The following is a 144,179-nucleotide window of genomic DNA, read 5'->3' on the forward strand; positions in this document are numbered from 1 at the left end:
CTGATTTAGGCACTATGATCTCACTGCAAATTTATCATTTATTGGTTGTTCTTTTGTTGATAGTGACATTTATAACTACTTTCATCTGAGGCAATCACTTCTTGACAGTCAAAAGGTTGCCCGAGGTCAAGTTATATCATGGAAAAATGAACATGGAGAAGAACTTCTATTTTTAAGTAACAAGGTATAGATCTACATTCTGCATGACACTTTTGTAAATCCATGCATATACTGCTCTTATATATAATTTACTTTGTTAAAGAAATGCTTGTTATTATTATTCCAAAGAGGTTTACCTCGGCTGGGCATGATTTGAAGGAAAATCTCTCCCCACATAGGTAAGGAAAGAAAGCATCTAGATCCTACGTGTAAAACTTATATCCTTTCATAATCATGCAAGCATAACTTTCACAATCAAAGCCAAGTCCTGTCCAAAAAGCTGCAACTTCCCCATCAAATGGGGAGGTAACTCCCCAAAAAAAAGCTTGGCATCATGCCCTCTGAGGGAACTTCATTGCTGCAAACTAAATTGTATGCCTTCCATGACCATTCAAGAATCCCTTAATAGTGGCCCACACTAAGAGTGGCAATATATAACTATCTAGGTACTCTAATATTCCTTCCTCCCATCCCAGTGTAACATACCAATGCACAAATGACCATAGATTTGTGGATATAGACAATCCACATTCAAGTCATCTCACTATAGCCAATTGATGCAGGGGCATCTTCAAATTCAAATCATGGGATTCTTGAAGAATCAGACTCCTCTTGATTGGTTTTCAGGTTTTGAAACACTTAAGGATAGTTTTGGTTTATTTTCATGTTGATGTAATAAGTCACCCCACCTTGTAAGCCTATGCCCTAGGTAGGTGTGTTATAAACCACCTTGGGTATATGGCAATTGGGGTTATTCATGCCTGGAAGAAATTTTTAGTGCATTTGAAGAGTTTTAAGTGTCTTAGGGGTCAATTAGTGTCTAGGTGTGTTTAGGAGGACAAAATGTCAAAAGTTGTCAAAAGTTGTCAAGCAACTATGACAACTTTTAACCCAAAATTGCAACTTCCTCCAAACCGCCATGTTGGTTTCCAAAATCAGTTGATAACTATTGGAAGGGTCATTAAAGGTCAAATTCCAACCTTTGGCAAGGTTTTTGAAGGAAAATGAAAGTTTTGTGAACAAAGAAACCAATAAAAATTTGTCTTTTTCCTGCATTTTGCTGCTATTTCCCATATTTCGTACAGTACGGATTTATCCAGGGCATAAAACCTCTTGAATATGAAATTCACATGTCTTACCTTTCCAATGCAACAAGTACAAGCCTCTAACTCTTCTGGAGCCGTGAGAAAAGTGGTTTTTTTGTGAAGGTACCCCAGATTTGACAATCTACCTAGGGTTTGACAGCAAATATGAGTTTTTCTTGCTAATACCTCATGGGATTTGTATGGCCTTTGGGGTGAAGAAAGTGGTGACAATGTACTTTAATATTTCCAAGACCTTTTGCAGGGAAGTGACAGGTAAAGGTGAGGTTTTGAAGTTTTAGAGGTGGGCATCTCTATGTGACCACCTTGGCTGGGTATGCATCCGACCCCACAAATGATGATAGCGGTGGAACCAAGGGCTATAACTTGGTAATTTATATTCTATCCATATCCCCCACATGTCTCAGGTCTTACTTTGCCCAGGCAGCAGGTTTTGAGTATACTTCCTTTGTTAAGGTGGCCTAATTAGGGCTATTAGGCCTAGGAGTGAAGATGGGTTTATAAACCTTAGACATTGGATCTGCCCAAAACCTTTTGGAATCCTTTGGCACTCACTTGAATGAAACAAAATCCACTCTCAGTTGTAGAGGTCTTTTGAGAAATTAACAAGAAACCTTAAGTTTTTCAGACTGGCAGGGCTACTAGGCATGGCAGGCCTAATTGTAGCAGCAGTACTAATTTTTCTCAATACATCATGTTTGATGATTGGAATAGGTCTATTAACCCTATAGGAAAGTAAATCAAGGTATTGGAGGTCCCCATTGCCTTAGGAAGTGTGTGTCCACCTTTGGTTGGGTGTAGTGGCCTTTGAGTCTTGAGAGACTTTTGTGAGACACTATGGGATTGGCATTGTCCGGATGGCTTAGTATGGGGAGAGGTATGAAAACAATAAAATTGAAACCAATCCAACCCTTGATGTCTTTGTAGAAGTTGTAGGGTCCTTGTTTGGGGTTCTTGAGTGAAGGATCCTGTCTCAGCAACAAGGGCTTTGCATCACCAATGGGTGGATTAAATCCATACAACTGCGTAACTTGTAGATCTAAAACAATGACGCATGTAAAACTCATCATCACATCAATAAATTGCAAACTGAGATACAAAGAAATACCATATGGATCTCAAGACAGACACCAAATCAACTCCAAATCCGATTTGCCAAACAATTCCACTAGTCAAGGAATCCATCAAGAAAATATTGTAGAGATGATGAGGGACTAATGATTGCATACCAACATCTCCTCAATGAGAAATTTGCAAACAACCTCCTTGAATCATGCACTAAACATGCATGCAAACCCACAACTATCTTTCATCTAGAACCACCTATTGATGTTTTTTTATGCACTGCGAACACAATAAAATACCAAGGTATTCTATCATCTCTTGAACAAAGAAACTTTGAATGCTAAACAAAGTGATCAATCAAAGCAACTCCAAGGTTTACAATACGAACCATGCAACTTAATTGCATGGGATAGACTTAGTGAATATGGTGTGATTTTGTTGGAATCGCAAGGGGGCTTACATTTTTCTTGAACTCTACCGGAACTTGGACTCTACACTAACTTGCTTGGAAAATAAAAGACAAAAGAGATAAAGGGTTTAGAGATCTAATTTAATCCTAAGAATAGTGACAATAAAGGATGATGATTTGATAGACGAATTCCATAATCAAGCTTTGCTTTGCCATGCAGAAACAAGTACACAAAACTAATGCAATCTTCTAAGGAATAACGAAGGGTTTTCATATCATGAACATTCATTCGAATACCCAAAACTAGCGCAATTTAAGTGAACATTCACAATTGAACTTATGCTTAATGAAGTTCAGACTAACTGTACATTGCAACTTACAACCAGCAAATTACAAATAGTATGAATAGGAATCCATCAAGAAATCATCACATTTCTCCATTGCAATATATGAAATTTATCTAAACTTGAGAAGTAACAAGAAGCCATGCAACATGTAGAAATTACACGTAGAAATCTACCATGCTTCAATGAAGATCATGTATTAAAATCAACAAGTCTTGGCAACAATTCCTTCTTTCCTCCTACTCTACTATACTTGCTATCTAACTGCTATCTATGAACTATTAATTGTTGACTAGCAACTATTAACCTTTACAAATGAAAAGGCTAGGCCTTTTATAGACCCCCATTATAATGAATGACCCAGATTGACTATCAAATCAACAGTCGAGATAATATAGTGAAACCCTAATTAGGGCTTGTTATAACAAACTCCATTCTAGCCAATTAAATAATTACATTGAATAGGACACATGTCCACCTTGAATTCTAACCAATGAGGAAATAGGTTAGGTATGCTTGAACAAACTTTGATGCATTGCAATGTGTCACTAGCTCATTCATTAGATGAATCAAGTACGATGAACTTGGACATGTCAATGTGGCTTCACTTGATTAGGTTGACGATGATTGGATGCCAACTCAACTTGCCAAGTCGATCATCACAAAGCTTATGTGATTGAGCAATATCTCTTGATACTCAACGTTATCTAGTTTTCTCAACATGATGAAGGTGGTGGGACATATTCCCAAATTGTATCATCTAGATGATCAAGTCCTTAGCTTTTGATTAATTCTTTTGAAACTATCTACTTGATCATGTTTGTTTCCTTCCATCTTCCTGATAGTTCTTGATCCTTTTGTGTGACCGTGTGCTTAATGAAGTATATGTTTGATGATGCTTGGTCCTCCTTTTGTTGCATCTCCATACCGATGATGCTTGCTTCAACTTCATGGTGCATATACTTGACTTGAATGGCTTGCTTTGATGAAATCCTCTTTGAGATTCAAAAATCTACCTCTTTGTGGGGTAATTCACCTTGGTGAATATGTTTGATATAGACTTTGTAATGCCTAGGCTTGATGTAGAACCCATTTATTCTTGATCTATCCAACCTTGATCACCTTTGTAACTCTAACTTGAATACCTTGATCATTGGTGATTGATGTCTTACATATGGCCTATCGTGTTGTAGATCCCTTCATTTTAAAGCAATCCTTATTGATTTCTCCTTATTCTACTGATTGCTATTCTTGGATTTTCGAAGGGAATGCAAGATAGTCTTCTGTTTCTTCCTTGTTGAATCCTCATAATATCTTGATCATCATTTGACATTGTCCTTGTGCCTTGAGATGCTCCTTCCTTTGTATTGCATTGTTGAAAGCTTTGAATAGGTTTAGCTCCTCATGTTGCCATCCTAAACTCGTGAATCTTGGTGTTGATATTGATGTGAAAACCCTCCATGATGCCAATGTCCTATTTCATGCCTTGAAGCCTCCTTTCATCAAGTGTCTTGATCCTTGCATTGAAGCATGATGCTGGCATGCTCTACGTGTTGGGTAAGGTGTTCTTTTCCTTGTAATGAAGTCCTCACATCCTGAAAGCAAGAAAGAACATATCGTGAATGAAATGAAAAACAAATAATGCATCACAAATAAATTTAATCTGATTTTATACCCTAATTCACAGACCTGCTCCCTAATTCTTCTCCTCTTAATTGGTTGCAAATTGAATTTGATGAGCATTTGATCTTTGTTTTATATGCTTCCTTTTTACCTTTGCCTTCATTTCACCTCCATAGGTCGGCCAGCCCAATAATTGTTTATTAAATTCATGAATTTACCTTCCTTCTAGCTGACTTAAGGTGCTCTTCTCTTGCTGAGTGGGTTTGGACTCCTCTCATGCACATATTTAGGTGCAAATAACAAGAAGGTTTGCACAGATTGGGGTTGGCAATGTAGAAAATTACTGAAAACGTTTGCATTTTTCCTCAAAATAAGGCCAACTTAGGGCTATTTTACCCCCGAGTGGGTTTGAAAGGCTCATATGCACAGACTAGAGGTGAGAGAGAGAGAGAGGGTGAGAGGAAGAGATAATGACCTGGAGAGGGTAGAGAAAGAGAAGTAGAGAGGGAGAGAAGAAGAGAGGGATGGAGAAAGAGACCTAGAGAGGGGAGAGAGAAGAGAGATAGTAGAGAGGGATAGAGAAGAGAGATAGGATACCAATGCCAATCTTTTTCTATAAAAAAAAAATTTCTAAAAAATCGGCTTACCATCGGAATTCTGACATCAAAGCGTAAAAATTCCGACAGAGGAGTGTCATCGGATGCACAGCATCCTCGTCGAAACTATCCTAGAGGCCATCGTAATTCCGACACCAAAGGGTTAAAATTACGATGGCCTCCAGGAGACTTCCGATGAGGATGTTGTGCATCCGACGACACTCCTTTGTCAGAATTTTTACGCTTTGATGTCGGAATTCCGACGGTAGCCAGAGATCGAGACGGTATTCTTTCTGGGTATGAGTATCAATGGCGGCCGTCGGAAAGGATGGGGCTGATGTCGAAATTGCGACGACCACAAGGATAGTCGGAACTTCCGACAAAAAGTTTTCGACAGCTTTTTTTGTCGGTAGTGCGACAAAAATGCGTCGGAATTCTGATGATTTGCCATCGAAATTTTGACCCGAATGTACTAGTGTTTTATATTCACATAAGTTAGGATTATTAAGCATGATATTTTGGAAGAACAAACTAAGCATGGTTTACCACATTAAGACAACATAATTTTCAGATTTCCATAGAAATTTCAAATTTTTGTGTTGTAGTTGTTCAAACCTTGTATCGCATGCGTTGGTTGGTTTATTCGGATAGAGATTTACCTTCACAATCTTTGGTATTGAACCTGTTTGTTTCCCAACAAATGTGACCCCCCAAGGACTACTTCTATCATACAACTACAATGATTGTCCCCCCCATAGGAGAGAGAAAATGAGAATAGGAAACCCCCCATGAAGAAGTATCTATACCAATGACAAAATCCTAAAGACGGATCAAGATCCACTACCAAAAAACAACATTTCTCCTCTTAGGAAGAAACAAATCCATCAGAGATTGGAGAAGCCACTTTCATAAACTTAAAGAATCGGGAATCTAAATCCAAATGATGGGTGGCTCTAGAAACTTCTCAATTGTTGCTTTGTCCATGAAGGATGATGATAACACAAACCAATTAAGTACATCCTCGATCAATGTAGAAGTTGAAAATCTAGGACTTTGTAAAAATGGATGCAAAACAAGCTACATGGATGATGAAGATGGTTTGACAATATTGATGTGGATGTCAAAAAAGATGAGATGAATGTCCTCAAGATAATCCTTCAAATATATAACCTGAGACTCTACAAACAAGAATGATATGTATACAAGATATGAATCCCAAGTATCTATGTTTGGAATAAATATAGATGATGGGATAATGATGATGGCGTGGCTATCATCAAAGAGGAGATGAATGTCCTCAAGATCTCCAAATCTATAATTTGAGATTCCACAAATAAGGATAATATGCCTGTAAGATATGAATCCAAAGTAGTTGTGTCTAGAAGAAGATGGATGTCCAAATGAATCGAAACAAGGGGTCCCATGCATGTGTCAATGTAAAGGTAATGAAGGATAATAAAAGATGTAGATAAGGGCTCAATATGAGAAGTGAGAACTAAAAGACAAGCTTCCAATTTATTAGAATGTACGACCTGTGATCAACTCAAGCATCTCAAAAATACCATGATCAACTTCAATAAAATAGACATAATGTTAAAATCAACACTAAAAAAAAATCCTACAACATGGTCAATGATGATCCTCCATGTGTAGTTGTCCTTCCATGTGGCTAGTTTAGGGATGAGTCCATATAGATAAGGCAAAAAAATTAAGCCACTTGAGATGTGTCAAGATGGCCCATCACCAATAATCATAATTACCCTTTGATATGATGGCAATGAAAGGATGAATGAAAAACCCATGATACCTCCTCAAATATAAAAATAATACCCTAGTAACTTCAATGCATGCACATTGAATGAAATAAAGTCATTTTTCATATGCCAAAATGTTCAAGTAACTAATGAATATGTGAAAACACAAATAGTTGAATAAAATATACATAGGGAAGACTCTAGAAAAAGTGAATCTATGGATCTAAAGAACTCTATAATACCTTTCCAACATTACAAGAATCACCAAAATTAGAGATTGTGGCAAAAATATATGAGCTCAAAAGTAGAAAATGAAGATCTGACTTTGAATAAGAATAACAAAAACTAAGAGAAAAATATCCAAAAAAAATCATGCACCATTGGACGGGGCTTGAAACTAGCTTTTTGATCATATCTTGTTTATTTCGATGTCGTATGAAAACATTATGGACAATTTACAAAAATACGTCAACAAATAAAAAAAGGGGACCAAAACAAGATTACGTATATTCTCATTGTGGCTAATGATAGAATATTTTTTTATGGTGATGAAATATTCTCTAAGTGATTGTGTTAGCAATTGTATGGATTTGTACCACAAACATTTTCTGGAAAATGTGCTTCAAAAAACATCCAAAAAATATTTTTTTTGGAAGGACTATTACATTACCCAAGGCCTATGCTACTTAAAATAAAGATTTCTTTGAAAAGAAAGGCAAGAATATGGAGGCTGAAAATGAAGCGAGCCCTAATGAGGAGGAATATGTTAATCAACATCTAGTGAATGAAGAGGTTTATTTAGAGGGAATATGTTATGTCACTCACTGAAAAGTGGATGAAGAAGAGATGGAAGGTGGTGAAGAAGAATAGGAAGAAGATAAGAATGAGTGGGAAATTGAAGAGGAAGGATATGAAGAAGATAATGAAGACAGGAAGCTAATTAAGAATCCTACATTGTTGTTTCTCCTCATAAAAAGATGATGGATTATGATTCTTGGAAAAAGAAGTATATGAGTTCAGGAAAGATGATTCAAAGAGAACTAAAGGTCAATAGGATAATTAGAGGAATGGAGAGAATGACAAAGATGAGGAAGCAAAAAACAAAATGAACATCAAGATTATCCTTTGGATTCTTTTAATAATGATAGTGAAATCCTCAAGAACAAATTGGTTGACAAGGAAAGGAAAATGCAAGACTAGAAATATTGTAAGAGTTGCAACAACAACTAGAAAAGCATCTATCATATGTTAAATCAATATTATGGAGTGACAAGTAGAAAATTCTTTTTGAAATCTTATGAATATTATTGATGGTGCATCATGAAGAAAGCTATTTTTGGTATAGTGACAAGGAACTCAAAGATCAAGAAGCAGAAAAATAAGCAAGATGGTGTGAAATTTCAACAAGATTCTAGCCAAAAAAAAAAAAAAAATCCAAGAAAACTTTGGAGTTGGCTCCTTGGGAGGATTCAATAGAATCCCTAACAAAAAAAATGGAACTATATTAGTTAGGTTATTTTATTAATTTGTTAATTTATTAATGTATTGTTAGTTGTTTTGGTGCTAGTCGGGGTACTAAACTTGTTATTTTTTGACCTTGTACTGCTATGTTCTACTTGTTGAAATTGGTTTTAGAGCCCTTAATTATAATATAAAAAATAACCTCAATATTAAGTATGAAATTAACAAAGGATCGATTATTGAGATAAACATGTCTTGACTTAAGCCTAAATCATAAAACATTGTCAAAAGCACTGGTAATAAAATTAAGACTAGATATTCCTCTTGAAAATGATGATTCGAACTTTTCTAGTAGCCTTGAACAAGTTGATAAGAAACAAATTAATAGCACAAAGAATAAAATTCATCTAGACAATTAGTAGCCTTCAATGTTTTAAAATTAAGAATTGGTGATGAAGACCAGGCACCACATCCTAAACATTACTTAGAATATATCCAAATATGTTACATACTATTTTGTGAAACACTTAAAATTTGTAAAATCGCGGTATTATAATTCTATTCATATTGTTATTTTTATCCATGTCACCTATATACATTCCCCTAATAGTACAAATAGAACAAGAAGATAATAAGGGAATACCTTTTTTACATGAGTGATGATTGATCTTATTCGACAAAGTATGTGCAATGTTTTTTTTCAACAGGAATATACTCAGGGAGTACTATTATTACATGACTGGTGATTTATCTAATTATCATAGTATGATAGAAATATATTTTTTTGAGTTAATGCAAGAAATATAATTTTTTGAGGATCATGCTAATTCTTCCCATCCTAATCATGTGCCTATTGATTAATTTCATGATGAAGAAGAAGCTTTAACTAGGGTTCTTTAGATCAACTTTTTACATTGGACAATCACTTTGACAGTTTTCAAAAATGGATGTCACAAGAATACCCTAATAGCGAAGCTCTTCCATTAATTGAGGTCTTAAACGCATGCTTTAAAGTGATAAGAATGGAATTGATATATTGTGTGGAATTGCACATATTGTTGATCTAATGTCATGCCTATCAAGAGTTGGGCTGAAACCCTAGGTTATTCACAACCTTCAACACAAGTCAATTCCTCTATTCCTTTGACTAATCCTATGACTAGTATTCCTACTTTCACATCTAACATCATGGATACTTCAACTCAAAATGTCATTCCTACAACCATAGGTCATGGGAGAAATCCCTCTTCTTCATTTAATCCTCCATCGTTACCTATGACTTTCATGAGTATTCCTACTATTCCTCAACAAATCAGTGTGACACAAGGAGTCAATTCCTTCAACAACTTTATTCCTCCTTTAAGTGTCCCTTTTCCTACCCAATCATTACCAATGTCTACTTATCATAATGTCCCACCACCTTATTCTCAGTTCATGCCTTCTTTCCACAACCTCACACCACCTTCTCAATCACCTATGTCTAACATCAATTCTTCTACCGAGATGACAATTAACAATCTTGCTCAAACAGTGTCTTCCTTATAACAACAGATTGCTTCTATGAGTCAATCCAAGTTTAGTGTGCCCACCTTTGATGTTGCGAGCCCACTTTCTCTTGATATTGTTAAATTCATGCCACCTAAACATGTTGAGATCCCTCAATTGGAACTCTATAATGAAAAAGGTGATCCTCTTACGCATGTCAAAACATTTCAAACCTTGTGTACTAATTTTGCTTATGATCAATGATTGCTAGCAAAATTGTTTACAAGAACACTAAAAGATAAGGCCTTACAATGGTATTGCTCTTTGCCTTCTCATTCTATCACTTCCTTTCAACAATTAGCAAATGCTTTCATCCAACAATTTCAATACAACATTGGTCCTAAAATCACTTTGACTGATTTAATGCATTGTAAACAAGGTGTTAAAGAAAAAGTGACTGATTTCATTGGTAGATATAAGCATTTGTGTGCTCAAATCTCTTTTCATGTGCCTGATAATGATATTCAAAGAATTTTCATTTCTAATTTACAAAAATATATTAAAGAAAAGCTTATTTTGTCTGAGTTTACTTCATTTCCGCAGTTGTGTGCAACACTCCACAATTATCAACTGGTTGTGATTCAAATGGAGCAATCTACTCATATGGCTCTGAGTGATAAAGGGGAGAGTGTTCAACAACCGTTTGCGAAGTTCAAACCATCAAAAAGCTTCATCAAGTTCAATGATCTAATCAACAACAACCATGTGAATGCTACAACAGGTGTGCCTTCTATTTCTATTTTTTTCCAATGAGAAAGATAGTTTACTCCTTTGAATGAATCTTTGCATAGTATTATGTCTCAATTGTTGCATAGAAAATTTATCAAACTTCCTCCTATAAAACAGATTGATCCTTCCAAACTTGTCTCTCCTTATTTTCATAACAATTCCTTTTGCCAATTTCATCATCAACCTGGTCATGATACTGAGAAATTTTTTGCATTGAAAAATAAGGTTCAAGACTTGATTGATAATAATACTATATCTTTGGTAGGTGCGAATGATAAAGGGAATAAATCAGTTGCTCCTCCTAATCAAAATATTAATATTTTCACCGATCCCTTGCCATCTCATACCTCTAACGTTATTGAGATTGTGCCTAATCCTCTCACTTCTGAAGAATTCGACTCTATGGCTCCAAACTTGGTTAATATGGTAGAAACCTAAGATTTGCCTCAGGATCCTTGTATTACATTTGACCCTGGCGAGACCATTAGAGCACCCGATGGCCCTTTATACATGGTTGCGAAGGTTAAGGATATCCTTTGTCGTGGTGCCCTAATTGATCCCTCTTGCATGCTTAATGTCATAACTGAAGAGTATCTTTTCACTTTACAATTGTATAAGCCAATCTATGATGCTTCTAATGCAGTTGTGAATTTATTTGATGGCTTCTCTTGTCCTACCATTGGCTCTATCACCCTTTCTATTGAATTTCATGCTAAATCCGTGGATGTTGACTTTGTTATCATACCTTCTTCTGAGAAATTTCATGTGAAGTTGGGCTATCCTTGGCTATCTTCCATGAAGGCTATTGCTTCTCCAATCCACAAGTGTCTGAAATTTCCTCACAATGGAGAAATCATAACCATGAACCATAGCTTATTTCGTCCATCCGAAAGAAGCATTGGTGTTCCTATTGATCTCTTCCGGCCTCAGCAATTTCAATCTCTTCCATCAAGGAGTGATGCTCTTTTTCAATCTTATCAAAAATGGAAGAGCGATATGATATTATCCTTAAGTTAACCTAGATCCCCAACACTTGACATTCCTATTATTCTTCAAGATGAGGTTCTTCCCCTCCCGGATAGAACTAATCTCCCTCCTAAGGAAAATTGTCCACCTACTCCTATGGATGTGACTTTACCTTCTCTTAAGGAGAACAACAATATTCCTCCTAAAGTTAGACCTATACCTCCTCCTCATGATGGACTAGGTTTCCTCCCTACACCTAATATTCCTCCTTTCTATGGCGTAGTTCCACCTCCTTCCTCTTATCGAGAGAAGAGGCTTGCTTCTCCTATTGTTCAACCAAAAAGACCTCAACCTAAACCTTCCACTACCAAGGAGAGAAACATTCCTACTTTTTCAAGTGTTCCTCCTCCTTCTCAACCTTCCATTAAGACTCGACGGAATCGTTGTGCGAGAGAACACCGACGAAGACACAGGGTTTAAGCTCGTGAAGCTATCCCTCAAAATACTTAGTCTCCTAAGACTCCAACAGTTGACATGATTCCCTTTTCTCCTAAGCAAGATGTTCAACCAACATCTCCAAATCATAAGTTGCATAAAACATGTGATGGTTTTACTCCTATTCGTGTTCTTGCTCCTCTTGCTTTAATCTTTGATGAATAAATGAGTGAAAATGTTATTCATAATGGCAATACAACTCCTAATGCTTCTGATAGTGAGTATGAGTATGTTGACATGGACAAACATTTATTGGATGAGTTTTCACAAACCCTAATCCTAGCTCCTATAATTAAACAAAGTGACTTACAACATGAGCATAGTCCTTGTTTGGATCTTGTGATAGCTCCATTTTCTATGCTCGATGTCACTCCTCTGGTGTGTTGCTCGCCTTCCCGAAATAGTGATCAGCAAGATCGGGAGGCGGATGTCATGCTAGATTAGCAATATTAGCACTGCAGCTCTTTCTCTCTCTCCTTTGTTTCTCTTTTGTGACCATTCTTCTATGTGTATCCCTATTCTTCTATTGTTCCCTTAATGTATACTTGGGGACGATGCAAAGCATTGAGATCTTCTCTCGATCTCTTTCATGTTGACTCAAAAGACATCCTCTCTTCCCTTTCTTCTAAGGTAGTGTCCTTTAAGGAATGATGATTATTATATGCATATACATACATGATATACATGAGTTATCATACAACATACTAACCCCAAGGAAAGCGACACTACCTCGTGTTTTGTGTTCATTATCCTTGGATTTATACCTTGATTGGGGGCTAAATCCTTGCGATAACGTGCTCCCTTTCTTTTCCTTCTCTTGGGTGTATCTTACCTTAAAGAAATCGTTGTCGATAAGGCACGTGCGATCGCTTTAACGTGGGGGCATACACTCTGCTCACATTTTCCTTCTTGTGATACTTAGAATTACTTAGTGAAATTTTGTTTTGCGTTGTAATATTTGTATCCTTGCTTTCATGACTCATAGTGAAGGGAACTTTGCTACTTGCATTCATGGTTCTCCCCTTCTCAATCTTCCCTTTTACTTTGTCAATCGAAGTCATAAGATCCTAAGTCCACTGGGGGATTGGCGCATCTTGCCTCCTTGATGTGGTAAAATTCTTTCAATCTTGTTTCCTTGTACTAATTTACCGGCAATATTGGCGTACGCTTATACTCCTGCTAAAGTGGGGGCTAAATGTAGCGTCATAAAATGGTGACCCTATAAATTTTTGACTGCATTAGGGTCCTCATGCATGTGAACTCAAATCCTCTAACCTGATTGGAGACTGGAGAGTGCTTGGCTTACGAAAACAGCTTCTTCCTTGGCCTCTGCATCACCCCGTTTGTATTCTGCCCTGAAGAAAGGTGTAGGACAAGGGCATGGCGCCATTGTGCCCCCTTGGACAAGGGCATGGTGCCCTTTTCCTCCCAGGACAGGGGCGCGGCACCCCTTTCCCTACCCTATTTTAGGGCAGGACCCTTCTTAGAGCATGCCTTGTGGGTTGTTCCTCGGACAGGAAATGTCATAACCCCTCTTTGGACATTGGATTATTGTGTTTAAATAAATACGATAATTAAAACATTTATTAATCAACATTTAATAATATGGGAAAACCGTCTCATTTATGAGACTTCACAATTTTCCTCTAAAGTGAGAGGGTTGTCATAACCCCACATCCTGGTGATGTAATCAATAATAGATTTTGTGATTCTTCATCATAATAATAAATTATCATTTATTATGTAATTAATAATATTAATAGTAATATTAATCATTCATTAATATAAAAATAATATTAATATTATAATAAGACTGTCATATCCCCTCCTTGATTTCTATATGTATCCGAAAAGAAGCAATTATTATTAATAATTAATATAATAATTAAACAACAAATGATTACTTGAGATTTATTTATTTATTAAATATTATTATTTAATTAATATTTTTCTAATAATATTCTTAAAATTTTATATTATTATTTGATTAATATTTAATAGTTTTGGAGAATTTCCTTTGTTATCTTTTGGTATTACTGACTATGGGAATTCTACAATAAATGATTCCTCACTGCCGGCAAAGTATCGAGCTATACCAAATACCAAAACTCCTTCCGTATACCACCACCAAAGATTCATCCGATGAAGACCCGTCACATACATGGCTGGAGGAAACCGGCTATGCATCGATCGACATACATATGTGAAGGTCCGATACCGAGTTAGTATCGATAGGGAACAATGATTATGGATAAATACATTGTAATCACTAGAAGACCAATTAACGTGGCATGGAGGAAGGTTAATAATAATCCGAGCAACTCATATAAGCTATCTAATCGATAAATAAACTCATCAATATAATGCAACGTTAGTATTACCAAACATAATATTGTTATGAAGAAACGTAATGTTAATGAAGTGCGTGCGATTACGGAAGGAACATGCCCATTCCAACCAATGGTTGCAACTGTCCGATAACCACAAGTTATATGATATGAATCGAGGGCATTTGGTCTGGAGGGAATATTTTACATTCAGTATGGGATCTGCTCGATTGAGCATAGCCTTTTGGCATCAAAACGGGCTGCATACATTAAAAGTGACATTAAGAACAACACCAACATTTGTGTACTTTTCAAAGGTTAGATCAGAAACTGGTAGCCTTCCCTAATTATCCATTCCTGATTTCAAGCACTCAATAGAAAGGCTAAACATCCCAAGAGCATGCAAGTATTATTCAGCGAAGACGATCAGACAGAGGCAATTATCTCTTACATATATGGCTGCATAATCATAAAAATATAACTCTGAAATTGCGATTACCTATACAGCAAACCCACTAATTCCTCAGCCCGCCTGTATGCACGATAGCACTCCAAGTCATCGCAGATAAGAGTGAAGGTAATTCAGGTTCTGAAATAGATCGCACAGGTAAGTTACACTAAACTCTAAGCAAATGAAATATTAATGGCACAGTAGGATGATATGGATTCAAACATAAGAAATAATAAAAAGTTATATTATATCAAGAATATATATATATATATATATATATATATATATATATATATATATATCATTAAGCAAATTCCAATTAATAAGTTTAAATAGGATTATGTTATCAAACAAATATCAATTAAGACACGTAAGACATAATCAACAATTAATAACTTATGGTTATGATTAGACAACAACAAATATTAATACAATAAATATAGTTAATGTAGTATCTTTTAGTAACGACTCTATAATAATATATAATAATTCATAAAACTGGTTATTTAATAAATGTAAATGATTTATAAATGAATCGGAATAAGATTAAATTATCTAGTACTTGATCGACTAAAGAAAGAATGTCTCAAATTTGTTTTCACGTTAAGATAGCCTTGACTCTTGATCAAGTTAGTTTAAGTTGTAAGCACTTGAAAGAAGATTAATTATGGTTAGTCAGACCAAATTTTAGTAGGGGACATTACAGGAAACCTCCCCGATGTCGACCCGTGACGAAATTCAAATCCACCAAACATGTATTTAAGGGGGCATTCGCTCTCTCATTGACACAAGTTGGATAAGTTGAAGTTGGATAAGATTGAAGTATGCTCAAGCAATCAAGCATTCAAGAGTATTCAAGCATTCTTTTCCAGCATTGAGCATTCTCAAGTCTCCCTTTAAGACTAGGTGTTGCATTCAAGTCAAGGATTCAACCATTGAAGAGGAGATTGATTTCAACATACAATTCCACACAAGCGCTTCTATCAACATTGCTACTACAACCTCCCTTGAGGTGATTTACAATTCAATATTTCATTTACATCTACTTGCAAGTACATTCTTTCATTACTTGGTTAATTCCAAAACTGGGGTTTGACCTAAAGGCAAACCCTCAATCCCAACTCATTTTCCTCTCTTTTATGTGTGTAGGTTGCAGGTGCACAGTTGTACTTTCGAATTCGAGCTCTATTTACAGAGGCGGAAAAACCCTTTTCGTTTCGCAGATTTTTCGGAGGACCGTGTATATTCCCACCACGGTCCAGACAACTTTTCGTCAAATTCGCAGGGCGACTTTGTCTCAAAATTTTACTGCCAGATCCAAGTGCGCAGCTTCATCCCATAATTCAATCTCAAGTTATAATCGATTCTTTGTCACTTTTGCACTACATAAGTCAATCAAATTCTTTTCCATTTCAAACAAGGAAAAGGGGGATCATCCTAACACTTTCAATTCATTCAGAATTCAATCTATCATCTTCGTGTGGAGATTGAATCTAGTGAATTATCTCATCCCCTTCTTCCTAATGTAATGGTGAAAAGTGCTTGAAGGATAATCAATAGTGAAACTCTCATCTCTCTTTGAGGGAAAGGGTAGTTTTTCTCTTGATCCATCACTCATCATTTTCCCACCATTACAGATGCTAATTTTATTTCTAATTTCATGAAAAATATTTTTTACAAGTATGCAAGACAAAACCAAAGGTCTTGATAGTTAGATCAATAGTTCAAGATGTGTAATGATTTTTTCTTAATTTAAACTACTATATATATTGTTGATTTTTTCATAAAACTACACATTGTAGCCACAAAATGAAGTCAAATCGCGGTATTATAATTCTATTCATATTGTTATTTTTATTCATGTCACCTATAGGCATTCCCCTAATAGTACAAATAGAACAAGAAGATAATCAGGGAATACCTTTTTTACTTGAGTGATGATTGATCTCATTCGACAAAGTATGTGCAATATTTTTTTTCAACAGGAATATACTCAAGGAGTACTATTATTACATGACTGGTGATTTATCTAATTATCATAGTATGATAGAAATATAATTTTTTGAGTTAATGCAAGAAACAGGATATTAGAATGGTTCATCTTATTTGGTTAGATAATTTTATCAATCAATTAAAAGATGCTCATATATTTTGGTTGAAAAAAATGCATGTAGATAAGAGTATATCTCATATTTGGAGTTTTTTAAAGATTAGCATAAAAAAAGGAATCATGACAAAGTGGATGCATGTGTAAAAATATTTCTAGTTAAAAATAACTAAATATTAGAGTTGGCACTACATTTTGTGATGTGAATTCTATTGTTAAGTGGCATAACTATGCTTTGCCATAAGGAGTAGCATTTAATTTAGAAGTGTATAGGTTTTTTTGGTTGGTCGATGAAGATGTAGTGGGAGAGAAATTGGGTTGTCAAATAATAAATGAATCATCAAATATTTGTTCATTTTGAAGATCATATGCAAGTACATGGACTATATGAATGCAAGAATTATCTTGTTATCATATTTGCATTGAATGTGACTAGGATCATTGTGAGTCAAGTGGGTGGGTAGATACATAGTTTATATAATAACTAAACCCTTTATATTGAAGATCATTTGTCTATGAACATCTTTTAGACATTGTACAACAAGGACATGTTTATGCAATTGTTGCAACACATGAGAATTGAAAGAGATCAAACTATTGGTTAGTATGATGTGTACAAGGAAAACAAAAAATAGGGTATTTCTTCACTTCGCTCCAAAGGGTCTAAGTTATACCCTAATGCTAGTTACATGGAGATGTCACTGGCCACAACTATTTAGCCTTACACATCATATTCACTTCGAGTACGGTCTCATATTAGATTATTTTCATAATTTACCCTAGATACCATGGCTGGTAGTATTTCAAGAACCCTAATCCCTATATGGATGTCCAATAATGAGTTTTTGGATTTCTCATGATAATTTATATTTTCTGTAAATTTAAATGTGAAAATGAGCTTTTGTGGTTTTAAATTGTAATTTAATGCTAAAATTGAAATATGGCTTATGAATACTTGTTAATTATGTGTTTTGGGAAATGAGGATAAATTAGGTCATTTTGGGATTTAAAAGATATTTAATTGTCTTATTTTTAAAAAGCGAAAACTGGGTTAGGTTAAAAAGGGCAAAATAAGTTTCACTTGACACTTTAGCATTTTGGAGAGGAAAATTAAGAGGAACAAAGAGCGAAATTTGGGTTGGGTTAAAAAGGGCAAAATAGGTTTCATTTGACACTCAACATTTTGGAGAGGAAAAAAAAAATTGTGTGAAGAAATTTGAATTGTTCATTGGGAATCCAATTGAGTTCCAAATTGCACAAGATTAAAGGCAATGGATTAGGAAATGGGAAGGGAGGTTGCACTTGGGAGCATGTTTGTTTTGATTGATCAATTGCAAAGAATTCTTCGTTTGAAGTTTTGGCTTGATTAAGGCATTTCGTTGAATCTATGTTTATGCTTCATTTTAAAAGCTTGAATTAGCATTGGTAGGATGTTACTACCCTACTTTGCATTTCATTTTATTTGATTTGGTTATATATTATTCATTATGTAAATTTTTCACAATTTTTTTCCAAATGCAGGGTTATAATGTCCAACTTTTCATAAAATAATCAAAATGTATATATTATGTTGAAAAGGGAGTGTTGGGCACTTTTGTTCCAATAGAGTATCTTCCAAATTTTAATTTTGTAATTTTTTTAATTTTGGTGAATTTCAAAGCTATTTTAATGGAGTTTAATAGAATTTTCTAGTTTTGGAATTTTTGTGAAAAAAGAAAAAGAAATTTTATAATTTATTGTTATATATTATTATGTGGGAACGAAGGTGTCCTTCATAGAATGTGAAAAACTAGGAAAATGATGCATTGAGTAATCTGTGTTTTGTATTGGTTTTATGCCACATTAGTTGGAGAACATGATGAGCCTAGCTTGTAGGTAATACAGAGGGTTACCGGAGTGGCTTCCAACAAAGGCCGAGATACAAAGGCACCACTAGGATAACTCATTCGGAATTCTTGGTAATAAGTGAAAAATAATTAAAAATGGGTAATTAACTAGCCAAGATAATGGATGCCTCTCTCATGCCTTAAGTGTTCACAAAGACTAGGGATGACTTGTGAAGACCTAGTCATATGTGGTGAATTGATATGGTATGACTGAGTCTCCTTGTCGCTTGGAGAGGACTACTTGATTCCACGTGAGCCATACCTTTGAGTGCACGATGACACTCCCTCTCTTGCTCTCTAATATCTAAACCTTCAATAATTGAGTAGCATTTAAAAGATCATTTGTTCATTTACTGTTGGTGTTGATATTATTGATGCATACATGGATGCCATGTATTCTTGGTTCTTGGATGTTGCAAAATCCTTGTGATTGGATGTCATGCATTCTTCGTGATTGGTTGTGTTTATGCCCTTCTTCCCATGTGTATTGTGCATGTGTTTGGGCCTTGGGACTATCTCCTAGCATGGGGGAGTGGATCTTTTGATTACACGTGATTTAGTGGCATGTAACCACTATTGGGATATGAAGGATAGTGGACCAAGATCAATCAAAGGACTCTTCTCTCGTGTGTTTACTTATGCATTTTAGTTGATTTAGTATATGTAAATTGTATATTGAAAGGACATTTGAGTCCTCTTGATGTAATTTGTAATATTGAATATTGGATCTCTCTCTTCGAGATAGATGTATTGATATGGATTATCCTAGTGGTTATGAATTCAATTATTTGACTTGATGTTGGAGCCAAGCATGATTGCATTATAAATTGATCAAATTGCTTATGTTTGGTTTAGGTAAAATGAATATAAGAACTTCTATTTTGAGTTTAAAATGAATGTAATGAATCTTGGAGTTGTCTTGGGTGGTGTTGTATACCTGTTGTGTCCTTGCCTTAGTCCTAGATGCTCTTTCCTAGGATGTTGTGGAGTTTTCAAGCCAAATCGAACCCTCTTGCAATGTCTTGTAAAGTCATTAAGTGTCATAATTGTTGACCCTTATGTCTTTTAGCTTAGGGAAAGAGTTAGGAGTGTTGGTGAGACCATTATGCACCCTCCCACTCTCTCCTTTCGCATTTTGGTGGTATCTAGCACCTGGAGGAGTCATTTGTCTCGTTCTTCCCCAAGTCAAGTTTTGATGTTTCTCAGTGCCTAGGGTGTTGTAGACCTTTATGGGTGAGTTCTCTATGCTTGGGGTGTCCTGGTGACCAATCAATAACTTTGAATTGCTCATTAACTAGGACAATAGCGCTAGATCAGGACTCAAATGCCCAAATTGGACTACAATGCCTACAGTGGACTCCAACACAAGCTAGATACCAATGCTAAACTAGGACTCCAGTGCTAGGTGCTAGTATCCCACTTGGACACTAGTGTCCTCAAGTTGCCTAGTTTTACTATTTTGTTGTCAAATAACTTTTGCTGATTGTTTCTTGGAGTGACTTTGTGTATGAAAGTTGGTCCCCTTCGTCTTTAATGTCTTCCCAAGCCATCATTACATTGACAAGTGTCTTGCATCAAGAACTAAAGCATCTCCTTGCCTTGGGAAGCATGTAGCTGCTTGGAAGTGTCTTATTTTCTATTCAATGGAGAATTTGTACCTCTTGGTTAAGCAACCTCTGATGTAGGTTGGCCTTTGTATTCGGGATTGTCCTTGGTCTTATTGAGTGGATTGGAGGTGTTTATGCCCTCGTCTCACTCCATGCCTCAAAAATCAACAAAATTGTCATCTAATCAAGCATTGTTGGCTCCTACATCCTTCATTGGTGTCAATCTTTTGAGTGTGTCATTAGTGTTGTGGCTTTTGTCTTGATTATGATTGGAGGTTGATAAAGTTGGCAATTTGGAGGAATTGATTACGCATTGTATTGATGTTGTCATTGATGTCAACATGACTAGCTTCTTTGGTTGTCTATCGGATTCCGATAGTGGTTGGACTTTGATGATGATCACGAGATTTGTCTCTGGTACGTTCAGTTTCATGGAATTGGTTTGGTTCGGTCATTCATGTTGTTCAGATGTGTGTCACATTCAGTTGGTTCGGGATTTGGTGATCCGGAAGCTATCATATGTTCTAGTAAGCCTTTTGGTTACCGGTAAGGGTTTTAACGACAAAGCTTCGTTGAAGAACTTTTGATGGATTCGATAAATGGTATTGTTGTGGCTTCTAGAAGGTTTTCGGGATGCTGATGGTTATCATGATCATGTTCCAATTGATTGGTGGTGTTGCATTTGGCTTATAGCGACCTATTTTAGGTCCGGTGTTATTCTGTTAAGTTATGGACCGGTTTGTGTAATGTGTTGGTGGATGCTCCTAATGCGTTACCGATTGGATTCATTGTTTGGTTGATGTTGTTTCGGTCTTAGGCCGACTTGGGTTATCATTGTTTTGCGGGTTTATGTAATGGATTTATTGTATTATCTTTTAGGTGGCCAACCTCATTGTTTAGGTCCCAGGTTTGTATAAATATGATGTAAGATCTCTTTGTAGATCATGGGTTATGGGATTATCTGTCTGCAAATAAAATTGTAAACATATGCAGAGGTTTTTGGTCGATCATAGGTGATCGAATTAGGTTTGTGTAAGAGGTTTAAGACCTCTGGTACTGAGCTTAAACAGAACTGTACTCAAGCATAGGAGATGTTATTCTTACTATTCATTCTTATTTCCAGATTGTAGTCTGGATATCTTTTGTAGCCAGTGAGCGATCATAGGTGATCGAATTAGGTTTGTGTAAGAGGTTTAAGACCTCTGGTACTGAGCTTAACCAGAACTGTACTCAAGCATAGGAGATGTTATTCTTACTATTCATTCTTATTTCCAAATTGTAGACTGGATATCTTTTGTAGTCAGTGATGCTACTTTGTGATGAGCAGTGCGCTCTAGGTTGTTGGCCTTCCTGCATGTGCATGCCCCTTATTGTAATCACATGTTGCAGAAGTATCATGTCTCTGTGGGTAGGCTTCTCACCGTGGTTTTTCCCTTTACTGGGTTTTCCACGTACAAATCTTGGTGTTATGTGTTGTGGATGCATGGTATTTGGTTTATGATTTATGTTTGTGCTTAATTGATATATCTACTATTCCGGAAAAAGGTTTTAAGTGCTTGAAGTTTCATAATCTGTTAACAACTGATTAACACCCCCCCCCCTCTCAATTGTTCACCGGTTATCCTAACAAATAATTCCCCCATCCTATCCTTGTGTGATTTTCTAGGAGAAAGCGGCAATGGGTTTACCGATCATCTTTTGGATATTGTTCCCTCCCACTCGTCGATTCTTTGGCAGTTGTTAGTCTTTCGTTGGTTTCACCTTACTTATGCAATAGTGAGATCATTTATGATGTCATTACCTTTGTGTCGTAGTCTTCCTTGCGACACTCATGTGCACGTTGTAGTGCGAGTGCGACATGCCATATCTTTGATGGTAGTGTTTGTTATTGAAAAAAAAAAGGTTGTTTCGTCAAGTTTTTCCTTGGGTCCTTCGGATGGGGCATTGCAGAATCCCTTGCTTGACTTCTAATGTTATTCATGTTTTGGCAAAGAAATTAACAAATCGTTGTTGGTAACTCATGGACAATGACAAACACTCGTTTCCATGAATAAGTTTCTAAATTTGTAAAGAAATAAGATCTCACTTGCTTTTTCACACTTTATTATGATGTCAAAATATTAAAACACAACACAATATGTGCTATTGTTAAAATGTTAACTAAGTAGAAACCACATGCATTGAAGGTGAAATCAGCAAGGACACAAAGTAGTTCTCGTTTAGTGTTGTAATTTTTACAAAATACTCGCCAAGAGATTGAAATGTCGTTATAAGAAACACAATTGTTGGGACAAAACTTTACTCTTCAGACAATATTTTCTTTACTGCTGCAGCAAATGAAGAGCTTTAGCAAAGTTAGGCAAAGTAAAGCATGTCAGCGTTCAACATTCACAGTACCCCAACATATTGAGGAGGCAAAAGGGATATTTGAAAAAGCTTACACAAACTTTATAGAGTAAAAAATTCATATCCACATACCATTTATTTGTTGTAACAAGTATGAGCAGACTCTCACTTAGAAAACGTTTACTCGTAATAAAGCTGGAAACATTAGATGTTATCCAAGCATTATTTAATCTACCATCTACTTAATGTGGAAAATATTATGCACTGCATATAAAACTGGAAGGAAATATTAAGGAGAGTAAGTACTGAAATTCAAAGCATACTTTTAGTCAAAATATAAAATTCAAAATCTACCAAAAATCCCACGATGGAGATAAATAAAGCTGTGTGAGCACAAAAGTGATGAAAAAATATTAGACAATTTATGTATTTTTCCAAATTGGAAGAACAAGGAAAATTCTTAAAATCTGTGACAGGTAAAACAACAATCTGTCAATGTAATAAAAAATAATGAGAACTTTGAAGCCTAAACAGAAAGAATCAAACTGGGTTATGGTGAGAACAGCTTACAAATACTCAATGAGCGGAAACATTACAACGATATCTGACTATGCCTCCTATGTGTTCAATTGTAATTTTTCATTTTATGCTAATTTGCAAGGGAACTAGTACAACAATAATTTATTATTTTGTTTTTGTTTGAGAAAAATCTGAACTGAATTTTACAGGAAGACCAAAAAATGAGACTAACATGTTGGACTGCAAAATAAGAATTTATTTTCATTTGCCTTCTCGTATATGGTAATGCTTATTTAACTGTGAATGAACTTCCACAGCTACACCCACCGCCCGCATTAGGATTTGTTGTTACCTGTAAACAATTAAACCAATTTCAGTATCTTCATGTATAATAAAATACAAATTGCTAAATTTATACCAAAAACTAATCACTTGCTCAAATAATAAACTAAATAAACTGCAGTGTAGTATAGTATAAAAGAAAAGATTCAAACAATTTGACCTGTAACAACGAACAATCAGTTCTAAGTTGCAGGTATGAAGAGAGATATGATTGCTCAAGATATTCCTGAATTGACCTTATGATGAAATCAATGATATTCCTGAGTTGACCTTATGATGAAATCAATAATAAACTATGTTTCCTCCCTCCAATGGAACATATAAACTTTAATACTTCACTCTCATATGCCATGCAATGTCTCACACTCTCTGCTCAATCTCTAATAATACAATCTAAAAATGCCATTCTATCTGCTACAACCAAACAGATACTGGGTTGGAAGTGGAATATCATAATCCATCCTGAAAACATAATGTCCATAACATGTGTTCTCAGTTGTCCACTCAGCCATATGTTTCCATTTTGACAGGTCTGTAGGCTTGCAAATTCATCCTGCCAATTTGGCAATGTTTGAACAAGCGATCGTTAGGATGAGTTGGATCCAGAATGGCCAAAAAACCTAATGACCGCTTGTTCAGACTAACTTCAAACATCAAAACCCATTCAGTTGAAAAAAAAGCAAAAAAACTTTAACAGCCTGAGGTTTTTGTACAGCTCCCAGGCTACCATAATTCTACAAAAGTGCAAAAAATCAAGCTCCTTTTCCTAAAAATTTATTGCTTTTTTTCCCAAAAAAAAGCAATAAATTTTTAATAAAGGCAAAAAAAAGTTGTTTTATAAACCTGGGCAAGGGTATGTACCCCGTGCAAGCATGCAGGGAATGACACCTTTAATGCTATTGACCAGCAACATTTTTCAGCCACTCAATGGCATCCACACTACCCTCATCAATAGCAACAAGTAACCCATCTGCCGCTCAATTCCGTGGCAAACATTGTCACTACTATTCCCAATGCCAAATCACCTTGCTGGTAACATTAATCTGGCCTACAACCTATAGGCGACGACACTCTTGTCCACCAATGACCAGCAACATGATTTCTGACACCAAAGCATTTCAACGGCAATTGGTGGAATATTTTGCCAATACAAAGTATATTCCAATTTCTTTTGACCTTCATCGACTTTTCTCAACAACCTGGAATTTTTCCAACGAGAGGAATCTTTTTACCAAAAGGGAATACTCCACTGATGTCAATTGTACAAACTCTTAGCAAGACCCCCTCCTAGCCCCTTTTGGCCCTAAAGCAGGTTTTTTTTTTCTCTTGGCCATAATTAAGGCATACGGAGTCAAAATCAAATAAACAAGATACCATCAGAAAGCTGGTTCTAAGAACTTTCGAGTGGTGCAAGTCTCATCCTCCAATTTTGTTGTCGATTCCTATTATTCTCAGTCAAAGTCAGATCTTCATTTTCTACTTCTAAGCTCACAACTTTTTGCTAGTAACTCTGATTTTCACGATTTTTGTAGTGTTGGAAAGGCATTTCAATGCTCTTGCAATCTATTCATATACTTTTTCCAAAATTTGCCCCACATACATTTTATTCAATTTATTGTGATTTCACATTCTAGACAATTACTTGAATGTTTTGGCACCTAAAAAGTATCTATTTGCATGAGAAGACTCCATTTGATTTGGTTTACATGAACTGAAGTTATTGGTCTCTAATTTATTCATTTGAGGTATCAAGGGTTTTTTTTGTTCATCCATTGGTTGTCATCCTAGAAGAGAATAATTACGGGTTTTGGCAAAATGACATCCTGACACATCTCAAGTGGCTAGATCTTTTGCCTTATCTATATGAACTCCTACTTAAACTAGCCACGCCAAGGGGTATTCTCATTGACCATGTTGTAGGAGTTAATTGTTCTAGTGTTGATCCTCACACTATCAATGTTGTATCGAGCATTGATTTTCTCGCACACTCTGGACTAGACTTTGGGAGATCCATGGAGACCTCATATCTCTACATTTTCAAAGGATCTTGCTGCAGATTGTCTCATTCGCCTTGCACATGCAAATTGTATAACCTTTGATGATGATACTTTAGAGAAGCTTGAATAATCACAAGTGTTACATGTTCCAATATATTAGAAGCTTGTCTCCCAGTTGCTACTCCTCACATTGAGACCCCACCTCCAAGTTCTGTTGTTCCTGATCAGCTTAACATCACCATAGTTGTGGCCCTCATTGGTTCAATACGTTAGAACATCCATCCTCTTTCAAACATAACTGCTTGGGATTCATATCTTGTAGACATATCATCCTTGTTTGTGGAATCTCAGATTGCAGATTTGGAGCATTATTTAGAAGACATTCATCTCCTCTTTGTTGATAGCCATATCATCATCGTTAGCCCACCATCTAACAGCCTTTACAGCTTGTTCTACATAAGTCTTCACAAGTTTCTAGATTGACATCATCTCGTGCTGGAACGAGGATAATTGAGTAGTTTTCAAAGGAACACATCATTTGGATTTGGATTTTTTATTCTTCCCGTTTATGAGAATGGCTTCAACGATCACCAGTGGATTTGTTTCTTCCAAAGCAGAGAAATGTTGTTTGCAAGAAATGGATCTTCATCTATCTTCAAGCTTTCGCCATTGGCACATAAGAGCTTCTTTATAGGGAGAGATCCATATCCTCAATTTCTCTTTTGTAGGGGGACATCTATTGTACTTGTGTGATAGAAGCAATCCTTGGGAGGTCACATCGACGACTCCTATCCTTTTTTCACTAATGCAATTATTTTATGAGTTTTTTCCCATGTGGATTTCTCCTTTTCTCCAATTATGAGAGATTGCATTGGTTTGTACATAGGTACCTCATCAAACCTTTTGTAGCCAATACCCATCCATTCATGCATCCATGCATCTATCAATACATTCAATATTAAATTTTGCTTCTCCCTAAGATCAGAAAAAGGGGAGGTGATAGAGTAATTAGATAATCACCTTAGTAATTAATTAATCATTAATGTAAGTAAAGCATACGATCGGGTGAATTGGTATTTCCTCTTCTCTGTTCTTGAAAGATTTGGTTTTGATGCTAGTTGGATAAACTGTATAAAACATTGTGTCTCCTCAGTATCATATTCCATCATTGTTAATGGATCTATAGTAGGATTTTTTCAAGCTACTAATGGTCTAAGACAAGGCGATCCCTTATCTCCTTTTTTGTTTGTATTAATGGCTGAGATTTTGGGTAGAAATATCAAGAATCTTGTACAATTGAGATTGTGGAAAGGCGCACTCATACACAGCAGTATTGATCCTATCTCCCACTCTCAATTTGCTGATGATACAATTCTTTTTGGGGAAGCCATTGAGAAGGAAGCCAAGGTTATTAAGATGTTATTGAATGATTACGAGAAAGGATCGGGTCAGAGTATGAATAAGGAGAAATCAATGATATATTTCTTCAACACTAATGTGAGGATGCAAAGTAAAATTGGGGAAATTATGGGTTATCCACAAGAAAAATTTCCTTTGAAGTATTTAGGGGTACAGTTAGACCCGGGCAGATTCCAAAGCAGAATGTGGGAGGAAGCGATCAACAAATGTCAAGTAAAGGCATCCTCTTGGAAGAACAAGTGGTTAACTCAGGCAGGTAGGATCCAATTTATTAAATCTGTTCTTTCAGCGATCCCTATTTATCAAATGTCATGTTTTTGGCTATCATTTAAAGCATCAAAAGAGTTAGACAATCTGTTCAAAAAGTTTTTGTGGGAAGGAGCACAGAATAAGAAGAAAACTCCTCTCATTAATTGGGATACAACTTGTTTAATAAAATCGGAGGGAGGTGCAGGTCTAAGAAAAATGGACTTGCACAATTTGGCTCTAGGGGCTAAATTAGCATGGAAAATGTATACTCAACCTCACAAATCCTGGTGTAAGATAATGGCTGCTAAGTATTTGGATTCATATGAAGCAAAAAGGATTTTTACAGTGGCTAATTCGATTAAGGGATCTCCAATTTGGAAATATATTTGGGAAAGCAGAAGTATAATAACAGAGCATCTGACATGGAAGATTGATAATATATTGGTGCTCGTACTCTAAAAAAGTTTGGGATTGGCTATTGGGCAATTTGCAGCTTGGATCGGTGAGAAGTCAAACATTAAAAAGTTTTTTATTAGCATGGCCTTCCAGCTTTAAAAAATCAAAATGGAGCATTTTGTGGGTGGTGAGTCCAGATCTACTTGTTTGGCATATATGGAAGGAGAGAAATAGAAAAGTTTTTAATGAGGAAGCCCTGTTCGTTGAAACTCTAATTCCTAAAATTAAAGGAAGCCATTGAAGAAGTCATCAATGTGAAAGTAGTGGGAAGAAAGTATTGTTCTTATTCTTCATGGGACACAGAGATGGAAAGACATTGGAACTTAACAAAGCTTAGTGGTTACAAGCTAATGGACAAGAAGCAAAACAGAACCAACGTAGTTTGGTCTCCTCCAAAGAGAGGAACCATAAAGGTTAACTTCGACGGAGCTAGCCGCGGGAATCCTAGAAAATCAAGTTATGGTGCCATTATGAGGGATGAATTTGGCAACTTTGTTGGGGCAAAGTACGGTCCTTTAGGAATCAATACAAACAACATGGCAGAAATGGCAGGGTTGTTAGCTGGGCTGGAATGGTGTGTAGCCCATGGATTCCAGGACGTAGAAATAGAGGGAGACTCGCAAATTATTTTGAATGGGATAGCCAAACAGAAATTTGAAAATTGGAAACTGGAGGCGGTTCGTCCCAACATCCAAAGAGCATGCGATAGCTTAAACAGTTTTACCCTTAAACACATATCGAGAGGGCAACACGGCGGCGGACTAGCTGGCAAACAGAGGAATCGACTGTGTTGGTCCAAATCAGATGGCTAAAAAGGAGGCGCTTCCAGACAGATTGTCCTCGATCCTTGCTGCAGACATAGATGGAATTCCAAAAACTGGAATCGACTGACAGAGATAGTCTAAGATAAGCAGGGTGCATCGAGGATAAGCGTTATGGTCTCAATTATGCCACGATAGCACATAGTATTCGAGGATTGTCTCTTTCGAGAACATCTCTCTATGGAAGCTAGTAGACAGTGACCAGAAGCAGAGGGAAGTGAGGAAAGATTTTATTTAAGAGCTCGGGTACCGAAAATGGGCAAAACTCGAACACGAGGATTCTAGGTTGATGGTTGGGTCACATGGTTCCCGAGCAGCTCTGCAAGTTCAGAAAAGAAACATTCTGGTAAAGATATGGCCACAGAGAGAAAGATTATAGCAGGAACCGGACAAAGCTTTCAACTGTCAATTTAGTTTTCAACTTCTTAAGGCGAATGTGAAGGGCTTTGGTGTAGCAGTAATTTTGGGGAGTGTAGTAAGTTTATCGCTGGCCATGGCTTACTTTGGAAGGATTAGTTGTGTAAACTGTGAAAATTCATTGATCGCTCAGTTGAGAAATTTGTTCAGAACTGAAGAGTATGTATATGACTCTGCTAGGGGGTTAGTGGGCATTACATTAAATACGGACAGACATTGGTGTGATGCTCTGGTACTAGAAGCCGTTCTCCTCCCATTGGTGGATATCATTGAAACGAAGGAGCGTGTGGTAGAATTGCTAGCAGGCTTCATAAAACCCTTTATTGCAAACACGGTCGCTGAAGCCATTTTGGGTTTGGAGGAAGACGTCAAGGTTAGTATACTGAAGATCTATTTTCAATTTGAGAACTACCTTCGATCGGACTCAGAGGAAGATGAGGAGAGCAAAGGAGATGATAATGAGGAAGGAGAAGACATTGAGGGCAGTGAAGCTAGAGAGGAGGATTCGTTGAACAATGCGGAGATTCGAGATATGGCCCGCAAAGAAGTGTGGAGGGAAGAGAGGGAGAGACTGAAGACATTTGGGGAAGAGGCGTGGGAAATATATAGATGTGCAGTCTTCAATGGAAATTTGGAGCCATTTCGTAGGATCACTAAGTCAGTTGACTGGTGGCTTCCGGAGAATTCCACCCGCAATGCAATTGCGATTGGTGTGTATGCTGCTGTAATATACCAAGCCATTGGGGGACAGGTGTAACCCAGGGGACCTGCAGGTCTATATGTGGGGTATTTTAGGATTAAGTAGGAGTAATTATTTTATGTTTCTAAGATGCAAAATATAGCATATTTGTAGAAGGAAAGATGTATCTGGCCTAGTGGGTTCATGTTGGTCAACTTCTATGTATTTACTAAAATTTTCAAGCAAAATAGGGAGCTATCCCCATAAAAGATAGCACTTAATGATTTAAAAAAAATAAAAAATTAATCATTAATTATTTAGGTTCCATATTAATTATTCACTTAAGCTAAACTTAACTATGTTTTTCTATATTTAGATTGAGCTAAATATAGATCATGTTCTCTCATTACATAGGATGAGAACACTTTCATACTCTAATTTAATCCTCTGAAATATCCCCTGCTGTTGTAGGACTAAAAATGCAAGGAATATTGTCTGCATAACCTGCGCATTATGGGGTTTCTAGACTGCTGTATAACTTGCATGTTATGCTGTTTTGACTGATACAAAGTTTCAGACTTGTTTTGGAAGCATTAAATCCAAAGTTTAGTCAAAGGATGACTTGCAAACAACTTCTAAACAACAATATAGACCTCTAGGATGATTGTTCCGCTTGATTGGTGTTTTTCCAATGCTATCATATGAATTAGAATGCAAAATCACACACCTACAGCTAACTGGAATTTTGTCAAACAGTTGGCATGAAACCATAAGACAATGAGCAAATGATATGTAGCCTTTTACTCCTTTATTTAGGAAACAAATGAGTACTCTTTACAATGACCAAACCAATGCCCAAACACTAAGCAATTTATCAATGATTTTTTTAGAAAGTCTAAAGATACATGGCAACCATGGACACATGCATATAACTGAGAAATACAAGGAAATATTGATGCCAAATAAACCTGATATAAATTGCCTAGGCCTGAGATTGAAGAAGCAAGCAATATCTTGATTTTTGGAGCCTCCTCTATGCCAAATCGATCTATCTCCCAGAATCGCCCCTGCTGCTGGTCTGAAAATTATAATTAATTGGCAGCAATTCGGTCACCTTTCAATCACTAAACTTCATTGTTGACCTTCCCAACTAATAGCGCCCTCATCCAATGGTGGATTCGATGCTAGAACAAGGCAATATAAGCAAAATTGTGGGTAATGGAAGTCTGGTTTGAACTTATTCTCAGACCTGATTAGACTCCTGCAACCTTCTTATTTCTTCTCCCAAATACTTCTAAGTGAATCGCCTAGCCTCCACAAATAAATCGATGCACATGGGTATCAATAAAGATGAGTTGAAATACTCCAATACTTGTCTATCATGAAGATGCACAAAAAAAACAATGAGCAGAATGTGAAGGACTGAAATTATCCTCCACTCTCAACTGCAACCCCTCAGAGGGTCTTTCACCACCTCAGTTATGCAAATCATAGGGAGGTTTCGTTCCCAATGATCAAGACTGCAGAAACCCTTGGCTCTACAAGTATACACAAGAGAAGATGTCAAATAACCAATGTTCAACAATGAACCAACCCCCTCTATTTATTCTTTTTTCCTCCAATCGATTGGTTCCTTCTAGAAGATTCTTCTCTAACGAACTCATATTCTTTTATTACACATTAATTAATTTAATTGCACTTTAAATATTAATAAAATAATATTATGTTATAAAGTGCAATTATGGCATCATACGTGTAATCCCCTTATTTCACCATAAAATCATGTAGAAATAAAATGTGAAGCCACTAGTATCTGCCAAGTTGACCCCCTAAGTGAAATTGAGGATAGCCACACAGAAACAGACGAGGAAATTATTTTTGAAACCAACATGGGAGAACCAGATAACAATAGGGATTTATTGGCTGCATTGAACAGAAGTCAGCAAGATATGCAGGATAATGTTAACAAAATGACCAATTTGATGACCCAGTTTATGGCTAATAATATCAATCAGCACCAAAATAATGGAAGACAGAATAATCAACACCAAAATAATGGGGGAAACAATGGGGGTAGAGATGAACAGTCAGTTAATAATCAACCAAAAAGGACAAGAACAGCAAGACCATTTATGCGTACATTTACTGCTAGAAACGAGCCACATGATTATGAACCTACAATAAGAGAAATTCAGGAAGAAATACATCAACACTAGTTAGGTTCCGGTGAAGAATTCAGATCATCAATGACATTTAGAGAATATTTAGATGTCAGAATGAAACATAGGCCAAGAGGACAGTGAGGAAACAACAGTGAGTTACAAAGAAAAATTGGAAAGATGTCCATTCCTTATTTTGATGGTTCATGCAAGACAACTGCTCGAGCTTGGGTGCAAAAACTAGATACATACTTCCAATTAAACCCTATGATGGAAGAAGAAGCAATTAAATATGCTGCATTACATCTTGACGGTGTAGCACATGAATGGTGGCATCATGGACAAATAACCTTGGGCCATAATTTGATAGGCACTTATGTTGAGTTTACTGAGAAACTTATTGATAGGTTTGATTTTAAAGACCCTGAATTACACCTTAAGGATTTGACTCAACTCAAGCAAACTGGAACTATTGAACAATATATCTCTGAATTTGAAAAATTGGCTGTCTTAGTTACTGAAATTTCAGAGAGACACGAGATTGTGATATTTATAGATGGATTGTCTGATTCCCTCAAAGGGTGGGTTAAATCCTTAAACCCCCTTACTTTACAAACAGCTGTCAAAAGAGCAAGAGAATTGGAACCATCTTCAAAAGGAAAATTTTTTAACAAAGGACCACCTCCTAAACCAGAAAAAGACAAACAACCTTTCAACAAAGACGATTTCCCTAGAAACAGGCTAGATAAAGAGGAAAGAGAAGAGCTCAGAAGGAAAAAACTATGTTTCAGTTGTAGGGAAGCATGGCAGCTTGGACACAGATGTTTAGGGAAGGGGAAAATTCATTATATTGAGGTTATGTCTGATAGTGAGGATGACGAAAATGTTGATCCTAACATAGCACGAGCACCACAGAAAACTGAGTCAGAAACAGGTACCAAACAAAGAGAAGGAGTAATAGCATCCATGACAGGGACCCCACATTATAATATTTTCAGAGTTAGAGGAGTTTTGAATGGACAGCGTGTAATTGTTATGCTTGATAGTGGATCTACTCATAACTTTATAGATGCAGCACTCGTAGAAAAACGTGGTTTGCAAACTGAAAAACATGAGGGATTTGATGTTAGAGTAGCAGGTGGAACTAATTTGTCTAGCACTCATAAAGTCCCTAAATTGAATATTACTCTTGGCAATTACACTGTTACTGATGATTTCTATGTGATTGATCTAGCTGACACTAATGTTGTCTTGGGCATATAGTGGATGGAAACATTAGATGAATATACACAGAGCTTTAAAAGAATGGAATTCTCCTTTAAAATTGATGATAAGAAGGTAGTCCTTCGTGGTATGTCTAACAGTGGCCCCAGGATCGGTAGTGCGAAAAGAATGGAAGCTATTTTCAAACATGGAGATGTGGCATGGTCAGCACAATGTTTAATCTCCAACAAGGAATTAGGTTTTGAATCTAAACCTTATCAAGCTGATTTGTTAACAGTATTAGATTCACATCATTTGGTTTTTAATGATATTCCTCCATGAGTCCCACCTGATAGAGGTTTTGAACATACTATTGAATTAGAAGAAGGTGCTAAACCAGTGATTACTACTCCTTATAGACACCCTAAAACATTCAGGGATGAAATAGAAAAGGCAATTAAGAAGTTATTGGATATGGGACATATCAGACCTAGTTCTAGTCCTTTTGCTTCATCTGTAGTGTTGGTCAAAAAGAAGGATGGAACTCTTCGAATGTGTATTGATTATAGAGCTCTTAACAAAAAAACAATCAAAAACAGGTATCCAATCCCTCAGATTGATGAATTGTTAGATGAATTGCATGGTGCCATTTATTTTTCTAAAATTGATTTGAGATCAAGGTATCATCAGATTTAAGTTAAGAGAACAAGACATTCATAAAACTGCTTTTCGTTGTCATTATGATCATTATGAATTCCTGGTAATGCTGTTTGGTCTAACAAATGCTCCGGCAACATTTCAGTCCTGTATGAATCATATTTTTAACAAACAATTAAGAAAATTTTTGCTAGTATTTTTTGATGATATACTGATTTATAGCAAAACTTGGGAAGAGCATTTGAAACATATTGATATAGTCCTGGGTATTATGGAATCACAATCACTGTATGCAAAGGCGTCTGAATGTGAATTCGGAATGACTAAATTTTTTATTTAGGGCATGTGATCAGTGCAACAGGGGTACAGGTTCATCAAGAAAAGATAAGAGCCATTTTGGATTGGCCACCACCTCGGAACCTTACCGAGCTAAGGGGATTCTTTGGTTTATGCACTTATTACAGGTGGTTTGTCAAAGGTTTTTCACAGCTTGGGGCACCCTTGACAGATCTTACCAAAAAGGGGGCATTCAAATGGACTGAGAAAGCTCAACGGGTATTTGAGAAGCTTAAAGAGGTAATGAGTTGTTGTCCAGTACTTGCTCTTCCAGATTTTAATCAGCCTTCTATGTTGGAATGTGATGCTTCTGGTGATGGATTAGGGGCAGTTTTAATGCAAAACAATCATCCTATAGTTTATGAAAACAGGAAACTTAATAAACTTGAGAAATTATATTCCATCTATGATAAAGAAATGTTGGCAATCATGCATGCATTGACAAAATTTAGACAGTATTTGGTTGGTAGCAGATTTGTGGTGAAAACTGACCATAATAGTCTGAGATATTTCTTGGGTCAAAAAGATTTAAATGACAGGCAACAGAAGTGGATCAGTAAAATTCAAGCTTATGACTTTGAGATTGAGTATGTAAAAGGTAAAAATAATGTGGTTGTCGATGCTTTATCTAGAAGGCCTGAAATCAATGCTTTATCTGTTGTAACAGCTGATTGGAAATCTTTATTGTTGGTCGAGTATTCAAAGGATTCTTTTGCATGTGATTTGCTAGATGGTAATATACAGGATGATAAATATAAAATTGTTAATGATGTTATCTATTACAAGGACAAGATTTATTTAACTCCAGGATCGAAGTTAAAAATAAAAATCCTTCAATCTATGCATGACATTCCTCTAGCAGGGCATCCAGGATACTTCAAAACGTATCGTCAGGTAAGAGAAAGGTTCACTTGGAAAGGCTTAAAAAACGATGTCCTACGCTATGTCAAGGAATGCACCACCTGCCAGCAAAATAAAGCGGAACAAATGTATCCCACCGGGTTATTACAGCCACTACCTATACCAGATCAAAAATGGGAAAGTACATCCATGGATTTCATCACAGGTTTACCGAAATCCCAAGGTAAAGATTGTATATTTGTTGTGGTTGATAGACTAACTAAATTTGCACACTTTTTTCCTATCACTACAGAATTTACAGCAGTTCAGGTTGCAGAGTTATTCTTCAGAGAGGTTTTCCAATTACATGGTTTACCAAAAACTATAATCAATGATAGGGATAGCAGATTTTTTAGCATATTTTGGGGGGAGCTTTTCAGGTTGACAGGTATAGAGTTGAATCATAGCACCAGCTATCATCCGCAAACCGATGGACAGACAGAAATAGTGAACAAATGGATCGAAGGTTACCTTCGTAACTATGTAGCTGGTCATCAGAAGGCTTGGGTTCGGTGGTTATATCTGGGTGAATATTGCTATAATACTACCTTCCATATGTCAATTGGTATGTCTCCTTTCAAAGCATTATATGGCTATGATGTTATCTCTTTTCTAGACCTTGTTTTTGAGCGGAGTAATGTACCAAAATCTCGTGATTGGCTTCAAGAAAACCAAGACATTTTGTTGGCACTTAAGGAGAATTTGCAATGTGCTCAAAATCAACAGAAATTCTATGTAGATAAAAAACGCGTTGAACGCCATTTCGACGTGGGTGATTTGGTATTTCTCAGGTTACAACCTTATCGGCAATCTTCCCTCAAACGTAGTGGGTCTGAAAAGTTGAAACCTCGATTTTATGGTCCTTATCAGGTAGTTCGGAAAGTTGGTGCAGTAGCCTATGAACTAGATTTACCAGTAGATAGCAAGATACACAACGTATTTCATGTATCTTGTCTCAAGAAAGCGTTGGGGCAGCAGGTGTCCGTCTCTGAAGATTTACCTCCGTCAAACGATGAAGGAAAGCTTGAAATGATCCCAGAGGTCATCCTAGACACACGAGACAGGCCACTACGGAACAAAACCATCAGGGAATATCTCATCAAATGGAAAAATCTGCCTCAGGATGATACCACTTGGGAGAATGAAAGAGTTCTGGAGTTGCTTGAGGGCAAGCAACACGAGGCAAGGGAGACTATGATGTCCCGTCAAATTAATACTAATTAGTATTAATTATGAAATAAATTAACTTTTCTTATTTTATATTAGTTCTCATATTGACTAATATATTATAATAATAGTTAAGTGTTTTTCCAATAAAGCTTAATTAAAAGCTAAATATTAATTACTTTGTATTATGCGGGAAGTTGGTTTTCTACGAGCTTTTCCTACAGGAATCCTACCACCCATATTATTTAAATAAGGTCTGGCACGCAAGGAGGGATATAGATTTTTGATATATAGAAAACATTGGAGAAGAAGTCTGAAAGTTCGTAAGATATTTGACGGGAAATCGATTCCTTTCGCCAGACACTACTGGCCTATTGGAACCATAGTAATGAGTTACAGAAGAATGTCATGGTGCGTGATTCTGTAGAAGATGGTAGAAGTGTGAGCAACAGTCAGAAGGGAGATTAATATTGTAGACACACGAGCCACATATTCCATACCACAACTTGCGACCCAATATTGGGTGTAGCAGTTGAGGATTACCATGATCATAAACGCAGTAATCACGCAATATATCTAGGCAACGGCCAAGGCAGGAGACCCGATACCAAGAATAATATATATATGTCACATTCTTTCCTTCCATTCCGCGTGAACCCGCTCCATGGCAACGGTGACCATAATAATTCCAACTGTCGCGGGAGGTGTACAGTACGAGAGCAATGTATGTCTAAGCCGCATTTGGGGGTGAAGTTAACCCAACGTAGTTCATCGTGAATACAGCGATTCCAATCCCAAAGGGGTCATGGCGCACGTAGAAGGCACGACATCATTTGTGGTATAATCAAAACATAGTGACCAGTACCAAGATATTTACAAAGGCATTGGGCTCGTGACTTGCAGTTGGGTTCGTGACTTGTAGAACTCCATAGAATATACAGGCAACATTCATTCTGGTCAACATAGGTGTATAAACAGCAGCCAACTAGGTGCAATATAATACAAATCTTACCTCTGTCTTTTAAAGAGTGAATTGGTACCTATATGCTAGTTAATAATTGTAACGGTGATTCCTAAAACCAATAAATGAAAGCTGTGTAAGATATCATTTCCATCTTTGGATTTTCTGCACCAACAAATATTCTGCTTATAAACTGATTGTCAGCACTTTCTAGTTAGGAATCTTACATGAAACCATAAGACAATGAGCAAATGATATGCAGCCTTTTACTCCTTTATTTAGGAAACAAATGAGCTCTTTACAATGACCAAATCAATGCCCAAACACTTAGCAATTTATCAATGATTTTTTCAGAAAGTCTGAAGATACATGGCAGCCATGGACACATGCATATAACTGAGAAATACAAGGAAATATTGATGCCAAATGAACCTGATATAAATCGCCTAGGCCTGAGATTGAAGAAGCAAGCAATATCTTGATTTTTGGAGCCTCCTCTATGCCAAATCGAACTATCTCCCAAAATCGCCCCTGCTGCTAGTCTGCAGATTATAATTAATTAGCAGCAATTCAGTCACCTTTCAATCACTAAACTTCATTGTTGACCTTCCCAAATAACAGCGCCCTCATCCAATGGTGGTTCGATGCTAGAACAAGGCAATATAAGCAAAATCGTGGGTAATGGAAGTCTGGTTTGAACTTACTCTCAGACCTGATTAGACTCCTGCAACCTTCTTATTTCTTCTCCCAAATGCTTCTAAGTGAATCGCCCAGCCTCCACAAATAAATCGATGCACATGGGTATCAATAAAGATGAGTTGAAATACTCCAATACTCGTCTATTGTGAGATGCACAAAAAACTCAATGAGCACAATGTGAAGGACTGAAATTATCCTCCACTCTCAGCTGCAACCCCTCGAAGGATCTTTCACCACCTCAGTTGTGCAAATCATAGGGAGGTTTCGTTCCCAATGATCAAGATTGCAAAAACCCTTGGCTCCACAAGTATACACAAGAGAAGATGTCAAATAACCGATGTTCAACGATGAACCAACCCCCTCTATTTATTCTTTTTTCCTCCAATCGATTGGTTCCTTCTAGAAGATTCTTCTCTAACGAACTCATATTCTATTATTACACTTCATTAATTTATCACATATTAATTAATTTAATTGCACTTTAAATATTAATAAAATAATATTATGTTATAAAGTGCAATTATGGCATCATACGTGCAATCCCCTTATTTCACCATAAAATCATGTAGAAATAAAATGTGAAGCCACTAGTATCTGCCAAGTCGACCCCCTAATCAACTCCTTTGGCCTACGAGGGTCAAATGATAGGCCAACCTCGTGAATGTCCGCGAACTAAGGAGAAGGGGACATCACATCCTCACCTAAGACTAGATCTGGAGTGTTACCTTTATGCTTTTATAACATTCATTGTATTCATTGTAATCTATCCAATTCATTTACAGGTTAATCTCAATATCAAATTCATCTTTGGATCAAATCTCTCTCAAGCTTGCATATCATCAATCATGACTTCTTCTCTTCAGATGTAATAGGCATTTTGGTTGCAGGTGAATTCTGGGAGCTGTCGTGTTAATTATCAACCCCAACACAAAGGAAACTATATTCTAGTTTTTGAAAAAACTATGAGGTAAATTTGTTTATTTTGTTCCATTTTGGATTAAAAGCTAATAATCAACTTGGGAGTTGGAAGTGTTGATGATCAAAGACTAGTTTCCCTTGTGCTAAGAGCTATGTATAGAAAGCAAGCCTTGGTGGAAGAGGAGTACAGAATTAATGATTTGAGATGATCATGAACCAAGCAAGGAGGAGTAAAAGTTGATTATCTATAGGAAGAAGAGTCTAGCATTATTGGTGATAGTTGGGATGGTAACAAATGTTTGTGAACCATTCTGCAGCCTGCGTCATCAGGAGCATGAAAATATGGTAGATGCGACCAGCAGCCTTTTAACAACTGCAACCAAGGTTATGGCAAAAATTCTTCAAGATGAGGAATGGGATACAGTGTAAGATTCTATTGGCAAGGAAATGGTGGACAAAAGGGAGGCCAATCACAAAGTGGGCATTGCAAATATGGATATGCCAATTATATCCAATGAAATTGCCCCAAGTTTCCTCAATGTAATCACTGCATAGAGGCTCAGAGAACTGAGGATCGTCTAGTGTGATGAAAAAGACTCTCCAATGGGAGAAACTACAAAAAAGGAGCTGGCATGAGTTGGGTATTGCTAGGTGATGCACCCATTTTAACATCAGGATTACAAGAGAAGCCAAGAATGCAGTACCACAGAAAGGTTTAACCATATGTGAATATCTAACCTCAAAGTGGGCTGAGTACACAACCACCAAGGACAAGTGAAGATGCTTAAGAGCAGATTCAGCACATTGAGATTAGACTATCAAAATAGAGTTATAGAGAGAGATATTCTACTGCAAGCTACTAGTGTCGTCCATGAGTTGCAGGAAGGGATGCAACATGCTGAGTACTTAGAAGCTGAGCAGAAGCAACTTCAAGAAAGAAACACAACACAAATATTAGATTCAGGTACACTTGTACACAGAAAACCATACCCCATTTTAGATCCTCTGCTAACAGAGACAACAAAAGATAGATGAAACAGAGATCCCTCTTACTCCACCTGTCGAATCACCAAGTCTATGACTGGTAGTCCCTAAGAACACATATGACAAGATCTCATACTAACAGCTGCACACAAAAGTGACATCAATGACAAAAATAGATTCTACAGTAGGAAGGGATGCAACATGCTGAGTACTTTGAAGTTGAGCAGAAGCAACTTCAGGAAAGAAACACAACACAAATTGCTAAGTTGACTGAGATTTTTAGTCTCTTGAAACATAAGGCATTCTACTTGGTTGAAGAATTGGCTTCAACAAACTATTCAAAAAGATCAAAAAGTGCTGAGGGAGTTGTGCACAACAAAGAAACCAGCTTATGATCATAAATTATTAACTGATGCTAGGGGAAGCGTACCAATAGCCATTATAGCTAACTTCATGCACCCATAGATTCCAAACAGTACATCGGATTATGACGATTTTTTTTTGGTTGTCTCCGCATGCGACTTAACTGCTTATAGCTATTGTTTTGGCTTCTGGGTAGTAACGATGCACACTGTGGGATCCATTATGCACGCAAGGGTCAAAAAGAACACTTTTCAAAGTGTCGCCCGATACCTACTTAAAGATGCCCCAATAACCATGCACTTAAAATCGCCAATACTATGCACAAATGCCCCAGTAGTCATGTGCTACAGGTACCAATAAAGGTGCACAAATGGACCAATTATGGTCCAAAAAAGCTAAAAAATGAGCAACTATTGGTACATGTGTAATTTATTAATGAGCTTTTACTTATTTGTTTTTTGGTTTTTTTTTAAGTTAGTAATTGGGGGTTGGGTGTACAAGGAGTGAACGGTTATTGGAACATGAACAGTAATTGGTGCTCTTCCCCTACTATCAATGGTTGGTTGATATATGATATCTTCAATCTTGATTAATACAAATGCAAAGATGGATATCCTCGTTAAAGATGCATGGATCAGAATGGGGTGTCCTCCATGACAACCATCTTTAAAAAAAAATGTGGAATATAAAACTCAGGCACAGCCACAAGGAGTGCATGAAACAGAAGTCAATATAATGGGGGGCCAACTTCATAGGAAATTTTGAAGCAACTGAATTAGCTAAATAAGATAATCACCATGCTCTACTACGACAATTCCATAAGGGATATGTGAGCTTTGAAAATGACCAACATCAGATGATAATCCCATTAAATGCTGATCTTAGACCAACCTACGTAGAGGAATGAAGCATTTGGAAGAGTGACCTAATAACAGACACTTTGATCGGACTGCAAAAGCCAAGACACTGTCATGATTACTTGATCGGACTGCAAAAGCCAAGACACTGTCATGATTACCATATATTGATTCAGAAAAACAGCAGCAAGAGTAAGAACCACTGCATACGTTATTATAGAAAAGCCATGAGGTATCAAAATGACCAAAAGGCATACCACGTGTGTCCCATATGTCATCATTTTAGAAGTTGGTACAACTATGCAGCAGTTGGTGCCTCATCAATCTAAATGCTCACATACAGCACGATGGCATGTAACTAGAGGAAAGTTAGCAAAGATCCCCAAAATATGGTGGGTATAAACAAGTTGAAAATTTCAGCAAAAATTTAGAAGCATGCCAGCCAAAAGAGAATGAACATGTTAATTCTCTTTGGTACACATTGAAGAGAATAGCAGCCAACTGATCAGCCACATGTAAACTGCAAGCACCTTCTTGAAATAGGACCAAGGAGGCCATGACCATGCGCTTTTCATAGACCAATGAAAAACAAGGCATCGTTTTGTACAATGGTGAAAATGATCCCCAGATCCACATTCCATTTTCCAAAAGGTTATGGGGAATTAGGTGTGCAGGAAAAACCAAATCACTTATAGGTAGATGTGTTCTGCTCAATATTAAGCATGTGTAAATATTGATCAAGACATGTCACAAGACTAAGACATGGGATGAGTGACAAGTCAATTTATTCACTTCAGGCTTCATATCTATACAGATTCTTGACTGTTAATTGCTACTCGTGCCAAAGGCAATATTTCATGACACTGCTATGATGGAGGAACAAGTTCAACACGTGTACAGTCCAATTGAAACAGAAAGAATTCAATAGTTGTTCTTAGGTAGTGATAGTCACACTCAGGTAAGCCATTGCATATCCATGCATATTAATGAAACTAACGCTTTTAAACAAGCATCTCAGGTTCATGAAGATAGATGCAGTGAGAATGAGAAAGATGCACATCTAAATGCCAATGTTTCAGAGGATAAACATTTGCGCAATCAAAGCTCATAAGAAACAATTTTACAATGAACCTCTTCAAAAGAGGTAAACTAATATTAAGATTAAAAAGGAACCAGAGACTGCAATAATTGCTCATTATTGAACAGATGCTAAATCAGACAGCATTATAGAGCTCGTTAAAGGAATGATGAGATCTGTTTACCAAGACATCATAAAATGAAAGGACTCTGTCCATCCTTGGGGAAAATGAGAATTCAACAGCCATATAGAATGAATCCCAAACTCTTTATGGAGGTCAAGGTTCAAATTGACAAGGTAATGGCTGCCAAAATTATCTTCCCTATCAAGGAATCAGACTCGAACATTCCAATGGTGATCAATATAAAGGATGGTCAGATTCTGATTTGTGTTGACTATTGCAGGCTAAAATGAGTTTGTGTTACTAATCCCTATCCCACACCATTTATGGAAATAATTCTGAAAAGCATCAGTAGATGTGAAATTATACCTTTATAACTGGGTATTCAAGGTATCATTAAATGCAAAGGGTACCATATGACAAGGCAAAAACCACTTTTGCTACAGAATGGGGATGATGCAGGAGCATCTGGCAGTAAAGGAGAAAAGTCATTTCACAAATAAGACACCTTGGTAAGAGATCAACCACCAACCAAACCAATTGAATTTCAGGGTAAATAATAAAGATACAATTTATTTTAAATGGAGAGATGCAAAGCATGTGTTGAGGAAGTATTAATGCCATTTTGGTTTGCATAAGAGGCTAAGGGGAGGCATTTAAAAATGTCAAGGGAGGCACATGAAAAGAGTGCACAAGAGAAGACTAAGGGGCGCAGGTATGGGGAGAATGTGTAAAGTTACAGAAACAATAAGAAACGCCTCAATTGAATAAAGAATAGGAAGTGTGTATGGATGTGTGAGACGAGGAAGGAGGAATACCATGGTCTGCAGAGGGCAAATACCACAGTTTATAGATTGACACCAAAAACAAATAAAATTGCAAAATTTAAAGGCATTAAGAGAGGCACAGAAGAAGAAAAACATTTGCAGAGAAAAGAGAGGCTAAAGCAAAAGAAAGGCCACACGAGTGAGTGAGGGGCCAAGAAGGCACACAAGACAAGGCATATGGAAGGGCTGATTCTGTAATAAAGGTACGAAGAAACAAAAGAGGCATTAGCACCAAGGTAGCAAGAATAAGTGTAAAACATGCCTGGCAATTGAATAGTGCTTAGGTATAGAGAGGAGAAATGCGAATTGGAAATAGGTGAATGCACAGACTGTCCAACAATTTAATTGCAGGTGCCAAAGCCAACATAAAGTAGGAAGCAAGTGAAGGCGTTGGAACAAAGTTTGAATTGTTTGCAATTTGTTGGAACAGAACAAAACAGGTATAAAGTTTGAGAAGAAGAGCTGCGTAGCAGATAAGAGAGATACCATGGGCTGTGCAAGGACCACAAAGAAGAAACTAAGAATGGATAAAAGTACATGAAAATGGGTGCAAGGCAGAGAAAAGAAGATGTGAGAAGAACCCTAAGGGAGAAGGAGAAAAGAGAGGCCATAACATAAGGGAACTTGTTCTTATATTGCAGAGAGACTAAAATATTGTAGATTAAAGATTATGCACAAAGGGCATGACACGTGGAAGTTCCAGAAAAAAAGACAGAGGAGTAGCAGTGAAGTGTGCAGAGGAAGAGACCACATTAGTAGCAGATGATAATGAAGAGCAGAAAGCAGAGGATAGCCACAGAGTGCATAGAGAACAACAGAGAAGAGAGCCTCTAAAAAGTGTAGATTTGAGTTGCTTAAGATTAATCAGCAAAATATTGCTTCATGGAGATTCTGTGATTATTGTTATTTGACTGTCATTAAGAAAGCGAATGAGAGGCCCTTGTTGGCCAATGTAACGTGAATGTTGTTTTACATATTGGTTGAATAAAGTTGTTTTTGTTGTGTTGCAATCTGAGTTTTGTCTGAGCAGAGAGTCTTGTTTATTTGTCTTAAGTGGAGTAGTGAGTAGTGTCTGCAGAGCAAAGGGAGTTCCTCTTATATCAGGGGATCTTTGGTGTACAATGACATGTGGCTTGGTCTAAAGAAAGTGCTAGCAGTATTCTTGCACATCACAGTTGAGGACTTCAAAGGCTTTAGACAATTTCTACAAAACTATTTGGATGACTGGACTATTTATGGCTTAGTAAAGGATCATCATCAAAATATATGACTCATGTTTGAGTGATAGTGACAATTATATATATCATTGCAACTGGAGAAATGCTTGTTTGCTACTATTTTGGTAAACTGATAGGCCATGTCATTTGCAAATAAGGCATTTTAGTCAATCTTGCCAAGATAATCATTAGTCTCCAAGTCAAGGCCCCCACAATTCAAGAGGTATGAGCATTACTAAACCATGCTGGGTATTACACTATGTTACCAGTTGTGCCCCTTGGGGGTCCCAATCCCATACCAAACAAGAGTGGGTATGGGTCTTGTGATGGAATTGGCCTAGGTATGCCCAATGTCCTGCGTGGGCACCCTTTGAGTACCCAAGCCACTCATGGGCAAACCCAAAGGGACCCTAGGGCCACCCAAACAAAAACAAAAAAAAATCCATTTTTTTTTAAACATTTTGTAAGCAAAAATGTGCCAAATACCTAATTTCTCCATTCAGATATAAATTTGTGAAAATTGCATGCGCCATGAAGGTTTGTGTGGTTTCAAAGGTCTTAATTTGGGCTTGGCGGTAGGGGCCCTGCCCTATATAAAGATGAAGAGTGCTCCAAGGGTGCTGTCCCCAAACCCCACGAGGGGCGCTACCCCTCAACCCCACTAGGGGCAATGCCCTGAAACCCCCACAAGGGACACTGCCCCGAAACCCTATCGGTGGCATTGCCCCCAAATCCCCAAGAGGGGTGCTGCCCCTCAACCCTACCAGAGGGGTGTTGCCCCTCAAACCCCATAAAGTTCTCCACTCCCAACCACCACTAGTTATTGGGATCTCTTGACAGATAAGAAATTTGATTACAATTAATGGGTCCGGAAGTGGAGAGAGAATTTGATAACTTAGCCAATTATCTTATGACAATTAAAAGTATCATACTATTAAAAAGATCAAATGTCATTATTATTATAAGATATAATATTATATTGTTGGTGTTGGAAATAAGCCACACCCGGACCAACGATGGACTGGTCCAAGAGGGGCCAATAGCTCAGTGGTAGAGCACTCCAGCAGCGTATGGAAGGTCCTAGGTTCGAGTCCTAGCTGGTCCATGTCTCAACATGGTATCAGAGCCAGGTCCAAGCTAGGAGCCCCAAGCACACGAGAGGTGTGGCTTAAGGGGGGGTGTTGGTGTTGGAAATAAGCCACACCCCGACCGACGATGGACTGGTCCAAGAGGGGCCAGTAGCTCAGTGGTAGAGCATTCCAGCAGCGTATGGAAGGTCCTAGCTGGTCTATGTCTCGACATATATGACATATGTTTTTAAAAAATTTGCATACATATATATAACCATACCCATACGTATTGTATCCAAGGGGAAAAAAATCCGTTGTGTCAGCATAGCAGAACCTTGTACGCAGACCAAAACCTGCAACTTAGGTATTGAAAATTTATTCAAGGAAGGGATGGATGATTATTGAATAAGGTGTGTCTTGTTGTATGTACTGATCATCGGGCATGTTTTGATGTGCTTAAAGTAACATGCCCCAAAGTGAACCAAAAACATGAACATCAAACTTTATAAGAGTGCATCAAATAACATTGCAAGAGAACAAGACATGAAAACAAAGTTTGAAGCCCACAAAAAATTCACATACAGAGCAGAATTAGTGGTAGAGCATTCCAGCAGCGTATGGAAGGTCCTAGGTTCGAGTCCTAGCTGGTCTATGTCTCAACATATATGACATATGTTTTTTAAAGATTTGCATGCATATATATAACCATACCCATACGTATTGCATTCAAGGGGAAAAAAATCCGTTGTATCAGCATAGCAGAACCTTGTACGCAGACCAGAACCCGCAACTTAGGGATTGAAAATTTATCCAAGGAAGAGATGGATGATTAATGAATAAGGTGTGTCTTGTTTTGATCAGTGGTAGAGCATTCCAGCAGCATATGGAAAGTCCTAGGTTCGAGTCCTAGCTGGTCTATGTCTCAACATATATGGGATATGTTTTTAAAAGATTTGCATACATATATATAACCATACCCATACATATTGTATCCAAGGGGAAAAAATCCATTGTATCAGCATAGCAGAACCTTGTACGTAGACCAGAACCCGCAACTTAGGTATTGAAAATTTATCCAAGGAAGGGATGGATGATTAATGAATAAGGTGTGTCTTGTTGTATGTACTGATCATCGGGCATGTTTTGATGTGCTTAAAGTAACATGTCCTAGGTTTGAGTCCTAGCTGGTCTATGGGCATGTTTTGATCAGTGGTAGAGCATTCCAGTAGCGTATGGAAGGTCCTACGTTCGAGTCCTAGCTGGTCTATGTCTCAACATATATGACATATGTTTTTAAAAGATTTGCATACATATATATAACCATACCCATACGTATTGTATCCAAGGGGAAAAAAATCCGTTGTATCAGCATAGCAGAACCTTGTACGCAAACCAGAACCCACAACTTAGGTATTGAAAATTTATCCAAGGAAGGGATGGATGATTAATGAATAAGGTGTGTCTCGTTGTATGTACTGATCATCGGGCATGTTTTGATGTGCTTTAAGTAACATGCCCCAAAGTGAACCAAAAACGTGAACATCAAACTTTATAAGAGTGCATCAAATAACATTGCAAGAGAACAACACATGAAAACAAAGTTTGAAGCCCACAAAAAAATCACATACAGAGCAGAATTAGTAAGCAAAACAATGCCCGACCCATTAAGTATAACTCACTAGAAATTCATATCAGTAGAGTTGCAAAACCAGGTTATTTTAAAAAATTTGCTCATTAATATTGATCTTTACCTTAACTGTCATAGCTTGCATAGTTATAACAACTTGCATAAGTATTTAAGTTCACAAACCATCCTACAGAAAATTTATTCTAATGGTAAAATCATAATTTTATTTGGAATCTTATTGTAAAAGATGTTGAAATCAGTTACATCTTCATTCCACGTCCATTTACTCCCCAACCAACCCATATCTAACAACAATTTCACATTAGCTCCATTCTTCACTACTCAATCACTGAAGCGATCTACAATGGAGTTATAGCGTAGGTGCCCAATTGGGAAAATTCTATTTATGCCAAGTCCAAGTTGAGAACTATATTTTGAATTACAGAAAAAATGTCACTAACCATAAATGAAGACCGAATAAGCTCCTCAACATAGTCTATCGTAGCACCCTTCACAAATCCATAGGAAACCTCATCCACAACCAATTTGATGCCTTCTTTCTCAAAAACTCTGCTAGCATGAGGAAACAATCATGCTTTAAATACTAATGAAAGAATGACTCTAGTTAGCAAAACAGAATATACACTCTAACAAAAAGTGATAGCAATACCTATCATCTGGATTCTGCTTATTATCCAAGTTAAAACTGTACTGAAATCCAGAACAACCACCACCCTCCACACTCAGTCGAAGCATCGCTTCTCCTTTTATACCCTCTCCTTTCTGCAACTCTTTTATTCTCTACAATCAAAAATCGTTTCATGTAATGAGTAATACATTCCGTGTCTGATGAAGCAACATGGTAGGCAATCCATCTTGAAATTAAAGTCCCAGATTACAACTTTTAAAAAAAAAAAAAAAATAGGTTAAGGAAATTTGAGAACATAACCATGAAACAAAGTGTCAAAGCATAGAACAATAAAAGCTATAGTCCAGCATAAAGCTGACAAAGAGGAATGAGGAAAAACTTTTCTTTGAATAAAAAAAGGGTAACCCAAGCCAATTTAGCAAAAATCACAAATAATTCATGATAAATCACTCATTATCAGCAATCAGGGCACTGGCAGTGTGATCTGAATTGGATTGCCAATTTTATTCTAAACTTGGCAAAATTCCCAAGGCAGCAAAAATCATTAATGACACAATTTGATCATGAGACCTTGAATTAATTGATAAACGATTGGGAAATTAAAAAACGCTGAAAATTCCCTGAAAATAGAAAGCAATTGCCCACAAGCTTTTTGCACAAATTGAGTTTTTCCATGTAATTTACTGCAAAATCTCAACCACAATTTTGTCTCTATTTTTAGGAATTATTCAGTGCTTTTTAATTTCCCTGTTTCCAATTAATTTGAAAACTCTTTCTTTTGGTTTGCAGAGTCAAAACCTAGAAGTAAAATTGCTACTATGATCTAACCATTAGAAAAGATCTTAACAACACTACAATTGGTGTCACCATCTTAGAAAGTTGAAAACAAGCCTTGGACAGAGGTATATCAAGGACTAGAATACAATACATGGAGATATTCTTCTGGTGACAAACCAACATAAGAGTAAGATGCATAATTTCACTCAATAGTCAATACTAAGAAGCATAGTATGAGAAATTAAAGAACTCCTTATTTATTTTGAAGATTTCTAATTCTCTAATACTCCTCATAGAATGCACCTAGGGGCAAGTTATCAATGATGTGTATGTTATACTTTTGCTCAAACATCTACATTGATTGGAAGGCTCCCTATTCCCTTTCTGCTTAGAAGGATATTTAAAATACAGGTTTGCTAAGGCAGGGAAATAAAGAGCTCAAGCATGATGTATACACCTGAAATTACATTATTAGTCCCTACCTAGAGGAGGAGACTTACATTTTCAATTGATCAAATTAATATTAATCTCCATGGAAAATTGTGGCACCAAAAATATTTCTAGTTTTTCCTAATGTTTAGAATATATTTTTAAATTTGCTTTTTACTTTTATAATTTCTTGTTGGCTGGCAGAACTTAAGTAGGCAGTTTTATTAATTTCTTTAACAAAAATGAAAGGAAAATACTCGGCCAATCATAGATTGAACTAGGCATAAATTAAAACATGTTTATAAACATTCTGTATTTTCAGTTAATGTTCAGCATGCCATAGCAAAACATTGACAGATGTGACATGCAATACCAGTGCACTGGCTAGATGGCTGCAGTAATCATAACATGTGGCGTGCATTACCAGCACACCTCTTTTTATGATCTTTTACATGTTATCTTCTATCTAATTAAGCTGTATGCTTCACCTCTTCAACACACCCATACTTTGCAAACAAGCCTACAGCAGTGCCAAATGACAAAAGATTAAATATGGATATAACAGGTTTATCTCCTATCTATATGGGTATCCGAAAATATTCAGATGTTGTTGACATATATAGTGGAATTCTACAGCTTGTGGAACCATCCTGTGTAGTCTGGACCACAATGCCCAACAACTAGTGATGGTAAATTTTGTATTGCGATAACTTGAAATCTTTGCTCTTTCAGTGTGCAAATCTGGGGAACACTCACTCCCATTCCGATATATTTATGTTTACAGTCCTCTGCTTCAAATCTCACGTCTTTTTTCCGTGATTCACCTCTGCATCAACAAGGACTACAGTTGTGTTAACCTCTATTGTTGTGTTAAATGTTTAAGGCAAGCTTTTCCAATCCATGTCCATTGATGTTTGTAAATATGGATAGTTGGATACATTATCATTTGGGTAAACACTTCCATTTAGCAATGTTAACTTTGTAGCACTCTTAGACCAGATGATTCTCTAACAATTACTCAAAAATCTATTGTCTTTATCTAGAAAAGTCTAAAACGCAAAGTGAACTATATGGTGGAAATACAGCTTTGCATATCTTTCGACAAATTGCTAAAGATAGCTATTTTTGACAGCTTATCCACTACTACAAAATCATAATCATGATCATGCTTTTTACAAAATGGAAGCATATACAAGGCATTTGAACTGAAAGAATAGTTGTTTGAGAAATATAAAGGCTTTAGAATGCAAACCAGCATCCTACCTGTTGTTTTCACACATCGCCCCATTGCAAATGGGGAACCCTACTTTTTTGCTTTCTGGAGTAGTTGTCTTAGTTTAGTCGCCTAGCTTAGCAGTAGTTTCGGAGCTTTTAACCTCTTACGTGAGAAAGGATGCAATGCAATTTCCAGGTCATGTCCAGGCAGGAATTCCATGATGAAGGTTCGGGGTAATTGAATATGTGGAGACATGGACCAGCTAGGACTCGAACCTAGGACCTTCCATATGCTGCTGGAGTGCTCTACCACTGAGCTACTGGCCCCTCTTGGACCAGTCCCTCGTCGGTTTGGGTGTGGCTTATTTCCAACACCAACACCCCCCCTTAAGCCACACCTCTCGTGTGCTTGGGGCTCCTAGCCTGGACCTGGCTCTGATACCATGTTGAGACATGGACCAACTAGGACTCGAACCTAGGACCTTCCATATGCTGCTGGAGTGCTCTACCACTGAGCTACTGGCCCCTCTTGGACCAGTCCATCGTCGGTTCGGGTGTGGCTTATTTCCAACACCAACAGAATAATCCTCAAGCAAATCTGTATCTCAACAGAAAATGATAACTGATAGGTAAGGGATGTATGAAAGAGTGAAACTTGGAATATCAATTGCTTTCCTTGGATTTCCGAAAGGAATTCAAGAATAAAATCTTCACAAGAGGGAGTCCACCCTTCCTTCCATCCTCCTTTCCATCCTTCTTCATCCCACATCCTTCATCCCCCAAATATCCCTCACTTCCTTCTCTCCATCTCACCTTTCATCCCTTATCCATCCAAATTCCTGACATATCCTCCTTATATCCCTCCCTCCCTTCCATCCTTCCCAATCATTTCATCCCCCATTCTTTATCCACTTCATCACATCCTTCATATCCCTTATGCCTCCCTCTCCACTTCACCTCCCAACATCCTTCATCCCTTATACCTCCCTTTTCCCCGACATCCTTTACTCCTCCATATCCCACGGCATACCCCTTTACCCCATCCTTCACATCCTTGCCACCACACCACCTTTCCTCATCACATCCCTTATACCCCCTTTCACTGCGGCATCGCTCACTTACCATCCCTTATGCCTCCCTTTGCCCCAGCACATTATCTCTCCACATCCTTTTCTACCCTCTCCCCTACGGTACATACTTCACTTCTCCTTTGCCACGATATCCCTCTCACCACCCTCAACAGCGGCACATCCTTTTCTAACATCCCCGCATTCCTCCTCCCCGTGGCACCCCTTCCAACTCATATCCTTCTCTCCTTCCCAGCCGCGGCATGTGCTTGGCTTCCTAAAATCCCCAATAAGTGTGAAGGAATAAAGGTTGGCTCGGTGCCAACAAGGATAGGGAATGCCGACTCATCAAGGAGGCATTTCATTCAAAAACATAACCAGTGGAAATCAAAAAATAAAATAATAAAATAAAAACGTTACCAAGTAGGTCGGCCTTCATTGAATGGAAATTCAAATTTTTGAAGGCAAAACACTTATTCTTGAGCTTGCCGACCTTAATGGACATTTTATTAATTCATTTCCCAACCACCAAGTGTGCAAGTCGGCCTAATATTAAGAGTGCAAAATCGAACTTGAGGAATGGTATATAATCAGAGGATAAATTTGTTCATTGTCAGGCATCGAATCAAGTTTAATTCAATGCATGGTAATATAGGAGCAGAGCAAACCAGGCAGATTCAAGGACATCAGCAGGCGAATTATATCAGATTTTGTTTAGGGAAAATCTCTTCCACTTTCAGGCGAACTCATAGATTGGACATTGGAGCAAATTTAAGAGTTGAGAGCATTCTGATTTAAACATATTCTAAGTCAAAAATCATCATTTCCAGACTATTAAAAATGAAATCAGAACTTACTAACTTCCATTTTTCTGAAAATAAGGTTTAATTTATGTGTTCGTATTAATTCACAATCATGATTAAGGCCATTTCATTGTCTCTTCAGGTCTGATGCAGGGTACCAGCAATGAGGAATAATGGAAATCAAGACTCAAAGGCATAAAGGAGAGATCGGACTTAACAATGTAAGGAAGGAAATGGCAAGGAGTTCAAACTCAAGGACAGGTGAGACAGATCCAAGGGACTGACATCAGAATCATGAAGGAGAGATATCACCGCATAGAAAAGATCAAGGGCAATATGAAGAACTTGAATAATGTGACATAGGACACTTCAATTAAGTTGGAAAACTTGACAAAGGATACTATCAGTATAGGAGGAGGATTCCCGAATGAGAATTGCTTTACAAGGAAACACTCTACATGCAAATTCATATAGGTGGAGATACTTCCTGAAATCAAGGTAAGCTATCCAAGCACATCATAAATAAGGGAGTAATCCGGGAAAGGGAATTCAAGATCAAGAAAGGTCAAGGGCAGTCAAGATAAAGGATTCCAAGGTTGGGAAGTGAAACACATCATAGAGAGTTTCCACAAAAGATAAAGAGAATGCGAACGTGATCAAGGCAGGAGATAGTTCCAGAAGAGTTAATCAAAGTTAGCAGATGATGCAATTTGGGAATATCTCCCTCCATCATCTCATTCATCGTGGACTTAGGAAATGTTGAATATCAAGAGATATGCCTCCATCACAAACTCTTCCTTGTGATGAGTTACAGGGGAAGAAGGTGGCGCCTAGTCACCTTCAACCCAATCACATCATTCCAAGTCAAGGCATCCAGGTTCAACGCATCTAACTCATCCAACAAGGAAGATAACTATCACATAAGGGCACAAAGTTCAATGTACCTACCCTCGTCATCTATTGGTCGAAATTCAAAGAAGGACATGTCCTATTAAATGTAATTTTATCATTGGTCAAGCATTAAATGCTGTATAATGGGCCCTAATTAAGGTTTTCTATCTCACAATCTTGGCCATTGATAAGGATTTGATCCTGGCCACTCATTGTAAAGAGAGCATTATATAAGGCTCACTCTCCTCATTTGTAAAGGTTAATAGTGAATAGTTGAAGAATAGTCAATAGCAAGTAGATAACAAGCAAATAGTTAGAGTAGAGTAGGAGGAGAAGGCAAAGATTGTTGCCAAGATTTTGTTGTATGCAGCATATTAATTTCATTGAAGATATGGTGAACTTTATGTGTTGATTCAACAATTTGCATGGTCTCTACTTCTCATTTAATATTCATGTTGTTTAGATGAATGGAAGAACTTTGTGCATGATCAATGCTGCAATTCATACATCCATACTAAAAACACCTTGCTGATTGTAAAGTGCCTTGCGTAGTCAACTAGATCCATCTTAGCCAAGCTTAACTTCAATTGCTACTTCTTCATTGATATGTATTGTCTTGATGGTGTCTATGCTCGTGGTAGTGATTTTAACATCATATGCATACCTTAGGAGATTGCACTAAGCTTCGTGGAGATGTTCCTTGCATGTCATAGCCAAACTTAGTTGAATTTCACCTAGATTGTCCATTGCTCTTGCACTATTAGGATTAGATTAGCTTTCTCAACTCTTTATCCTTTTGTTCTTTTTTCAATCAAGTAAGATCCTACATTCCAACAGCATTCCACCCAAGTTCATGCATCAACATAAGTCCACCTTCTGATTCCAGCAATATCACATCAAACCATTGAGCTTATCTACACGTCAAGACCTGACAATAGAAACCTTGGAGTCATCTCAGTTGATCACATCATTTAACATCCGAGGAGATTTTGATCAAGAGAGGATAGAATGTCTTTGGTATTTTATTTTGTGTTTCATAGTGCACAAAAACGCATCAACACTACCTACCTGTGCTCAATTTGGAGCTTCAAACAGGGTATGTACATCGATCAAAGCATAATTGAAAATGGATTTTTTTTCCGATGTTGTAATAATGAGTGCCACTCCCAATCACCACAGCCTTCACAAAAACTTAAACACAAAATTCAATAAAGAAGACTTTATGCACAAATTCTCTTGAATGATTTCAAATTCTGACTAATTTTCGTCATAGCTTATATGAGATTTAATTTTTTTGGTAGTATCTATCTATTGCATCATGTCATGAGGTGGCTGTGGCTCTGCTAACTTCTGAGATCTATTCAGATTGATGTTCATTGATAAAAATTGTGTTGAAATACTGATAGAAAATTATATTCAGATTGATGTTCATTGATAAAAATTGTGTTAAAATACTGATAGAAAATTAAAGTCATGGCTTTCTCAAAAGAAGCTTTTGTTTGGAGACTGTCAAAGGGAGCCTAACGCCTGTATCAATTATCGTATTTTGCAGGTTGCCTTACCTTATGAAGCAAATTGGCCTAGGTAACTAAATTATGAAGAATTGTCAGTGTTGAAAACTCGAAGCTATTTTTCAAATTTGTAGAAGTAAGATAAATGTGAGCCTGTGTTCATTTTTATGCTGAGCATGCTTGCCCCATTTGGCAGGGAATGTAGCTGCAGTGCAGCCCTTGTATTTTTTTTAAATGACTTGTTTGTATGGATTTCCTTCAACGTTTTGCTCCATGAATCCCTTGGCAAAATATGACCCACCTGTGACAGCAGAGAAGAGAAAAAAAATCTCAGCACTGGCATTGTGAAATGCAGTCAGAAGTGGATAGAGGATGCACAGGCACCAACAACCACATCCTCTCATTGCCCCTCTTGTATAACCTCAAATGTTCTTGAGCAAATTAGGCATATAACGTGTTCTTTGTTCGTCCATTTGCTTGTCTTCCCTTACAAGGGTTAGCCTAACAGTTAGGCCTTGTGCTCAAAAAGGGCTCTTGATAGCTGCACATCATGGTCAACAGCGATAGTGATAACTTGCCCAACGCATTTTCTAACCAGTGATCTTGTTGCTTCATCTAGCAAATATGTAGCCCTTGTAAATGTAAGGATTTTAATAGTAATACTCTGTAAGTCTATACCATGATCCAATGTGATAGGCAATAGCCATAAACATAATAATGTACTCTTGTTGGATTTTTAGTTTTTACTAATGATGTGTTTCTTTTTAGAAAAACAATCCTGAAAATTAAAATCTAAAGAGCTACCTAGATGAACTATTTACTAAAATTTAAAGGCAAAATTTCATATGCCACTATCAGTACCATCCTTTTTCTGATAAATTTCCCTTTTGCAGCATCTATACATGCACTATTGGCAAATGCAACAATTCATCAAAGGGAAATGTCTTCACCATGCCCTCAGCAGAGCAGGTTATAGCAACAAAGCTCAATATAACACCAATTCCTCTATCTATCCAATGCAAAGCTTCGTTTTTCTAAACTCTACAAAAATTAAATATACCCAAGGAGACAGCTGAAGCCATGTTTGTACACCACCTTCTCTCAGAGATGGATCGTCTACATTAGCTAGGTCATGTATGTAAATGATGTTCAATTCTCAATTCAATATGCAAGATATATTCTAGTTATAATTTTCTTGATCCATGTATTGTCTATTTATATGATAAATCTGATTATCTTCTTTTGTATTGTTGATTGTAACTAGGGTTATAGGGGTTCGGATTGCCTTAAGGCAACATCCGAACCCCCTTTAGGACCGGGTCCTATCCTAGGGTAACGTGACCCTATCCTATTCACAATGTCACACTATGCTAAAAACACGCCATTTAACATTGGCGCCAAAAACCAAGGAGGCCAACTTACATTTCAAAGAATAAAAGATGCATATAAATAAATGACAATTTGCAAGTCAACTACAATAATCAAGTTCAATCATATACAAAGGCGATTTAGCTCTGCTATGCGAATTCTTAAGAAGGGTGCGAACTTAAGGAAGAGTGCGAACTTATTCAGCTTGGTGCGAAATTGTCCAAGAGGACATAGTGGATTTTGATGCAAGTCTTTGAAGCATACAAGGGACAGATCTGATATGTGAAGATCAGATTCAAGCTAAGTATTGTACTTATATTTAGAGGAGAATATATAATCTGACCTGTGGGTCTTTCATGCTGGGTTTTTCCTCCTTGGAGGTTTTCCCAGGGTATGCTTGTTTGTCTACTGTTCTATTTCTGATTTATGTTGGCTTATTAAATACTGCAAATCTGATTACAATCTAGGACATAATTAATCTATGTTGGTTTACTAAAATACTGCAAATCTGATTACATCCTAGGGCATAATCAATTATATAAATCTAATTAACATACCTAGGGTTTAAAATTACATGGTATCAGAGCTATAGGTGTCATTAACTTCTGATTTTAGCAAATCAATTGTTGCATATAGCTGTTGTTTGTGTTCAGATTAAAGATGTCAGGTTTGAAGGCTGAAGATAGGCTTGAGGGAGCCATTGATTTTGCTGCTTGGAAAGTTCGTATTCTATTGGTCCTTGAAGAAAATGACCTACTGAAATTTGTAAAAGAAGAAAGGCTGTCTCCTCCAGAAGATGCTGAAGAGCTGAAACTGTTCAAGAAAGATTCCCTCAAAGCTAGAAGGATCATAATTGAGTCCGTCAAGAATCATCTTGTCACTGTCATATCAAAGTTTGTATCTGCCAGAGAAATGATCAAACACTTGGAAGGGATGTATGAAGTCAACAATCTCAACAGAGCTCTTGCCCTAAGACAGCAACTTCTGCACATGAAAATGAAAGAAGAAGACTCAATCATAGCCTACTTCATGAAGATCAATGAACTAAAGGACAAGCTAAGCACTCTTGATTGCCAAATCTCAGATAAAGACCTTGTTATGATTGCATTAAATGGTCTACCTGATGAATGGGAACCATTCATTCATAGCATTGGTGGAAGAGCCGATCGTCCCAACTTTGAACGTCTTCAATCTGATTGCATCGAAGAGGAATCTCGAATTGAGGTAAGAGGAAAACTCAAGAACTCTCTCAAAGATAATCATGTTCTCTTATCTAAATCTAGGAAAGGTGGTCATTGGAAAAAAGAAAAGAGAAGCAAAGATTTTAGATCCTCCTCCTATGATCCAAGGAAAAAGTCAAGAGATTCCTCCCACATTCGTTGCTTCAGATGTGACAAATATGGTCACTATGCCAGAGATTGTCAGAATGACCCAAAGGAAAGGGAAGCCAACTTAAATGAAGTTGTCGAACAAAGTGAAGACTACCTTCTTATCTCTACTCTTTCCAGCAATGTTCCTACGGACAGCAATACGTGGATACTTGACAGTGGTGCCTCCAGACACATCTCAGGATTTCGTGAGCATCTCTCAGATCTGATTGAAAAAGACACCAATCTTCATGTAGTAATCGGTGATGATGCTCGATACTCGGTAAAAGGTTATGGCACTACCTCTTTAAAACTAGATTCTGGTATTTCCTTACAACTCTGTGATATTCTCTTTGTACCTGGTATTAAGAGAAATCTTATTTCCATTTCGGCTTTAGAAGATAAGGGTTTGCAAATAGCATTTTCTGAAGGGAAAGTACTCGCTTGGCCTAAGAAATCTAATTTCAAATCTGCTCGTATTATTGGAAATAGATGTGATAGTTTATATAAGCTTGCAACTAATCCAATTCAAGCTCTCATTCATGAGACCCCTGAATCATGCGAGCTATGGCATAGAAGATTGGGTCATCTTCACTTTCAAGCTCTTCCCACCCTCGGTAAAATGGTCAAAGGTATGCCTAACCTCAGTTTATCTCATGATGATGCTTGTAAAGGTTGTGCAATGGGTAAGAATGTAAAGAATCCCTTTCATAAAAGCGATAGTAGGGCTAAAGAAAGGTTAGAACTCATTCATTCAGATTTATGTGGTCCTATGTCTGTAGCATCTCCTAGCGGTTTCCTATATTATGTTATCTTCATAGATGATTTCTCTAGGAAAACATGGATCTATTTTCTTAAAACTAAAGAGTTTGAAGAAGTCCTAAACAGATTTAAAGAATTCAAAGCCTTAGTTGAAAATACTACAGGAAATCGAATTAAATGTTTGAGGTCTGACAATGGAGGTGAATACACCTCAGGTAGCTTCTATGACTTTTGTGTTAAAGCAGGAATTAAAAGGGAGTTTTGTGTTCCCTACAACCCTCAGCAAAATGGAGTTGCTGAAAGAAAGAACAGGACCATTGTTGAAGCTGCAAGAGCCATGATACATGATCAGGACTTGCAACCTTTTCTATGGGCAGAAGCATCCAAAACCGCAGTTTATATTCAGAATAGATGTCCTCGTCGAGTCCTAAAGGATGTGACACCTGAAGAAGCCTTTTCTGGAATCAAACCAGACATCAGTCACCTAAGAATATTCGGAAGCCCTGTGTATGTTCATGTGCCTAAAGAAAAACGAACCAAGCTGGATCCATCTGGAAAGAAAGGCATCCTAGTAGGATACAGCAAATCTTCCAAAGCCTTCAGGATCTACATTTCAAGTCAAAGGTATGTTGAGGTAAGTAGAGATCTAACTTTTGAAGAAGATATTGCTTTCAAAAGATCTAAAGGTTCATTAACCAACAATAATGATATGGTGATGGAAAATCAAGATTCAATTGTTGATGCTAACCCTGAGTTACAGGAGGAGTCTACTGATCTTCCAAATCAGGAAGTTCAGAATGACTCATCAGAACCCATGCAATCTACCGATATACCTCAGGATATTGTGGTCTGCAAAAAGAGACCACTTTGGGTTAGAAATACGATTCAAGATGCTGAAGGGTTTGCTGCTGCCAGAGGAACCTTCAGAAATAGCAAGTGTCCAAAATCACGCCAACTACATTTCTGTGATGTGCAATATAATTGAGTCTGAACCCCACAATATCGGAGAAGCTACGTCCCATCATGCTTGGAAATTAGCCATGGACGAAGAGTATGGGTCTATCATCAAGAATGATGTCTGGGACATTGTACCCAGACCCAAAGGTAAGTCTGTCGTTTCTTCTAAATGGTTGTTTAAAATTAAACATAATGTTGATGGTAGTATTGAAAAATATAAAGCTAGGTTTGTAGCACGTGGTTTTTCTCAAAAGGAAGGAATAGATTATGAAGAAACCTTTGCCCCTATTGCTAGATATACCTCTATTAGGTCTCTAATAGCTATTGTTGCAGCCAAAGGTTGGGAGCTGCATCAAATGGACGTTAAAACAGCCTTCCTTAATGGTGTCATTGAAGAGGAAGTCTATATTGAGCAACTAGAAGGTTATGTAATCCATAAAAGAGATTCTCATGTTTGCAAGTTGAAGAAAGCCTTATATGGGCTCAAACAGGCTCCTCGTGCTTGGTATGAAAGAATTGATAAGTACTTACTAAGTTTAGGGTTTTCCAAGCATGATGCTGATGCTAACATTTACTTGAAAGTTTATAATGATGAGATGCTTATTTTAGTTTTGTATGTAGATGATTTATTTCTCACGGGTGAAAATAAATTAATCATGAGATGTAAAAAGGAATTAGCCTCAGAATTTGAAATGAAGGATTTAGGTCTAATGCATTACTTCCTAGGGTTAGAGGTATGGCAAAGAGCTAATGAAATCTTTCTAAGTCAGGGAAAATACACTATTGATATTTTGAAAAGATTTAGAATGATAGATTGTAAACCTATGCGTACTCCTATGGAATCTAACTTAAAGAAGTTAAGTGTTTCTGCAGCTAACTCTGATTTTGCAGATCCCTCTGAGTACAGGCAGTTGATTGGCTCCCTAATGTACCTAGTCAATACTAGGCCAGATATTTGTTATGTTGTTAATGCTCTCAGTCAGTTCATGAGCTCACCTAAACATGTTCACCTGGTTGCTGCCAAGCACATTCTAAGATACCTATGTGGCACGATTGGTTATGGGCTGAAGTATTCACTTAATACCCCAATTCTCCTGAAAGGCTACTCAGATTCAGATTGGGCAAGAAGTGTCAAGGATAGGAAAAGCACTTCAGGCATCTGCTTTAACTTGGGCTCCGCAGTAATCTCTTGGGCATGCAGAAAGCAATCTTCGGTAGCATTAAGCACTGCAGAAGCTGAGTACATTGCCGCATCTGTTGCATCCAAAGAAGCAGTGTGGCTTCGTAAGCTCCTTGTTGGATTATTTGGTCAAGCCAATGATCCTACCACCATTCATTGTGATAATCAAAGTTGTATAAAGATGTCAGTAAATCCTGCATTTCATGATCGGTCCAAACATGTGGAAACACACTATCATTACATTCGGGATATGGTGCAGAGAGGCGCCATTCATCTAAAGTACATTAGCACAGATGAACAAATTGCTAACATCCTCACCAAACCTTTATCCAGAGTGAAGTTCAAGTACTTCAGAGATAGACTTGGTGTCATGGAAAACGAAACCCTGATTGAGAGGGAGCTTCAATCTCAGTGACTATTTGTAGCACTTTGAATCATTCCTTGTGTGTGTGCAAGAATGAATTACATCCAATCTATGCTTGTGTGCTAGATGGATAATTGTAATAATGTAAAGACCCACTGGTGTATTACACTTTCTATGCTTGTGTGCTAGAACCATCCTATGCTTGTGTGCTAGGTGGAAGATGTAATTCTATGCTTGTGTGCTAGATCCATTCTATGCTTGTGTGCTAGATGGAACTTAAAGGTTCAGATTATGTATTCTCCTCCTCCCTAATTAAGAGGGAGTGTTGATTGTAACTAGGGTTATAGGGGTTCGGATTGCCTTAAGGCAACATCCGAACCCCCTTTAGGACCGGGTCCTATCCTAGGGTAACATGACCCTATCCTATTCACAATGCCACGCTATGCTAAATACACGCCATTTAACATTGGCGCCAAAAACCAAGGAGGCCGACTTACATTTCAAAGAATAAAAGATGCATATAAATAAATGACAATTTGCAAGTCAACTACAATAATCAAGTTCAATCATATACAAAGGCGATTTAGCTCTACTATGCGAATTCTTAAGAAGGGTGCGAACTTAAGGAAGAGTGCGAACTTATTCAACTTGGTGCGAAATTGTCCAAGAGGACATAGTGGATTTTGATGCAAGTCTTTGAAGCATACAAGGGACAAATCTGATATGTGAAGATCAGATTCAAGCTAAGTATTGTACTTATATTTAGAGGAGAATATATAATCTGACCTGTGGGTCTTTCATGCTGGGTTTTTCATCCTTGGAGGTTTTCCCAAGGTATGCTTGTTTGTCTACTGTTCTATTTCTGATTTATGTTGGCTTATTAAATACTGCAAATCTGATTACAATCTAGGGCACAATTAATCTATGTTGGTTTACTAAAATACTACAAATCTGATTACAACCTAGGGCATAATCAATTATATAAATCTAATTAACATACCTAGGGTTTAAAATTACATGTATGGCAAGTGAGAGGAGCATTTATTTTTTATTTATATATCCTTTTTCTCATATGCCATATGATATATATATATATGAGAGGGGAGGATCAAGCAGCGCCTTGACCGGTCATGTCTTATGGACATGACCGATCAAGACACTACTTGATCGCACCCTTTAGTATATAATATCAACCGGTGTTAAACATATTTGTCAGCCCGATATTAATCGGTGATCACATAACACATAACATATTTGCCAACCCGATATTAATCGGCAATCACATAACATATGACATATTTGCCAACCCGATATTAATCGGTGATCCCATAACATATGACATATTTTCCAACCCGATATTAATTGGGACTTACGTAACATATTAACATGTTTAACAGATATGCCAATCGGTATTAATGATAGCGTTTGGTATAGCAAAGTAACCGAAGTGAATCGGTGTCTATGTTAACCGACACCGATCACTTAACTAATGGTTATATTCATTAATCATTGATCGGTGTATTACTATGCCACCCGATAGTTATATAATAATCACTTGTTGAGAACAAATCCGATATAGATCAGGATAGATGATTAATTAGATAACTATCATTGATTACCAATATGCCATGGTTATCGGTGAGGAATAATCATCAAATAGAATAGCTTGAAGTTTTTCTTAATGGTTTAATCGATAGGATAAATGATTGAATGAGAGACTTCATTTATCTCTTATTCAATCATTTATCTTACCGAAGCTATCATGCATTAACACTCCCTCTTAGCTAGGTAAGATAAATGCCAACAATATATCAAGCGTCACAATTAAAATGATGATTAGTATTCTTTACACAATCTGACTCTCTGAGAAAATCATATCACCTAATCACATGATATGAAGTATCACTTAAACACGTGATACAAATGTCCATCACATCAATCTTGTGATGACAGGATATCACCTAAGCATGTGATGTTAGTGTTGCCAAGACGCAATACTTAAGGATAATCATATGAGAAAGATTTAAATTCTCATTTTATAAAATCATATCACCTAGTCACATGATATGAAGTATCACCTAAACACGTGATACAAATGTCCATCACGTCAATCTTGTGATGACAGGATATCACCTAAGCATGTGATATCAGTATTGCCTAAACATGCAATACTTAAGGATAATCATATGAGAAGGATTTAAATTCTCATTTTAGAAAATCATATCACCTAATCACATGATATGAAGTATCACCTAAACACGTGATACAAATGTCCATCACGTCAATCTTGTGATGACAGGATATCACTTAAGCATGTGATATCAGTATTGCCTAAACAGACAATACTTAAGGATAATCATATGAGAAGGATTTAAATTCTCATCTTATCCAAGTTGTGGTATGTGCACAAAACACCTTATACAAATGTTTTACCACAACACAATCATGGTACATCCATGACACACCAGAAATCCAACATGATAACTAATTTGGACATCATAAGATCGTCACCTTATAATGTCTACATACAAGTGTTCATTATCTTGAGAGATCGTCACCTCTTAGATATGAACCCAGGGGATAAAATCCAAAATGTCCTTTCATGACAAAGAAGTTTACACATTAAACATCTTATTGATATGCAAATACAGATTACAAAGCATATTACCTTTCTATCATACGTAAACCTTTTTTGAAGTGATCAACGTTTACTCTGAAAGAGATTTGGTCAGAATATCTGGAGTTTGATCTTCAAGGGAAAACCCTCCTACTCCTTGAGGCAAATTTCACAAGAACAAATCTGATTGGCCTTCTTCACAGGATCGATCTGCTCTAGCTAATATATAAACTGCTCTTCACATGAATTGAATGGATTAGAGAATGAGTTTGCATCTTCTATATATTTGAGGGAGGCACCCTTTTGCAAGGGGTTGGTCCTCAATGACACCATATGTCTCTTCACAAGGGTTGTGTTGACGTGTATTTTTGTACACCATCATACACAGAATAAAATACCAATAGGCATCTTATCCTCTCTTGAGAAAATAGTCTCTAACTGCTGAAGATTCGCGTAAAGGATCAGTTAGGTAGACTCCAAGGTTCTTTTAGTAGGGTCTCTACGTGTGGACAAGCTTCCAGCGGTATGATGTGATTTGCTGTTTCCTCCAAGGGGTCTTACATATTCCGAAAGTTCAAAGATTTTACTAAACTAAGGAAACTATTCAAAAATAACAAAAGAGTAGGGTTTGAAAGAGGTCTAATCTAGTCTAACCCTATGAATGACTTAGTATGGACAAGACTTGGCAAGATTCAACCAACTTCAATTTTGCCATAAGATAACAACTCAATTGAAATTAGTGCGATCTTCTAAGGTAATAAAATGATATTCAATGCATCAAAGATCATGGACACTACCACGAAGGTACATATCCAAGACACAATAATGATTGAAGATTAGGGGATTCAAAGTATTTTCCAGTCGACCACGCAAGGCGTTCCTACAATCAGCAAGAAGCTAGTGGTTTGGATTACGAATCCTACCAAAGATCAAGTCTCACACAATGTCCTTCAAACTAACAAGCTACTTTGATTGAGCACAATTCAAGTAAATCAAACAACCATGAAGATAACTCAAGAACTTTGCAACAAAACACCATAACTTCAATATTTCATTGATTTCCAAATCATCATGTACAACAATTGCTTGAATTCCTCTCTTCAAAACTCAATCTTGCTACAAAATAAAATTGCTTCCAGCTCTAATCTCTCTTATATCAACTACTGACTATTACACTATTCACTATTCTCAAATGAAATGAAAAATGAGGGTATAAATAGCATCCTCAATTACAATGAAAGGTCCAGATTGAAAGTAGATCAACGGACAAGATCATGACACCTAAACCCTAATTAGGGTTTGTTACAAATGGCCTCCTTTTACTGAACAATATTAAATACATAGCCAAATATTAAATTTTGGCACAAAAACCTAGGAGACATAAACCAATGAGAAATAAGATGTCATGTCATCTATAACAACCTTTCATCTAGAATCTTATTCCCTTTCCAATTCTCTTTCTTAGCATATGCAATGAATCTTGTCACGATTCCTTCGATTTCTACAATTGGAATCTCGGGAAGATTCTTCACACTCTCTTCTAAGTGGATGACCTGATCGAATGCTTCTAGAAGAGCTGCGTCCCATGAAGGTTCAAGTTCCTTCGTCCTTTCAATCAAGAGCATGGTGGCAAACATCTGATCATACTGCTCATCTGTAACATTTGCATCCTTGCAAAAGATGACCTTGATTCTATCCTCTAGTTCCTGCATATCCACATCTGTCTCGACCTCGATCCTTCTGCCAAGAATGGTACGAAGTACCTCAAATACTCTGTCCTGGATAGGATTGATCACCTCCTCAACTTGGCCACATCTAGTACTGATGTCTTCAAAGAAAACACTCTTCATATGGAGTAAGGTTGACCAATGAAACAAACTGTGAGGTTCTCCCTCCAGGATCTTCTCCTGCGCTAAAATCTTCCTTGATGTATGTCTAATAACTTTCAAGACAGGAATGATAACATCCTTGGTATGGGCGAATGCAGCTACTGTTATCATCAAATTATGGATCATCTCAAGAACTTGGATAGCTTGATGAATAATCTTCATCATCCTTGTTGCAAATTCTATAGCCACTGTATGAGATCTATCCATCCAATTACTTGTACGTTGGACCATGTTCCTGAATCTTTCTGCTTCATTGATTGATTGAAGTGGAAGTGCTTGCACTGGTGATCTAGCTGGATCCTGACGTCCCAAAGGTTCATTGATGTGACTGCAATATGTCCTCCATGCACCGACCTCTCTCTCAAGCTTTCTATTCTTCTCCATTTCTTCTCTAAGCTTGTCTTTCAATGCTTCAAATGAATCAGTAGCATCATCTAAAGTCTGCTCTGCTGTGGATGGTCCTAACTCAAAAGTCTGTATATCATATTCTTCTGCTAGGATCTCACCTTCATATTTGTCTGCTGCCGGTGTAGCTATCTGCAGTTTCCTGGATCCAGTCTCATCTCGAATCATCTTGGACATCTTGGTAGCCTTTCTCTTCTTTGTTACTTCGTGTGAACGTCCAACAAGGCTCTCTAAATCAATTGCATTGTCCTCGTCCTCTACTACGATCACCTTGGTTAATCTTTCCTTCAACCAATCTGGGATAATCAATCTTGTTTCTTGAACTTGAATCTCTTTATGCACTATTTCTTCTTGTCTGGGAGGAGATGATATTTCATTGTCTTCTTTGTCTTCATCTAACTCATAGTCTTGGAGAGATCCATCGGGTGAACCATGCTGTGCCTGTCCTTCCTCCTGCCTATCGTTCTGTACCATAGACTCCATGGATTCTTCTACTTGAACTGTTCTTTTCTCAGGTCTAGAAGAAGTACCGAATGATCAATCTCTGTTAGCCTCTTGTTTCTTCTTGGAAGATTCTCTCTTTCCAGGTCTCTCTTTCCTCTTCGAACCTCTTGGATGGAGATTGCCCTCACTGGCACATCGAAGGTTTCCTTCACCTGAATTTCTAGGATTAGGATTGCCTTCACTCACACTAGCTCCACCTTCGGCAGGTCTCTCTTCCAAAGTGAAAGTCATGGCTATGCCTTGTTCTCTCAACTTCTGATGTTGTATGTCAACCCATCTGCGAGTACAAGACAAGACTGGTGCCATCAAAGTATCTAAATCCACGACCTCGGGCTCATTCCAATCTAACCTTATTGTTTTGCTTTCTCGATCATAGGAAGACTGAATATGTCTGCCACTGTCCTGAGCTTGGTCGGCCACTCTATAAATCTTGCATTTCTTGATGAAATCCAAAGGTAATCTAGAATGCATTTTTCGTTTCACTTCAAGATCATCTAAGAGATTCATCATAAAATCTTCAATCTGATACTCATGTCTAAACTTCCTGCCGACTGTCTCCTCTAAATGTCCACGTGGATCAAAGCTTTCTCTCAAAGCAAAAGATGAGAAAGAATACAAGGCTAACTCCTTCTCTGCGTCATCCATAGCTAAAGCATTAGGACATACCTCAACTGAATTACCCAAAATGATAGGTACTGGAACTCCATTCTGATGTCTGTGTCTGAATGCCTTCACATATGCTGCCAACTGTCTTGTTACTTCAAGTAACACAATTCTGTCTGTCGGATATCTCGGCAACATGTATGGTGGTAAAGGACATCCATGCACTCTAATATAAGTGAACTTGGGAAACTGAATGAACCAAGCACCGTACCTCTTTATGAATTCCTGGGCATCCTGAGATAATCTGTTGTGAATTCCACCTTGCAATGTCCTGGTGATGTTCATCGTGAAAGTATCATTAACCAACTTATAGTTGCTCCCTGGCGGATGATGCAAGTAGGCATAGGAATCACAAGCTCTGACTTCGCCGGGTCCTCTTCCAATTACTCCCCTGTGAGGTAGTCCTGAGTACTCAACACTCCTGATCAAGGCATAGATGACATATGAACTCATGTGGAAGGACTTAGTAGCCTTGAGTCTCCTCAACTGTACGTCTAAGCAATGGCTAATCATCCTAGCCCAATGTATCGTACCTTTTCCTTGAACAATCACCTGGATGAAGTAAAACATCCACTTCTCAAAATAGAAGGCATGAGGGGCTCCTGTAACTCGGTTGAGCATGGTAATTAAATCTCTGTACTCCTCCTGGAAATCAATCCTGTGCGGCGTGTTCGGGACCTTGCTCAGACGGGGACGACTCTTAAGTAGCCAGTTCTTATTGATTATGCTTAGACAAGCATCTGGATCATCTTCGTACACTGATCTGGCTCCTTCTATGCTCTTGTATATCATGTCCCTGTGCTCTGGAAGATGGAAAGCTTCACTTATAGCTTCCTCTGAAAGGTATGCCAAAATGTTTCCCTCTTTGGACACGATCGTCCTGGACTGTGGATCATAGTGACGAGCACACTCGATCATCAACTCATGGCACTGAACAGCTGGAGGAAAGCCGGCCGCCTTAATGATGCCACTCTCGATTATCCTTCGGGCGACAGGTGATGGCTTGCCAATGTAAGGGACCTCTCGAAACTTCTTCGTGCTAAAGTTACCCAAGTTTGTATCTCCAATGTTGCTCCACTTCGACACGATCTTGGTCTCCACTTCTTCGGTTTTCTAATCTTCTTTCATGAGAGCTGAGCGACTGGTGGATGCTCCCGCCTTCGGGGTCGCCATACCTACACAACATTTCATAATGAGAACTAGATTTTGCAATAAATAACATAGATTAGAGAATAAATTTTAGGAATCTTCATGACAAGTCTTTGAGTTATCATTTCCTAAAATGAAAAACGATTGAGCCAGGAATTCAAAATTCAAAATTCAAAATTTAAAATATGACGATGAATAAATAAAACAATAAAATCAAATCGCCATACCTCAATAGAGAGCTAACTCTAGAATGCAAAATAAAAAGGATTCGCCTAGGCAAAATTGACGTGTAAATAGTCTTCAATGTGATCTCTTTCTTCCAAATATCAATTTCGCCACCCTTTTGTCCTTGACGTGGTCTTCAAAGCAACGTTCCTCTTGTCAATTTCACCACCCTTCAAGTCTTTGACGGGATCTCCAAGTTTGCTCAAATGTAAACTTTAAGTTCGTAGCGCCTTGGATTGATGTTAATGCCTTGGTCAATACTTCGCACCACCTTGAATATAATTCGCACTTCGTCAAACACAACTTCGCATTTCTCCCTTTGTCTTCCAGATCGCACTTGAATGAAGATGATAAAATGATAATGTAAAAATAAAAATCATCACCTCCTTTATATAGCGCTTACCTCTCACCTCCATATAGGCCGACTTGGTAATTAAATAAGGCATTTTAAACGATTTTTAAATAAAATAACAAGGTTGACTTACTTAAAACAATAAAATACCAAGCGCTTCCCTTTGATTTTTTTATTTATTAATTAATTAATTAATTATTAAATGCCTTTCATTTTTAATTAATAAATTTCGATTTTTTTTACAAGGCAAAATAATTAATTGATACCAAGCGCAATATTTAAATGCCATTTTCAAATAAATATCGATTTTGCTAGCATTTAAATAAATTCAAAAATGTTTATTTGAGCGCCAAAATATTTTGAAAATGAAGTACACGTACCTCATCGCCCTGGTCCCTTGGAGAGGGACAGGAGCGATCCCTCATGTTGGTCTCGATTTTTGCATTTTTGACGTTCAACCTCTGCATTTCTACGTTCAAATCATCATTTTTGTCGGGTCCTTCAAGTTTGATTGACTTGCATGTGTGAAGGGATGCCCTTGGATGTAATATCACCCTGGTCCCTTGGAGAGGAACAGGAGCGATCCATTCTTTTCTCATTAATCTTTGTAACTTCGAACTTCAATCTTCGTTGTGATGGACAAACAATGTCATTCCTTCATTCCACGCTCATTTTGCTTGAATTTTACAAGGCATTTTGATGTTTAAAGGATCATCGCCCTTGTCCCTTGGAGAGGGACAGGAGCGATCCTTGTCTTTTCTCCATTTTAAGCTCAAATCGGTGATATTTAACGTCCATTTCCTTTTGCATCGCCTTCCAAATGATGTTTAAAACCATGTGCGACTTTATCTCAATGTGATCTTCAAAGGATATCATGTGTTTTGGCAAATATCGCCCTGGTCCCTTGGAGAGGGACAGGAGCGATCTCCATGTCCTGGCTCAAATTCGTAAACATTTAACCTTTGTTCTTCGCTTATTGCCTTCCAAAGGACGTCCTTAACTTCGCCAATCCTTGCATTGTCTTGATTTTGAAGGAGCATGAGTGTTTTTAATGAAATCGCTTTGGTCCTTGTCCAAAGGACAGGAGCGATATAGACTCCTTAGCTTGATTGATAACATTTGGACGTTCCAAACTTTGATATATCACTTTCAAAAGACGCCTTGAACCTTTTACAAGCTTGTGAAGTCTTGGCCTTACGTGATTTTTGCATGAATTAGCCAATGCATTCAATATCGCTCTGGTCCCTTCCTGAGGGACAGGAGCGAACTGGGAGTCTTAGTACAAATTCCCTCAACGTGGCGACCTTTGTAACCTTGTGCTTGATCGAAATGCCTTGAAACGCCTTTGCCACCTTGTTCCTCGTCTTGGAGTGTCTTGAATTTTGAAGGGACGATAATATAACCATTATATCGCCCTGGTCCCTTGGAAAGGGACAGGAGCGATCTTACTCTTGTGGGCTTCACTTCACTTTATCACCTTCAAAGTTTATATTCAACGGATTCGCAATGTTCCATTCCATTCATCCATGCCTTGAGATCGATTGAAACTTGGCAAGAAAATCATCTATAACAAAAATCGCTCTGGTCCCTTCCTGAGGGACAGGAGCGAACTAGGCATTTTGGGACCCTTGTTGACGTTTCAAAATCTTCAATTTGTATTCAATGAGTTCATTTCACCGCCTTCCTTCCCCTCAAACATAAACTTGACTTGATCTTCGCCTGAATCTCGCCTTATGAAGAATATCGCTCTGGTCCCTTGGAGAGGGACGGAAGCTACAAAGTACTTCGCCCTGGTCCCTTCCTGAGGGACAGGAGCGATTTTAGCATTCTGGGTCATTCTCCTTCATGTTTGCTCTTCAAGTTATATTCATTTGACAAAACATCTCCCTTTGGACCTCTTCAAATTGTCAAGTCGTTGAAATCTTGCAAGGACAAAGCAAAATTTGATTTATAGCTCCGGTCCTTCACTGAGGGACAGGAGCGATTTTTCTCCTAGAGGTATTTCTGTGTTTGTGAAAATATTCAATTTATATTCAATGGAAAGATCACGCCTCTCTTCATCATTTCCAACTTGAAATTCATCTTGACCCTGCAGGAATAGTAAGATATTTGAAAACGAGCTCCTGTCCTTCACTGAGGGACAGGAGCGATTTTGCTCCTACAGGCCAAAATAACATGATTTTATACATTTTATCACTTCACAAGGCGAAAACAAATCATTTTCAGTGCCCGGGATCAAAAATCAAAAAAGTCAAAATTTGATCAAAATTAGTCAATTGGACAAAATTCACATTTCACCTTCAACACTTAGACAAATTTAAGCTCAGCGTTCAAAATTCCAATTGAAAATAGACCATTTTGGCGAAATCATTGCATTCAAAATTTGCATTCAACGAAAGAAAGCTCAAAAGCTCTCAAAACTGACTGGATTCTGGCTTGAAAAGACGGCAATTAAAACCCTAAGGCTTGACCCTAAATCCAGACAACTGACAGACTAACAAAATCCTAAAAAACAAAGCGAAAGGCGAGCGAAAAATGAGCAAAAAGAGGGGGTCCCCATTTGCATGGGGCGATGTGTGAAATGGTCACAACAGGTTGCCACTTCAATATCAACACTCCCTCTTAGCTAGGGAGGAATCCTTGTTAATAATATAGTCGTGAAATGACATCCACCATGGCTACTCCTAGAGGGTGGAACAAGGGCCTCCACCTCAAACTTTTCCCTCACAGAGAAGAGTGTATTAACAAGGGCTTGCTCCTCAAACTTCTATCTCACAGAGAAGAGTGTATTAAGCATATCTTCATGATGGTGTGGCTCCCTCTGAACCTGATATCAACCTTCTGACCTCCTTGTCTAAGGTTGCTTCTGATGAAATGTTAGACTCCCTCTGAATCTGATATCAACCATCTGACCTCCTCTTCGAAGAACCAAATCGCAAGAACAAACTGTATGGGTTCTTCTTCTTCGATAAATACTTACCGCCATCAACTCAGTCCTATGACTGCAAGCATCGAGTTCTTTATCCCTTGAATGAAATCTCTTATCCTTCTTGGTCTGTCCTTTCTTTATCTCGAAAGATCACCTGCAAAACATGACTTATAGAACTTTGGCATGTACTTAGCAAATTCACCACCAGTAGCATGAGCAAGGGCCCCTATGGTCAACATTGCTTCCTCATGGACTTTTGCACTTTTGCAGGCAAATACTTGTTTATAGAATGGAAATGCGGAATCTCAGAATCTCCACTAAAGTCCCCTCCATATTCTTCCTGAATTCATCATCACAAATAGTACTTCAAAACTCTATAGCCTAAAGAGCAACAAGCTCTTCATCACTTTTAACTGCTTTTGTTGTGATTCTAAAGATGTCCTGCATGTAAGGGGCAAGTTTCTCATAGTATGTTGAAGAAATTGAAACAAGATGTTCAAATGCAGCTTGTCGTGTGCGGACACCTACTGACAATGTTGATTCACAACTAATACGCATAATGTAATTGCATGAATTAATAACTACATCTGAAATTCATGACCATTAATCAAACATGGATTACTTATCTCTTTGTTTATTAGTCTTCCTCGCAATCCAACAATTGTTCATTCCTGATTCTTTGCACTTGATGATTTAAATCTCATTTGATGTTTGCTCTTTGATACACATTTTTAGTTGTTGTGTTCATCTGATATAACCAGGATCTATGAGATGTTGAGCCCATATGCCACGCACAGGACACTCAGCAGTATCATTGTGGCATAGATCTTCCTCAATGATCTTCCCAGCCATTCATTCAAATGAAGACCCTTCTCTGCAAATCTGTATATGCTATGGAAGGAGAGCATCGAATTGGTTTTGTCTACAGTAAGACCGTCGCTTTTCATGTCTTTCTCTGACTGGCAAATATATGAGTATTGTTTCCAATGTTGTGGCGCTAGCGCCAAACAACATTAAGGATAAACCTTAATGCCCAGTTCAATAGATGGAACTACCAGTTCATTTGCTCTAGTTTCATAAAGACATTTGTGACTGCATCTTGTCTACATGTAATTGCATCGTCCAGAGGTGTCTGTTTCCGGTCATCTTGAACGTCTACTTCAGCTCTCTTCTCAAAAGCAAATGAAACGTTTTTGCGTGACCCTGCCGAGAAAACAAGATGAAGAGAAGTTTCTCCATCTTCATATTTGTTTGGAGTATTTATCAACTGTTTTCCTCCATAGCATTCCTCTAGCAAAAATCCTACAACTTTTATAATAGCATTATCTTCAATACACCTTACAACATCTAGAGTTGTCAATGCATTATCTATTAAATAGAATGATCCAACCAAAGCTCCGCAATCTAATAAACTCATTACTGCCAATATAACATGTCCTGCCTTCTTTTCCAACCAACTAGGAGCATGACCACCTACTACAACGATTAGGAGCTTGTTTAGAAGATCATAATTTCCAATCTGGTCGTTGCTCTTCCACCTTGCATTGCTTTGCAGTGTCTGCTTGGAACATGGAAGATCATCTCTCCCACATTTTGACAATACATACTCTATTATCTTTGTAGCGCAACTATATCCGTAACTGTGTTCACGGGGTGTGTGTACTATGTCATCGCCTCTGCAAAAACAGTCTGCGATAATATCCATCAATTTATGTTTCATTACTCTATGAATGTGATAGACCTCTTCATGCGGCATGTTTGAAACCATCCTCGTACAGAAAGGCACTTGACAAGATAATCTTGTCTCATGGTAGGAATGCCCGACAATTGATCATACATTCGTTGTTGTCTGATGATAACAAGGCACTGCAAAAAAGTGTTCATCTAGAGTGCACTGGTTACTCCTGTGATCTTATGGACAGTTAGAGACACATATCCGCCATCAAACTGACTTGCAACCTTCCTTATTGCCTTGTTCGATTCATATAGAATTGCTCCCTGGTGATTCCACAAAGAACTTGGCTCTTTAATGTGCAAACTGCAGTTGATTCCCTGAGAGTAAAGTCGATCTCCCTTAATATCCATATTGCATTAGAATAGGCAATCGGGATATCCAAATCACCACGCTCAAAGAAGTTCCGACCTAGACGAGGAGTTGTCTGATTGCTTCAACAAATCTGATAGGATCTTTAAATCTGATGGCGCTACCCATTAGAAGAATTTTGATGTTTGAATATATGCTTGTTTGAATTTTCCACAGAATTGAACAGCCTCGGGTTCGATTTAACCTGGCTCTGATACCATGTAAATGATGTTCAATTCTCAATTCAATATGCAAGATATATTCTAGTTATAATTTTCTTGATCTATGTATTGTCTATTTATATGATAAATCTGATTATCTTCTTTTGTATGGCAGGTGAGAGGAGCATTTATTTTTTATTTCTATATCTTTTTTCTCATATGCCATATGATATATATATATATGAGAGGGGAGGATCAAGCAATGCCTTGACCGGTCATGTCTTATGGACATGACCGATCAAGACGCTACTTGATCGCACCCTTTGGTATATAATATCAACCGGTGTTAAACATATTTGTCAGCCCGATATTAATCGGTGATCATATAACACATAACATATTTGCCAACCTGATATTAATCGGTGATCACATAACATATGACATATTTGCCAACCCGATATTCATCGGTGATCACATAACATATGACATATTTTCCAACCCGATATTAATCGGGACTTACGTAACATATTAACATGTTTAACAGATATGCCAGTCGATATTAATGATGGTGTTTGGTATAGCAAAGTAACCGAAGTGAATCGGTGTCTATGTTAACCAACACCAATCACTTAACTAATGGTTATATTCATTAATCATTGATCGGTGTATTACTATGCCACCCGATAGTTATATAATAATCACTTGTTGAGAACAAATCCGATATAGATCGGGATAGATGATTAATTAGATAACTATCGTTGATTACCAATATGCCATGGTTATCGATGAGGAATAATCATCAAATAGAATAGCTTGAAGTTTTTCTTAATGGTTTAATTGATAGGATAAATGATTGAATGAGAGACTTCATTTATCTCTCATTCAATCATTTATCTTACCGAAGCTATCATGCATTAACAATGTATACAAGCACTTGATACGTTATTAGAGTATTCTGAGTTTGGAGTTTTAACTTACTACTAAATGAAAGCCAGATTTGGTTTCATTTCATGCACAATCTGTGTTCAGCCTTGCTTCTGATTTTTGTAGATTTCTTCCAATAATTTGGCTAGAATGAATGCTTAAAAATATACTTTCAGATTAGCATCTATTCAACATGGAACAAATCTCCTATTTATGCAGAAGGCAGTCTCCTATTTATGCAGAAGGCAGGGACTCCAGTTGCACTGCATCCCTTGTTAACATTTGCTTTTGTCAAGTTTTGTGGACAGATTGATTTCCAAAACAGGGATTATGTGCCAACTTTAATGTTTATCAAAAGGTCTGTTGTGGGTTGTTTTTATTGTCTTAGTAACCGTCGGTACCCTCCTTTCTTAACAAATGTCCCCCGGTTTCCCTCATCTTTTTTTAATGGCATTTTTATCCTAAAAATCCCCTTTTGGTCTCCTTCAATTCCATTACATGTCTTTTATAGCTCCTTCAATATCTAGACAACACCACCAAACCAATTTAAAATGTTCTTTTTTCCTCCTTGCCCAGTGATGTACAAATTCATTTTGTCTATCATCAATGGGGCCAATATTTCCAGCTGTTTCAGGAATGCAGCTTTAGGGTTTGGACCCTATTTATAAACTTCCCTTTGTGATTTTCAAAAACAGAGCTCAACAATTTTCTCTACTTACTTGCATCCGTAGATGAGGGAGTATTTAATGGATTAGGTGAGGGAGTATTTGACCAAAAGGAAGGCAAGTTTTGTGCAAGGACCCCCACATCCAGTTAAAAAGATACTAGTAATATGGTTCTCCGATCTGTTGTGAGGTATTCACACATCACCCCATTGCAAATGGGGACCTTGCAAGATTGACTACAAGACCACTACATTGGAAGAGATTTGATGATTGGAAAGAGTCATTTTGAGTTGAAAAGATGGAAGATAGAAGTTCAAAGATCACTTTATGTGAAGCAAAATCAAGGCAAACTTCATGTGCTCCACTCCTAAAGAGGCATCTCCTAAAGGTAGTTCGTCATGTTGTCATCAATTAATGACTAAAAGGCTCAATGTTGGAAACCATAAAATGAAGACAAATGAAGGAGAGTAAGTTCAAAGACAAGGACAACTTCATGAAAATCAAGGGTGGAATAAACTTCAACAACTCCTCTCCAAAGAACGCAAAAAAACTTCAAGTGTCGCTTCATGAGGGCGAATTCTCTTTATATGTTCTTATTAAATCTATATATCAAGTGTATTTGATACTCGCTCGTTTGTTTTGCAGGAGATGAAGCAAGATACAAGCAGAACCTCTTCAAGAAGCTTCATTAGCAAACACAAGAACGTCAAGGAGGAAAAGATCTCAAAGTGTTTAAAGCCTCTCACCACCTCAATTACATGAAGAAGACTCAAAATGTTACTAGGTTGAAAGACTTCAAATGTTCAATAGCTGCAAGCAATAGAGTGGGATATCTTCAAGGTTCTCATTCTATCACATTGACATGGAGAGATCACAAGAGTGCAAAGGAGAAATCATCCAACTACCTCATGGCACTAGACCATCAAGGAAGGATAACCTACATGATGGAAGGATGTTTTACAATCTTGAATTCCCTTCGAGAATCCAAGAATCGAAGTTAGTACAATGAGGAGCTACATTCAACCAGTTGCATCATTCATCAAGTATGTCAAAAAACGAAGGAGGATCAACCAAAGTCATCACAAGACCTACATCGAACATGATTGAAGAAGTAGATAGTTTTAGAAGAGTTAATCAAAGTTTGCTTCTCATCATCATCATCACATTGAGCGACTGAATAATGTTGAGTATCAAGAGATATCTCTCAACATTCCTTCATGATGATGAATCAAATCAAGTTTACAAGTGCAAGATTGAAGTGGCAGCCCAATCATCCCTTCCACCAATCCGAGGGGTCCACATCAACACGTCCAAGTTCAATGAATCAAGCTCATATATTGAAGGCACAAACTCCAAAGTAACTACCCTCAATATCTATTTGTCCACATTCTTTGAATGTAATTCTCTCATTGGCTAAGAAGAGTTTGTTGTAACAAACCCTAATTAGGGTTTCATTGTAAAATCTTGGCCATTGATGGAGATTCAATCCTGGCCATTCATTGTAAATGAACTCTCTATAAAAGCTCAGACTCTTCATTTGTAAAGGTTAATAGTTAGCTAATAGTTAATAGCAATAGAAGAATAGATAGTTTTGAAGAAAAGAATAGTAATTAGAGTAGAGTAGGAGGAGAATGCAGAAATTGTTGCCTAAGTTGTAAATGAACTCCATTTTAATTGAAGTTATGGTGAAGTGTGTTGTTTCTTTACAATGTGCATGGTTTCTTGTTGGATCTTCATGTTAGATGATAAATAAATTAGATTGAATGGAGAAATTTGTTGAATGTATTCAAGTGGAATCCGCTTAGTCCATACCACTAGCCTCTTACTGATTGTAAGTGTGCCTTGTGTGGTCAACTGGAATGATATGAGCTTAACTTCAAATCATTCTACATTCATTGCTTATGCATTAACTTGAATAGTGATCTATGTTTGATGGTTTTGATTCGAATATCTTTGAAAATCCTTAGAAGATAGCACTGAGCTTGTGTAAAATTGTTCAAGTTGATGGTGAGACCTCGCTCATTAGGATTCCATCTAATCATTCACTCATCTTCCTACATTCTTAGGATTAGAATAGACTCTCTCAACGCCTCATCTTTTGCCATTTTTTTTCAAACTCCAGCTGGTTTAGGATCAAAAGCATCACCATATAGTGACGTCAAATGATCTAAGTTCCAGCGAATCAAGCATTCAGGCATTCAAATGTAAGTCCCCTTGTGATTCCAGCATAATCACATCAACCAACGGAACTTATCACACATAGTGACCCTACATTCATGAACCTTGGAGTCTTCTCAAGTGATCCTTAAGCTAAGCTTCAGCATTTGAGAGATTTTGTTCAAGAGAGGATAAGATACTCTTGGGTATTTTATTTTGTGTTCACATGTGCATAAAAAAACACATCAACACGATCCAACAAGAAAAGGGGTGTTGCTTGGCCCTATCTTGTTTTTGTTCTCTTTGGTTTAGTCCGTCTTAGCAGTTTGGTGCAAGATTTGATGGAGTGTTTAACAGCTTTGTAATTTGCTTTTGGCTACTTCACTCCTTGGAGATTGTTTTAGCAGGCATTTTAGTTTTTGTTTTAGTATGTTTTCTTCTTTTGTCGATGTAGGGATTTATGAATAGATCCCAAATTTTAATTTAAAAAGAAAAATATATAGAGACCACTAGCTAGAGCAAAAAAAATATAAATTACAAAATAAACACAGGAGGGTAATACGTGGACGCAAGTATCTGTAATAACCAAATCATCAGCTTGCGATGTCAATTGCTTCTCTTCAGATTCAGCCATGGATGAAAAACAAACCCCTCTTAAAATCGAAGAATGAATTGAATTGGAGTAAATTGAATGAATTGAATTGGACCAAACTGAATTGGAGGTTGTTCTGGTTATTGTTAAACCAAACTGATTGGGGCTAATTTTCATTCTAGGTATTAAGGAAATTAAAGGGGTTGCAGATATTTTCTTCATGACAGCCCTCAACATGGCTTGAGCAATTTCTATGGCTACTCTATATCAGCAACGGCTTCTTTTTGAAATGTTGGCATGTTCGAACAACAAACAAAGAACATGCTAAAGACTTCCAGCATCGATTATGTTGAACTGAAGGCCATGCTTTTTAAAATGATATAATAACACCAACTTAAAGAGCAAGAGTACCTATTTAACACTTTTTATTGGCATTGAAGTCTCTAAGTTTCTAGGTTCCATTGAACTCGTAACTTTCTAGGGAACGACACAGAAAATACAAGGAACGACACAGAGAACGCAGGGAACGACGCAGAGGGTCCCACTGGCCCACAATGCAGAGAATGATGCAGAGAACGACACAAAGTGTCCCACTGGCCCACAGAAACAGGTCTTCTTGTCGCCTTTTCTTGTTCTTATTTGCTTTTTTAAGTTTATTTTGTCTCCCTTCTATTGAATACAAAATTGGCAAACCCACATAAATTTGGAAAACCCACAACATAAAACACAGCATATTTTTTCATGGGAATTAACAAAGAGTGTGAGGAGGAAAACCTACATCTGGCATGTCAAGGTTGGTTTTACCACAGAAAGGTCACAAAAATCAAATACAAGCATATTGGGAGCAGTGAAGTATATAATGAACAACAACAAAGTGGCAAAGGAACCTCTAATACAACTAAAATAGCTGTTAAATTTTCCAGGTCAAGAGGGCTTAAAATACGCATGGAATCACTCTCTTCAATGGCTAAATGGGAGGACAACTTCTTAACCTACTGTCTAGGGTGAAAGTTTAACAGGAAGCTGGGACTCTTTGGTAACAAGATCCCCATACACATCCAATGAAACTGGTAATCATGGAAGAAAAGCTTATCTACATAAATGCTAGACAGTATAAAGGGATCCTAAAGCGCAGGCAGATTCGAAAACTGAGACAAACTCAAAATAAGAAATTTACTATAATTTTATCAAAGATAAATAATAGTAATACAGAGATATTTAAGGAGATATCTCAAAATGAAAACCAAACTAATCAAGCTGAGGATAAAGGAAAAGGAAAAGGAAAATTAATAGGGGACTTAAAAGAACATCGAGTCAAATATGGGCATGATAGAAGGGATCATGGAAAAGATAGAAGGGCTCTTTGCTAACAAGAGGGTCATTGAAAAAGTGTCTCAAAAACTTTATAGCCCTACATCCACACCGCTAACATGGTCATCAAAGTTATATGTGGAGGAGCTCACGAGAATGAAAAAGAGACTCAAAGTTTTGGAAACAAAGGGGATGTATGAAGATAGTAGGATTAAAACAGTCATAGAGACCTATTGCAAGCTGGAAAAGGAAAATAAAATACTACAGGAACAAATTTTAAATTTGCAAAATAACATGGAGATGGGACGACAAGATTTGGTCATTTCAAACAAGAGTTAGATCAACTTAAATTAGCTGAAAACAAGCAGTTAGAAATGGGGGGAGGAGAGGACATAATGCAAATAAAGGTGATCCAATCAGCATTAGCAAACATGGAGATAAAAGAGAATTAGCTAAGAGACCGGATAGAAGAGGCCAAATCATGGACACAAGTGGTAAGTGGAACATCAAATAAGCAAAGAGTAATCATTGAAAAACAAATCAAAAGACAAATAAAGTAAGAAAAAGATAAACAAAGCAAGGCTGCAAACATTATAATTAAAGGTTTGAGGAATTTTGGTGAGAAAGTGAGAACCAAAAGAGACTTCCTTAAAGACAAGTTGAAGTGGATAGGACATATCCAACAAGCAAACAAGATTGGAAAGAGGATAGATGGAGGAAGAGATAATGTACGAGTCACCTTGAAAAACTTAGAAGATAAGAATGTGATTCTAAAAAATAGAGGTTACTTAGAGGTACACACATTTATCTAGATGAAGATTTGACCTTTGATCAACAAGAAGAACAAAGGAAACAATGGGAGAAAGTGAAAGTGGCAAGAAATGAGGGAAAGTGGGCTTGGTTGTGTTGTGACCTTTTCCACACATCGCCCCATTGCAAATGGGGACCCTCTCTTTTCCTGCTTTCTAGGATTTGTTAGTGTCCTGTGACCTTTTGCTGCAGTTTCACCAAGCCTTGTCCAATTCAGAGCATTTCAGGCCCTGACGATTGAAAGTTAGTTTTTTGCAAGTTATGTGATTCCGAAGTGTGAACACCACCAGAATGCTTAGAGAGGCCAAAGGACGAAGATCGCAATTGATTTGGAATAATTTGGACAACTTTCTATTTTTAGAAAGTTTGCTTTTTTGCTTTTTCCTATTTTTTAGGAAGTTTCGTTTTTGGCATTTTTAGCCCGATCCCCGGTATGGCTATTTTTAGAAAGTTTTTCCTATTTTTTAGGGATGTCTGCTTTTTGCTTTTTCGGGATGCAAACCTAGGGTTTACACTTGCACCACTGACCTGCTTTGACCGGAATTTGAAAATTCCAAGTTTTGACCTAAAAAAGCCGAATCCCTAGATTTTAGGCTTTTTGCTTTTTCAGGATGCAAACCTAGGGTTTACACTTGCACCATCGACCAGCTCCGACTAGATCTCGAAAATTCCAAGTTTTGACCTAAAAAGCTAAAATCCCTAGATTTTAGGCTTTTTGCTTTTTCAGATGATCGCACGGATTTCAAATTTCAAGTTAATCCGATTAAATTAGATTCAATTGTGAAATTTTGAAATTCATTCAAAAATTCTTCTAAATCTGGCTAACAAGGGTTTTTGAAGTGTTTCTGCAGATTCAAACCCCATCACGAAGGTTGAAGAGGCCATGAAGGAGCCTTGCATGAAGTCCGCCATGCCTTAGGAGGCTGTGTGGGTGCTCTCATCAAAGTCCGCCATGCCTTAAGAGGCTGTGTGGGTGCCTTGCCTAAAGTCCGCCCCACCTAAAGAGGTCATGGAGGAGCATGGGTTAAAGTCCGCCCAAGGCTTAGGAGACCAAGGAGGAGCATGGGTCAAAGTCCGCCCAACCATGAGGAGACCATGAAAGAGGCCAAGGTAAAGTCCGCCCAAGTTTGAAGGGGCCATGAAGAGTCCAAGCCAAAGTCCGCCAAAGAAGGAGCTTACTCCAAAGTCCGCCCAGCCATGAAGAAGTCGTGAAGGAGGTGAGCTTGAAGTCCACCCAAGGGAGATGGAGGCTATGTGGGGGCTAAGCTTAAAGTCCGCCCAAGTCTATAGAGGTCACATGGGTGCTAAGGTCAGAGTCCACAGGGAAACCAACCTAAAGTCCGCCCAAGGTTGAGGGGCCATGAAGGAGGTAACTCCAAAGTCCGCCCAGCCATGAAGGAGACCATGAAGGCGCTAGCTCAAAGTCCGCCCAGCCATGAAGAGGCCATGAAGGAGGTAACAACACAGTCCGCCCAGCCATGAAGAAGTCATGAAGGAGCTAAGCTTGAAGTCCACCCAAGGGAGAAGGAGACCATGAAGGGGCTAAGGTTGAAGTCCGCCCAAAGTTGAAGAAGTCATGAGGAGGTGTCTCCAAAGTCCGCCCAAGGTTGAGAGGCCACGAAGGAGCACTCAACAAAGTCCGCCCCACCTTGATGGAGACCATGAAGGTGCTAGGCCTAAAGTCCGCCCACCTTAGGAGACCATGGAGGTGCAAGACTTAAAGTCCGCCCAAGGCATAAAAGGGGCCATGAAGGAGGTAACTCCAAAGTCCGCCCAGCCATGAAGGAAGCCATGAAGGAGTCAACATCAAAGTCCGCCATACTTGGAGAGGTTGGCTAAATTCGCCAAAATTTAGAAAGGATGGAAATAAAATTCAAAAAATCAACCTACACATGGAAGGTCAAACAAAGTCAACATGATGTCACAAAATCCACAGAAATTTCAAAATTAAATCCAAAATGAAGAAATATCTAAATAAAAAAAAAAAAATCCAAAATGGAATGTTTTTTTTTTTTTGGAGAATATTGAGGGAATATTAAAAATTTATTAAGATATTAATTCAAAATGGAAAGTTTTTTTTGAAAGGGAATATTGGAGGATTAATGAATATCTTCAAACTTAAATTAAAATGGAAAGTTTTTTTAGAATTAGAAGTATGAGTTGGATGATTTTACGGGTTTTTCTTAAAACTTGTCTACAAATACTTCATTATCAAATTCATTATTACACCAAGAAGTTCAAAATTACTAAGGAGAGCTTAGTAAAGTATGTCAGTTTGAAGATAATCTGGAGGAAATTCTAGATATTGCTGGAAGTCGGATAATATTTTGGCAGAAGGCTTACAGATTTCTGGAGAAAGGCATCTTTTCTGAATTTTCTCAATATTTTGGAGAAAAGCCTAGCCAAGTCAGAGGTAAAATTAAAATTGTGAATTTTCTTAATATTTTTCTAGAATTTAATAAGTGATTTTGGAGGTGAAAATTCAATTTTTTTGGCTAAGTATAAAAAAAATTTCGAAAGTTTTAACACTTGATCGTGACTTCAACCAGCTTCAAGGCTAAGGGTCTGGAGGTGAAAATTCAATTTTTTTGGCTAAGCATAAAAAATTTTCGAAAGCTTTAACACTTGATGGGGACTTCAACCAGCTTCAAGGCTGAGGGTCTGGAGGTGAAAATTCAACTTTTTTGGCTAAGTATAAAAAAATTTCAAAAGTTTTAACACTTGATGGGGACTTCAACCAGCTTCAAGGCTGAGGGTCTGGAGGTGAAAATTCAACTTTGGTGGCTAAGTAATGAGAGTGAAAAAATGAAAATTTTCCAACACTTTACCATTTCGCGGCCCCGTTATTTTTTTTCAAAATTCTGCAGAATTTTTTCTAACTTAAAGTTTTTATCATTCATCTGCAAGTCTTGAGCGCCATGAAGTTCCAAGTAGATAAAGATGCTCCTCCTGAGTCAAGGATGACTTCCAAGTGGAAGAACATCAGCGACACCAACCTCGGACACATCAATCTGAGGGAGTTTAAGAAGCGAATGTTTGGTCTGGACAACCTTGTGCCTACCACCATTGCGCGGAAGATGATGAAGAGTGGTATCGTGCACGCTGCCGGTTTCCTCCCCACCATGCAGTGCAATGAACTAGTAGTTGAGTGTGCCAAACACTACAACCTCATCAGTAAGGATATTGTTGCACCTGATGGAAGAGTATTGGCAAATGTCAGCGATGAGGCCATCAGAGAGGCCTTCAAGATCCCTAAGTACCACAACACAGTATATATGACCAAGGATGAAGCTGACAGTCTGTACCATGATCACCTGGAAGAATATGATGCCATAGTTAATCATTCCTGGTTAGACAAGCCGAGGAAGGGCGCCTCTAAACTCCAGAGAAAGAGCCTAGTACGAGCATACTTCAAGGAGGACATTGGGGACATGATCGTCTTGCTCAATAGAATAATAGGAAATCCTCAGGGAGCTCCGTTCGGACCCTGGATGTATTATTTCATTAATGAAATAATCAATGGAGTAAAAATGATAGACTGGGCCCGTATGATCAACGACAGTTTAGACAACCAGCTAAGGAATCTGGAGGCAAACAAGACTTTCTTCATGAGTTCTTACTTGTTCTATTCTTTGGCCAGGACCTACAGGTACAGAGGTCTCACTTGTAGAGGAGAAGTTGGGAACAAGGAGAACCAATTCCCGGTATATGATTGCTATCCCCAGCTCCATATGGAGGAAAAGTTCCATTTCAAAACGGTGAATGATGCCTTCCTGATGCACACTACTCGGACCCTTCAAGGAGGCCTGCACCAGAGGCTCTCTCAAGAGTCTATGGACTTTATCGGTCGGTTCGGGTGTTGGTACATCCAATATCCAAAGTTCACTTACCTCCGGATTGAGGGATTCTCTGGTCCTCCATACAAGCTTCCAGCTTAACCTACCAACCGAATGGTGTTGCTCGAGGTTGTGAGACAATTGGAGGAGTATATAGTGATTCAAAGGGATAAGCAGAAGAAGACAGGCACATCCTCACTTACAATTGATAATGGGCTGGAAACATGTCCATCATCACAAGCTGCAGCTACCGCTGAAAAAGAACTGGCTTGGTATCCCTTTTACCAATACAAGGCAAGAAAAGATTTCGATCCATTCCAAAGGATAAAGAAGATCGAAGGGACAACATTTAAGCACAGACTAGATCTGGAAGACTACTGGGCTAATGCAGTCGATAGTTTCAAGATCCGGAAGAGGTTCTAGTCAAGAACTCCTCTAAGTATGGTGAGTGCAACGGAAGTGTTCAAAGCTGCCGATCAGGTGGAAGAAAGCCTAGAACTTCAGCAGCCGGGTTTTGAGAAGATGAAGAATGAACCTTTGGTCTTGATAGATTGGACAGAGGGAGAAAAATCAGACCTAGCAGACCTCATGAGGTCAGTAGTTGAATACTCAAGGTGGTGGGCATCTGAAAAGACAAAACAATTAAAGGCCAAAGGTATGGTTCTAACTTATGAATTAATGGGAGTGGATGATACTTTGTCCGTCCACCCTTGTACCTCCGCCGGTGATGCTCGGAATCCGGAAAGTGTTGGATCTCGAAAGAGAAAAGAGTTGGGTGGAAGCTCCACAAAGTGCACAGGGAAAAGAGCTGTAGTTGAGAGAAGAGAATCTAGCGAAAGTCACTCCATCCTAAGTGTTGCTTCCATTGCGCCTGATCAGAGTACAATTGGGGAACAAGAGATAAATATCTATGTGAGTGATGATGAAGTAAGAGTGCTTTCTCGGCCAGTTGAGGAAGTGATGGAGAAGGTCTTCCGAACTCCAGACAGGGAGCAGGATGAAGCCCCTATAATTTTCTTGGATGGCATACCAGCAAACCTAGGAGAAGCAGACGATGAGTTTGATCGGAATACTCTAGAATAATCAACCATTCCTGATTGGCTGAGAGCACGAATAATGGCCAAGGTTCCCAAGGAGGTCCACTCAACCGAGGAGGCTACCACAGCGTTCCTGGAGAAGGTGAATGAGCCCGCTGCAGCTAAACCGCCCAAGCCAGCCAGGAAGTTCTCCCTGATTCAGAGAGGCAGTGCCGAATTCAGGACAGTCCAGATAGCAATACCCAAAGAAGGGAAGACTAGGGACAATGTCACCGCAGATGACTACAAGATCAAAACCATAGAGATGGGTAAACCTACCCAGGACCAGGAGGTCCAATATTTTGATGACTCCTGTAATGTTCTAAAGACAAGGCTGGCTCATGAGAAAGAAAGTGGAGGAAGAGAACCAACAGTGGAGGAAGTATGTTCTCCATCTTACCAGCCCGCTAAACCATGAAGTCCCAACTACTCCACCACAACGCCTTCAGCAGGGATCAATGAAGGACTATGATGAGATGAAGGGATCGTACACTCAAGAAAAGGAGTGGATTTTAGATGCTGTGATACATGCTGACACCCTGGTAGAAAACTTAGTATTAGCGCATGGGGCAACTTCTTTGTTGATTGATCGTATCCAGGATCTATCATCCAATTGGGAATAAGTGGATGAAATTCAGAATGAAATACTCCCTCACCTAAAGGTTATCCGAGGCATGTCAAAGAAGAGCTTAGTGGATGCATGCATCATACAGACAGGAGACAGGTACGACTTCGGCACGTGGTACTATGCTCTGGTCACTCGGATCGAAGTCCTGAAGAAATCCGAGACCAAGTGTTTTGAGACAGAGGCAAGGGTTAGAGAAATCCTGGGCAAGGTATTCCGGGTGGCGTCAGAGATCTGGCAAAAGGAAAGCCTAAGGGAGAAGCATTTACAAGCAGAGAACCTGAGAGCCAGAATTCAGACAAGCTTCTTCCAAGATTCAGGGATGATTGACAAAGGCGATCTTTCTAAGATTGCAAACTTCCTCTCCATCGATGACAACTTCCTCACCCAAGCAGTGGAGTGGGAAGGCATCCTTGCTACGTGCGCCGACGATGTGGATCTCGTCGACTTCCAAATTGGTGGTTTGCCAAGTGTCACCATGGAGGAGGTCAAGCTCGTGGTGTCCAGATACGTTGAATCTCTGAAAGAGGAAAGTGGCCACTCACCTCAGTAAAATTAGCAGCTACGCCACTTGTCACTCTTTCATTTGCTTGAACTGATAGTATTTCGGGAAACCCTAATTAGGGTTTAGGACTTTCAATCTTGGCCCTTGATCACTATTTGATCTCGACCATTCAGTTATTTTTGAGAAACTATATAAGGTTGCCTCCCCTCATTTGAAAAGGGTGAGGTTTTTTATGTATTGTTGCTTAAGGTCATTTCCAGATAATATATTGCATGTGCGCTGCTTTGTAATCTCTATTATTTGAATGATCTGCATGGTTTCAATTGCCTCAACACTTAGTTAAAATTAATCTAGATTTGCTTTCATTGTTGTTGATTTGAATGAAGGATTTGATAAGTATCAATTGATGGTGTATTTCTGCTCATACTTTTGGTAAATGGATGATTTCCATTCTACCGTGCAAAGTTAGTTTGAGCCCATCCCCTGTGCATCCCAACATCACGATCATAAGCACAACCCATTGAAGATTGCACCGGCCTTGTGTAGTTGTCCCTAGTGTGGCGAAGCAAGGTTTGGTTTCTCGAGAGCACCCAGTTGATACTGTCTCCAGAATTCATAGGATTAGATTAGCCTTCCTGAACTCTATCCCTTTTTCCCTTTCTTTTGAAAGTCTAAATCTCGGAAAATCAAAAAAAAAAAAAAGAAGAAGAGCCTAAATTGCTAAATCCATCTAAGTTCAGCAATTCAAAAGAATACTTGTCAAACGTAAGTCCCCCTTGAAAATTTCAGCATACACTACCCAAGAAGCTATTCCACTAAAGTCGCTTGTTCGCACATATAGACCTTGGAATCAATAGTGATTTTTCAGGAGAGGATAGAATACCTTCGGGTATCCTATCCTAATGTTTGGTAGATGATAAAACAGACACCAACAGGTTGAAGAATGAGAAAGCCCAAATCAGCAATTGTTTTTCAAACAAGAAATAGGGAATAGGGGCCCCAATGGAATACTTACATGTTGTAAGTTAGAATTGTAGAGGATATCCATCTAGAAGAGGACCTAGATTGGGGCCCATAGCAAACGGAAAAGACATCATCATTCTTACAAAAACACATGAACACGATGGCTGCAAAGTTCTAGATTTCGAAGGATATAAAAAAGTTTCGGTTTGGAACCAAGGGAATGATACAGGCAAAGGTCATGGGGATGTTGTAGTGCTAATAGATGAGAAGTGGCAAGGAATTGTAAAAGTTGAAGAAAAGATACAGATAAACAATACATATGGCTGCAAATTACAAAGAATGGGATAACTTTTAGATTGGCTGCTTGCTACTTTGCTTCAAAAAATTCAAAGTTATATAGGTGTTGTGACCTTTTTCACACATCGCCCCATTGCAAATGGGGATCCTCCCTTTTTCCTGCTTTCTAGGGTTTTTGTTAGAGCCTTGTGACCTTCTTGCATCAGAATTGTCAAGTTTGTTGGTTTTGAGCGACCTGAGTTTTGAACATTATGAGTCAACATGTGCAAGCCATGGTAAGAAAAGAGTCTAGACGTCGTCAGTATCTAGAAAGCCCAAAGGATGAAGATTGCAATTGATTTGAGCTAATTTGGACAACTTTCTATTTTTGGAAAGTTTTGCTTTTTGCTTTTTCCTATTTTTTAGGAAGTTTCGTTTTTGGCATTTTGAGCACGATCCCTGAAATGGCTATTTTTAGAAAGTTTTTCCTATTTTTTAGGGCACCTTGCTTTTTCTATTTTCGGAAAGTAGACCTAGGGTTTGCATTGTTCGTACTAAAATACACTGAAATGATCGACAAATTCCTCCTAAAATCCAAGTTTTGACCCAAAAGGCTAATCTCCTAAATTTTAGGAATCCTGAGGAATTCAGTGGATGATTGAGGCACAGTTTTCAAATTTCAAGGCGATCAGGCAAAGATTGCACAAGTTATGGAAATTTCAAGTTTTGATCATGTGGTTCCTGAAATTCACAAAATCCGCCCTCCTTGGTTCCTGATTTTGGTGAAATCCGTCGTGAAAATGAAGCAATGGGTTATGAAGTTCATGAAGTCCACCCTTGTCTTTTCTCCTGAAGTTGGCAAAGTTCGCCATGAGTTGGTGCACAATCTTCACAAAGTCCGCCATGAGTTTTGGTGCAGTCCACCCACTATGCATTGAGTGGTGCATGAAAAGAACAAAGTCCGCCCTCATGGAAGGGAAGCATGGTCGTGACCTTCTCAAAGTCTGCCCTAGGAATGGTTGCAAAGTTAACATGATGGAGAAAGAAACTCACAAAGTCCGCCATGTGCAAGGAGAATTGGGAGAGAAGCAATTCAAGTCCGCCTTGAAGTGTGTGGAGACAGCAAATCAGAGGTGCATGAAATAGACAAAGTCCACTTAATCTGCAAAGTGATGGGTCACGAATTCCTTCAAGTCCGCCTTCACCTAGGTGCAAAGAATGAGTGAAGTCAGCCTAGAGGTATATGGAGTGCACAACCTTGATGAAGTCTGCCCTGCTCATTGGGAAAACAATTGCTGAAGTCTGCCCAAGCTCAGAAATAGTGAGGAAATATTTTGGTGAAGTCCACTGGACAAGAGGAAAGAATCACATGAAGTCCACCCAGCTATCAAGTATTGAAGTTCGAACAAAGAATTAATTTTAGAAAGTTCCAAAATTTGGAAAGACAAAGGGAAAGCATTTTTAGAAAGTTTTCAAGTTGGAAGAAATTAAAGATTGAGTTCGAATCATGAACTCAAATCAAAATGGAAACTTTCTCAAGGAATTGAGCTCAAATTAGAAACAAAATTAGAACTTTCCCATGTGACTGAGTTCAACTGAAAATGAAATTAGAAACTTTCTTAAGAGATTGAACTCAACAAAGAAACAAGACATGTCTAGGTTCAATGAATGAAAGAAAAATAGAAACAAATCTAGTTCGAATTTGGAAGGACTGACTAGGTTTCTAATTGTGAGGTTCGAACTCTTTAAGAATGAATCATTCATTCATTTCTTTCATTTCAACAGTTCGAGTTTGGAAAGCAAGACACTTGAAGAGAAGATTATTTCAAAGCTTCAAGAACAGATCAAGGATTTTCTAAAACATCCTTTCTATTCATTTCTTGCCTAAATTTTGAGGGCGACAGGGGTATTCAAGGTAGATTTATTGAGTTTTCAATCTACTTTTCGAGGTTTTGGATGGAGCTTTCAGGGACTTAGTCTCATTTTCACATATTTTCTAGGATTAGAATCTAATTTCAACATTCATTTCACAGATTTTGGGACTAAGTTGTTCATTTTCAGAGCAATCAAAGACAAATTTCACTCCCAAAACTTCAAATCAAATTGAGTTTTCAAGGGTTTCTAGAATTTCTAAGTGTTCGCAGCTTGTTAAAGGCTAAAAGAGTTGAGGAATTGGAGTAAAAGGGACCAAAATCAGAACACGCTCTGCCATCAAACCTTCAAAATTTACACTCAAAGATAGAACTTTAACTTAATTTTCTTTTGGTTTTGCAGGTTTGGGATGATGGCTGAGGCGGGATCATTGCAGAAAACACAAGTGGAGTTTCGAGCCAAATTCAGAATTGAAGACAAGTCCACAAGCAAGGTTCGTCCAAGCATAAAGATGGCCAAAATTTGGCAAAGTATGGAAAAAACTATTTCATAGGAAGAAATTCCAAATTCCTCCATTACGGCGAAGGCATAGAGGGATTCTTCTTCAAATTCAAGACACTTGAAAGAATCTCAAGGCACCAAGAAAGAAAAGTCCTCAGATTTATTGAAAAGAATTTCAGACTTCTTGAGGAATTTCATCCATACAACTTCGTGAAGGATTTCATCTCCTGAAGAAATTAAAAAAAAGTTCCCAATCAAAATCAGATGGTGACAAGAAGAATCAAATTTCCATACTTAGACAATTTCTTCACACAAATTGGAGAATTCAAGTAAGACATCCAACACGTTGAGGTGGAGCCTCGTCATCTTCCAACCAATCAGATTGTACCAAGTCAACATGTCTAGGTTTAATGAACCTAACTTATCCACAGAAGCTTCTAGAAGGGCACACTTCACAATGCAACAACCTTCTATTTTCATTGATGGTTCATATTTAGCAAGAAGGACAAGTGTCCCCAAATGTAATTTTCTTATTGGTTGAAGGGTAGTTAGTTGTAACAAATCCTAATTAGGGTTTTGATCTTTCAATCTGGGCCCTTGATCACTGTTTGATCTTGGCCGCTCAAATTTTTTGGACTCCTATATAAGGTTGCCTCCTCTCATTTGGAGAGTGTGGTGAGGTTTTTGAAATATTGTTGCGTGAAGATCATTTTCAGATAATACATTACTTGTGTGCTTTCTCTTAAGGCCTTCTAATCTCTTTTATTTAAATGATTAGCGAGGTTTTCAATTTCCTCAACACATTAGTTAGATTTTATTTCATGTATGTAAAATGAATGAAAGATCTGATAAGTATTGGTTTATGGTGTATCTCCACTCATACTTTTGGTTGATGGATGATTTTCATTCACTGTGCAAAGTTAGTCTGAGTTTTCCTTTGTGCATGTTTAACTTCCAAATCATAAGCACGTCCTTTGAAGATTGCACCCACTTTGTGTAGTTGTCGTGAATGAGCGAAGCAAAGTGTGGTTTATTGAGGTCATCAAACCAATACCGTCTCTCGAATTCTTAGGAATAGATTAGAACTTCTAAACCCTTGTCTCCTTTTCAATTTTTCCATGATCCAAGTCCCAAATGATAGAGCTTCATTGTCTAAACCTTCATTGTGAATTGAACAATCCAAGCGTAAGTCCCTTTGTGTATTACAAGCAAATCACAACACCCATTGAGCTTATCCACACGTCAAGACCTGACTAAAGAAACCTTGGAATCGTCGTATGATCTTCTAGCAATCTTAGCATACGCGGTGATTTTTCAAGAGAGGATAAATTATCTTTGGGTACTTCAGACACCAACAATAGGAAGAGAAATTTAGACAGCGAAGATCCCTATGGTTCACTAAAAAAAGATATCTCTATTTTCAGCACACTTGGGGACATAGTGCTATTGGGTGACTTTAATGCAAGGACAGCTAATAATCAATCCCTCCAATTAAACAATGAAGAAAGAGGAGAAAACAACCCTCTGTGTTTAGAGGAAGGTGGTGGTCATTATTGGGAAAGAACTTCACAAGATGGTACTGGCAAGGTGACTCAGTTTGGGGCAGAATTACTGGGACTTTGTAGTTTGTTTGGCATGGTTATTTGCAATGGCATGAGAGAAAGGCCGAGGTCAGGGGTATCACGTATAAAACTCATAATGGTCAAAGTGTGGTGTCCTAGGTGATTTGTTCCCAGAGTTTTATTTCTAGATTGTTGGAGTTTGATATCAGGGACTGCCCTATTGAGATGAAATCTGATCACTTACCTCTTCTTGATAAACTAAGCGTTTCTCCAAGAAGTCAACATAATAAAGGAGTTCAAAATATGCAAAAGAAAACCCTTCCCAAGGGTAGGATCCTCATAAATCAAGAGAATAGAGAATCTTTAGTGCTGTGCTTAAGCAACATTTCAACGATCTAACAAATAACATGGAGGATAAAGCAACCAAAGAAATGAATGTCCACATTCACAATAGCTTGCTAATCCTGATAATTCACAAGACTTTAAGTGCATGCAAAAGGTCTCACCCCAAAAGGGGGGTTGCAAACACCTTCCCAGCAAATCCATGGTATGATGAAGAATATAAGGCAGCCAAGAGATCACTAAAAGAGAGTAGAATGGACAAAGAACACAAGAAAAAATATGAAAAATTGGTGCAATCTAAAAAAAGAAAAATATGTAAATGAAAGAAGGAAAGAACTAATCTCTCTTGGAAAACATAATCCCAAGGGTTTTTGGAAGAAATTGCAGCAAAAGAGAAAGAAGACTGAAAACAATATTTTAGATGCCTAGTGGTTAGATTATGCTAGGCTCCTTTATGAATGGGTTCACGAGAAAAACTTCCCACCTATGGTTAAAACATTTATGGAGATTTTCACGGTGGATGATATTAAACAAGGAATAAAGAATTTAGTGAATGGTAAAGCACAAGACATAGATGGGTTACAGGCTGAATTTTTTAAGTGGGGGAGCGAGACTCTTGCCCCTCACATAAACAGAATTTTCAATGATGTCAATCAAGATGGTTTTCCAGTGGAGTGAACTACCAGTGTGGTCATCCCTCTCTTCAAAAGTGTGGATATCAATGATCCATCTAACTACCGCACAATTATGGTCAATCCCCTCTTTGGCAAGCTCTATGGCAGCATGATAGTGCGAAGGATCGGCAGTTGGGCAGAAAATGAAGGTTAAAGGGCAAAAGATCAAGGTGGCTTTAGATCATGACATTCTACCATTGATCGCTATATCACCCTTAGACACTTGATAGAAATAATTTGGGATACTCAAGGTGAGGAAGCTTAATACTGTTTTGTGGGCTTTAAGAAAGCTTTTGACACGGTACCTAGAAACAAACTATGGAATAAAATGGAAGAATTAGGCATCCCAGATGTGTTTAGAGCAGCTGTTCATAGACTTTATGAGAAGATTAGAGCGAAAGTCAAAACAAGTGAAGGTATGTCAGAATGCTTTGGTAGTGACATTGGAGTTAAGCAAGGTTGCCCTCTATCTCCTACAATTTTTGGTCTATTCACATGGATAAGTTGGAAGCGGTGATGTCCCCAAACTGAACCCCATCGAATATTGTTAATATTATGAAAGCTCCTTGTATTATCTTTATGAATGACGAGGATGAGGATAGTGAATAAGCCTATGCTTTATGACAAGAGCACTTTTTATATTAAAGAGAGAGAATTGTGTACGTTAGTCAACCTTATGTAATAGTCAATTTTCTAGGAGAGCAGATAAATAAATATGTGACTTACTAGTTACAGATAAGCAACCTCGATAATCATTGTGAAAAGAGCAGATCATGTAAGGCACATACGTTGGGAGGTAACGAGTAAAGGGACATTACCAAGAGATCGACACGGCAGCAGAAGTGGTTGACTCCATTGATTAGCGATTGACAAGAAAACCAATATAATATCATTATTGTCACTCAAAGAAAGATTAAGTTAACTAAATTGTATGTTAGGTGCAAATTACCATGGGAGGTTTGACATGCAATGAAGAGTCTTATGTCAAAAGGTGCCATCATTAAAAGGTGGCAACCCATGTTTGTATCCCTTCGTGACATATTAAAGGAGGGTCGGTAAGGGACAACATGGACATATATTATAAGGGATTTATAGGAAGGTATCAAACCGTTCCATTATGGAGTAATTACGACATATACATTCCAATATTGGATCTTTGACAAGAGCATTGACCCTTGGGGGATTATCATATTACACCAAATAAGCCCGACAAACATCCAATCCGGAAGCACAATCACTATTATGTTGGTATATTTGCCCTTGCGCCAAAAGCTCGAGCTTTTGGCGCAACAATTGGTATCAGAGCCTTGGATCACGGGTTTGAATCCCGGGAGGTCTACTTCATTTCGTTAGTGTGGAACCCTCAGTCGGTGCTAAGGGGGAGATTGTTGACTTGGTGGTCAGCACCTCCTTCAGGGTTTGCGACATGGCTTAACCACCTCTCGTGGATCTGGGTAAGTCTAGTGTTTGTGTCGTTCATTGACAGCTCGAGCTTTTGGCGCACCAGCAAACATACCAACATATTATTCACATGGAGGTCTCACTGATCTAATTGGAATCATTCATGTTCATCATTGACGAGTATATAGAGCCCCGATTGAAGAGGATAGAGAACAATGGCCATCACTCAGTATCGTGGGATGGATTATTAAGGTCGATCACCAATAATCATCAATGCCTAAGGGAAGACTTTATTTATTTAATATTTTCCAGACTTTGGGATTATGTATTATTTACATCATAGCAAGCCGTTAAGAACTTAAGACAATAAGAAGACATGGTATATCCACCATTCTACTAAGCCACTAGCGCCTAAACTAAGTAATAGAATCAGAAAACAGCATCCATCATTCTCTCAGGGACAAAGGATCGAAATCAGACAAAAAGAATGGGCATAGGCATATCATACATGAGACATAAGGTCAATAAGGAAGCAACGTAAATATCAAGAACAAAGGAATTAAGATACAGCGGTCTTGGTATGATCTAATATACCCCTGAAGAGCAGCAATTAAGAGAGGCATTGTAACAACAACAATATTATTGAAGGCATCCAGTCTATAAGAAGAAAAAAGAGCCTGCTTCATAAAGATAGCCGCGGAGGGAATATAAGTGGAACAGTACTGCAGATTTGTATGGAGGAAATAGAAGTAAACTATTTACGATGAATATTCATATGTTCAAAGAAATATTTAAAATAAAGATATCATAAAAGCCTAATTTAACTAGAAGAATGTATATGGAATAAAGGAAGATCTTGAGCAAAACCAAAGGGAAATAGTTGAGCAGAATTAGAGAGGGAGTATGAGCTATTTATTTTTTCAGATTCGGATCCATCTAGCAGAGCAGAAGTCTACAATATAAAAGCACATATGTATATAAGTATATAAATCAAAGGAAGCCATCAAGATAAGTTCCATCTTCCAAAATTATTCTTAGCATTATGATTTAAATATTATAGAAAAAATGTATTTAGAATCAATGAAATTATATTGATAAATGTATTACAATTCTCATTTTAAGTTAGAATTGTTGTTTTAGGACTAAATCAAGGTGAATCCCGAATGGGGACATTACAAAAGTGTGGTTAAGCAAGACAAATGGGGATGGTATTCATTTGACAAGCTATGTGGTGAAACTACTTTTATATGTTGATGATCTTATCCTAATTTCAAAAACAGCTCATGGGTTGAGCGAACATCTAAAGGCCTTAGAACACTTTTGTCAAGAAGTTGGGATGCAAGTGAACACCACCAAGACCAAAATCATGATTTTCTCATTGAATAGAAAAGATAAGCAAATTACCTTTATCTTTGAGGGCAACCCACTTGAAATAGTAAAAGAATACAAGTATCTTGGGATTGATTTCCACTATAAGCTCAATTAGGAGACTTGTAGAACAAAAAGGATACAAGGAGGTTGGAAAGCCTCATTTACTTCAAAATAAGTGCAGAAAAGCTGAACTTTAGGATTGGAAAACAAAGGAAACCCTTTTTGGTTTGCTAGTTACACCGGTTGTCCTTTATGAGTGTGAAGTGTGGGGAAGCAACATGTCAAACTGCAGTTGGAGACAACTAGAAAGAATCCAAAAGCATCTAATAGCAAGTAATCTCAAAGAGAAAACCACAGTCCCATATGAAACCCTTTTGGCTAAAGCTAGAACTTTCCCATTGGAGGCATCGGCAATAACCCGGTTAGTAAGTTATTTAGAGAAGATTGAAAACATGGATAACCATCGTAAGCCCAAAATGGTTGTAGAAGGGGTGCTAAGTCATAGTAAAAAATCGTGGATGAAGCAAAACAACAAATGGATTAACAAATGGGGCATCAATTTGCAAGAATGTCCTAACACCAATGATGGAATAAAAAGTTATGTGATTGATAAATTTGGAACTGCTATGTGGACAAAACAGATTGGACTGAAAAAAACATACTATATCAAAAAAGTTTAACCCAGCAAAGGATCATGGTGAAAAAACATATTTAGGGGTAGCTATTAAAGGGAAAGCGAGGCTAATAGTTGCACAATTAAGGACAGGATCACATCATCTTAGGTGTGAGACTGAGAGGTGGAAGATACCCAAGGAAACTTGGAAAGAGAGAGTTTGCATTTTCTACAATAAGGAAGCGGTGGAAACAGAACAGCATTTCATCATGGAATGCACGGCTTATGAGGATATTCATAATCAATATGAAAATAGTTTGAAGGTTGACAACATGCATCAACTATTTGAAGAAGACATGATTAATCAGGCAGCCAGCCTACTAGTCAAGATTAATAGCAGGAGATCCGACATGGAAAAGAATTTAAAGATAAATTGAAGTTGGTTGCCTCAGTCCCATAGACTGTTTAATCTCGTGGAGGTCATTAAAATCTTTCATTTCATTTCATAAGTTTTTAAGGCTAAAATTTTGTTAGAATTAAATAAATTTAGTACATTATTTTTTGTTTATTAATGGTATGATTATATGGGATTTATCAGGTGTATTATTGTGGGATAAAAATTATAACAATGATTTTTATTGTAAAATGGTAAAAAAAAATAATATTAAATTGTATGTATAAACAAATATCATGCAAGGACCCCTGCAACTAGTCAAAAAGATAATGGTAATATGGTTTTCCGATCCAACAAGAAAAGGGGTGTTGCTTGGCTCTATCTTGTTTCTGTTTTCTCTTTGGTTTAGTTCGTCTTAGCAGTTTGGTGCGAGAATCGCCAGAGTGTTTAGCAGCTTTGTATCTTTTTTAGTTTTTGTTTTACTATGTTTTCTTCTTTTGTTGGTGTTGGAGTTTCTTAATAGATCCTAGATTTTAATCTAGGAAGGAAAATATGTAGAGACCACCAGCGAGAGCAGAAAATAAAAATTACAAAATAAACACAGGAGGGTAAATACCTGGACGCAACTGTCCGTAATAACCAAATCATCAGCTTGCGATGGCAACTGCTTCTCTACAGATTCAGCCGTGGATATAAAACGAGCCCCTTTTAAAATCGAAGAATGGATTGAATTGAAGCGAATTGGATTGGAGGTTCTTCTGGTTATTGTTGAACTAAACTGATAGGGGTTAATTTTCGTTCTGGGTATTAAGGAAATTAAAGGGGTAGCAGATATTTTCTTCACGACAGCCCTCAACATGGCTCAAACAATTTCTATAGCTACTCTGTAGCAGCAACAGCTACTTTTTGAAATGTTGGCCTGGTCGAACAACAAACAAAGAACATGCTGAAGATTTCCAATATCGATTACGCTGTCTGCTGCAAAAAAAACAGAAGGTGCTGCAACAGAGCCGTTCAATAACATATGCCTCTCCAATCCTTACGCCTGTAAAGCGACGAAGCAAAACAAAAGAGAAAGGGAAGGGATCTGCAAATGCTTCTGCTCTCCACCATAATTCGAACACAATTCAACTTGTAATGGCAAACGATAATTCATTTGATATACTTTTTGTGTGGGATACGACCATAATTCGACTCTTAACTTCTGACTTTTATCAAGGCTGGCTGTTTATTTTGTTGATCTCGTCCCTTGTTAAATAATCCCCATCTTTTGAACAACCATTTTTAAATCTTAATTTCAAAAGTTTCAAGAATTAGAGATAATGGAGAGTATGCTTCCATAAGGATTTTTTTTTTATCTATTAATACTATAACTTTTCATAAATAAAATAATTTTTGAAAAAGAAAATAGTTTTTAATTTTTATCTTTATTTTTGAGATATTTTTTATCATTAAATAGCTGCTAGGGGTAGCACTTTTGTATTATATCAAGATAGTAGTTACATTTTCGTATAAGACTAGTAGATAAACAAAATGTTGTTCTATCATTTATAGTCAACCAAAAGACACATATCACTATGTCTATCATCTATAATATCCTCCAAAATGACACTTGACCACAAAATAGGAGATCTACCTAACTTCTATCAGTACTAATCAATATCAAGTGTTCATATACATTACAAAGTAAACGAGGTAGGAATTAACCAGTAACCTTATCCTCCTTGTCGCAAGCTGTCATAGTCACTTGAGCCTTGACCAAACAATCAAGACCACAATCTGAGTGGGTCACCAACTCCACTTTCCTTAACAAGCCTCATCCATAAGAAACGATTGTTCACACTCCTAGTTGCAACATCTTCCTCACCATCATTGACAAGGCCCTCTGAAACCAAATAGTTTTACAACCACCCAGCACTACCTTCCTTAGACAAATCCAAAAGTTTCTTTAGAACAAAGCATTCCTTCTTACCACTGCATACCTTTGCTCAATTGGCAATGCATCCACCAAGCAGGGGAGAGGAATTTCTTTACCGCTTTCCTATGTCGACGAATAACATTAATAGTCCCAACAAAGTAATTTAATCCTAACTTTCAATTGGGCATCGAATTATGTCAAAGGGTGTTTACAGCAATTAAGGAATCTCCTTCTAAATGAACCCACTTTGCATTAATTGCTAATCCACATTTTTGCCCCAAAAAAGTTGCCTAGAATTTTACCATATTATTGGTAGACTCCCCAAATATTTAGCTTTCTTGCAAAGCACTCTTCCTAAATGGTCTCTAACAACACACCCGACTCTACTTGGCCAAGGGTTTCCCCTTGGAGCCTCGTCAAAGTTGATCTTGATCTAATGTTCATCTGGATCCTTTCATTTCACATTGTCCCTTGAATTGTATAGAAGATCATCCTTCCTTTGTTTAAGATATTTATATTAATATAGATATCTTTAAAAAAAATTATATATGAAAAGTGAGAGATATGTTTTTCAAGTATCTATTGCATTTATATGTGAAACTTATTAAAAAATAGACACAAAATGTAGAGCTATTTTTTATATAGATTTTTAAAAGATATATATATTAGTTTTATTGCAATTCAACATCATTCAATAAAAATATAATAATATAATAATATTGTATTTTTATACAAGATAAACTTATTGTCACTATTGACTAACAAAGTTTAGAAAATATCTTATGGACAATTGTTAATAGATTGTTTTGTCTTATATCATGCATTTGAACATGAACATTCTATGCTTTGAAAACTATGGGTACATGCAACAAACATAGAAATTACCATTAAATAAAAGGAAAAACAAGTTTCCAACATTTCTATATAACATATTGAACAAATTCAAAAGTATACAAGCTTTGAAAAAAAACTATTTTGTTAAAAGATAGAAAAAATATTAATTTAAGTTTCTTTGTGTTAAAAATGTTAACCACTCTGTAAAAAATATCAAATAATATAGAAGCCTAAATTAAATAATTTTAGTAGATTAGTTTTTGTTTATTAATGGTATGATATACATGGGATTTATTAGGTGTATAATTTGTGGGATGAGAATTATAACAATGATTTTTATTGTAAAGTAGTAAAAGAATTAGTATGTATAAACAAATATCATGCAAGGACCCCCCACATCTAATTAAAAAGATATTGGTAATATAGTTATCTGATCCAAGAAGAAAAGAAGTGTTGATTGGCCTTATCTTGTTTATGTTTTCTCTTTGGTTTAGTTTGTCTTGGTAGTTTGGTGTTCGATTTCATGGAGTGTTTAATAGCTTTGTATCTTACTTTCAATTAATTCACTCCATGGAGATTGTTTTAGCAAACATTTTAGTTTTTCTTTTAGTATGTTTTCTTCTTTTATTGGTGTTCGGATTTCTCAATAGATCCCAGATTTTAATCTAAAAAGGAAAATTTATAGAAACCACCAGCCAAAGCAACAAATAAAAATTACAAAATAAACATAGGAGGGTAAATAATTGGACACAACTATCCATAATAACCAAATCGTTAGCTTGTGATGGCAACTGCTTCCTTGCAAATTCATTTGTGGATGAAATACGAGCCCCTTTTGAAATTGAAGAATGAATTGAATTGGAGGGAATTAGATTGGAGATCATTCTGGTTATTGTTGAACCAAACTAATAGGAGCTGATTTTTATTCTAGGTATTAACGAAATCAAGGGGTCATAGATAGTTTCGTCCCGACAACCCTCAACATGGTTCCAGCAATTTCTATGGCTACTGTAGACACTTATTTATGTCCACTTGATTAAATGAATTTTATGTTTGTTTAATTATCATTCATCCAACTATTAATTAAATTCACATTTAATTAATCCTTCCTCCTTTTTCAACTATTAATTAAATCACCCCAACCCTCTTCTTCTATTAATTAAATAAATTATTTAATTTAATTCACTAAACCAAACTCAAACCATTAATTAAATAAATAAATTATATTTGTTTAATTAAATCCCCTCTCACATTTAAATAAATTAATATTTATTTAAAATCCCTAAATCTCATCCCTCACATTTAAATAAATAAATATTTATTTAAAACCCTCACCCACTTGCACTTTCTAGAAAATGCAAGTTGCACACTAATCATTCTCCTCATCATGACTAAACCCCTATTATTAGCCTAACCCCACTCTAAGTGTTTGCACATTCCTAAACTAAAGGACTAGAGAAGAGACACTTCTCAAAACATGTAAGGCCCTTACAAAACATTAAAAGCTTTTTCCTTCCACGAGTTAACCCTCAAAGTCTCCTAAAAACATTTAAGGCTAGAACAAAGCATTAAAAGACTTTTCCAAGCTAACCCACCTTTGACCCTTGGTTAGAGACTTGTCCCTTAAACCAACCATCCATGGTAATCGTCAAGTTTCTTCAAGCATTTAATGCTTTGACCAATCTAACCATTTAACCTTTGCACATTCCTTTACCCCTTGGATAAAAGATTTATCCATTAACCTAACCTTAACCCAACCATCCATGGTAACCATCATGTCTCTCCAAGCTTTTAATGCTTTGTCCCTCTCCTCTCAAGCCTTCCCATGTTGACACTTGTCAGCATATTATTGGCTTGAAGGAAAGCACATGGATAGAGGATAACCCCTTCATCAAGCAATCCTAACCCTTCTTCAATCAATTGAATCTCATCCCTCTATTGGCCTATTTCATCTATAAATAGGATTCATTCCTTCATTATCAAGGGCCCCAAGTCTCAATCTCAAGATCTAGATTTTGTCTCTATTTGTCTCTCTCACACACAAGCATTTTAGATGATAATCTTGTTTTCAATAGCATAGCATTCTCATCATCAATAGCATGGCATTTCCATTATCATAGATTAATTATAGAAATCATTGACATTATTATCTCATAGCTCTTAATTACATAATATAGATCATTACCGAAGCACTCATTCTTTAGGTTGTCATTCTAAAAGTCAAGTGCTCAATGATCTGAAAGCAAAATCATGACTTAAGGAATCCTTAGAGATAGAGAAACAATGGAACTCTTTTGAAGGATTGTTTTGTTTAGTTTACTTATCAATTAAATCCTCTTTTATATAATGTTTCAGTGGCGTGTCATTTACATTGTTGTTGATTGATTGTCACATATTTATTACACACATTTTTGGCACCCACCGTGGGGCTCGTCCCCAAATTTTTAACAATTTTCTCACAAATTCAAGGACAAGTTTTTAACAGAGCCCCAGAATAGTGCATAGGTTGCAAATTGTAGCGCATTGAGTTTGAATTTTAGCGCATAGAAAACTAGTTATATTGCATTGGAGGTCTAGAGCAACGCATATACGTCGATTTTCAGTGCATCAACAAGACCATTATATTCTCATTAAGTTATGTTAGCACATTGAGTCATCATAATAGTGCATTGGAGTTATTAAGTAGCGCATACACTATTTTTTATTAGCGCATTTACTGCAAACTTTAGCACATCTGCTTATTTTGACAGAATTTGAAAAATTCGAGACTAATCTGTATTATTTTGTTTTGTAGGTACCGAATATATTGTAAAAGACTAAAGATCTAAAACAATAAGCTATCAAAGACTATATTTAAAACTACTAATGATGCTTGCAAGGTTTTCTTGATTTATTTTATTTGAATAAATTATGAATCTAGCTTAATTAAAAGGTTAAGGAACACCATATTTCTTTGTTTTGTGATAGGCCTATGCTCTCCCCTTAGTTGGGTGACCAAAAATTCCAAACTCACTTTCAATTTTTGCATTAAGGTAACACCTTTAGCATCCCTGCCCTCTTGAGAAGCCCATAAGATCGATGAGAGGGGAACGACCTAAGTGGGAACAGCTAATGCCAAGTATTCCAACTCACTATAATCAAATGTGGATTGTGATGAAAATCACATCCAATGGTAGTGTTCATTGATAACCTTCCCCCAGTATCCTTGAGATATGCAAAGCTTTTGTTCTAAAGGTTGGGAAGCCTCTTGAGGGAGTTTATCATTGACGCACTGAATAGAACCCTTACTATGAACTTTAAGTATAGAAGCCAAGTTGAGTCAGTTATCCAAATATTATAATATCACAGTGCAAGGGTGGGAAAGAATCTACCCCCAAAAACTCACCATACAACTCCCAAGAAAATGATCCAATTGAGAAGAAATTCTCTTTGGTTCAACTTCTGAAAAAAGGCAAAAAAAAGGGGCACACCCTAAGGTGTGACAAGGTTGTTTGAGCTTAAGGAGTTCCAAGATGTGGGTTGTGGTATTATTAATGACCCTTGAGAATAGAAAAATCTAACTAACGTGTCTTTATTTTTCAAACCAGTGAGATACAAAGGGGATTTGAAAAGATCCTTAAATATATACACTTCTTGTTTAGATCATAAGGTGCAACAAATCGAAACCATTGTCTTATTACTTTTTGTTGTATTTTCAATAATTTTTTAGAAGATCATCCATTAAACACTCAAAACACAGTCAAACTATCAAAATTTCCAATCACAGAGCAATTTAGCGTATCAACAGAACATATTAATGCATTTACTTCAAACATTAGCACATACACACAGTCTAACAACGCATACAAGTCTTGTTTTAGCGCATAGAAGTAATATAGTAGTGCATCGGCAAAAAAACATTAGTGCATCAAGTGTCAATAGTAGTGAATTAGGAAAGCAAAATTTTCAACTTCCAACACTATCAAAATACTTCAATTAGCCCCAATTTAGCACATATATAGGACAGCTTAGCGCATCCAGAGGACAACATAGCGCATAGATGAAACAGAGTAGTGCATTGATTTGATATTTTAGCGCATGGACCTGTTAACACCTCAGACAGAGAGTGGGATTCAACTTTTCTCACGGGCACCCTTTTAAGAGGTGAGATTCTTTTTATCACATTGGTTATAAACTTAAGAAAAATCTGGTTATTGCAAGTACAACCATTTCATATAAACTTGGATCAAACACCTTAAAGTGCTCAATTATCAGTCTAATATTTGATTTTTAGCAGAGTTTCACTATCAGGATATGTCATCCTTTATCACGAAACAAGGCTACAAATCAGATTATCCTAGTCTTATCAATAGGAAGGATATTTCCTATTTCACTTAGGTATCTCATATTCAATTGGCACTCACCACAAAGGATCAAAAGTTTAAAATGATTTCAATCACTTGTATGACCATTTACTGTCGATTGAAAAAAGGGAAACCTAGTCAAAAATAAATCTTAAAGGAGAGAATCTTTCTCTATACAATCACAAACTCTTGTTAAAATATCATACATTCCTACACCATTTTTGTAATTATCTACATGGTCATGGAAATGAGTTTGATGAAGAATATTTGAGATCCCGTGTCTTTTGACAAAGATCTGCCTTGTCCCAAACTTTCAATAGAAGTGCTCAAATCTCCTTGTCCAATCTACCTCAACAAGAAATCACATATTAAAGTCATTCCCCATCCAAGGTAATTGAATTTGAGGCAAAAACTAATGATAATAATCCCTTAAGCGCTTTGACCCAACAAATTTAGGCTCTTCAACATCATATACAAGACATGCAAAGGGGAACAACGAGGAGATATGTTGGCAACAATGCAGCAAACTGAGGGGGGGTGAATCTGTTTGCTCAAAAACTTTCTGCAACTCAAACCACAAATCAAATATGATAATTAACAGTTAAAGCGTGAAACAACACCACATCAATAACACACGTAACACCAAGATTTTTAACATGGAAAACCCGGTCAATGGAAAAACCATGGCAGGAACCTACCCACAATGAGATAATACCCTATTATGAGTAAATAAAATATTACAATAGTGAATGCACATGCATTTATGCACACTACCTAGATCTCACTGCTCAAACAAGAAACCCATAAAGGCTACAACCTTTAGGGAAGTCTCGCAAACTTACAAAAGCATTTGGACAATAATTCAAATTACATGAACTATGGAAACAACATCTCCATATGCCTGAGTACAGTTCCAGTTAAGCACACAGTCTGCTCTGCAACACTTTTCTTCTCTCCTTCACACTTCCTAAAGATTAAATAACTTGTTCACACATACAACTCAATCATACACATGCTCAAAGATCATAGACATACATCTTACATGATTATTACATTTATTTATACAAGACATCAACCTCTATTTCAAGGTCGGCTAAACCCTCAATACAAATTATAAAATAATAACCTCACATGCTACACCAATACATGCGGACCAAAACAATGTCAGCTAAGACATAGTTTGGACCCAGATCTATACCTCAAACATGCAACACCTCCAACAATTATGTCTCGATCATCTGCAACATGCTACAACCTCCAAGAGTGTTTCATAACACAAAGAATGTCACCAAACAAAGAAAATATTCAATAACGCACACAATAATCAATACGGACCACCAATTTGCATAGAACACAATCTAGAGATATTCACAAGCAATGTGAATTACACCACAACAACCATGATAACTCGAATTATCAAAATCATCATCATCTCACTATTGGAGTTTAAGAACACCAACATAACTGGCTGTCAACCTGAAAGATTCGCTTATGTATTTCCAAATCATGAACCGAACTGAGGAAACACATCAACATCCAAAACACATCCCATACGTCCACAACTAAAGATATAGAAATTACAAAGCAATATAGAGCACGAACCAAAATACTAAATAACACTAACAACTGAATATCAACCTCAATACCGGATCTCATAACTCAATCAAAACATCATGCGGACCTCTGCAAATGGAAATGAATCATCTACAAATAATATACCAAAAACCTTTTTATATGCATCATCTCATCTGCAATACACAAGTTAAACCAACTCATTCAACCAAACTGCAACACAAGAATATACACAAGAATATGTTGACATCAATAACAACACATCAACCAATGTCCAAAAAGATATTCATTGGAGGACATTTGTCCCTATCAGTTTGATCATAATTTGAACATGATACCGTTTCCACCAAATTGTAAAATTCCCAAATATGACAAATACAATGGTAAAACTGACCCACAAGACCATGTGAGGGGATTTTGCACCATGAGTTTGGAATTCGCACACAATGAGACCTATTTAATGAGGTTGTTCCAAAGAAGTTTAGGTGGACAAACCATGGAATGGCTATCAACTTACGCCAAGTATTGGAACATTCAAAGAGCTAGTAAATAAATTTGTATCTCAATATTTATACAACATCCAACATGATATAACTATGCTAGACTTATGTAACACAAAACAAAAAAATGGTGAATTATTCCTTACTTTCTTACAAAGGTGGAGACGATTATTTACTAGATATTCTCGTCCGATACCTAAGAGAGAGAAGATGGAAATCTTTACAAACAATCTAAATAATGAGATGACTTTTAGACTCCAACTACAATGTCCACCAAGTTTCAAAAAACTGATCGAAAATGGTCTCAAAATTGAGGAATCCTTTGTTAAAAGAGGAGTATTAAAATTCTCTAAAGAAGGCACCAACTTTTCTAATAATTATAACAATAACAATAACAATGACAAATCCAAATTCTGGACAAGAAACAAGAACATTGTTAAGGATGGTGTAGTTGACGCACGTAGCATAAAACCAAAGCAACCAATCTTAAACTTATCAGGTACTACACCCTCAAACAATCCAGATAACACCATATCTAAACCAACCCTTGCATCATATCAAAGAAAATTTACACCTTTGGGACAATCACTTGAATCAACGTTCAAAGAGCTCCTTGCAAATAAACTCATAACATTGTCAGATACACGCGATTTCAAACCAAAAGTCAAACTAGCATGGTGGAATGACGCGTATTATTGTGAGTTTCATAGAAGCAAAGATCATAGAACTAATGATTGCCAAAGATTAAAACATTTAGTTCAAGACTTGATAGATAAAGGTGGCATAACGGTGGAAGGACATAAAACAAATGATGATAATGGAGCATTCAAAGATCCTCTTCCAAAATCATGAAAAGGGAGAACACTCTTCATCAAACAACAAAGGGGCCAAAGTGAATTATATTTATGATAATGTCATCAATCACATTTCAACGTCTGAGAATCAAATAAATGTCATCAAAATCAAGGATAAACAAGAATATAGACCGGTAAATGTGACCACACGAAGGCAGTCTAAATTTGTATTGAAATGAAACACATCTAAAACATCTATTATTCCTTCATATCAATACAAACTAGTAGACCGATTACAAAAGATGCCAACACAAATATCCATACTAGAACTTCTTAAAATCTCATTTGTGCATAAGGATATTCTAGAAAGAGCTCTAGTGGACCCCATGGTACCAAACAATTTGGATGTCGATCAATTCCAAGTCATGGTGGGGAATTTTACCATGCCTCACAATCTATCATTTTTCGAGAACGATGAAATAGATTCTTGAGTCTTCCGCATAATACTCTCCCCTTCATATCGAGGTTTTAATCTATAAATATTGGATCAAACATGTATTAATAGATGGAGGATTCGGTCTAAATATCTCTACTTTAAAGCTTATATGTGCATTAGGTTTCTCGGAAGAGGCTATAGATCCTAAGAGAAGGATAACCATTAAAGCTTATGATGATGAAGAGAGAACTTTAGAAGGATTAGTGGCATTGCCCATCGGAGTGGGACCAATTCAAAAAGATGCAATCTGCCAAGTCTTCGACATAGACTTGTGCTATAACATACTCTTGGGTCGACCTTGGATCCATGAAATGCAAGCAGTGCCATCTACCTACCACCAATGTGTGAAATTCCCCTGCAATGGACAGGAAATCTCTATACCAATAGATTCTAATCCAAGTTTCAATATTGCAACAATCTCAAGACAATTCAAGATGTCTTGGTACCACACAATAGGGAAGTTCTCGCTTCTACTTCCTCAAGCAATGAAACCCAACTCAATTCTCTATCACTAGATTTTGAGAAAAATATTCAGATGAAAGATAAAGGTATGTGAGAGTATTCCTTTGAACATTCCCTATGTCTACCAAAACTACCAATTTCACCAAGATCCCATGGACAACACATTGATATCTAAACAACAATCTTCACAACCCATCAAGCTCTTTGATGGTACATTTGTCAAAGCGGGAACTCTAGCAGATGAATCTGATGATAAAGACATCCTAAACTGGCTATACAAGGATGAAGAAGAAACCAAAGAAGCAACTTTAAATATCAGAGTACAGACAGAGTAATATGATAAAGGGTTCAAAATCATGAAGAACATGGGATATGATGGCAATGGTCCTATTAGCTAAAGAAAAGAAGGTATTATAGAACCTATACAACTTCCTTCTCAAAATACTAAAGACAAATCGAGACTAGGTTTTGGATAGGACATTCCAAATCACAAACAACAAGAGGAAGAAGTAATTCTTAAACAATAAGATGAGGAATATGAGCAGAAACAAGAAGAACTTGCTATCAAGAAAGAAGAAGCTACCCAAAATATCTATGAACAAATCCACAAATTGCAAGCTAGTTCTGAAAAAAAATTCAATGAATGGGAATGGGATTCACCATCTGAAGAATCTTGTGATGAGAAGGATGTTGATGTGGTACAATCATATGCACCAATACCCTATGAAGGATGAAGCTCAGGGTCTAGACCATTTGAATTTGGACCACAACATATCAATGACTCTAGTGAGGATGATCAAATTCAGAACGAGATAGATGATCCCGAGGAGAGTAATATTATAGACGTCAGCTTTGCTATCGCAAACCTTGACAATATTTCCATTGCGACCCTTACTACCTTAGACCTTAACCCACTAGATGATTCCTTACCATCTTTAACTTATCAACTAGGAACAAACAAAACCGCTTAATATACCCATCTTCCAAGATGACAATGTTATTATCCGTTACCTTTGTTTAGTGAATCCAGAAACATGTTCCACCAGCAGATCTCATAACAAAACTTTCAACTAGGGGAGTTCCAAGTCCTTTAGTCGCAAAACAAATCAAGCAAAAAATTGATCTAATGGTGAAAACCATATAATGGTAGTGTTGGATCATTAAAAAAGAAAAAAGAAAGGGTGTATTCAATAGTGAAAACCTCTCTAAGGCATTGACGCATGAAAGACTCGACACTCTTCCTGAGCATTATCAGGAAAGATCATCATTGACTGAGCCAACACAATCAATAAATATCGACACTACAAAAATAGCAAAGATTGTACATCTAGTTGCACCATTAACAGATCAGGAGAGACCAAACTTCACAAAGTTTTTCAAAGAAAAAAAATCAATTTTTCTTGGTCATATGTTGATGTACCACGAATAGATCTAGATTTAATCATGCACCACCTATCCATAGCTCCTGGAGCTAATCTAGTAAAGCAAAAGTTGAGAAAGATGCATCCACATGTAGCACTTCTAGTCAAAGCATAATTAAAAAAAACTACTAGATGTAGTATTCATCTGACCAATTGACTGTGCCCAACATTGTATCTATATCAAAACTGGACAAGAACATCAAAATATACACAGATTTAAGAGACCTTGATAAGGCTTGCCTAAAGGATGACTTTCCTTTACCTAATATAGACACAATTGTGGACTTAACAGCAGGACACACCATGTTATCACTCATGGATGATTTCTTGGGTTACGATCAGATCAAAATAACACCTGAAGACCAACACAAGACAACTTTTACATGCCCATGGGGTGCCTATTGTTGGAATGTCATGCCTTTCAGATTAAAGAATGTAGGAGCAACCTATCAATGTGCCACGACCATAGTTTTCCATGACATGATGCACATATTCATGGAGGACTATGTAGATGACTTACTAGCCAAATCATTCGTAAGGGAAGGACATTTAGAGATCCTGGATAAAATATTTCAATGATTGGAAAAATTCAATGTGTGGCTAAATCCAAAGAAATGTGTATAGTGTCAATAAAAGGCATTGATGTAGATCTAGCAAAAGTACAATCAATTATGGAGATGCCACCTCCTAGAAATATCAGCCAATTAAGATCTCTACAAGGAAGGTTGCAATCCATCAGAAGATTCGTCACACAACTGACCGACAAATATCTGCCTTTTACTCATTTACTACACAAGAACGTTCCTTTCAGATGGGAGGAAAAATGTGAAGAAGCCTTTATTCAGTTAAAGTAATATCTAATGAATCCACCTATATTAGTGTTGCCAATAATAGAAAAATACTTATGTTATACATCTCAGAAACTGAGGTATCCTTGGGAGCTTTGCTAGCATAGGAAGATTCAACAGGCAAAGAAAGAGTTGTTTACTACATTAGCAAAACATTGAGTGGTTGTGAACTTAACTACACATTCATTGAAAAGGCTTGTTTGGATGTAGAGTTTGCATCTCAAAGTTGTGACACTATATGTTATCCCACACAATCAAGCTTATAGCAAAGATAGATCCATTAAAATATCTCCTCAACAAGGTCGTTGTAATAGGTAGACTAGAAAGTGGGTAATGATATTGAGTGTGTTTGACATTCAATATATGGACAAAAGAGTCATCAAGGGCCAAGCAATAGCAGATTAGTTAGCTGAAGTGTTATTGCAAGATAATCATCTGATGCACATTGAATTCCTGAATATAGATGTCCTAGTAGTTACAACACAACCATGGGTACTATAATTTGATGTATCTTACACCCAACATGGATCGAGTGTTGGAATCCTATTTGTCACTCCCCAAGGACACACAATCCCCAAGTCTTATAGGTTGATGTTCCCCTGCAAAAACAATATAGCTAAATATGAAGCCCTGGTCACTGGCATCAAAGTAGCAGTGGAATGGAATATCACAGAGTTACATGTCTATGGGGACTCTCAATTGGTCATCAATTAGGTCAATGATGACTATCAGACAAAGGATGACAAGTTGATGTCATACAAAAGAATGGTGTATGATTTTAAGAAATACTTTGTTAAAATCAAATTTGAATATATTCCAAGACTAAACAACAAAGTTGTATATTCCATGGTGACCATCACGTCTCTTTTACAAATACCAGAAAGGTAGAATCGTTATGAGTTTCTAGTGGAACAATTGTTTTTCGTTGCCTATGACAATCCTGATTCCCAAGTCGTATGCCCCCTGTTTAGTTTTGAATCTTCAACCTATGGAAAAATATATACCTATCTAAAAGACAATACCCTTCCACCTAATTTATCTTAGAACCAAAAATGAAACTTTATCCATCAAGTAGCCCGTTATACCCTAACAACTCATACACTTTACCGACAAGGTCTTGATGGTACTCTCCTTAAGTGTCTTGAAAGTGACGAATTTGAAACTGCCTTAAGAGAAGTTCACGAAGGTATTTGTTGTACACATTCAAGAAGTCCTACTCTAGCCAAGAAACTTCTAAGAATGGGATACTATTAGCCAAACATGGAAAAAGAATCCTATCAATTTGCTAAGAAGTGTCAGAAATGCCAAATCCATGGAAATCTTATACATGCACCAGCATAGGAGTTGCAACCGTTCATGACATCATGATCATTATGTCAATGGGGGCTCGACCTCGTGGATAAGATACATACCTCCTCCTCAAATGGACACCAATTCATAATCACAACCACTGAGTATTTCACAAAGTGGACCTAAGTTGTTCCATTAACCACCATCACCGACAAGTAAATATCCTCCTTTATTTTGAACTACATTATTTGTTGATATGGAATTCCTAGTTCTATTGTCACTAATAATGGTAGACCCTTCAAAAACCAAGATGTACAAGAACTTTGAGAAAGATTCCATATCCAACATCGTTTTTCCACACTTATTATCCTCAAGAGAATTTCCAAGTGGAAGCTTCAAACAAAACCATTTTGAAAATCCTAAAGAAAATTGTGAACAATGTTGGGCATGATTAGCATGTCCAATTAAACCCTACCTCATGGGCATACCGAACCAGCATCCACACCCCTACTAGTGCCACACCCTATTGAGGTCGAACTATCTTCACTTAGAGTATCATGGAAAGGACTCTTCTCAAATGAGGAATACTGTATATCTAGACTACAAGCATTGGAGTTGCTAGATGAACGTCGTTAGCATTCTTTTGATCATCTAAAAGTATATCAACAATGGATGTCCAAAAGCTACAACCACAAAGTAAAACAAATAATGTTTCAAGTTGGTGACTTGGTACTAAAAGAGAATCCCCGTAATCAACAGGATCGGGAAAAGAAGGAAAAATTTGAACCAAACTGGCTAGGTCCATTCGTCATCATATCAACATGTGGATCTGGGGCATATTAGCTATCTACACGAGAACGAGACATTTTTTACGAGCATATCAACAACATCCATCTTAAAAGATTCTACACCTGAGTTATCCAATGCACGGAAAAAAGCAAGAAAAGACAAAAAAATAAAAAGGTGCAATAACAACAAGTAGTGAAAACTTGGCAACAGGCGCTATTTGTGATAGATCGGTTATTCCATCTATTGGTGCATATGTCATGCATCCACTTTTCACTATCATTATCCATATTCATAACAAAAAACCTCGCATACACCTCGAGCATTGCAGTAATGTCTCACCCTGGCTTGGTTATCATCGCATATATCCATAATAAAAGGTTGTTTCTAGACTGGGGGCAATCCACTTTGAGCTTAAAACAACACAAAAAATAGCAGTAAGACAACACATTGAAAACAAAGATCACAAAAAAACTCAACGTTCAACATAGATCACAATTTTTGAAATCCACTATCAAACTCAACATCAGGATCGGTAAAACAAAACTCAATTGATGATCTATTTTGAATCGTGATTTGATCACTTTGGCATGACGGTTCAACTTTTGTATATTGATTTTTGTTATCATATCTCCTAAGCAACTCAAGGATGTCTTGAACTAAAGAAGCGAGGAAGGAGCATGATATTTTTTCTTTGTCTACTGTTTGTAAGTGGATTATTAGTACTATGCAAATTTGTCCCAGGACATGATTGGTAACATATCATCAAGGAAATTTTGAATTCGCATAAGAAAAATATCAACTTTTGTCTATTTTATGCAAGCAACACTCAGGTCATCTTGGTTCACTTATATCTCAATGCTTGTGTCATCTTACAACATCAAAATCCATGTAAGTTGTGTAACGCCATAAAACGGTTAGTCTGGGGGTTAGTCAAATCAACATAAAACTAAACCATTAAAAAGCATTATCAAGAAAGATTAAGCATAGAAGCATATTAGAGATAAAAATGAATAAACATTAAGACTTCACTCACGATGCTCCCTACGCCATTAGCTCTCCTTTGTTCCTCTCCTCTCCAAGTTCCACACAAGTGTAGCTCTCAGCTTTTAGCACTAGCCATGGATGCCATATGGAGATTCAAGATGGTTGAATATGAAAAATAAATGCTATGCAAGTGTAGATAGTGATGTTATGAAAAAGCTCTATGTTAATACCAGTATAACAACAATACTCTAATGCTTCCTCCTTTGCTCAAGGAGAAGGGTTCTATTTATAAAAGAAATGGGGAAATGAAGGGTTAAGATTGAGCAATCTTAACAAGGGTTGGGATTGAAAGATATGCAATCTATGTGAGACTTTCAACCCAATCCCATGTTGACAAGTGTCACCATGAGGAGACTTGAGAGGAGAGATAAGGAGCATTAAATACTTGAGGGGACACGATGGTTACCCTAGGGGGTTGGGTTAGGGTTAGGTTAATGGATATTCCTTTTATCCAAGGGATAAATGAATGTGCAAGGGTTAAATGGTTACCTTAGTCAAAGAAATAAATGATTTGAAGAGACCCATGAGTCAAAAGGATGGTTAAGTTAGAGGAAAGTCTCTAACCAAAGGTAAAAGGTGAGTTAACCATAAATGGTTATGTAAGAGCCTATAATGGTTTGGAAGACTTTAGAGGTTAACCATTTGAAAACATAAAGCCTTTAATGGTTATTGAAGACTTTGGAGGTTTTTGAGAAGTGTCTTCCTTTTATTTAGGAATGTGACAATTATTAGGATAGGATTAGGCTAATTAGAAGGAGTTAGAAGAATCTAGAAGGGATTTAGGCATGCAAGTGGATTTTGTAGGAGAATGCAAGTGGGAGGAATTTTGGGATTTTTGATTAAAATAAAATCATTTATTTCGATTAAATGGTGTAATTTGCATTTGGATAGATATTTAAATAAATGTTTATTTATTTAAATGTGAACGTGAAATTTGGATTTTATTTAAATAAATCTTAATTTATTTAAATGAGAAAAAGGAAGATAAAACGTTAAATGCTTGAAGACTTTAAGGGAAACCTTTAAAGGCTTAAGAAGACTCTAGAAGGAAGCCATTAAGTTTGAAGACTTTAAGGGAAACCATTAAAGGCTTAAGAAGACTCTAGAAGGAAGCCATTGAGTTTGAAGACTTTAAGGGAAACCATTAAAAGTTTCAAGTGGGTGAGGATAAATAGGATTTTAAATAAATAATTTATTTATTTAAAATAGTTGTGCAATTTGCATTTTTAAGAAAATGCAAGTGTGTGGAGGATAAAGGTGATTTAAATAAATATTATTTTATTTAAATGTGAGAGAAGATTTAATTAAACAAATATGATTTATTTATTTAATTAATGGTCTGAATTTGGTTAAGTGAATTAAATCAAATAAATTGAATAATTTATTTAATTAATAGGAGAAGAGGGTTAAGATGAATTAATTAAATATTAATTTAATTAATTATTGATTGATGGTTAAATAATCAAATAAATACTAAATATTCATTTAATTAAGTGGATATATTTATGTGTCTACAAGTTGTACTTAGGTCATCATGGTTTAATTATACCACCGATGTTTGTACTTACTTCCAATATTTTAAAAGCTCCATGATGATAAAAAGAAAAGAAGCACAACAAATTGATCAACATAATGACAACAGTGCATAAATAGGTTTGCATGGTAAAGATAGATTGCATTCATATTAGATCTTACATAAGCATTCTAGGCATGGCTTGCATAAGGGTGACAAAATTGACAAATGATTTTATCTCTCTTATTTAAAAATTTAGTACACTTGACATAAACAAAAAATCATTATTCACATCATTGCATTTAGTTGCATTCAGTATCATTCCATCTAATTTCAAATAAGTAAATTCATTCGTATCATTTTTTAGTAGCATTTGCATTTATATGTATCCATGTCATCTCATTTAGTGGCATGTCATTCATATCATTTAAGTGCATTTTCACATCATCATTACATTCATTAAGTAAACAATAGTGCATTGTCATATTCCATAACATTAGTACAAGAGCTCAGTACATTATTGCATACATCATATAAAAGTAAATAACATGCATCATCACATAAACATAAACAAATAGTATCGTAAAGCATTATCATACACATGAATTTCATCATGGCATCCATCACGTACACATACAACGCATATGCATAAATAAACTTCATCAATGTGATATATATATTCCGAGGCATAATCATCATATAAACATGTCACAGTAAAATTATATGCATCTATGTTGCATCATCATAGAAATAAATCATGTAGACATCTAAACTATATGGAACAAAAATTAAATGCATCCATCCATCATATAGGCAAAACATAAAACTCTGCATCATGAGTCATATAAGAATAAAGATCAAAAATCATCGTTGCATCTCATATAATCTCAAAAAGAATAAATGTCAAGTGTACAAGGATATTATATCAGTAATGAGAGATACATAAAAAATGCCAGATATCATATAATATCCAAATAAATGTGTGTATACATCAAATGGTACAAAATGAGTGGCAACTATGACACAAGGAGCTAAATTGTGCTCCCTCCAGACGTTGTCGGTATAGTCGACCCTCCTGCTGCTACACCCCCAGCACCCAGATCTCCCCTGGGTGGATCCTTACGAAGTGGACTTGTGACCCCTCGTCTCTCAGTCCATGACCGATTGTGTCCTGATCTAGTACTCGTGGCCTATGCAAAACTCGAGGCTTGTTGATTGGAAAGGACACTAGCATAATACAACTACCTATAATACTCTATCTCCCAAGCTAAGTGTTGGATCGCCATGATGGCCTCACCTGCACTAGTCCTTGCAACAACTGCTTGTAGTCTCTCAACTCAAGCCTCGACCCGCCCATATCTGTCGATAGCAACATCTCTCTCTATCATAAGGGAGACAATTTGTCCCTGGGCTTGAACTAACTATCCATGTATTTGTCTAAGTTGTGCTTGTAGTTGTTGTATTGAGGACTGTAGAGCACTAATATGAGCTTGTTGCTAGTGAGTGGGCACTTGAATCTAAATCTGTCTAGGAGAAGCCTACGAGTGTCCTGTCTCTTGTTGCATAGGTGGGCCCTGTCTAGATATACATGTTGCCCCGATATCCTGCCTGATAACCCCTCCCGTACCTGTTCCCTATGTAGGAGGGATCCCATATCTCTTCCTCTATGGCAATCTAACATCCAAGCCTTGCTTGGAACTATTGACACCTGAACCACCTGCATTGCCTCCACCCTCATCATCATCATCGACAAGCCCCCCTCAGTTGTGGCTTATCCTCGTCATCATTGAAAAGGGGCATTGGCTCATCAAGACAAGATAATCTGGGTACTGCATGTACAACAAAGTACTGTGAATACTCGGTAGTCATCCCTCCATCAATGACACCACTTGCATAATCCCAAGTCTAGGCGCCTAAACCAAAATACTCTACACAGGTTGCCTCATATGAAATAGTGGGACCCAACTCTACAACATCCTACTATTTGCAAGCATATAGGCATGCTCCATGTAGTACACCTTGTACACTACAATACTATTGAAACACCCACATGTAAAGAAATCTCTCGATGATGAACGGTTTCCATCCAATCAAATATCTAGAGGTAAAGATAAAAGGCATCTTAGTAGCATCCTCTTGCCATGACTAACAATCTAGATAGGGTCTCCATATCACTGTATACAAATCGTTAAGAACCCGACACCAATACTCTAATTTTCCCAGCTTATGTTGGACAACAACACCTATGTATCCAAAAACATATGGCCTGACAACTAGTCTCTCTTTATTTGTCAAGGGCTAAGTAACAACTGTATGCTCCCATGCCCAAACCTGTAATAGTGTGACCCTAGCTGATATGCTCATAGCTCTCTGATATACCACTCGATGAAGCTCACAATATAAATATGCAAGCATGCAGGAGCCCCACACATACCGAGTACCCTTGGTAATCATGCTCTCCAATACTAGTCCCCAGCCATCTGAGAGTCCCTTTGACCTACGGTCGAGACATAAGAAGCCTCCAACAAATCCACAAGTGATGATGGCAGTGGCGCATACAAATCAACCATCTCCTACTAGGGGATCTCATAGCCATTAATCTGATCATCATCCAAAATCCACCTTAGAGCCACCATACCTCCCTCCTTAGTGTGCTCTTATGGAATAAAAACACCAATCACTGGAATCCTCAAGATTCGATAGACATCCTCTAGTGTCACAGTCATCTCACCAGTAGTCAAGTGGAAAGTGTTGGTGTTGCTATGCCACAACCCAACCAATATCGTCAATAATCCCTTGTTAATCATATACTAGGGCATCTCAACCAACTAAGATAATCCACATCTAGCAATGATATCTAAATCTGCTTGCACCAGGTAGGGGATCAATCTCCAAGTCTTCGGATATCGCTCCTGAGACTGTAATACTCCTAAATTCTCCTACACAAATCATCACATATCGTAAATCAACTTTTGATCAATCAAGTTATCTATCAATCAAATCAGCTCAAATGAGATTTCAATCAATCTCGGTGAGCTCCTATCATTGATTCTCATTCATTATGAAATCAATTATCATCTATTCTATCAAGCATCAACACGACAAAAGCTATCGCGATCAAACATATTGAAATCAAGGTGAAAAATCCAATTTTCTATCATTTTGGTGTGGATGCACTAAAACAGTGTCTTAATTCGCTACAATGCTCTATGCGCTAGAAAAAACTATCTATGTGCTAAAATGATGATTTAATGCGCTATTCTAATCTATGCGCTAAAACAATTTGTCTATGCGCTATTCTGACCTAGCAATGCTCTAATTCAACCAATGCACTCAAATAGTCTATAATTGCGCTAATTTGCTCATCCTATGCACTAAAATCTTGTATGCACTAAACAATCCTATCATTGTGCTAACGAATTAATCCAATGCGCTAAATCAATGCCCTAGTTGCATATGTGCTAAAACAAAAAACCTAACTGCTAAAACACACTTTGTATGCGCCAAAACGGTTAAATTCCATGTTTAAAACATGAAAATGGTGCCAAAAAAATTCAAAAATATACCAAAAAGTGGGTTAATCGAGGTACTTACATGAGGTCCATACGTGGCGGGTCGTTGATATCACTCAAATCGCTTGAATCAATGGGTATGGTATGGAATCACCATTTTCTCCAAGAACTCTCTTCTACAAATCAAGGCACAAATGAAATCAAAATGGTAAATCTTTTTCACTTTTTATCTTATTAAGGGGTGAAAAGGGGTAATTAAGTGGGAGTGCATTTTTTCACTTGCTCAATTTTATTAATCGACAACATAATTCATTATTTTTATTGAGAGATGAATCAATCGAAACATCATAAAAATTTAAAAATTCTTAAAAATTTCAAAAAAATGATAAAAATTTCAAAAAAATGATAAAAATTTAAAATTCTTAAATTTTTTTAAAAAATCACCAAAAAGTCCTAAAAATTCAAAAATCTATTTGACTCATCTCCTAAGGGGGCATACTTGCATCATTATCTTACAATCAACATCTAGGGAAATCGAAAATTTTTATCAACATCATCAAGCAATTTTTTCTTTGAATCAACGCGTTGCCACACATCACTTCAAAGAGAGGCAAAATGCAAACACTTATTTCTGTCCACTTGATTAAATGAATTTTATATTTGTTTAATTATCATTCATCCAGCTATTAATTAAATTCATATTTAATTAATCCTTCCTCCCTTTTTAGCTATTAATTAAATAAATTATTCAATTTATTTTATTTTATTCACTTAACCAAATTCAGACTATTAATTAAATAAATAAATCATATTTGTTTAATTAAATCCCCCTCTCACATTTAAATTTTCTAATTATCATTCATCCAGCTATTAATTAAATTCACATTTAATTAACCCTTCCTCCTTTTTCAACTATTAATTAAATAAATTATTCAGTTTATTTTATTTTATTCACTTAACCAAATTCAGACTATTAATTAAATAAATAAATCATATTTGTTTAATTAAATCCCCCTCTCACATTCAAATAACTTAATATTTATTTAAAATTCCTAAATCCCATCCCTCACATTTAAATAAATAAATGTTTATTTAAAACCCTCACCCACTCGCACTTTCTAGAAAATGCAAGTTGCACACTAATCCTTCTCCTCATCATGACTAAACCCCTATTATTAGCCTGATCCCCCTCTAAGTGTTTGCACATTCCTAAACTAAATGATTGGAGAAGAGTCACTTCTCAAAACATTTAAGGCTCTTACAAAACATTAAAAGCCTTTTCCTTCCACAAGTTAACCCTCAAAGTCTCCTAAAACCGTTTAAGGCCCTCTAACAAAGCATTAAAAGCTTTTTTCTCTTCCAACAAGCTAACCCACCTTTGACCCTTGTTTAGAGACTTGTCCCTTAAACCAACCATCCACGGTAACCCTCAAGTCTCTTCAAACATTTAATGCTTTGACCAATCTAACCATTTAACCCTTGCACATTCCTTTACCCCTCAGATAAAAGATTTATCCATTAACCTAACCTTAACCCAACCATCCATGGTAACAGTCATGTCTCTTCAGGCTTTTAATGCTTTGTCCCTCTCCTCTCAAGCCTTCTCATGTTGACACTTGTCAACATATGATTAGCTTGAAGGGAAGCACATGGATGGAGGATCACCCCTTCCTCAAGAAATCCTAACCCTTCTTCAATCAATTGAATCTCAACCCTCCATTGGCCCATTTCTCCTATAAATAGGATTCATTCCTTCATTGTCAAGGGCCCCAAGTCTCAATCTCAAGATCTAGATTTTGTCTCTATTCATCTCTCACACACACAAGCATTCCAGAAGTCTTTTAGATCATAATCTCATTATCAATAGCATAGCATTCTCATTATCAATAGCATGACATTTCCATTATCACAAATTAATTATAACAATCATTGTTATTATCTAATAGATCTTAATTACATATCATATAGATCATTATCAGAGCACTCGTTCTTTAGGTTGTCATTCTGAAAGTTAGGTGCTCAATGATCTAAGAGCAAAATCATGACTTATGGAATCCTTAGAGTTAGAGAAACAATGGAACTCTTTTGAAGGATTTTTTTGTTTAATTTACTTATCAATTAAATCCTCCTATATATAATGTTTCATTGGTGTGTCATTTACACTGTTGTTGATTGATTGTCACATATTTTTTGCACACAACTACTATGTATCACCAACAAGTACTTTTTGAAATGTCGGCATGTTCAAACAACAAACATGCTAAAGACTTCCAATAGCGATTACATTGAATTGAAGCTCATTCTTTTTAAAATGATATAATAACAGTAACTTAGAGAGAAAGAGTACCTATTTAACAATTTTTACTGGCATTGAAGTCTTTAAGTTTCTAGGCTCCATTGAACTCATAGGTTTTGGATAGTGAAATTTTGTTAGAATTAAATAAATTTAGTAGATTATTTTTTGTTTATTAATGGTATGATATATATGGAATTTATTAGGTGTATTATTTGTGGAATGGGAATTATAACAATGATTTTTATTATAAAATAATAAAATAATTAGAATTGAATTGTATGTATAAACAAATACATGCAAGGATTCTCACATCTAGTTAAAATGATACTAGTAATAAGGTTCTCCAATCCAATAAGAAAGGGGGTGTTGATCTTGCTTTGGTTTTCTCTTTGGTTTAGTCCATCTTAGTAGTTTAGTGTAGGATTTGACAGAGTGTTAAACAACTTTGTATCTTGCTTTTGGTTGCTTCACTCCCTAGGGATTGTTTTGGCAGGTAATTTAGTTTTTGCTATAGAATGTTTTCTTCTTTTAATAGTATTGGGGTTTCTTAATAGATCCTATATTTTAATCTAAAAATAAAAATATATAGTGACCACCAACCAGAGTAGAAAATAAAAATTGCAGAATAAACACAATAGGGTAAATACCTGGACGCAAATATATGTAATAACTAGATCATCAACTTGCATTAGCGATTGCTTCTCTATAGATTCAGTCATGGATGAAAAACGAGCCCTTTTCAAATTCAAAGATTGAATTCAATTGGAGTGAATCAAATTGGAGGTTGTTATAGTTATTGTTGAAGTAAACTGGCAGGGTTTAATTTATGTTCTAGGTATTAAGGAAATTAAAGGGGTTGCAAATATTTCTTCACAACAACCCTTAACATGGCTTAAGAAATTTCTATGGCTATTTTGTATCGGCAACAACTACTCCTTGAAATGTTGGCTCATTCGAATAATAAAAAAAGAATATGTTGAAGACTTTCAATATTAATTGTGTTGAACTAAAGATCGTGCTTATTATAATGATATAAGAACACGAGTTTAGAGGGCTTGAGTACCTATACAACACTTTTTAATGGTGTTGAAGTCTCCAAGTTACAAGGTTCCATTAAACTCATAGTTTTTTTAGAGTAAAATTTTGTTATAATTAAATAAATTTAGTAGATTATTTTTGTTTATTATTGATACGATATATATGGAATTGACTAGGTGTATTATTTGTGGGATGAGAATTATAACAATGATTTTTATCGTAAAATGGTAGAAAAAATAGAATTAAATTATATGTATAAACAAATATCATGCAAGGACCTGCATCTAGTTAAAGAGACACTGCTAATATGGTTCTTCAATCCAACAAAAAAAGGTGTGTTGCTTGGCCCTATCTTGTTTCTATTTTTCCTTTGGTTTAGTCCATCTTAGCAGTTTGGTGTAGGATTTGGAGTGTTTAACAACTTTGTATCTTAGTTTTGGTTGCTTCACTATCTAGAGATTGTTTTAGTAGGCATTTTCATTTTTTTGGTATGTTTTCTTCTTTTGTTAATGTTGGGGTTCCTTAATAGGTCCCATATTTTAATCTAAAAAGGAAAATATAGAGAGAGCATTAGTTAGAGAAAAAACTAAAAATTACAAAATAAACATAGGAGGGTAAATACTTGGATGCAACTATATGTAATAACTAAAACACAGTTTGAGCAATTTCTATGGCTACTTTATAACAACAACGACTTCATTTTAAAATGTTGACATGTGCGAACAACAAACAAAGAACATGTTGAAGACTTCCTATATCAATTAGATTGAACTGAAGTTCATGTGTTTTAAAATGATATATTTAAGACCAAATTAGAGAGCAAGAATACCTATTTGACACTTTTTACTGGAGTTGAAGTCTCTACGTTTCTACGTTCCATTGAACTCATAGATTCTTTAGAGTGACTTTGTTAGAATTAAATAAATTTAATATATATTTTTTTGTTTATTAATGGTATGATGTATATGGGATTTAATAGGTGTATTATTTGTGGGTTGATAATTATAAAAATGATTCTTCTTACTGAAAAATAGTAAAATATTTAGAATTGAGTTATATGTATAAACAACTATCATGCAAGGACCCCCACGTCTAGTTAAGAAAATAATGGTGATATGGTTCTCCAATCCAACAAGAAAAGAGGTGTTGCTTGGTCCTATCTTGTTTTTGTTTTCTCCTTGGTTTAGTTTGTCTTAGCAATTTAGTTGGGATTTGGTGGCGTGTTTAACAACTTTGTATCTTGCTTGTGGTTACTTCACTCCCTGGGGATTGTTTTAGAGGGCATTTTAGCTTTTGTTTTAGTATGTTTTCTTCTTTTGTTGATGTTTTGATTTCTTAATACACTTAACCCTAAACCATAGATACCCTATAATGTCAACTCTAAACATGTCCCTAAACCCTAAGCCCTAAATCTAATAAGCTAAACCCTTAATTGTATATATTGAACCCTAAATTGTATACCCTTAATCCTATACCCTATACTCTCAAACCTAAACCCTACCCCTTGCCCCTAGGCCCTAAGGGCTATATGATAAACCCTCAATGCTATACACTCAACATTCAACCCTATACAATATACCTTCAACCCCCATCCCTTAAGGTTACACACTAAACCCTCAACCCTATACACCAAGCCTTATACCCTATACCCTCAATCCTAAACCATATACCATATAACCTCAACCCTAAACCCTGCAAAGAGATCCTAGGTCCAAAAACCTATATTTTGAACCCTCAACCTTATATACTCAACCCTATACCCTCGACTCTATACACTCAACACTACACCCTATATTTATACCCTCAACCTAAAATAGTATACATCAACACTAAGCCCAAAAGCTCATAGGATAAACCCTCAACCCTAAAAATTTGTACCATCAACCTTGGTACCTAAATCCTCTATGCTAAATCACCAACCCTAAACCCTTTCCCTCAACCCTAGGTCCTAAATATTGTATGTTAACCCATCAATTGTATACATTATACCCTATACACTCAACCTTAAACTCTATATCCATAACCATATACCCTATCCCCTATACCCTATACCCTATACCCTATACCCTATACCCTATATACTAGGTCAACAACCTCCAAACTGCTTCCTATATCTTCTCATGTGACTCTTAAATTACTACTTGCCAAGGTCCTTTAGATGTCCTAGATCTCTCCATTTGTCTTCCAACTCATCCAACTTCTTCCTATATGCTTGCCACTATCCACAACTTAGCCAAACTTCTTTGACTATTTCTTTCCTTCTATTAAGACATGTGAGAACATATGAAAATAGTCAAATGATCGAGTAAAGTGTAGGAAAACCTCTAGGGATAATATTTATCACATGTACCTTCAAGATTTATTCATTTCTTTCTCACCAAATCTTTATCAATCACTTTTGTTCGTAATTATTCCTACCATTAGGTCTCTATATATATCCCAATGCCACTATTTTTCTCTTTACATGATTGTGACTATTGCATTTGAAATTTGAAATCATGCACCATCATTATCCATTCCCATTAGCATCTTTATGATAATTATTTGAGCTCAATGCCATGGCATGCATGAACTCATAAGTATTTGGTACTTTGGACTATAACTTTTTCCATCTAGATTGTTCACTTTTCATAGTTATTTCATGCTATTTTCAAGGTTTTTCATCATATGTATTTGTGAAGCCCTTGCTCTCTATTCTATCATGGTTGTCCTCATAACCTTATGTTGCCCCTATCACTTTTAACTTAAAACTGGGTTTTCCTTTTCATTGCATGCCCCCATCTATCTTCTTTTAAAGACATAGAAATCTACATAGACACAATACATGTCCTCATTTCTAATGACTTTTGATATTTCTTAATTGCTTTGCAATCCCAAAGTGATTGCTACCTCTATGGACTGTGCAAAATTTATTGACAATTTCCATTATAGTTGAGCATTGTTCACTCTCTTTACTATCATTGTTAATTTCATGGCTAAAATTTGTCGTGCATATGTGAAATTTGGAACTTTTAATTTCATAGTCCTTCATCATTGCGACTAAGACTTCTAGTTCAAGTTCAAACCAAGACATCCTTGTCCTTAGTAGCTTGTTCCTTTTTTTCATGTCATGATGTTAATTGGAACTTTCTTTTACTCTTTAATCATTCAATGGCTATCACTATGTCTTCATACTGTCATTATGTCATGTCATCTTGAGATCTTTTGGAGTATATGGTTATTTACCATATGTGACTTTTGAGGGACTATCATGTCAGAACACTATCCTCTGTCCACTTTTTGACTGACATGACTTGTAAATATTATTGAATATTTATATTCCTTGTAACTTAGTCATTACTATATCTCTTGACTGTCTTGCAATGGGAAACATTTATGACCATGGACTTTGCTCCCTTTTCCTCACTCATGACTATCATATATTTGTTGCTTATTTTAGGATGATGTCCACATGCTACTTGCTATCAAGTTACATCAAATATTACTGTCCATGATTATATTCTCACTATTGCTCTGCCATTGTGATTTGAAGGTCACTGTCATGATATCTTCTTTGATGTCATTTTAATATTATTTTCCTTTAAATCTGAAGAGTCTAATGCACTATCTTCTTGAGAATATTGTCCCAATTTCCATGAGACTTTCAGTAGTGCATTACTATTTGATAAGATGATATTTTCTTTGGCATTTTGTCAATCGATTCACATATTTTTTATATGTCTCACTTCCTTGCATCTTCTATCAAAGTTTTTGTCATTGCTCTTTGATTGCTCACCATGATCAATCCTTCTACAATGCTCATCAAGGAAACTCTTTTCTTCATCTCTACAAAGGTAAACATGCTACCTCTATACCTCTTATAATCCTAAGCTCACAAAGAGATTTTACAAGAGCCCTAGTTGACTCATTCTTGCTAATGCATGGGCTTGCATAATATTGTGAATCTTTATTTATGAAAACACTAAATGTAAACTTATCGGGAAAAGAACAACAAATCCCTCTTAAACATTGCTACATGGTGAGTCTTTAGATTAATCAAATGCTGAAATTGTACCAAAATTGAAACAAATTTTCATTGCCAAACCTGGAGACTTATTCGTCAACAATGATACAAAACCCTAGAGCCCATGCAATGTGCCCTTTTTTTCCTCTTCATTTCTTGCTGCCACATGGCACACCGATGCTACTATTCTACTGTAATGTGGTGTTTCTACTCCTTGATCTTTGCAATAAAAAGCTAGGTGCCTCTTGCATGGAATATGAGGAGGAAGAGACTTTTCATGCCTTTCCTCTCCCCTTTAACCTAAAACATGTAAACAATGCCTTGGAGACAAACTGTTGGTTTCATGCTAGGAGTAAATGCAATTCTTCCATTTAGCTAAACTGTAAATTCATTCATACCATGTGCCATATGCATTTCAATTAACTTTGTGATGTGCTACATGCAGGTACAATGAGACAATTTCTACATTCTCAATAAGGTGAGATAATTTCTATGAAACCTTAACATTCTTTTGACTTTTCCGAAATAACCTTCTCTCCTAACCCTCAAATGAGACCTTTGAGGATTTGAAATTTGATATCAAAATAAAATTATTTAATTATACTTTATAAGACCTTATAAAACCTAATACACCTCTTGATGGGTTAATGTGGCACAAAATCATTAAAAATACCCTCAACCCTAAACCATATCCCTCAAACCTATGCCCTACAGCCTATAGGCTAAACCCTCAACCCTAAATAATATACCCTAAATCCTATCCCTCGACCCTAATCTCTAAGGCGTATCTAATAAACCCTTTCATACTCAGCCCTTAACCCTATCTGTCAATCCTAGGCCTTAAATCCTATACAATAAACCCTTGAACCGAAACCCCATACCCTCAATCCTAAACCCTACACCACATACCCTTAATTACCTATCTATAAAACCTAATCCATAAAGCCTATACACTCAACACTTAACCCTAAACCCTATACCCTTAATCCTAAACCTTATGCCTCAACCCTATACTTGTAAACCTAAACCCTATACCCTAAGACCCAACCCCTAATACATAAACCTTATACCCTATATGGTGTACCATAAAACCCAAAATTAATAATTTAGCACTAAGACCTAAATTTAATCCCAAAATCATTAGCCTCCAACATAAACCATCATCCCTAAACCCGTAAACCATAGGCCCTACACACTAAATTCTAATTAATTTAGAGATATTAGAGGGAGAGAAGAGAGAGACAAAAAAGAGATAAAGAGAGGTGAGGTAGAGATAATAAAAGGAGAGAAAGAGAAATCTGTGAGATACATAAAAGAATAGAGAGGTTTAGGGAGGAAGTGAGAGGTATATAAGGAGGGATGATGAGAGAACTTGCAAGGGAGAGAGATAGAAAGTTCAGGCGGAGATAGAGATAGATAGTGGAGAGAGATATATGAGATAGAGAGAGGTAGATTAGGGGGGGAGAGATGTGAGATAGAGAATAATAAAGAGGGGAAGATAGAGGTGAAGAGGGTAGAGATGTGAGATGAGAGATAAATAGTTCGATAGATCCTCATCCCCGCATGATCAACCATAAACCCTACACTCTAAATATTAAACATTATGCAATGCTCCTTGAACCCTATATAATAAACCCTAAATTTAACATTGAAACCTAGACCCTCAACCATAAACAATATGCTCCCAACCATCAACCCTAAACCCTAGACCCTCAACCATAAAGAATATACTCTCAACCATCAACCCTAAACCCTCAACTATAAATTATTCACAGAAATGTGAGTACATTAGAGAGAGAGAGAGAGAGAGAGAGAGAGAGAGAGAGAGAGAGAGAGAGAGAGAGAGAGAGAGAGAGAGAGAGAGAGAGAGAGAGAGAGAGAGAGAGAGAGAGAGAGAGAGAGAGAGAGAGAGAGAATGTTTTTATTCATAGGAACATGAGAACTCACATTCCTATGAAGAATGCTTTTTGACCATGGGAGAGACATTTATTTCCTAGAAATATGAGTGCTTTATAACCTAGAGAGATATACATTGAGAGACATGTAGACATAAAGAGAGGGTTAGGGAAGGGGAGGGAGGGAGAGGGAGGAAGAGATGTAGAGAGTTTGAGAGAGAGGAGGTTGGTAAGAGACGGAGAGTGATAGTTATGTAGAGAGAGATAAAGAGATACCTATGAGAAAAAGAATGGAAATAGGGATATATATATATATATCCTCAGTTAATGAGCGTTGAACCGTTTATTTACACTCGATTAACATCTTAAACATAGCCACAACCAAACACATACTTGAAATGTTGCATCGCAGAATAATTCTACGCATATTTACCTTTGAATGATACCACTACGAACTTTGATCAACAACTGGTTAAAGCAGCATCATGCATGAGGTCAATAGTGCATCGTAGAATAACAGAGGTCTCAGTGGAGATTTTCTCTACACTAGCGCCAACGATATATATATATATATATATATATATATATAGAGAGAGAGAGAGAGAGAGAGAGAGAGAGAGAGAGAGAGAGAGAGAGAGAGAGAGAGAGAGAGAGAGAGAGAGAGAGAGAGAGAGAGAGAGAGGAGAGAGAGAGAGAGAGAGAGGAGAGAGAGAGAGAGAGAGAGAGAGAGAGAGAATAAATGAATGCATAGGGGATGAGATAGGGAGGGAGATGTAGGGGGAGACACATAGATTTGGATGGAGGGAGAGGGATAGAGACAGGTTGGGAAGAGCGATGGAGGCACATAGAGAGGGACATTGACAGAGAGTTGTAGAGATAGTTAGAGATGGAGTGGGGTGAGAGAGAGCTACAATATAGATTCAAGAGAATGATTCATTTGGTGTGGGCTAAAACATGAGTGCAGTATATATGGAAGTCAAAATGTGCTTGATTTTAATTTCCACATAATGCAAGTGTGTTTTGTCTTACACTAAATGATAGCATATTTTGGTTTATAAATAGGCTTGAACTATTCATTTTCCTCCTTTTCATGTGATTTTTTTCTTCTATTCTCTTTTCTCAACTTGCACATAGTCAAGTTTACACATTCTATAAAAAGATTTATTAAAATTACCACCTAAATTTCACACTTCTTTTAAGCTTTCTAACCATGTAATTTTTTTTTAGATTTGAACTTGTTGGTGTAATTTATGTCTCATGTAATTATACTTTACTTAACTTAAGATAATACATATCATAGTAATTTTCATAGGAGACACTTATGGAATTGCATGTCTAGGGAATATGGTTGTAGGAGAAATTCCACCTTGGGTGGTGTTACCTTGTTGTCACATTTTCATATCCACTTATAGTGGAATGATAATTCCACCTTTGGTGGGTGATACACCTTTAGTGGTGTAATTGGTGAAAATTAGTGCTTCCACCACAAGAGGGATGAAAACTACTAATTTTGCTTGGGGACCAATTACATCAGGGAAAGATAGGAATTTGATATATCTAAACCTAAGAGGTCTAAATGTTGATCAGATTCTAGTGGTGTTGAATTATCCACTTCTTTCCCTTGAGTTGAATTGATTTGTTGAAGATGTTGAAATTAGGGTAAATGTGTGAACAATGAGCTACGGTTGTTGAATTGAGCCACGAACCTAGATCTGAGGATTGTGAGAGGATTCAAACTTGTTCCCAAAAGGAGCTCCTAATTTGTCGAGACCAGTGTGGTGGTCACTTTGGTCCTCTGCACTTTTCACACTCCAATGAGGGATTAATTTGTCACTATAAATAAAAGCTTATTCTGAAGATCACAACTCTGTACCTATTCCTGCACACACTAGATAAGGGAAATAGGTTGGGAATAGGGGCTTGTCTAAGTTAAACCCTGGTTTAGGAATTAACCTTGAATGAAATATTGCAAATACTAAATAAATAATGAAAAGATACACCTCAAATATGCAATGACTGGTAATGATGCTTTTATTCTTGAATGTAATCACACATTTTGTATGAAATGGCATCAATAATACAAATCCCTAATCACACACAAATGTTGTAACTTACTCCATAATGGTTGAATAAAGAAAATGCAACTTGAAGATCTTTGAAAATGCTTGAAGATGAATGCTTCAACGCTTGAATGCTTTAGGTCAAATCAACCCTTTATGATGCTTGGAGTCTTAGGATTGAAATGAATTGATTAATGTTTTTATATATGAGATCCTAGGTCAATTTACCGATTAGGCCAACCTACAATGGTCACATAGAGCCACCAATTTCATTTCTCGTCAAGGTGATAGGTCACACCCTCCCCTTAAAAATTGGGTCCCATTGAGGGGGACCAGGGTGCTAGCGCCCTAGTCCTCCTTAATCAAGGACCTTAAATTGGCCCTAGGGAGAAGGACATGGCCCTAAGGGATCATTTGGTAGGTGAAGGTGGAATAAAAACTAGAGTTAAGGCATTGAATATACCTGAATAGGAGATGAGGGGGAGACGTGCTAAAGTAGGGGCACAAACATGAGGTGAAAATTGGCCTAGTAACAATTTATGATGCTACATTTAGCCCCCACTTTAAGGGGAGTATGAGTCTACACAGATACTCACGGTAAAGTAGACGAAAGAGAGATGAAGAAGAGGAGGAAAGGAGCATAATCACAAGGAGTATAAGCCATCGCTAATTTTGAGGAACTAAACCCCCAATCTTAGGATCTTAACTCACTCAAATGCATGCAAGGGAACACAAAACAAAAAGACAAACAAAAGGAAAACAAAGACAAAAGGCAAAAGACACAAAAGCTAAAAACCAAAAATAAGACCTCAAGTCAACTAGTCGAAGAGACATCCATATCAAAATGTCTGAACAACTAATATCCTTCTTGAAAAATGCCATCTCAAGAACACAAGTTATCACATAAAATAGAAAAGCCCACATCATCCATGAATCATAAATAGAAAATCTATGAGATCATGAGAAGAAAGAGAGGAAGCATGGATACACATTCTAGATGTGTTTTTCCAGGTGATCCATATTGGGGAGGAAAGTAGGAATAGTCTAGTTGTGTTTTTCTAGTTCCACTCATCCTCATGTGTGTGTGCAAGTAATGTCCGGTTTCAAGTATATAGCACCCCATATAAGAGTTTTTTTCCTTTGGTTTCAAGCATGCATTAACCTGCTTAAGACATATAATGCAAATGCAAATGCTAAGGGGCGAATGTCTGGCTTCGGGAACATCTCGTTTAAGAGTTTGTTTTCTCTAGTTTCGATAATGTGTAACCTCGTACAAGACAGATACATGCTTGGTTTCAATGACATCCCATGTAAGAGTTTGTTTTCTCTAGTTTCAGTGATGTGCACCCGGTCTAAGACATATATCAAATGTTGTGTCTGGTTTCGGGCGTGAAGCATCTCGTATAAGATTTTGTTTTCTTTGGATATGAGTTTGAATACCCCATTTAAGACATGCAAAAATTACGATACAATATGATACAAGGAGGGTGATATAGGTGTCCCCCCCCCCCCCCACACCCACTTAAGATGTCAACATAGCCCTATGTTGATGTCTTAAGGAAGCTAGGAACAAGGATACCCACCTTCAACACCAAGGAGATATACTTTTAGGCAAAAATGTGATAAATCCAAGCTAGAGAGGGAATGCACTCTTATAAGCAAGGATAAGATAGTTGAAAAAGAGATATCTTGTAACAAGTGTAAAGAGGAGCCTTGGAGGAGAAGAAATTTTTTCGTGTAAAGAGGATCCTTGGAGGAGAAAATGTTTTTTCTCAAAATACATTCACCTCCAAGAGGAGTTCTTGAACAAACATAACATCTTCTACCAAAGAAGGAAAGGAGAACAAGCATGCATACCTTCCCCTTATTGCTAGGTGAAAGGGATTCTTGATGAAGAATGACACACTTTTGACCCAATGTGAGGGGTAAGTTTATAATAGATATACATTACCAAGTGAAAAAGATGTTGTATTCAAGGATACACACCTCTTGTATAGGAGAGAACCCTTGAGAAAACAACAACTTCACACAAGAAATGACACCAAATCATAAGTAAATACCACTCAAAAAAGAAAAAGTGAATCCTCATAAAGGATAGGAGAGAGAAATCATTCCCCCCCAAGTGTAGGGACAATGAGAAGGATTGCACAACTTCCAAAGAGAGATTATTCATAAGAGAAGTACCAATTCAAACAAAGAATCGGTCCTAACCAAGGAATACACATGTATTCACATGAAGGATAATTCAATGAAAGAAAGGACATCGAGTTACAGAAAATGCAACACCAAAGAAGAGGTGATCTCTAAAAAGAAGAGAGAGAAGGAAAATGTGATCCCCACCCCCCCAAGAAATAGGACAAGGAAAAATTGTGATGAAAGATCACACATTCCCTAAGAAAAGATTAATCATAAGAGACATACCATTTCAAACAAAGAATAGGTCCTATCCACACATGTATTTGCATGAAGGATAATTCTATGCAAGAAAGGACATCAAGTTATGAATAAGGGAATCCATAAAGAAAATAGTGAAACCTTGTCAAGACGAAAGACAATATTCTTCCCCCCCAAGCATAGAGACAATAATAAATAGAATATTATGTTGCTCACTAATTATTATTGCACCTAAAATTGTACCACCATAAATGGCAATGAGCCCCCAGGAGGTAGGCCAACAATGTCACATAATGAGGAGCAACATAATACGTACTTGAAAATTATTTGAAATGATTATGAGAAATATGTCATTCATTCTCAAATGTTATTTTATTGATGCCTAAAACAATATAATGTTGTGTTTTTGTTTTCAAAGCTTGACACTCATTAGTAGAATGGCCATGAATTTGATGATATTTGAAAAAAGAAGACTTTTAAAGATGTTGTCTACGTTTCCTTCTTCTTTGAGGCCAAAGAAGAGATATTAAATTAGCGAAAAGAAGATCAAACAAAACATTGTCTTGTTGTAATACCATATTGGCATGAGAAAAATTGGATTCACTAGGCAATGAAGGAGGGGATGTTGACAAAGGAAGTGGTTGGAAACCTAGCATTTCATCAGAAAAGTGTGATTTCTCATCACTTTCAAGACTTTGTTGTACACATCCTAAAATTTGTCCCTTGTATCCATGTGTAGGATCAAGAGAGGGTTTACTCTTAGGTGAAATTGGATTGAAGTTTAAAGAAGCCCAATAAATTCCTAGACGTGTTAGGATTAAAATTTTGAGTATCAAATTTAGGCACCTTAGATTTTCTAAAAAAAGAAGGTGTGAAATCTAAGGACCCCCGATCATCCTCCAAGAGTTCTTCTTTAGGAAATTCTTTAGTAGGAGATGGTGTATTTTTCTAAATTGGAGAGAAGATTGTAGGAACTAACAAAGTATATTGTGCTTCAATTCATATGTTTTCATCAGTTTCCAAAGCAAACACTTCATTATTACATGTGTAAGGAATTGCATGATAATCAAGAATAATTTTTGGTTTTTGCTGAGTTTGAGAGACATCTTGATCAAGGTGGACAACAACCTTAGGTTCCTCAATAACATGAATGGTATTGATTTGATCTTTGTTAGGTGCTTTATTTTTGGGAGAGAGCATTGGAAAAATTATAATGATGAGAAATGGTATCATCCCTTTTCTCTAAAGTATTGTCGAGTGTAAGATAAACTTTGGGAAAGGGACCATCATATGTCATTATTGCTTCATCTCTAGGGGGAAAGTCGTGAAAATAAGGTATGGTATCGCTAGGAAAAGTAGCTACAATATCATCATCTTGCACCAAATAATCCTTATGTGGGAGGTACATTTTAGGAGAAGGTTGAACACCATTCTTCAAAACTCCATCTTTAGGAGGGAGATATTTGAGAGAAGTGTTCATATTCTCTTCTTGCACTAATATGCCCTCATTGGTAGGACCAATTTTGGAAGAGGGTTAATCGTAGCTACGAATAAATGGGAGAACTAGGTTAACATCATATGCATGAAAGGAAACATCATGAACATCTTTAATGTAACTTGAAATTGAATTAGCAAAATAAGATACGAACTCCATATGCACTCATGATCAAACAAGAAACTCGTATGTCATGTAACCAAAGTAATGTTCACTCAATATATGCATGGAAGATTAAATAAAGGACGAAAATTTCAAATTGCAAATTTGGAAATTATGATTAAACAATGCAAAATTTTGTAAAAGTGATCCGAATGGACTTGTGGCTCAAATTATCAATCAAGGGCCATGATTACCCCCTGACTTTGACTAATCAATCCTTGACACTCATGTAGAAGGTGGCCTTGTAAACCGCCCTATTCTCCATACCATTCTTCACCTACAACCTCCTTACCACCGATTTCTATACCCCAAAACACTTCTAATCCTCCCATCTCCCAACCTCTTAGGTCATCCACACCTCTTCACAATATAGCTAACTACATCGATGCTAGATTAACTCCCATTAGCACCATTGCCATGTCGCATCCTTGAATCACTTCACAACCCCCCATTTCTTTGTATCAATATATTGGTGGTGGTATATTGTTCGTGTCCATGCAAATTCTAGGGTCCAACTTAGGTCAATACATTCCTAATGTCCAAAATCAACAACTTGACCTCGTGAAAGAAATCCAGGACATGAAGGATCTTATTAAAAACCTTAAGGATGGGACTTGTAAGAAACCACACACATTTGAGGAAATTTTTCCTTGTCCCTATGATCCTTCTCTTTCGATAGCTTCATATCCCCTGGGTTTTAAGATGTCTAAGTTTGAAAAATATAAAGGTAAAGGAGATCCTAGAGACTATGTCCAGGAATTCTACAAATCTTGTCAAGAGGTCTCATATAGTGATATCTACTTACGCCAACTTTTTCCCAAGAGTCTCAATGGACCCGCCCTCACTTGGTTTTCGGCCTTACCCCATGGCTATTAAATCTTTCTCGAATCTTGTAGAAACGTTTGTGTCCCATTATGAATATAACATTGAAAATGATGCCTCTATGATGGACCTATGCAGCACAAAGTAGAGGCCTAGAGAGACCTTTTCCAACTTCTTGCAAAGATGGCAACAACTCATTAAGAATTTTTCTTGGGACATACTAGAGTCTTACCAAATCGAGTTATTTCCACACAAACTAGTGTCATAAATGTCCTATCCTTTAACTTGTCAGTGTCTTAATTCCTTTGATCTAGTTACTAGGAAGGGTCTAACATTAGAAAGAGTCCTCTTAGAAGAAGGTACTCTCAAACCATATCAAAAAAATTTGCAAGGCCCTTCTTCATCTAATGACAAGCCTAGGTTTTGGTCCAAAAATAAAAATATTGTCCATGATGGAGTCACCAACACTGAGCGTGTTCAAACTGTCACTATCCCCACCAAACCCACCACCACCAATAATCAATTCAACAACCAATCTGATTCCCACAACCAATCTCAACCCTGCAATAATGTCTTCGTACAAGTTCGCCCTCCCCGTTCCAACAATCAATCCTGACATGAGTACACTCCACTCGCCGAACCTATATAGGTCATCTTACAAAAGCTTGTCAAGGTTGGACCTATTGTCTTTCCAATTACTTGTCCTTTTGATGCAAATCAACTAAAACCTAGATGGTAAAATGAGAATGAATATTGCAATTACCATTGTGTTCGAGGTCATGATACATGCAAGTGTATGAAACTCAAGAATTATATTCAAGATCAAATTGACAAGGGTGATGTTGAGGTTGGAACTTTCAGACCTGGTAATTCAAATGATAAACTCAAAATTTACCAGGACCCCTTCCCTAAGCATGAAAAGGATAAAGGTTCATCATCTCACGAAGTACATTATGACTACACCAACCATATCATTGATTTGACTCCTTGGTAGGTCGCATAAAACCCACTGACACCCATGTTAACACCATTACTATACAAGGAACTAACCCCTCACCCACTCCTCGTAGCCCTAAGGTCTATTCAAGATGCCCTGACCCCACATTCATCAAGTAGGCCCTCCTAGGCCAAGATTGTCATTCAATGTGCCTCACCTCCCACATTACATTCCTAGAATAACTATAATATCACCACTCGCAAAGGGAGAGTAACTATCTAGGGATCTCTTCTTCCTCCTCTGCAAGCCTCCATGTCATCCACTTGTCGATACGATATCCTTGATCATCTCGATAAGATTCCTGCATAGATCTCTATCCTTGAACTCCTCAAGACTTAACCCATTCATAAAGAGATCCTTGAACAAGCCCTCTTGGAGTCCCATGTTCCAGATAACATCAATGCTACCCAATTCCAAGCCTTAATTGGCAATCTTGCTGCACAACACCACCTCATTTCACATCCAAAGATGCACCATCCGTAGACCCATCTCACAACAAACCCCTTCATATTGAAGATATTATTAAAAAGCATAAAATCAAGAGAGTCCTTATAGATGGTGGGTCGGGACTGAATCTTTGTACATATAAATTGATCAAACAACTGGGTATTTCTGAAGACATGGTTGATATATCTGGCAAAATCACAATCAAAGCCTATGATGATGCATAAAGGGTCTATAAAGGCACCATAACAAGTTACCTCTTCAAGTGGGCCCTACAATAGTAGAATCTACATGTCAAGTATAAGACCTTGATCTCCCCTATAACATTATGCTTAGTTGTCCATGGATCCACTCCATTCATGCCACTCCATCCACTTACCATCAACGCCAAAGCAAATGTATCTTAAGGAATATGCCATTGTAGATAGGATGGGCTATAAATCACATGGTCTGGGACCCAAAGAACAAGGAAGGAAAGTGGTCATCTCACCAATCTCATACAAGCACAATAGGGGCTTGGGTTATTCACCGGTGCCTAAGGTTACTATCACTGGTGCTCCGCTAGATCCTCCCTCTGAAATTGAAGACTCTAATGAAGAAGAGTTCATCGAATTGCCTTTCAAATACATTAACAATCTATTTAATGATGCCTACATTAACACAATCACCCCTATCACCCCTTCCAACTCATATGAACTCTAACTCATCCACCCCGAACCTATGACTGGTCCAATGAGGACCACCTACCCTTGACATTTGCATTGATGATAATGTCCTCTTCGTATTACTCAACATGTGAGACCTTGAGAATCACACATCTGTGAATAGAATCCAACTTAATAGGGAAGCATACTTTGGTAGTAAGGTCAACTCCCTTAGTCGCAAAAATGAAAATCAAAAGAAAAATCAAAAGTCCCTTGGTTGATACCTTCTCGAGGCACCTTCGGACTCAAAAAAAGTAAAAATAAAGGATGTATCTTCTAGTGAAAACCTGGATCAGGTGCTATAAGATGAGGGATTTGACCTACTACCATGATTCCCCCGTATCAGGAGAAATCTTTATTGTTGATTGAAGAAATCAACACTGTCAACATGGGTACAAATAATAGTTTGAAGAATGTGCTTGTTGCAAAATCCCTTACAGATCAAGAGAAACAAAACTTCACAAGTTTTCTCAATGAGGCACAAATCAACTTCGCCTGGTCTTATGTTGATATGCTCGACCTGGATCCAAAACTAGTAGTACATGACCTCGTTGTCAGACCATATGTTAATCTAGTGAAATAGAAACTCCACAAGATGCATCCACAGATTGCCTTATTGGTCAAAGTAGAACCACATAAGATGTTGGATGTCGGATTCATTAGGCCCGTCGATTATCCTGAGTGGGTCTCCAACATTATACCTATCGGCAATCCTGCTGGGGGCATAAGGAATTGCACAGACTTTAGAGACCTCAACAAAGCATGTCCAAAAGATGATTTCCCCTTAGATAGACATGATTGTAGACCTAGCATTTGGACACAAGATGATTTCCTTAATGGATGGTTTCTCTTGATACAATCAGATCAAGATTGGTGAAGAAGACCGACACAAGATGACATTCACCACTCCTTGAGGAACATTTTGTTATCAGGTCATGCCCTTTAGGTTAAAGAATGTAGGAGCAACCTATCAAATAGAAATGACAACCATTTTCCATGACCTCATACATGACATTATGGAAGATTGTGTAGATGACCTCCTGGGAAAGTCTAAGACACATGAAGAGCATATTCCAATCTTGAGAAAAATCTTTGAAAGACTAGAAAAATACAATCTATGCCTTAACCCTAAGAAGTGTGCTTTTGAGGTCACATTTGGAAAATTGTTGGGATTCATAGTGTCTCGTAGAGAAATTGAAGTACATCCGACCAAATTTAAAGCAATCATCGAAATGCCTCCCCCTAAGACACTCATGCAACTTCGTGGTCTACAGGGTAAGCTTCAGTCCATCTGCGAATTTATTGCACAACTTGCATACAGGTGCCATCCTTTTGCACATCTCCTATGCAAGGACACCAAGTTTAAATGGGATTGCCTATGTCAAAAGGCTTTTGATAAACTAAAAGAGTATTTGGCCTTCCCTCCAGTATTGATGCTACCTATACTAGGACAACCACTTCTTTTATATATATCAACAACTATAGTGGCTCTGGGGGCATTACTTGCACAAACTAATGACAAAGGAAAAGAGAATGCAATATATTACATCAACCACACTCCTATGGGATATGAACTTAATTATACTCCCATAGAATGAGCTTGCCTTGCAGTGGTCTTTAGTACTTAGAAGCTTCGCCATTACATGCTTAAAATAATAAGACCAAACTCATAGAAAAAATTGATCCCCTTAAATACTTGTTGTCTAAAGTTTCTCTCGCGGGACACACAACTAAATGGGTCATGTTGCTAAGCGATTTCACCATAGAGTATGTAGACAAGAAAGTAATAAAAGTACAAATTATAGCTAGTCAATTGGATGATGCTCCCCTTCACGGCGATCACCCCCTCATAGTAGAATTCCCTGATGATTCCATCATGTTTGTCACATAATAAACCTAATGAAAGTTATAGTTTGATGGTTCCTGCAAGCAACATGGATTAGGGGTAGGAATATTATTGATTACCCCTCAAGCCGACTGCATTCCTAAGTCCTAAAAGATAGCCTTTGCATGCACAAACAACATAGCGGAGTATGAAGATCTCATCACTAGACTCTGTTTAGCTATTCAATGGAAGATCATAGAACTACAAGTCTATGGAGATTCCTAACTTGTCATTGAACAAATTAATGATGAGTATCAGACAAAAGATGACAAGCTGCTCCCTTATTGCCGTATGGTTGAAGACTTCAAGCAACACTTTACTTTTATCTAGTTTGAGCAAGGTCTTAGGACAAACAAAAAAGCCACCAATGCAATGGCTATAATTGGTTATCTCCTACATATGCCCATAAATGGTCAGAAGTGTGAGTTCTTGGTCGAGCATCTTTTAGTACCAGCATATGATGTCCCTGAACCAGACATGGTATGTGTCCTTGTTCATCTCGATTCCCCATGGTATCAAGAAACCTTCGCTTACCTTTGAGATAACACCATCTCCCCTTACCTCACCAAAACCCAACAACAAAAATTCATCCATTGATCTGCTCGCTACACTATCCTGGGTGATACCCTATTTTGAAGGCACTTCGATGGAACCCTCCTAAGGTGTTTAGACAAAGAGGAGGCTCAACAAGCACTGCATGAAGTACACAAAGGTATCTGTGGAGCACACTAAAGCAACCTCACTTTGGCTAAGAAGATCTTACGCACATGATACTACTGGCCTACAATGGTACATGACGCAGGTATCACTATGTGAAGAAATGTATCCCTTGTCAGCAACATGGTGATAAGATTCATGTGCCTTCTCAATATCTATAGCCATTTATCACACCCTGGCCCTTTTCAAAGTGGGGGCTCAATCTCATTGGAAAAATCCATCCCACCTCATCTAATGGCCACAAGTTCATAATAATTGCTACTAAATACTTCACTAAGTGGGTGGAAGCCATACCACTCACCTTCACCACTAACAAATAGATTTCCTAGTTTATCCTATATTACTTAATCTGTCGTTACAAAATCCCTAAAGTTATCATCACAAATAATGACAAATCTTTCAAGAATTAGGATGTCAAATAATTATATCAAAATTTCGCCATCCAACATTGCTTCTCCTCCCCATACTACCCGCAAGGTAATGATCAAACTAAGGCTTCAAATAAAACTCTTATCAAAATCCTCAAGAAGATAGTTGATGAAGTTGACTAAGATTGGCACTTGAAAATCCATCCTGTCCTTTGGGCCTACCATACAAGCATTCACACCCCCATAAGAGCTACACCGTACTTATTCTTTGGTTCTGAAGTCATCCTACCTCTTGAGATCGAGATACCCTCATTGCGAGTATCCATGTAGAACATCCTTCATGATGAAGAATATAGAGTGGATAGCCTACAAGAGATGGAATTGCTAGATGAAAGGTGCCTCAAAGCTTTAAATCACCTCCAGGTATATCAAAATCACCTACGATTGGGCTACAACAAGAAAGTCGGGACCTAAGAATTTGACATTGGTGACCTTGACTTATGGAAAATCAAAGAAATCTTTAGGACCATGAAAAGAGAGGCAAGTTTGAGCCTAACTGGCTTGGACCCTATGTCATCACTACAAAGTATGGATCAAAAGCCTATCAGTTGGCTACACCTAAAAGAGATCCTTTGGATGAGCCCATGAACATCATGCATTTGAATAAATTCTATGCCTAGTCTTCAAAGATTACCAGTTTTCAAAAAATAGAAAAAGAGCAAAAAAAAAAAAAAATCATAAAATATACAAAAAAATGAAAAAAAAAGCAAAAAAGTAAAGAAAAATCGATTTGTCCATTAGTGAAAACCACTTGTAGTGCTATGGGAAAGTACCTTGGTGAAAATCTGTGTTTAGGCATCAAGGTAAATAAGTCAGTTCCACTATCTATTTGGACACTCATCCCATCCACTTGCATTACTCCCCCCCCAACTAGTATCCATATTTCTTTAGTAATGTAAGCCATTAATTCACCACTTAGCCCATCATGCACTTTCCTTATTTGTGCAAGTAATTTTTGTCTTGATCACCCAAATCACTTTCCTCTCTTCCTTACATTCACTTCTCCCCCGCTGAGATAATGAGCTTTCGTCCAAGTCATGAATAAGGATTGTCCCAATACACAGAACTTTATCCCGCTTTTTGAGATTATCCCATTAAATTGAGCTTCTTCTTGACTTGTGCATCATCCAAGCACCCATCCACACTGTGCTAATCAAATCTCAACGATGAGATTCCATAGCCACATCCGCTTTCACCTCCATCAGCTCTATTTCCCAAATCAATCTTATCAGTTGCCTCTACGCATCAAGATGCATCCTTCCCATGTCTGGCATGTTATCACTATCCTAGTCCTACTCTTGGCAAGAGATGTCAGTTGGCCATGTGTATGTCATTTGCATGATTGTTCTTGTTGTTTTGATCTACATTTTGTATCCTATGACTACTCCTATCTAATGCTACAATTATCATCCTATATCTTGGTATGTCTTGGGTTGGTATATATTGGGGAATCTTTTGTGGTGTGGCATGTTTGATGGTTTCTCTTGTACGATCCTGAAGTCTCACATTTACATCATCATGGTGTTTATGAGTATGTGTGCTTAGAGATACATATTGTCTAAGAGTCTAGTCCATGCTTTGTATATTCACAATATTCTGATTCCTATTATTAGTGATGTAGATAATCGTCGACAATATCAAACTAGCTTTTCTCTCCACATCTACACAACACGAAACCCCCCCACCCTCCTTTCCATTCATTTCATTCCATCTCTCTTTTCTCGGAGACTCCAATTTATTCACTTTCTCTCTCCCCCGTCTTCCATTTCCATTTCCTTCATTGTATTATGATTGGCATATTACAAAAAGGAAATCTTCGTATCTCCAACATACATCCATTGTATTTCCATTTAGTTACATTGCATGTTACGGGCTCATTTGCATCCATCTACAATCTCATTTTTAATGACATAACATCATTTGCATATCGTTTTATTACCCATTTCATTCACTTGCATATAGGTGCAGTTGTCCTTAGCCATTAGAATCATATCATATAAGCTCATCACAATAATAACAAAAACACAGGCATATAACATAATCATGCATCCACCCCACATCACAAACCTACTAGATCATAAGCATAATCATAACATAATCATATGCATCATCCATCATAATCCATCAATCACATAAAAAAATTAAAGTCCATAGTAAACAATCCATCAATAAAGTATAACATATGCATCACTACCAAAATCATGACTCATCTCATATATATAATCTAAAATAATAATAATATGTCTAATCATAGTACTATGAATATCCCCGCAGGGTCAAAATGGTACAATGTGACACACAGTCTGAGAGCTAGCCTTTGCTCTCCCTGTCACCTGTACCTGGGTCTACACATCCACTAGAAGGACATGCTGATGGTGGTCTCGGTGCCCTCATCCCTACCAAATCCCCCAAAGTATGCGTCTGGGTCTATCTAGAGTGTGTCCTCTTTGCAAAGGAGGGAGATTGTTGATCAGGATGTACTGCATCCTAGTATAATCCTTGGTAATATTGTTCCTCTCAGAGAGCTCTCTTTGACACCCTCCTAGCATCCATGGCCTTCATAAATAAGGTCATCATCTATCTTGGCTCTATGGCTCAGCGAGCCATGTCTCTCCCCCCCCCATAATCAAGAAGCATTTGCCTTTGACTAGGCTAGTTGGGCCCTCAATGTTTGCAGCTCATCATCCATCCTCTACATCTCTTATGCCATGGCTCCCCGTCTAGCTATCTCCAAAATCTTCAAGGTTGTCTTTTCCACTGTCCTGTAACTGTCTCTCTCGGCTATGGCTACCTCAAGATCTATCCTCAAATCATCTCCCTCCCTCATGAGTCTATCCACCTCGTCCTATAGGCTATCTGCCCTAATTCAATCCTGCTCTGCTCTCCCCCTCTCTGCCACCAATTCATCTTGCAAGCTCTATGATCAGGCTCTCTCTGTGTCTGTCTCCAAAATGGCCTGGTCCAAAGCAGCCTAAGACACCTGCACCTATATCTCCATTGACTCTATCTCTAGTTGTGCTAGTGGCGGAGGTCCCTCAACCTGTAGAGTCAGTCCTCCTTGCTCTATCAGATCTTGTACCTATCCCTGTCCTCTCCCTCCCCTCCGTGGAGATTTTCGTTTAACCCTGGCTACTTTGATCATTGCTCCCTCTCCCGCTGCATCCACCTCTCCACCCACTGCCTCATCCACCGAGGGCACGATCTCATCCGCCTCTAAGGCACTTGGTATAGTCAATTGAACTGGGCGATATGCCTCCCACCATGTTGCATATGCTCCTATGCAACCAGGGTCCACAATATTTGCCCTCTCCTCCCAGATAATTGTCTCAGCGCTTGTCCAACTTAGTCGAACCTCAAAGGGCTTGACCGCATCTCCCCATGTGGCCACATCTTTCCATGTGGATGTCTCCCCGATGATACGAGGATGTGTTCTCTCCTCTGCCACAATGTCCTGTTGTACTCCAAACTACCTCATGACCCAGTGAGGTATGTACTAATCTATGATGTGCATTGTCTGCCCAAATAACCAACACTGAATCTGAACCTAGGAAAGCAATATGTCTTAGCCTCATCACTTGCAATCTCTATATGGACTCTAAGTGAAGTTCATCATCTCATAAAAAATCATTGCCAAAGCCAAATAGCTGCTACTCGGGTATAATGTAATAATCCCCTATATCTATCAACATAAGGATACTGTCTCCTTTGAGCCTATAACCTGGGTGGCCATGTGATTGCTATGTGCTCCCATGGTCATATGTGTAGAAGAATGACACCTATCTCAAGGTTCTTATAACCTCGGTATACACAAATGTGCATGTCATGATATAACTGACCCAAAATGGTTGTACCCCATGCATAGTGAATGCCATCCTCAAGCATATAGTACAAGCATCTAGACCATCCTATCGAAAAGTCGTGCTCGTTGAGGTTAGGCATCATCCTCCCACTAATGAGTCCACATATGAATAAAACAAGTCGCATGATCCCCTGATGTCACTCTATAGCTTGCTCTAGGATCATTCACATTCGGTCTATCGACAAGTCATCTGTGTCACAAATGCTCTGCATGTACCAGTCAGCGCTCTCTAGTATGTACTCTGGAATGATCCTGCAGATAGGCACCTTTAGGATCCACCAAACATCAAGTAATGTGATGTTGGCCTCACCCATTGGCAAGTGAAAAGTGCACGTCTCGTTGTGCCAACATTTGACTAATGTTGTCATCATGGTTGTGTGGCATCAAATCTGAGGCCATTGTGCAATGAACCCTAGACCACACCATGATAGCAGTGTCCACTCATCACCACCCAACTCACTTTATAATGCCATAGTGAGAGGCTAATGCTCTCGTGATCCCAAAATAGTATGATCCTCCTGCAACCATCCAAACCATTTCATTATCCCATTCTTCTAGCATTCTAGCCTATTTCTAGCCCTGGGGCATCTTATTAAAAACCCTTCATCCAATTTTTTCTTTCTATCTTCCCCCTTTTTTCTCTCCTAGGTGGAGATGATGTTTCCTTAAATAGAGATGTTGAAATCGTGTCTCTTGCATCATTTCATGGACCGAAGATGACATTACGTAGTCCATTCCCCATTTCTCCCCTTCTGGCAGCATAGAAGTTGATCTGACGATCAACGTCTTTGCAGATGTTTCCACGCCTGCGCATGTGGGGATCATCCCCATAGATAATTATCCTCGGGCGCAAATGCCGATTCAATGATAGACATTTGCGCCCTGCTAGCTTTTCCCCCCATTAATTATACCTAATTAATGCTAACCTACTAAATGACTAAGCTGGGACTAGGGTACATACCAGTGTTTTGTACTTTGATGACCTCTCGTACCTCCTAACCCTCTGGACTCAGTGCTCGTGTCATGGAGTGCATGACGTGATGTCCTTTCACTCCAATCACCAAGGGCTCATTGAACTATGTGTGTGATAATGGCCCCTCCTTGGGCCCTGTGTGGCTTATATAGGCCCTTCTTTCGCCCCTAGTCGCCCTTTCTCCATCTTCTCTGTCTCTTTCCTCCAAAATTTCTTTTTGTCTGCCCTTTTATCTATATTTCTCATCTTTTTCCTATCGTTTTCTTCTTTTTAAAGAATTTTCCCAAAAAAGTTTAGAATTTTTCGATTAAATTCTCGAGGGGACATACCTCACTCGTTTCTTCACGTTGGGGCATCTTTCTTCGTCTTTTACCCACTGCCAATTTTGTCGCTGCGTAAAAGAGGGGCAAAATGTAAACATCTAAAATTAATTTAATTAATTAATTTAAGCCTTTCTACATAATGAATTTATTTAATTACGTCTACCCCATTCTTCTTAAAATCAATTAAATCAAATTTAATTAGTTTTATTAGTATAGTCCAATAATCGATTTATCAAAAAGTAATTATTTCTCCTATTCTTCTAAAGTCATTCCAATCATTATTTCTTCTAAACCGCTATTAGTTAATTAAATTTAATTAAGTAAGCTAACCATGTGATTCCTACAAATCACCCTTCTGAATCCTATCATCTAGCCTAATTAATTATTCTCTAATCATTCTTATCATTATCCCTCAATTTTATATTCATCCACTCGTTATCTCTCCTCGTGTCACATCCTCCTAACTTTTCCACCTACACTCTAACCCTCATTAACCCACCTAATCACTCCTCCTAATCATTTGCACATCCCTAATCACGGGTCAA

At 37.2% G+C, this 144,179-nt stretch overlaps 1 protein-coding gene across 1 annotated transcript; it reads right to left on the minus strand.

The window, feature by feature from the left end:
- Window positions 1-23,363: 23,363 nt before the first annotated feature.
- LOC131855903 (iron-sulfur assembly protein IscA-like 2, mitochondrial) lies at window positions 23,364-97,029 on the minus strand. The gene is made up of 4 exons (XM_059207755.1): window positions 96,420-97,029; window positions 47,687-47,817; window positions 47,478-47,586; window positions 23,364-23,844 (listed from the first exon to the last, which is right to left on the minus strand). Exons 1-4 carry the CDS (start codon window positions 96,660-96,662, stop codon window positions 23,782-23,784), a joined length of 546 nt encoding a protein of 181 aa, XP_059063738.1. The 5' UTR covers window positions 96,663-97,029; the 3' UTR covers window positions 23,364-23,781.
- Between the last annotated feature and the right edge of the window lie 47,150 nt (window positions 97,030-144,179).

Source organism: Cryptomeria japonica, chromosome 7, assembly GCF_030272615.1.
Source record: "Cryptomeria japonica chromosome 7, Sugi_1.0, whole genome shotgun sequence".
NCBI classification, from domain to species: Eukaryota; Viridiplantae; Streptophyta; class Pinopsida; order Cupressales; family Cupressaceae; genus Cryptomeria; species Cryptomeria japonica.

Coding starts and splice junctions, on each gene's coding strand:
- LOC131855903 (XM_059207755.1), bottom strand. CDS start 96,662: ATGTTGAGGGCTGTCGTGAAGAAAATATCTGCTACCCCTTTAATTTCC. Junction 47,818..96,419: donor TTACGGACAGTTGCGTCCAG/GTATTTACCCTC, acceptor TTTTGATTGTAG/AGAATAAAAGAGTTGCAGAA. Junction 23,845..47,477: donor TTATTCGGTCTTCATTTATG/GTTAGTGACATT, acceptor AATTGTTTACAG/GTAACAACAAATCCTAATGC.